The 144,179-nt window shown below is 39.8% G+C and overlaps 2 protein-coding genes and 1 long non-coding RNA gene across 4 annotated transcripts; 1 reads left to right on the top strand and 2 right to left on the bottom strand.

Annotated features, from left to right (window-relative positions):
* Window positions 1-2,185: 2,185 nt before the first annotated feature.
* LOC122966874 lies at window positions 2,186-6,907 on the bottom strand. Its single transcript, XR_006398477.1, has 3 exons — window positions 5,545-6,907; window positions 3,825-3,947; window positions 2,186-3,743 (listed from the first exon to the last, which is right to left on the bottom strand). It is a non-coding gene; the product is annotated as an uncharacterized LOC122966874 (long non-coding RNA).
* Window positions 6,908-19,957: 13,050 nt separating this feature from the next.
* LOC122966855 (pyruvate dehydrogenase (acetyl-transferring) kinase isozyme 2, mitochondrial-like) lies at window positions 19,958-31,206 on the top strand. The gene is made up of 11 exons (XM_044331222.1): window positions 19,958-20,228; window positions 21,389-21,530; window positions 23,872-23,943; window positions 24,932-25,119; window positions 25,301-25,390; window positions 26,292-26,369; window positions 26,498-26,574; window positions 26,993-27,091; window positions 28,642-28,752; window positions 28,851-28,964; window positions 29,587-31,206. Exons 1-11 carry the CDS (start codon window positions 20,099-20,101, stop codon window positions 29,728-29,730), a joined length of 1,245 nt encoding a protein of 414 aa, XP_044187157.1. The 5' UTR covers window positions 19,958-20,098; the 3' UTR covers window positions 29,731-31,206.
* An 8,960-nt stretch (window positions 31,207-40,166) lies between these two features.
* Window positions 40,167-125,705, bottom strand: LOC122966848 (potassium voltage-gated channel subfamily C member 1-like). 2 transcript variants are annotated; one of them, XM_044331199.1, is made up of 5 exons: window positions 124,998-125,705; window positions 84,526-84,657; window positions 82,973-83,834; window positions 79,485-79,697; window positions 40,167-44,719 (listed from the first exon to the last, which is right to left on the bottom strand). In XM_044331199.1, exons 1-5 carry the CDS (start codon window positions 125,538-125,540, stop codon window positions 44,706-44,708), a joined length of 1,764 nt encoding a protein of 587 aa, XP_044187134.1. In that variant the 5' UTR covers window positions 125,541-125,705; the 3' UTR covers window positions 40,167-44,705. The 2 variants fall into 2 exon arrangements, with proteins under 2 accessions (XP_044187134.1, XP_044187133.1); XM_044331198.1 differs by lacking the exon at window positions 40,167-44,719 and adding an exon at window positions 49,902-52,268.
* Between the last annotated feature and the right edge of the window lie 18,474 nt (window positions 125,706-144,179).

Below are 144,179 nucleotides of genomic sequence, written 5' to 3'. Positions count from 1 at the left end.
AGTTTGTTTAACTGATTGGTTTCACCTGGCTTCATTGATAAATATAATTGGGTATCATCTGCATAACAATGAAAATTTATGGAGTGCTTCCTAATAATATTACCTAAAGGAAGCATATACAAGGTGAATAGAATTGGTCCAAGTACAGAACCTTGTGGAACTACGTGTCTAACCATTGCCTTCACAGAGGATTCATCATTAACATGTACAAATTGAAATCAGTCTGATAAATAGGACTTAAACCAGCTTAATGCAGTTCCTTTAATGCCAATTAAATGTTCCAGTCTCTGCAAAAGGATCTGATGGTCGATTGTGTCGAATGCGGCACTAAGATCTAACAGGACAAGTATAGAGACAAATCCTTTGTCCAATGCAGTAAGGAGGTTATTTGTGACTTTCACCAGTGCTGTCTCTGTGCTATGATGTGCTCTAAATCCTGACTGAAAATCCTCAAATAAACTATTGTTATGTAGAAAGTCATATAACTGATTAGAGACTGCTTTCTCAAGGATCTTAGAGAGAAATGGAAGATTAGATACAGGTCTATAATCTATAATCTCTATCTAACACCTGAATCAAGAGTAGGCTTCTTAAAGAGAGGTTTAATTACAGCTACTTTAAAGGACTGTGGTACATAGCCTGTTACTAAAGACAGATTGATCATATCTAGTAAAGAAGTGCTAACTAAGGGTAAGGCTTCCTTAAGCAACCTAGTTGGGATGGGGTCTAAGAGACAGGCTGATGGTTTAGCTGAACAAATCATTGAAGTTAGTTCATATACACCAACAAAATGAAAGACACTAACATTCTGTTATACACAGATGATATGAGAGTATATTTGCTCCAGAGATTTGTGCTTTGTCTGTAGTGGCACCTCACAATTGCCATGGTCTCGGAGCATATGAGACAAACTGGTTTTGTACTGCCCATGAAAGTATTTGTTCTGTTCTACGTGCGTAACTACAGTCATTGTGTATTGGGTTACTGGGTCGAACCACTTCCAAAATGTGGGTGACCTATGCTCAACAATGTACCTGAACATCTCTTGTGTAGACACTCACTGCTGATTTGCCAAACATGCTGCTAATGCTCCGCTTTCTGTCTAGACACAAGGCCAGAGAGCCCTGAAGCTCCGCCCTGCCCCCCACACAGAATGGAGCGGCACATTGAGCACTGGTTTATTCACAGTTTATCGATATTAAACGTATCATGTGTCTAAATGCACCAAATTCGACACTGAACTCCACTTGTCACCCAACCATGCACCCACCAAGTTTGGAGTTGATTGGATGAACGGTTCAAAAGATACATAAAGGATATAGACACACAGACATAGAGACAGAGATTCCTTCCTTTAGCAGATAGATTACTTAATGATCATAGTTTAATTCCCCCCCTTTTTTTCTTGCCACCCTTGAGCACAATGAAAACATTGTGAAAAAGAGGCAGGCCAGAACCAAGACAGGTGTGTTTTATTTGAGCTCTGCAACTATTAAAATATTCTATTTTCAAAGCTGACTGAGTTCCCAGCTTTTGTTAAATGTTTTACCTCTAGGGAGTAGGCATAGAATTATGCAGTTCCTTCTTTTTCTCATCTTTACATATATTTTCTTTTTTTTTTTTTTTTTTAACATCATTGTATTCTTGCAAAGTATGAGTCATGTTCATATATGCTTTTACAAAGCATTGTAACCTTGATGTAAAATTTCCTTTTCTCTTTCAGGAGATCCACATTTCACTCAGGTGTATTGTAAGAGATCTAAACAGTGGGTGTTGAAAAACGTGTTCAATCCCCACACCACAGAGTTCATTGGCACACTCATCCAAGTGTCATCAACAGACAACGCAACCCGAACATTCCCTACAAGGCACCAACATCATCACTCGCCCTATAAAAATATGGAGGTATTTACCGTAACGTCACCTGTTGGTTTCTGAAGAGCGGTTTTGAAGTTCAAAGTGAGCCGCTCCATCCGTCACCATCTTGGCAGTGTGTGACACTGCCTATCTCCCAGCCAATCAAAAATGGGCAAAGAGGCGGGCCGAATGGCTGCAACAAGCCATCTAGCGGCTGGTGGACCTGTCACTCAAAGCAACCATGTCCTTCATTATGCATAACTGTACGGATTAATAAAATTTAAACGGGTGAGTTATAAAGAAATTCACCCCCCATACAGTTGTCATGAAAGGGGAAATTAGCTATAGAGACCAAAACCGTTTTTTGTACCAGGCTGTAAACATGTTTATTTCTGCTGTAAAATTCGGCATTTTGACATGAGAGTCTGAGATAACTTCAGTTGTGATTTTGCACTATATAAACCAACAATGAAGTTATCTCAGGGCACTTGCCATACTGAGCAGGTTTGCATTATATAAACATAATTGACTGACTCTGCAATAAATATCATTTTACCTTATTCCTATCTCCTCATCTGTGTCTGCACCTGGGTTCACCTGTTCTGTAGCCCCACAGAACAGACTTCTGGGTATGATGGTGGACTGTGCAATAATAGCTATTAATTTTGCTGATTCAGATTAAAAAAATCCTTATTGACACATTTCCTATATGCTTTTTAAAATGTCAATTTCAATGTTATTGCAATAGATAAAACAAGTCTCAGTTTTGCAAACAGAAGTAGCAGCGATAGACTACAAAATGAAGTACTTTTAGGATTCTAACTGTTGCATTAGGATTAATATAACCAATTTATTTGAGTAAGTACTGCAACAGTTATACTGGCATAAAACCAACATTTGATGTCTTGGTTGTTGTGAAAATCTGTAGCTCAGCATCTCTATGGTTTATCACCTTTAGTTTAATACAGTACTGTAATAGCCAGCAATAGCTGTGAGCAATGAGTATCTAAAAAGCACCAACTTAGTATTTGCTGCTGCTTTGATAAATCAATACCATGTCCTAACTAATGAATTTGATCCTGTAGTTCGAACAGCCTTCGAGCCCCGGGTACAGGCAACATGAAGGAAAGTTAAACATTGTTTATTTGCATATACTTCCTACATTGTAATGATACAAAGCTGGTTGAAAATCAGCAACGTTTCCCTTTAATTATATCAGTCATTTTCAACTTATAGACATTTCAAATACAAATACAACCCAAATACACATGTAAATAAATAATAAGTAAACAATATACATCTTTGTTTTGCATTTGTTCTAATATTTGTTTTTGTAAACATGCATATTTCTCTCATTCATTTTGACTTAATCTTTTCCCTCCTCAAGAGCAGCCACAGTGTGATTGTCTCTCTTGAGAGCTGGCTTATTTTGTGTTGCAGTAAAATATTCTGCACATCCAAATTGTTCTTCTCTACGGCCAGGTTCTCAATCTGAAGCGCTAATTTCCTTTTTTGGAGAAGCAAAACTTCCTTTTGGAGTGTCAGAACAGATGGACCATCTCCGTTTTTTCAGTCATGAAAAAAAGAGGGGACAAGCAATAATGCAACTTCAGCGGCATACAAAAAGGTTGCACAAGACACTAACTAGTAAAGTTTTAAAATGTATGTGAACTTTAACTGCACTGCAATAAGAAATATAATTGAATACTTCATTAGAGTAAAAAACAATCTTTATTTTACAGTATGTTTGGATTGAGATTTTGAGAAAAATTAATTGATAAGAAAGAATTAACAATAACTTCTTACTTTGACAGTTGATGTCTTTGGAGGGTTCACTGGGCTGAGAGGCATGACAGATGTGCTCCCTCATTTCCTCATCTGGCTCACTGAAGAAGGTTTTAGTGGTTAACTATACAGTCATGCTATTAACAGTAATGTCATTAATTAGGCTTAAACTGAAAACTTACTTCTTCAATTGACTACCGTTCTCCCTCCGCCAGTAATTTGAACCACGGTAGGTGAGTCGTGACCAGTAATGCCCATTACCATCCCTGCCTCATTTGAGAGAGGTTTTGGAGGTGGAACCCCACCTGGAAAATTATATTTTGTATGGAATAAATTCTGTTAATAAACAGAAAGTTAAAAAGTTACCGTTACAGTCTAGTTTATATCTATAGCTTAAATACTTTAATGTGTAATGAAATCGACAATAAATAAATAACTTATTACAAGAAGATATCTTCTTTATTATGAACGACTTCTGTACAGAGACTTCTTCACTATCAGCCATATAACCATTAGTCTAACGTAGCAGTTACTTTAAGCTGTAAGTTAAGTTTAAGTTAAGTTAAAGTTATTCTTATCAGTTTTGTTGGATTCCCTCCTGTAATTAGTGATCTCTTAGATGGCCAGAACAGACAAGTTGTCATATTTCTTTTGGATCTCGTGGATGGACCTATTCACCAGACTTGTTGAATTAATTAATTTTTATTGCAATTTCCTCCCACATTCGTTGTTTTCTGTTTGCTGTTATTTGTGGATCAAATTTGCTTTTTAGTATGCAAGTGTACATTCTTTTATTGTATTCCTCCAAAAGTATCATCTTTTCCTCCTCTGACCAATTTGGTTTTCTTGTCCTCTTTTCCTCTGCCATTTTTTAAAATCCGTAGGCCAATTTTGTGAGATGATAGGTGAGGAATAACAGGTATCACAACGGCAAGTGCAAGCGGTCTCCATGGAAACTGTAAAACTTTATCACTGCAGTAAATGCCTTAATGTTTTTCCTTAACTAAGGAAATGTTTTAAGGGATTCTGTGCAACACCCTGAAGTAAGTCCCTCAGCTAGGGAGAAATTAAGCCTTAAATGTCATACTTAAGGAGAAAACTTAAGGTGCTTTGTGCAACAATGAAGCCTCGACACTTGATTTTGTTTTCACTGGTCTTCTAAGCCTTTAGCTCCCCCTTTTCAAGGGACAACCTGGCAGACTTTCTCTGGGCCTGAACCAGTCCAAGTTCCTCTGATGCTCTGCTTTTTCCTTCAGCTCTCTCTCCTGTATCTTTGTCTAGCAGTGAGTACAGATAGTGTTATGACCCAGAGGTCTTACAGTGAGCATTTTCTGTATATTTGTGTATTGTGTGCTTTAACCCCCCGTGTGTGCTTGTGGATCTCTCTCGCTCTCTGGTAAACCTGCTGTGGTAGCTCTCTGTGTAATGGGCTGCAGGTGAGCTCCTCTGAGTGGCTGAGTGAATGATTGTGTGATTGAGAGTGTAGCATAGATATAGAACACTAGATGTAACATAACGGCATAAATCACGGGATAACCGTCTATCTTACCTGGCTATTGTTTACAATTGTCACCTATTGGCAGCAACTATGGTTGTCTGCTGTGCAGCACCTAACTGCTTTACCTGAAGGACCAAAGAGCCCAGGGAGGTTGGCATCACTTAGTGAACTAAGTGACTTTATCGTTAGCCAACGTTATGTTACCAAGTAACAGACCAGCTGAGTTCTAAGTCAATGTTATTGCTGACTGCCAGCTCTCAACAGCATTGATCTGTTAGCTAAACAGATAAGTTATAATCAACAAACATGTTAGCTACACTAACTTAGAGCTGAAAGGTAATGTTTAGTAACGTTATAACAAAATACAAGTCATCATATATTAATATCACTTGTTGTTAGCTTACCTCATGCATTCACACGACTCTCCTTTCAGTAAAGCAAATTAAAAAAAAACATGTCTTGATCAGGTAATCTATTTGGAGAAAGGATATTTGTACTTCAGCAGGTTAGGTTGAGCTTGCAATTTTTCAAAATTCCTGTGGCTTCTCCACATCATCAACGTAAATTTAATGTCACTACATTATGAGAATGAAAGACAATTGCTACGAGTCCATCAGGAGTTCTGCTGAAGGCAAAACTTGCTTTATCAACAAAAATAACTCCTCATTTACAGTAAGCAAGGCTCTTCAACCTCTCCTCTCATCATCAAAGCAAACCCAATGCTGGTGGACCAAAACCCCAGGAAGAGCGCCGGACTTTGAAGCCAATTTGACATAGTGGCTAAATGTGATGCACACTGGCCCAAAAAGACTTTTTCCCATAGACTTACATTGTGAAAGAGACGTCTGTAAATCAGTGGATAATTTTTTTTGAGGTACATGAACTTCCCAGTACGAACACTTAAATAGCCCTTATTTAAAAGATTATGTTTTAAAATTTGTAAAATTCACTAATAGCTGAATCCAGAGCTATTTTCCTAGGCATAATGAACACGCATCAGAGCCACGGGACTGCGCCGCCCTGCACGTTCATGTATGTCATCCAGTTCTACCGGCTATGCTAGTAGCTACAGCACGACATAAACAGAATTTAACGTAAAATTAGTTGTAGACCAATTACTAAAACAACTTTTATTATACTGCACATCCAAGGGCACAGCACGTTTTGACTCGATTTATTGTTATTTTCCGATCCTGACTATGATATGTCGCTGGGTTAAGTTGTAAAACGTGGCCAGTTGGTTTATGTGTCTCATTAATACATCCATGGTTTTAGCCCTATTGTCAGCCTTGGGCGTAATTATAATCTCATCGTGGTTATTTATTTTATGTGATGTGATAGGGTTAGGGTAGGGTACAGTCATCACTTATTTGAGTTGAGTTGCTTCAGTAACATGTTTACTTGTACTGAATTTATTTAACAGGCATTTAAACAACGATGATGGACGATGAAAATACGTTTGCCACATTTACTTGTTTCATTAACCATGTATATATAAGGGTAAAAGAGACCAGATAATTTAACATCAACAGTAATAATGAATAATGTATTAGACAAAGATGGTACAACATCGTGATAAAGGGTTTATTTAAGAAATGGCAAAAATTGATCAACAAATTATATATATATAAAGAAATTGCAGTGTTGTTTTTCTTTTACTTCAGCAACTGTTGATCTGTGTGAGTTTTTCAGAGCTGAACTCTACACAGGACAGGAGATTTCTAGGAAAAATATAAAGCTCAACAGTGAAGCTTGCAGCACTTGAATCATCAATCATCAAGACTGATAACATTTCTTGAACCAAACAAATCAAAGCTCTCTAAGAATATAAGCCAAAATTAAACAAAAAAATATTAGCATTTTAGGGAAGAAATTCAAAAAACAAAAAATTAACATTCAAAGAGATGGTGAACATTCATCCCTCTGATGGCTGGCATGCCACAGGAGCCATAAGTGAAAAAGCTAATGACCAAAAAATGTAAACTAAGTTTATATTGATTAAAAAGATTATATTATATTCATTAAAAGATTTCATTCATAAAGTTAATATCAACATAATAAACACCAAAGCAATAGGAGTGCGAGGTATGGTTGGAAGAAGGTTGAGGATAAGGTCAAGGCAGATTGTTTGGTGAGAAGGAGGCTCAGTTCGTCGTAATAACGTGCAGAAGATGGCAGTATAGGATTCCTGGAAATGGAGAACTTGTCTGAAAGGGAGAGGTCAGCTGGCAGACAATGACCAGTAGTGAGCCAGCAGTTGAAATAGGAGACCATGTGACTTGCAAAGTTAAAAGAGAAGAGAAAATGTTGTTAGCAAAATGTGAACATATAAATTCACCATTTTAACCTGTATTGTTTAATTCTATAATTGCAGGACAGTTAGCATGAGGTGTCTATAGTTAAACAGCTTAAGTAACAGATATGTCAAACATAAAAGGCCTGGCTTAGTTTAAAGCCCACTCACCACGTCAAGGTGCAGGCCTTGAGTGGGGACACAAGACAGATTACTTACAGTATGATACTCAGACAAGACAATACATATAAAGAACACACACACACACACACACACACACATATATATATATATATATATATATATATATATATATATATATATATATATATATATATATATATAAGGAACTTCATTTAACCAAGTAAACATGTAAACATTAACAATGGCATTGAAAACACGTAAAACCATTTGCAAATAACTCAGCAATATGTAAAATAGGTACAAGAATGCAAAACAATGAAGATGAACACTACTTTTCTTTATCTGACAAGTTTTACAAAACATTTTACAATCATAGAACATTTATTTAATGTACGAACAAGAACACATAAGCCTTCAAATAATCACAAAATTACATAAATGGAAAAAAGTGTGAAAATGTGAAACGGAATGAGATGCAAGATTGATACCCATTGTTCTAGTTTTGGAGATTATTATCACACATTATAGATGTATACAATTTTACCAAAAGGTATGTACTCATTGTGAGGTTTATGTTTTCACATATTGCCCAGCCACATTAGAGATGACTCAGATAAAATAATTTGATGGATGCTACACAGCTGGAAAATGGGTGGATGGATGCATGGATGAGCGCTTCATAACTGCACTTTGGGGATGTCTGTGAAACAAGAGAAAAGTAATCAACATTTAACAAAACAATGGGTGTGACAATAATAGGAAACACACTATGACAAACACATAATTATTATAACATTAAATGAAATGCATGATCTATATTGTTAGGCTTGTTAATTACATTTAAAACATGAGTGTACATATGTGACCATGCTAATGATATTTGGACATGCAGTACTGTTAGACATGGATGTCCGGGATTAGTATTTAGCGAATTGGAAAAGTGAAACGTAAAGTTGGCCACAAAACCTTAAGGTACAATCTGGGTTATGTATTAATTGCTGGTATCTGTCAATAATAACGTCGTTCAATAACGTCAAAGACAAACCCATGAGGACAGAAGATAGCTAGCTGGCCAGTTGATAAGTGGGTTTCTCCTTAATACATCAATGACATCTATCCGCTTTCAGCACACACAAACGCTGAAGCGTTTAGGTTAGACAACCATAACCTTGTAATAAAGCGTAACATTGCACAAAGTTAACGTTACCTGTATGCAATATTACACCTTATAATCAGTGTTAACTTAGCTTTGTTGCATGGACGTTAGCAATACGTCCGACATAATGTTAGTACGTAACGATAATTATCAGAACACTGACTAACTGTAGCCTCAGTTTGTGCCTCTCACGCAGAGTTGCTGGTAACGTTAGCAAGTCTGAGACGAGACAACAGAGAAATGACGTTGTGCCCAAAGGTTTATTCCTTTTCAGTGGCAGTAAACACAACACAAGGATCCAGCAATATTCAGAGCTTTACAGGATATTTAGGGTTGATGACAGTAATGTTAACATGATAAACAGCAGGGTTACAGTGTAGGTACCAGATCACCTCGGGCTGCCAGATTGGCTGGTGGATTGGAAAGGTGAAGAATCGCGCCGATTGTGTTACTTCGTAATTAATCAATAACGTCAAAGACAAACCCATGAAGACAGAAGATAGCTAGCTGGCCAGTTGATAAGTGGGTTTCTCCTTAATACATCAATGACATCTATCCGCTTTCAGCACACACAAACGCTGAAGCGTTTAGATTAGACAACCATAACCTTATAATAAAGCGTAACATTGCACAAAGTTAACGTTACCTGTATGCAATATTACACCTTATAATCAGTGTTAACTTAGCTTTGTTGCATGAACGTTAGCAATACGTCCGACATAATGTTAGTACATAACGATCGATTATTAAATTAATGTTATAATTCACGGTGTGCAGCTGCCTCCTTATCAAACGCTAGCTGCTGCGGCTACTAGCTACTAGTACCTTGGTATTTGTATGGTATGAGCCATGGTTTGAGCAAGCAAGCTCATGAACACGCGGTGCTAGGAGCACGCAAACTGTCGTTAATGTGAGCGTGCCTGAGCCTTTGGCTTCATGCGCCACTGAGCAACTTTCATAGGAATGAACAGGGCCCCACCTCCGACGCTGTATCCAGCTCTCTTTATACATCCATGAGTACATTAGGACTCAAATAGGATACATGCATGGTATTTCAAATAGAGGCCTCAGTGCCATGTCCCCCACAGAGGACAAAAATGAATTGCCGGATCTTAGGAGGATATCAGCTGCTGTGCCAAGTATAATTATCAGAACACGGACTAACTGTAGCCTCAGTTTGTGCCTCTCACGCAGAGTTGCTGGTAACGTTAGCAAGTCTGAGAAGAGACAACAGAGAAATGACGTTGTGCCCAAAGGTTTATTCCTTTTCAGTGGCAGTAAACACAACACAAGGATCCAGCAATATTCAGAGCTTTACAGGATATTTAGGGTTGATGACGGTAATGTTAACATGATAAACAGCAGGGTTACAGTGTAGGTACCAGATCGCCTCGGGCTGCCAGATTGGCTGGTGGATTGGAAAGGTGATAATTGTACTTTATGTTTATTATTGAGATCAATAATGGTGGTGGTGTACTGGAGTGCGCTATATTGAATGGTGTTCCCAATATTTTGTCCACTCCATCAACGTACATGAGGGGGACAAAATATTAGGAACACTTTTCAATATAATGCACTCCATTACACCACCCACTACAACCTCAATAATTAACATGAAGTAGAATTATCACCACTCTAAAAATGTCAACAAAAATTGAAAATGTATAAGTTTCATAAATGTAGAATTTATAGCAGAGCTGTTGTATTGGATTACACAAGTGTTCCTAATAAAGTGGCCAGTGAGTGTGTATATATAAATATAAAATGTGTGTGTGTGTGTGTGTGTGTTTTGTGCATACATTTCTTGATGCATTCTGGTACAAATATTTATTAGATCAAATATCAATGCAAATATTTACATCTAAAAAAACCTGTAGTTTCCCGTCTTGACAGAGGAAACCTCAGTTGTGTCTCCAGCATGCAAATCTCCTACTGTTTCTTAATACAATATCCTAATTGAAAGTCTCTCCTAGAACCATGTACTCACCCCAAACCGTCACGGTACAGACCTTACGGTTTGATGCATGCAGTCATACGAAGAATACACTATGACACAAACAATTACTGTAAAATTGTTTAATAATCCACTTACTGCGGCATGCGGAACAGTAATTCTAAGCAGTGCACAACTTAGCTGTAGCATGTATGCTAGAACCCGAAAAACGGATAAATTCTCCAAACAAGACACACACTAACACCACACAAACAAACATAACTCATGGCATTTTGTAAAGGACAGTATTCTTAACGTAGAATGGTCAGTTAATGTTAGCTAATGCAGCTAACGTTAGCTAACAAATGATGACCATAAGAAAATATGTCATCATTACTCTGCAGAACACACAGCTAGGACTCTGAGCTGCTCTGGTACCTACAACAGCTATGTCTTGACACTCCCTCACAGACACACACATGCACACACACACACACACTAACACCACACAAACAAACATAACACATGGCATTTTGTAAAGGACAGTATTCTTAACGTAGAATGGTCAGTTAATGTTAGCTAATGCAGCTAACGTTAGCCAACAAATGATGACCATAAGAAAATATGTCATCATTACTCTGCAGAACACACAGCTAGGATTCTGAGCTGCTCCGGCAGGCTGAGCTGATCTGGTACCTACAACAGCTATGTCTTGACACTCCCTCACAGACACACACACGCACACGCACACACACACACACACACACACCACAGAAACTTTTACAAAGTGCAATGAATGTACTTCTAGTGACTATCAAAGCTCCAGCGGACTCTCTGAGTTTCCACCGTGGACACAGAGAGTCTGACAGCAGCTGCTAATGGCTGGTTAGCTCTCACTACCAGCTCTACATCTATTCATGCTACACTGAGCTGTGGTCAGTCTCTGTCACACTGTGGGTAAATCACTCTCTGTCCACTTACCTCCCGCATCTCACACTACGTAGCCGTACCCCCTACAGTTGTTGCTCTCCATTCCTCTAATGCATTTTTTAAACATGCTGGGATAGAGGTAGCTAGCAGGACTTGAGCGTGTAGGGTAGGGCTGTAGTCAACCAAAGAAAATCTTGGTCGACTGAAATAGTACATAATCGTCAACTGATCGATTAGTTGCGGGGGGGGGGGGGGGGGGGGGGGGGGGGGCATTGCTGCGACGGTAACGGGACAGAGTGCACAGTGAACTTAGCAGTCACACACTTCTCCGTTATCTATTTCCGTTCCTCTTTCTCAGAGGCATAATTACGTAGCCCAGTGTAAGTGCAGTCGGATTCTCTCAGCACCGCAGTTCTCTTTTCCTAAGTCCTTATGAATTCTCCTTCACATCTTTCCTTGACCTCGTGACGTTTTCCATAGAGGTCAAGGAAAAGTGGTTAGGAAAAGACAATAGAAGGGACTATTTGACCGCAGCCTTTGTCTGGAGTCAGTCTTTGTTGGATCCTGTGTTCTGGTCTGTCCTGTTCAGCCCTGTTCCGTTTGTTTTGCTTGGCTCAGCATTCAGTTTTGCTTTTTGATCCTCCAGCTTTTGGTTTTGCCTACATGCTCCAAATAAAGAAGTTTTCTTCAGACCTGTTTCGCCTGTGGTCTCTGCATTTGGGTCCATTCCTGCCACTTTCATGACAGACACATATAGACAAAAAATATTCACATTCAAGATTCATTTATTATCCTTTTACAACACAAGATTGTATAATAAAATGTAGTTTGTAGTCCCTTAATGCTACTCACAAACACAGAAATTATATAAATGGATTAATAAATAACAAGTCATTAAAATAAAACTATTTTTTATATTGGAGTGCAGAGGATGAATTGAGGAGCCTCACAGCCTGAGGAAAGAAGCTGCTCTGTAGTCTGGCGCTACGACAGCGGATACTTCTGTATCTCTTGCCAGATGGCAGCAGGGTGAACAGGCTGTGGTTGGGGTGGGCATTGTCTTTTAGTATCCTTTGGGCTCTATGCAGGCTCCTCACCTTACCAATGTCACTGATGCTCGGTAGATGCGTACCGATTATGTTCTGGGCGGTTTTAATCACTCGTTGCAGAGTTTTCCTGTCTTGGTGCACATCCCATGCCAGTTTCTGATGTTTCCAGTCAGGATGCTTTCTATTTTTCCTTTGTAAAAGTTAACAAGAACTTGGGACGGGCCTTCTTCAGTTTCCTTAAGACGTACAATCATTTCCGAGCTTTTTTTTTTTACTAGGGTGGAGATGTGTGATGTCCATGACAGGTTCTCTGTGATCCTGATACCCAAGAACTTAAAACTGTTCACCTGCTCCACCTCGGCTCCACTGATGTAGACAGGGCTGTGTGTCTTTGTCACATTCACACCAACAGGCAATTTAGAGTCACCAATTCACCTAACCTGCAAGTTTTTGGACTGTGGGAGGAACCCAGAGGAAACCCATAATACAGGGAGAACATGCAAACTCCTCAAAAGAAGAAAGCAGGTTTGAACTCAGAAGTTCTGTGAGGTGACAGTGCTAACCACTGCACCACCATGCCGCCCTAAACTAGATTCATTTTTATTGAACAAGTCTTTCTGAATTGATAAATAAAAATAAAAGGGGCCAAGAGGGGTTGTAATGCATCCACATCTCCTCCCCTTTCCTGAGGGAAACTCCAGTCAGCCTGAAACTTTTTCACGTAGCAGCAGCACACCAGCTGGTCCAAGAGAGTTCTGATTTTCCTAAAGAGCTCTGCCATGGAGCACAGGGCTGAGGACAGCCATACTTCAGGCACATCTGAAGAAATGTAGTCTGCAACCTCCAAGATCTCTTTCAGTCCTTGAAGAACTGCCCACCTGCCTCTGAATCCTGCTGCTGCACTCAAATGTCAAGTCCACAGTGTTCCTGACAAAAACATGGAAGACAGATGGACTGTTGAGGTGTGACATGATGTGCAGTGCCTCTTTCAAGTCATTTGTTCTCAGATACTCATCAATTGTGGCCTCTGAGAAGTTCTCCATCTCATCCTCGGTCAGTGAGGATTTAACTGGAGTGAAAGAGTTTTGCAAGTCTCCTCTTTCTTCAACTCTGGCAGACTGTTGTCATCATGTTTATCCTGCTTAAGTTTGTTAAACAGGTGACTCTCCTCAGTGTTCTGAATAGGCTGATTATCAGAGCTGGAGTCTGCATCCTGCGATGGCAAAGCTGGTTGAGATGTAAGAAAACTGCAGATTCTGATGAAGACTGACCCACAGCAGACATCGGGGGAACGGTGAAGTACCGTCATCTGGACACTCATCTTTCATAAAGATCTGATCTGTGTCTCTGCATTCAGGTATCCAGTTTCTCTGTCTGAGGTCTGCTGTGTCTTTAAGCAGGTCAGATACTCTGGATGACGTTTTTCCTCCTTTATGATGTCAGCCAATTTGTTGAAGTACCTGTCTATTACTCTCTTCGCTGTCAGCAGCTCCAGCTTCTTACCAATACTGTTGAGGTGACAGAGACACTCCAGAGATTGTTCATCCTGGTTGTTCAGAATTCTCTGGATACAGCATATCCAGCTCAGTCTTCAGTTGCTGGTGCTCTTCTTCCTGTTGACAAATTATAAGAAAACTAACATGTTCAACTGTGTTTTGTGTCAGGGTCAACATGAATTATTATGAATATTTTGATTTTCAAATATATTCATTTTTATTTGACTCCACTCCCTGTTTAGAAAAACCGGAAGTTGTGATAATTAAACAGAAAAAACACAGTTCTTACATCTCTACACTGCTTCCCTTCCAAGGTCTCGTCTCTGCTGTGGTTCTTCAGAAACTCAGCCTGGCAGTGTCTGATGAGCAGTGTTTGAAAACTGACTGGGAGTTTCAAGTCATCTTTTGCCGGGACTTTCACCTGACGAAGAAAACGGTCACTCACATCCATATGAAAACAATGTAATATTCACATGTAAAGAAATTAAGAAAATATCATTAACGGTAGAGTTAAAAGTCACTCACATCCATTTGAAAACAATGTAATATTCATATGTAAAGAAATTAAGAAAATATCATTAACGGTAGAGTTAAAAGTGATAAACGTGCGCTGCTTTGTTTCCTCAATCCTGTCATGAGCATTTGAGACACAAAATGAAGTTATAATTGCTGCAAATTAAGGTCAGTAACTGCAAAAATGTTTTTTTTTTCAGTGCTCAAAGCACACATTGATTGAAAAGTATCATCTACATCAACTCAGACCTGATTTTATGTTTTATGTCTTTTCGTCTTAATGCAGTTGATTGTCTCTAACATTGATTCATTTATTTTATCTGGTGTTAAATATTATTTCCATTGTCACTATATATACTATAATGTATACAGCTGTACCTTAAAAGTTAAGAGATGAGAACAGACACGTGACTTACTTTTGTGAGACAGTGGCACATGTTGGCGTACAGCACATGGCTTTCTCAAAGATGAGGTTGATGATCGAGTTCAACCTTTCCTCTATATCCACTGTCACATCTTGCAGCTGTTTCATGAGGTCTTGAAAAGTTTCAGAAGTCAGCTTGTCCAAGATGGTCTTCACCAAGCTGATGACCTCTTTTAGTTCAACCTGCTTGTCCTTCTCCTTGTTTCTCAGAAGGAGCTTTTCCTTTATGCTCTCTCTGTTTGGGCCCTTTCCTCATCCGGCCGTGGATGGCGGGTTGTGGAGAAGCAGCCTTTGCTTCTTTTTTGGAGGCTGAATGCTGTCCTGAAACAAAAGGCTCCTTCTGTTTTTTCATATTCTTCTCGGTGGATTGAGAAGCAACCTTTATTTCTTCTTTTTAGGAAGGTTAACACTGACCTGAAACAACAGGCTTCCTCTGGGTGGATGGACTTCCAAAAGTAAAATTCACCTCTGGTGTCTTGGTGGAGTTTGTCCAGAAAAATGACAGGCTCTTTTGAACAGAGTCCTTTGTTTTTCTGGAGACTTGTTCAGAAGGAGCTTTTGCCTCTGGTCGTTTCCTTGTGGAGTTTGGAGGTTCCACAAAAACAACTGGCTCTCCTCTGTTGGGGTGCTTTTTCATAAAAGCATCTCCTAATCAAGTAAATGTGAATAAGACAAACATCTGTTTTACATAATACATACAACTTTGTCACATAATACATAATCCAAAGCAGGGGATTGTACTTTCAGTGATTTTTGTCCTCTCGTACTTCCTCCAAAGTGGAATCAGCAGAGTAGTTGGCAGAGGTAGACTTGGACTCCAAGAAGCACACAGCTTGCTCTTCAGTTGGTGGGCTTTCAGCCTCAGTCTGTGACATTGTTGACACTGCAGGATAGGTGGCTGGCTTGGTGAGGAGAGGAAGTACTGGGGCCTGGGCAGTTCTCTTGTCTTTCACCCTGCTCCTAAAGTGTCTTCTCCCTCATCCCGCCTCCCTCTTCCTCATCACTGCTGCAGCTTAGGTGCTACATGTCAAGTGTCGAGACCATCGCAGGAAGTGGATTTGATCTTCTCAGCTTCTTCAGGTCTTTCAATGTGGCCCTCTGCTTCGCTTTCCTAACAATGTCACTGTAGCAATCTCTGGAATAGCCTGAACATTTCAGGACAATAATTTTAAGCACAGCACTAAAACATACATTTGCTATCTACTTCCATATCGTCAGTTTTTAACTATAAAAAGATACCAACCTTGATTTCCTTGTGAACATTTTCAAGGTGTTTATCCAGTCATACTAAGTTTTTGCAATTGCAAACTGGACAGTCCAGCCTACCATTATGACTAAAAACAAAAAAACCCTCCAAAATTAAAAACACAAGAACTATTGAACAGGCAAGTGCACATTTATGGACCATGTTTTGTTATATACAATGAACGAACTTACATTTCAGAAGCATAAGTCAGAATGAGACACAATTCAGTTCTGTTTTTCACACAATGGTGCTTCAGTATGTGCTGGTGCATTGACACATATGGGACCTGAGTCCTTGAGCACTTCTCTAATCTAAAGATGGCCAAAAAACACTGTCATGTGCACTGTTTGTAGGTACTTTACTGATGCCAAGGCCTAGAAGCCCTAAGAGTACTTTGTGACAGTAAAAAGGAAGTAACATAGATACCATTTTTTTAAGCAAGAAGACAGTGTTAGTAAGGCATACAAGAACAAAAACTTACCCTCTGGTGTCTGATAAGTTTATGCTTGAGTTCTTTTCAAAAGAGGTATCACAGTAGACCGTCAAATTCCGGAGGGTACGTCAGATTTTTTTGTACCTTAAAAGTTAAGAACAGATGCGTGACTTACTTTTGTGAGACAGTGGCACATGTTGGCGTACAGCACATGGAGGATACAGAGCCTCTTTTTTTTCTATGGTTTTATTTCATGGATTGTCTTTGTTTTGGTAATCAGCATTGGGTGATTAAGATTGGAACACTGTAATTTCCATGTTTTTATAGATGAATAAATCAAACCTTGAACTTTGATATTGATCTTATCTCTTGGGAAAAAAATAAGTGTATTTTCCAAAGTGTTGCCTTATTCCTTTTGCTTTACATTCTAGGCCTTTCTCAGTCTGTGTTCTCATCTGTACTTTTGTTCTCGTGGACTTGTGAAGTGTCATCAGTCACGGCCCAAGTGCTGTTCCACTTTAAAGTCTGCATCCAGCCAAGTACAGTCCAAATGACCAGAAGTGTTCTTGCTATAATTGTACCACAAAATACACAGAGTCCAGATAGTGTATGTTAAGAGGCTATTAATTTGGGAAAAATATGCTCTTTTAGAAACTACCTATTGCTGCACTCCTGTATGAGATTGTAGGCCCACATCTTCTCTAAAGCTGTTCCAGTTTGCAAGTAGACATATAATTAAGCTCATTGTCTCTGATCAGTGGTGGAAGAAGTACCCAGATCCCATTAACTTGAATGGGAAAGTGGTCACAGACTTTTGGACCCCACTGTAAGTATTTGCAGCAAAATGTAGTTAAAGTATTGCAGTAAAAGTAGTGGTTTGGTCCCTCTGACTGATATATTATTATATATGACATCATTAGATTATTAATAGTGAAGCATCAGTGTTAGAGCAGCATGTTACTGTTGTAGCTGCTGGAGGTGGAGCTACTTTCAACTACTTTATATACAGTTAGCTAGTTTAGTCCAGTGGTTCCCAACCTAGGGGTCGGGCCCCTCCAAAGGGAGATATCTGAGAGGTTGTGAGATGATTAATGGGAGAGGAAAGAAGAAAAAACAAAGTTCTGATACACAAATCTGTTTTCAGTTTTTGGACTTTTTGTCTTATCTTTGATTGGGACGTACCATCTATTTTTTTACAATATATTAGTGTTTGGGAACATTGTATTGACATGGAAACAATATAACTAAACAGCTGAATGAAGATGTACCTCTATATCCATGGGAATAAATGTTTCCTGGTTATGGTGGACAGTTTCCTGTGCGTTCCACAGTTTACATGACTATTAATATCCTCCCCCTTAATGCTTTCCACAGCTGTGAGTGTGACTTTCATACTCGTGAGACCCCTGCCTCTTTGGTTTCACTTATCTGTCAGATGTTCTCTCTCGCATAAGTACACTGCGCTGACGAAAATAGTGATATAATCACTGCGGTGTGACTATGTTGCTGTTTCTCTCTCCTATATTTGACCTTGTTATTGGCGAAACAGAGTGTTCTGCCTCTCCCTGCTGTAACATAGTCACTATAAATATGTGTGTGCGTAGGAGAGAGTGACGTTACTCTTAATGTTGCGTTGGTACACTGGGACATGTAGTGTGATATACTATTTTCCTACAGATTACTGCTCTGACTGGCAGATAAACAAAGTCAATGTGGTCAATCTAATGTGTGCAATCTAATGCAATCCAATACAACAGCTCTGCCATAAATGATACTTTTACAAAGCTTATACATTTTAGTTTTAGTTCTACTTTATGTTTATTACTGAGGTCTTAGTGGAGTGCATTATACTGAAAACTGTTCCTACTTTTTGTCCACCCCATGAACATACATGAAGGGGGAAAAATATTAGGAACGCTTTTCAATATAATTCACTCCAGTTGTTATTGCTGTATGTGTTGCTTGTGCTTTTTGTCCTTCTCCTCTCCTGTCTATTGCTCCACCCAGATCTCCTCCACATAACCAGCCCACAATAAGGTGCACCTGGCCAGGGAGGAAGGGTTAAATGCTTCAGGTTCCGGTTGCAGAAAGAGGCTTCTTATTTGTGGACTGCTGCTCTTGCTGCCTCTCAGCCTGGGATTTTATTTAGAGTTTCTGTTATCTTTGACTGTTGTTTATTTCTTCCCATGGTTGAGGTATTTCAAAAGATGGTAGAGTTTTACTTTGGGTAAATGGTGGAGTGTTGTTGCCCTATAGGGTCGACTAAGGGTGGGGCGTAACACAGTACACCACCACCACCACCCACTACAACCTCATTCATAAACATTAAATAGAATTATCATCTTTCTGACAATGTCAACAAAAACTGAAAATGTACAAGCTTCATAAAAGTAGAATTTATGGCAGAGCAGTTGTTATGGATTGCATTAGATTGCACAGGTATACCTCATAAAGTGCTTGCTGAGTTAAGATTTTAGATTAGATTCAGATTTCATCCACAAAACATGTAATCAGCTCATAAAATAAGACGTGGTATTAAAGATTAAACAACCAGCTACCACAATGAATTGCTGCTTGCATGTTAATTCATTCATTATATAATACAATAATATAATACTGTGCATATAACAATATAACACTTTAAAAGGAGCCATTCTGCACAGTGAGTACTTTTAGCTTTGATACTTGAAGCACATTGTTTATAATACTTACATACTTTGACTTAAGTAACATTTTGAAAGAAGGACTTTCACTTGTAAAGGAGTATTTGTATATATACTTGTATTTAAGTATAGAGCACTTTTTCCACCATTAGGCCATTTTGCCATGGAAGACCCTGGAGGAAGTCACACAACCCTCCCAGATGATGAAACATTATAATTACTATATAATTTTTTAATCTTTTAAATTTTGCAACTCTCTACTTGAACAGTGATGGTAGCTTTTCAGATTGTGTTACTGTGATGACAGCAGACAAAGTGACACTTTTCCATCCTGGCTGTTTATCAGAGGGAGGAAACTTTATGTAACACGAACACACACACACACACACACACGTACACACCCCCGCACACGCCTCCTTGTTTACTATCTTCTTACAGTTCAAGTAGGTGGGATTCCTAGAATCCGATTTGCTGGCTCCCGCCCACCGCGCTCTCTCATTGGCTGGGGGAGTCTATTAAGGAAGAGTCTCATGCGAGGAGCTGCAGACTGTAAACGCCAGCATCTCTCGGAATATTCGCTTCCACCAACTGCATTAAAATCGTTTCCCACTGAAGGATTTTTAAAAATATATTTAATTTGCATGTTCTATTTATAATTGCGTAATTTCACTTTTGAGAATGACTAGCAAAATGAAGTTTGTTCAGTCTCTGGTGAAGGCTGCAGCACTGGCCAACGTGCCAAAACACATCGACCATTTCTCCAAGTTCTCTCCCTCTCCTCTGTCTATGAAGCAATTCTTGGATTTCGGTGAGTCATCCCTAATACACAGTGTACAGAGTGAATGCAGATCCTGAATGCTCTTTATTCAAAATGCTTGTATAGAAAACAGTAAGAGACAGTCTTCTGTCAGACATTTGCATGGTACCGAAACGTCACATTGTTTATTTATTCTACTGCTGATTTGCGTTTATTTTTATTTTTTTGTATAAGAAATCAACATAATTTATAATATCTCAAAATTTATGTATTTATGTTTTAAGTGCATCTTTAAAAGCCCCAGAAACCAGGAGCTCCACTGATATTTCAAACATAAAAGAGTAGAGTTAGTCTAAAAGCAAAAAAGCCCTGGATTTTGTCTCAGTACAGTGACTCAAGCATCAGGTTATCAGTAGGAAAGGTGCTGAGACAAAGGAGGAACAGTCCTGTTATAAAATGTCTGCTAACTTGTCTCATAGGTTTGATTTCACCATCTCAGCTCATCACTGAAGGACAACAAGCAGTTCATGACATGCCAGCAGCCTGCTGTGCTTTCACTGACATTGCTGCTGCTAATTAATGAATGAATGACTTTTGTTAGGGGCTGTATAAAAATTATTAGAGGGTGGCAGGGGTTAGAAAAGGGGTAGAGTATTGTCATTTTTCTTTAAGCTGAAGGTGACCGTTTGGGAGAGCAGGGGAGGGACTTTTATTTTTTTCACGTTCCAGATTTGTATTTTATTCCTTTGCAATATTGTCAACAGTTACAGAAATAGCTTAATCAAAAATACAACTTTCACTTGTTGTATGGCACATAAAGGTACACTTTGCCAAATGCAAAGGACATTTCCGTCTATGTATCAAGGATTAATGACAACTACTTTGGTGGCACTCATTAGAAGTTCCATTAAGATATTAAGTTGTACCAGTTTACCACTGTTATATAATTTGACATGTTGTGGGGTCATTTTTTGCCAATCATTTTTGTACAGTCCCTTAGTTTTGTTCTAATAATCCACATTTTTTTCCTCATCATTCAGTTAGTTATTATCTGAGTGTGAAAGCTCATTCTTGGCCTTAAGAAAATATTCTTAACTCAAGGTCAAACTCAATTTGTCAAACCAACCAATAATGTGTGTCATGTCTTGTTTTGGGTTTTAATTCATAATATTTTAAATTAAATTGTAATCCTATCCTGTTCTGCTCTCCAGGTTCGACCAATGCCTGTGAACGCACATCATTTGTCTTCCTGCGTCAGGAGCTTCCTGTCCGTTTGTCCAACATCATGAAGGAGATCAACCTGCTGCCAGACCGGCTGCTGGCCACGCCCTCGGTCCAGCTGGTCCAGAGCTGGTGAGAGACAGAGATGGAATAATTAATACACACTGAATAATTGACTTATTGATTATCTGATTATCTGATTGATTGGGGACTGATTTATTGACTTGTTTACTGACTGACCTCAAATAATACTGTCATCTTACACTTCATTTCTGGGACTGATAGGGATAAATATACTGTTACTTACAGTCTCTTCCAAAAGGAGCTGAGTACAATGTATCCTCAAAAATGCACTAAATGACAATAAAACAACTGATTTAAAAATGTAGAAGTGACAAGACTAAAAAATACAAAGTGCATGCTTTCCTGTTTATGTACTGACATTACTCTGACCCCTCAGACTTGTGAAACACATTCAAAACTCTTTCAAAACACAAGTGTACTTCCTCATTTTCACAGTTGCAAGCTTTCCAATCTCACTGCTATGAATAGCAGGCCAGTGGTGCACTGTAGTTCCAGATACAAACAGAGATTCCTTTACAGAACGGGGTGAGGGTGTGGGGAGGAAGAGGAGGAGGGAGAGCGGCTGAACTTTGTCCCAGTTCCCCCTCTAACCCCACCTTTCTTCGTCTTCTTTCCCCTCGCCCCGCCCGCTTGTTGTTGGCAGCTGAAGGGAACAGCGTGTTCAGAACAGCAGCTGCTAGTGACACAAGTAATAAACAAAATCAGCCTTCCGACGTCATTCATAATAAAACAGTGTAACTATGAAAGTTATTGAAAGATTGTACTCTTTTCATTAAATGCACTTTAAATGAGACACTTTTACAGAATTGACCCTTGAGATTAGAAAAAGTTAGAAAATTCTTAATTAAGTGTTTTGGTGATGAACTGTTGAACTCTTGTCATTCTTCAAACCCAGTTCTGATTTCATTTAGCTTCAGTGTTTTGAGGCTAATTCATCTCTTGTTCCATCTCATGTCATTGAGATTGTTGGTTGTAGTTTTGCTGATCTTGGGAAGTTTGAGGATGCTCGCACACAAAGTAATGTTGAGAAAGGTTTTTCTAGGTCTTTGACCCTGCAGTATTAAGTATTAGATTCCTAATGCATATATTGAAATATAGATGTAGTGAATAACAAACACTTGGGCAGCTGTCTCTGTTTTTCAAAATCCTGACATCATGCCGTGGTTTTTCTGGGAACTTTCTAGGAATCGCTCACAGGAAATGTTTTTTTCCACACACACACACACACACAGATTTCTTCTCTTTTGGGAAGAAAAAAATAAGATCGGGTCTAGCTGTCAGTGAATGAGAAGACACATTTCAACAGAGACAGTCTGCAGAATGATGTTTATGTTTATCAAGTCATGGGACTTACTTGACACAGAGGTTTAGTTTTCCGAAATAGCAGCTTAAAGGTTCACAGACTGAAATTTAATATACTATATGTTTAGCAGTGCTGACCCCATCTGTTGATGAAGTTTCTGGAAACGTGTGACTGTCTCATCTCAGTCAGATGACACAGGTCTGATTCCCTAAACATGGCTGATTTCCAGGATGGGAACTGAGACAGACTGAGGGATCAAAGCTTGCCCTGTTGGGGTGGAAGAAACTTCATGTGCTCTATTTTATCTCACTCTCTCAAAAGGGAAAAGGATGAATCTCCATTTTAGAGTTTACTCAAATCTAACATTTTTAAAATGAATGAATTGTTTTGAACTGTATACCTACAGTAGTATTCATGGTGTAATGTCACATGATTAATTGATAAGTTGTGCACATAAACCAGAAAACAACTTCAGACACCACCCTGATGAAGGCAAAAAAAAGTGTAAACAAGCATTCATATTTTTAAGCTCTAATGTATGATTTATCTGTAGACAGAGGGTGACATCATGAAAGAAAAATAGATTAAATATACATTTCTCTCTTCGGGGTAGTGATTTGTTCTCAACAGTGAGCACTAGACATGTAATTTGCAGCAGATCTGTGTGTATAACAGAAAAAAAAACATGCAGCTGAATGTTAGTTAGACTTTAATAAGAAACAGCAAACTGAACTAACTGATTGAGACGCTGCTGCTCATGATCTGCAGCGTCAGGAAACCAGGAAACCAAAGTCACGTTGCAGTTATTTCCTTTGAATAGCAACAACACACAAGTTAGTAACACACACACACACACACACACACACACATATACGTATATGACACGTGAGGACTGAAGATAGATGGCGGTGTTTACATTTTCCTCCTCTCTTTGCCTCCTCCTCCTCCTTCTCTCTCTCTGTTTTTCTATCTCACTCACCCAGTAAAATGTACCAATAACACAGGCTGCAGCAGGGTGGATGTGTGTGTCCACGGTATTCTAGCTAAATGCTGGTCACTGACAGTCCAATGTTTGTGTTCTCTCAGGTACATCCAGAGCCTGGTGGAGATCCTGGAGTTTCTGGACAAGAACCCAGATGACCAGGGAATCCTGGAGATGTGAGTGTAACACACATATCATCAAAAAAACAGGATAGGATAACTTGACTTTCACTGTCTGCTTCCTCTCTCACCTAACCTCTGTTCAAGTCAAGTCAAATCCATTTTATTTATATAGTGCCAAATCACAACAGAAGTTATCTCAGGGCACTTTTCACATTGAGCAGGTCTAGATCGTACTCTTTACTATACAGAGACCCAACAATTCCCCCATGAGCAGCACTTGGCAATAGCAGCAAGGAAAATCTCCCCTTTAACTGGAAGAAACCTCAAGCAGAACCGGGCTCTGGTTGGGCGTCCATCTGCCTTGACCAGTTGGGTTGAGAGAGAAAGAAGGAGGGGGAGAGGGCAGAGAGAGAGACAGACAGAGAAGCATAATAACAATAACGATAATTATACTAACAGGAATTTGACTGATAATAATAGTGGCAGCGGTGGGCATCAAGCTGGACAGCAGTTCAGGTCTATAGCCAAAGGTCTCCTGTTAGACAAGAAAGCACAAAACTCCAGGGAAGAAGGAAAGTTAGTAACATGCATTAATGGGACATGAATGTGTACAGATGGAGAGGATGAGGAGAAAGGAGTGCAGTGCATCATGGGAAGTCCCCCAGCAGTCTAGGCCTATAGCAGCATAACTAAGGGCTGGTCCAAGGAAAGCCTGGCCAGCCCTAACTATAAGCTTTATCAAAAAGCAAAGTTTTAGACTGAATCTGGAACCCCCCAGATTGAATCTGGAAGATAGTTGCACAGGAGAGGAGCCTGATAGCTGAAGGCTCTGCCTCCCATTCTATTCTTAGAGACTCTAAGAACCACAAGTAAGCCTGCATTCTGGGAGCGTAGTGGTCTAGTGGAGTAACAGGGTACTATGAGCTCTTTAAGACATGATGGTGCCTGACCATTAAGGGATTTGTATTTGAGGAGAAGGATTTTTAATTCTATTCTGGATTTTGATTTTGCCTTCCACTCCCTCCTCCGCTCATCATCCCAGGTTTGTGGACGTCTTGGAGTCCATCAGGAACCGACACAACGAGGTGGTCCCCACCCTGGCTCAGGGAGTCATTGAATACAAAGAGGCCTATGGCCAGCAGGACGCTGTCACTGACCACAATATCCAGTACTTCCTGGACCGCTTCTACACCAGCCGCATCTCCATCCGCATGCTCATCAACCAGCATAGTGAGCTGCCACACACACACATACCAGCCTGCAACCACACCTGACCACATGACCAAAAATCAGTGAACGCACAGCCAGATTATATAAATAAAAAGCTCATGAACCACTAATACTACATTTTATGAACCACTGCTAGTAGTAGGAGTAATAAGTAATTTTCTCTTTCGCTACTTTCTTGCAGCTCTTGTCTTCAACGGCAACACAAACCCCGCCCATCCCAACACCATTGGCTGTATTGACTCCATGTGTGACGTAACAGAGGTTGCACGAGGTAAGGGGACAGAGAGGCTGTCAGAGGTGGTTTTGACCAGTGGTAATTAGGTTTAGACTGGTACAGTTTATGAGCTGAAACTGGCAGTTACACATTATAATCACTAACCTTTCATCCATGATTTCTTATCTATTTACTGTGTATTACGTACAATGTGAGCACAATATTAAGTCAAACAATACAGGTCTTAATCTAGATTTTGACACAGGGCCCGGCTTCAAGACCAGGCAAAAGATGAGCTAATAATACAGGACCATCCTTACCTTGTACTTGATATACAGTGCAGGAAGAATCACCAAATTTTTAATAATGGTATACAGTATATTCCTAATTGAATTTGATTTAAATTTGATTTAGGACCAGGGGGCTTAACTCCTAATTTTCACCTCAGGGCCATAGTGGGTTAATCCAGCCATGATATGATGTCTGTTACTTCTTGTTAATACAAAACAGCAAACCTTGAATATTGAGTACATTTAAATACTTCTAATACAGCATTCAGTCAAGCAAGAACTTTATATCCTTACAGTCATGACAAAAAAATCAATAATTCATTCACAGTATCAGTTCATAGTTAACCGTCTCTTATATTTCACTGTATCACATAGTGGATCTCTGATAAATGAAAAAGCTCGTTGCATCATGAGATGACGCAGGTCAATAACTGGTGCAGAACTGGCAGGCTGCTCATCCAGTTTGGCTCAGTTTCAGTGTTTGAACAGACTCAGAACTGCTGGTTGTGATCCATCACACTTATCAACCATAATTTTTATACTGATGATAGCCTTGTATTTATCACATCTGTTTATCTTTATATCTGTTTTATCATGTCCATCTTATCTTTTATCTTTTATCAAACAGGGCAAAGAATAAAGTTTTCTGTCTGTCTGTCTCTCTCTAGATGCCTATGAGAGTGCTAAGATGCTGTGTGAACAGTATTACTTGGGAGCACCTGAGCTGGAGCTGAGGCAGATGAACGGTGAGAAACACACAAAACACTGTGACTAAATACACATACACACACACACACACACACACAGAGTTTTTTCATTGATGGATAATGTGTGTGTATAGAGCGTTGACTGTTGTTTTTCTCCCCTCCCTTAGCCAACAGCATCAGAGAGCCTATCCACATCTCATACATCCCATCTCACCTGTACCACATGCTATTTGAACTCTTTAAGGTAATAAATGATACTGTATCTGCATACAAAAATACTGTATATGATATACTATTTACAGCAGTAGGAGCCTCCTTGACGGCTTAAAGGAGCACTCCAGTGATTTAGTATTGCAATTTCATAAAGTTTATTTAACATACTTTTAAAAGAATGCTGGAAATTGAAGCAGCAGAGGTCAAAAAATCCTGACTTTTATTTTCTCATATGGGTGAAACTCCACAAACGCTGAATTCTATATTTCCAACAATTCAATTTGATAATATTCCTGTATTAGACCCTCCTTTGATGAATAGTTGAACTTTCTTGGAAGCTGACATCTGACTTTAAATAAAATGTCATTATCGACCTGAGTGTGCAGTGTTTTGGACTGATCCCATTGGCTACCCACCAGCTGATAAACCTCCCTGTGTCCTCTCTGCAGAATGCCATGAGAGCAACCATTGAAAACCACGAGGCCAGTAGGACCCTACCACCCATCAAAGTCATGGTCGCTCTCGGCGGAGAGGATCTGTCAATCAAGGTGAGTGATTCCTCTGTCAGTGAGAGTGATGCTGAGGGAGATTGATGTGGCAGTACAGGTTGGTGTAAGTCGGACTTAAAGAAACGACAACTCTTAAAGAAAAAGGTAGACATTTCGTGAGCTGAGAAGATCAATACCACTCTCATGTCATAAGCTTCAGTCGTCCAAATGAGTCAAATCAAGTAGTCCCTCTTTTTGTTACTATACTTCCACCACAGCTCAACAGGGAAACACTTGTCTGAGGAAACACAAAGAGGGAATTTGCTGCTAAAAAGACTGTAAATGTGGCAGATATCCACTTGATATGACTAACTCAGACTGCTGAAGCCTCATATAAGCTTCACATCTACTTTTAAATGCATTTTCGCACTAAAGGACTGTGTGGACACACTGTGGATTTTGTCCCCCGTCACTTACATTGAAAGCACATTTGAAGGCCAATATGAACAGGAGGAATGATGACAGTGAAGAAAACCTCTTCCACTGTTCACATGGACGCCTGATTGTTGTTTAAGACACACTTGAAAAATTGTAAACCTGTCCTCTAAGTAAGCATTAACTGGATATGTTGTCCAGGACATGTTTTGTTTGCATGTTTTGTACCTCTGGTTTATTTCATGGATTCCAGCCCTACTGCATTGGAAACTAGAGAGAAAACAACTTACAAACCAGACAGGAAGGACAAAGGACAGAGCAGTATGTTCCCAACTGAAAAGTCACATCAGGGATATTTGATATCTCTTGTTGCGTTTATGTTGCAAAGGAGAGCAAGGCAAGCAAATACCATTCTTCGTCATGATGGCAGGAGTGGTTCTAAAATCCCAAAATGCGCCAGCAACCATACACAACACAACATTAAGTACTTTTTCTAGTACATCACTGGTTGAAAGAACAAAAAATATGTTATCTGAATGCCCCAATTTCCCACACCAAGAATAGAAACCAAGTTGGTTCAACTTAAACGTCTTTACTCAAAAAGCACAGTAATCTCCCCTTTACTAAAGCCATGTTGAGGTATGTGGTTATGTGACGATTATGAAAAAAAGAAAAAGCTATGGAAAGAAAGAGTAAAACAATGTTGTATTCTTGTCCCCATTCTGAAATGACGTGTTTTCACCCTTTGCCCCATTGTTCTTGTAACCTTGATTCACCTCTGTTCAGCTGCTTAATTGGGTTACATAAACCTCATAAACCCTCATTATCATCAAACAATCCAAATCCGCCCAGACACCAAGCCCATTCATTTACGTCATTGGCTCCTGGCACACCATAGATCCATATTTAGACAGGATTAATTCAGCGCACCGTTGGCTGATATCTGCGACCTTTGCCCTAAACACCAGCATGGAAAAACTTCCACACATACAGGTCACCCAGTGCATGCTTTATGCTAATAAAAGTAACAAAATGGAAAGGGTTTATCTCTAAACTGAGATTTCAGGCCCGTATAATCATTCAAGAGTTTTTTTGTGGTATTTGTTTTGCCTTCATCATTGATGCTGAGTCCTCACTGCTGTGTTAACCTCTCTGTGATCTCTGTCTATCTCCAGATGAGCGACAGAGGAGGTGGTGTTCCCTTCAGGAGGACAGAACGCCTGTTTAGCTACTTGTACTCCACAGCTCCCAGACCCTCTATAGGAGACAAACACAGAGCCCCACTGGTGAGCAGCTCACACACCAACATACACATTCAAACATGATATTCATATCATGAGAAGAGCTAACATATGTGTGTGTGTGTGTGTGTGTGTGTGTATAGGCTGGGTTCGGCTATGGGCTGCCCATCACTCGTCTCTACGCTCGCTACTTCCAGGGAGACTTGCAGCTCTACTCCATGGAGGGTTTTGGGACGGACGCTGTCATACACCTGAAGGTAATTTACACACATGCACATGCACCAACATATTGTGGGATATGATGAATTTAATCGGTGTGACCGGTCTTTCCTCCAAATAAGACCAAAGATATGTTAATTGATTTTCAGTGCAGCAATAAAAGTATTTGAGCACTGTCCTATATGAGAAGCTTAAATTTGATACAAATACAGATGCTATATGTTAAAAGGCAAATCAACAGTTGTTCTTTTTAAGGAAGCTGAAAAGATTTAATGACACTGATGAAAATATTTTATTCTTTTTATATTGAGTCTACATATTGAGTACCAGATGCTCCCTAAAGGTAGCACTAATAGATACAGATTGTCCTCAGTCTGGTTGTAAACAATTTGTACCCATGTTGCATTGGTCTATTGATTGATTTATTTCATTTACTTTACCTTGCTCATCTTTTTAATACAGAAGTGAACTGATTTTATTTTATTGTATAGCCTATTATACAGGCACATATATTGAACATTGTTACTGTCAGTTTATAAATAACAGGGCCCAAGTCTAGAATGAGTTAGACCAAGATTCAAGTCCAAATGAACATGCATGCACAAAAAAAGCTATGTGGTGAATCACACTTGCATTAAAGTCTATTCACTGTCTCCCCAGGTGTTGTCTACAGACTCAGTGGAGAGGCTGCCAGTTTTTAACAAGACCGCTCTGCGTCACTACAAGCTGAGTTTGGAGGCCGACGATTGGTGCGTTCCCTCCAAAGAGCCCCTGGATCTTGCTGTCTACCGCGCTGCTAAGTGATCAGGTCCTGACCTGACATGATTTGTGACACAAACACTGACAAGCTGACCATAAAATGTCCTGTAAAGACGGCCATTGTGGGACCAGAACTGTTAGCCCGGTGGTGGATGGGTGTTGAAGTGACCAAAAGTGGCCAAGGAGATCAAAGAAAAGGCCAAGCATCAGCATCCTGATTGTCTGGGAGTTTCCTTAGTTGGCGCGGATGTCTTCTGTCTGTGTTTCTTGCTTCTCTATGTGTGGGAATACATAAATGAAGAGAAGAGTGAAGTTGACATTCTGAGTCAAGATGGTGGAGAGTCAAAGATGCAGTGGTGGAAATTCAGAAAGAGAACGAGAGAAAGATGCAGAGATGAATTGAATTGATAGTAGGGCTGAACGATTTGAAGAAAATATCTAATTTTCTGACAAATAATTCAACTGTGATTTAAAAACCAGGAATTAATCAGTTCATACAATTTCAACATAAAAGCATTAATCCTTCAGCCCTACATGATGAGAAGAGATGGTTTCATTTTGTAAACAGTTGCACTGCTTTAAACTTGCCAAACCTTGTCAATGTCTGTTTTGAAGTCCTTACTAACTTATCAAAGAGTCATATGTCCTAGGTAATAAGCAAGCTGACAAAAATGTTGAAGTACAGCTGACTGAATGTATCAAAGGGTTTTCATTTCTCCAAGCAGGAGTAAAAAAATCTGATGAAACTGTCGTCCAATGGAGTCCATGGTATGTTTGAAAAGTTTTGCTACAGTAAATCTAGAACAAGAACAAGATATATCACACGTGTCTTCCAGTCTGATATTATTCCAGCTCTTACCTCATATGGAAGAACACATTTCACCTAAAAGTTAGCCACCCATATTGCTGATTCCTTTTATTCAAGTTATTTAGGCGCTTTGCAGCCAAGCAGCTAGTAGGAGATTTTCCTCAAAAACATGAAGTGCCTGCGCATGTTGAATGATGAGTTGAATTTTATGCTACAAGAAACAGAACATTTCCTCTTTTCTTTGTGCGACTGGCTTGCTTTTAGAATGCATAGGTCAGTAAGAATACTGTGCAATTTTTTTGGTGTTTTTCATGTGTTGAACAAAATGGCTCGTGTATTTGTTGGCAAAATGGCCTTTCTTGAATTCCTGTTTTGTGCCCTTGCATAGTGCCAGTTCAAGATGCAGAAGAAACAGCAGATGTTGAGCTGCCTGTTCGGTTACTGATAATGAACACAGATTAGGGATTATTGAGTTATCCATTAATTAACCTAGCTGTTGTTGAAGACCTGTGATGGGTCAAAACTGCAACGTGTGTATTAAACTGTGCATGAAAATAATCAGCCTGTTATACTGTATGATGAGATTCATTGTGTATTCACATATATGTATGACCCAGGCACAGTGTTTACTGTATATTTGAGGTGAACTGTTCATTTTAGAGGACATTATTTTTTATAAAAAAATATTGGAAAATAAAATATCCTGAATATAATCTAACTATTGTCCGCATTATTATTGTTGTTTTATATATTGTGTGTGTGTGTTGGTTCTTCAGTTCTGCAGGTAAAGAGCTTGCAGCAGCAGTTTCCTGGTAGTCATACTGATAGTGTGCATGTGTGTGTGTGACTCACAGGCGATGACCTGTACAGGTTGATGCAATAAACCTCGACGTTTGACAAACATGGATTAATCAGACACTGAGTTATGTAACGAAAAATGTACAATATTGTGTGTGTGTCTGTGTAGATGACCTGGAATAGCTCACAGTAATAATTCACCTGGGTCAATAGAGGGACTTTGGCCAGCATGCAGGTTGTATTTGTTGGGACTGCAGTTATCATGCAGTGTTTGTGTGCACATTTTAATTTAAGAGATCAACTTGAAAACACTGAAAACTACCAGGGATGTCATCAACTCTACTGGTTCAAACTAACCTGCAATGAACCTGCCTTGGTTAAATATGCTGGGTACATTTGTCTGTGTGTGTGTGTGTGTGTGTGTGTGTGTGGTCTGTCTGGCTACTTTTGGGGACAAATTTCAGATTTAGGACCAGTTAATTTGGGACGGCTTGTCCAGTTGGGGAAAAAGCTGTGTCCCTAATTGACGTAAAGCTGATTTTTGGGTCAGTGGTTAAGGTTAGGGTTAAGGTTAATCAAGTAGTGAAATGGTCAGGGTTAGAGTTAGGGTAAGTCTCAAGGAAACAAATGTAAGTCTATATAATGTCCCCAAAAATGATCATGATCTGATATCTGTGTGTGTGTGTCTGTGTGTGTGTGTGTGTGTGTGTGTGTGTGTGTGTGTGTGTGTGTGTGTGTGTGAGGTCATTAGCACTTTCCTGCTGACTCGTGCATTTAATGTACCCTGCCTGTATAGTTGGGGCTTTGAGTCTCATAGTCAATATTGAGCCTGATCTCACAGAACATTTGGACTGACTTGTACGAAAAGAAATACAGAACTTATCACACTTGTGTCAGGTGCTGTGCAATTATTACTATTCAAATTAGTGCTCCACAACACCACTGATTTGTTAATTGTTTTAAAAATACATTCTTGTCTCATTCAAGTCCAATTTTGAATCTTACTGGCCAATAGAGCCACTTGAGCTGCAAATGCATGTGGCACAAATGACATCTTTATTAGGAATGTCACAGAAAACAAAATTCAACAAGTGTCAGACTTCAAGGATTCAGGAAATTTATAATTTACCTATTCAATTCAAAGACCGTCTCAAGAAGCAAATCAGTACAATCCTGTTGTGCCGCCGTGGCTTCCACTGACCATACTCTAATTTGCTTTTTTCTCTGCTTTGGATTGTCTGAGCAGTGTGTGTGAATGTTGGAAACAACAGAACCGATATGAGGTCAGAGAAGTGGGGAAATGTCAGGGGACAGCTTTGTATATCTGAGGTGTGTTAGTGTGCTTTCCCCTCTGGTTGGAAAGTCAACATGCTGATGGAGTTTAGGTGGTACAGTTTTCAGTGTTTTCAAGTTGATCCCTCATATTCAAGTGCACACACTCACACACACACACACACACACACACACACACACACACACACACACACACACACACAGGTTTGTGCAGCTATCCTTGTTAGGACCTTGCATCAACTCCATTCATTTTGTAAAGCCTAACCCTAACCTTAACCTAACCTCAATTCACACCTTATCCCTTACCTTAACCGGGACCTCAGAAATGACATTTTGCTGCATTAGGTCTGGGCTTTGGTCATGAGGACTATTGGTCCCAATAAGGTCAGTGTTTATACCAGAAATGGTCCCAATAAGGATGGAAAAACATGTACGTACACACACACACACACACACTGCACGATCACTGGAGTTCCAAACCCGCCACCTGCATGATGGCCAAAGTCCCTCCATTGACTATGGTACTGTGAGCTATTTCAGGTCATCCACACAAACACACACGCAATGTTGTACATTTCTCATTATATAACTCGATGTTTGTCTTAAGTCAAGGTTTATTACACACACACACACACACAGACAAATGTACCCAGCATATTTAACCAAGCAGGTTAGTTTGAACCAGTAGAGTTGATGATGTCCCTGTTCCACCAGAGCACTGTCCAGGTCACAGACAAAACAATCATATCTTCCACAAACAAAAGCACAAGAAAGACCCTTTAAATTCATCACTGTTAAGGCTTTTGTTTATAAATGATTTATTTTGCAGTTATTATTATTATTATTTACACATACAGTAGCTTTACTTCCTCATGCAATGGAGAAGTATAGTGTTGACAGAACCCAAGGGTTATCTGGCATCTTAACCCCTTGACTTTTTCAATCTGTTAGATCTTTTGGAATAACTTAGGCGCAAGCACATGGACTAATTTCTAGCAAAAAAAATACCAAGAAACCAAAATTCCTGCTTAATTAATGAAATTTGAATTGTGAGAAATATTTCCAGAGCTGAAATCTTGAAAAATTGACGCAAAACCCAATAACCTATTTTTTACAAATCAAATCTGCTATGTTAATAAAATAGAGTAAGACAGGGCAATGTTAAATATCCATGCATATGTGTGCAACAAAGGTGTGGAAAATAACAGAGAAGATGGGACAACCTGAAATCATTATTTTAAAGAATCTGAAGAGAACTAAATGATCTGGACCGACACTTAATTGGGTGCGGGTGATTTCTTGTCAGTAAAACTGATCATTAGGAAAACTGGCATATCAGTCGTCCTCATATCTGATATGATAGGGATGAGCATATGTTTTAGCTCAACAGTCTGTGAATATGCAGTTTCTTAAGTCCAAGTTTCAACAGTGATTTCAAGTGTCCATGATGGTCAAAAAGTGTATCTTCACAATGAGGCCACTGACAGTGATTTGGAAACAGGAGCAGATGAGACACTATTAAGCAGGTTCAGTGGTAATCCAGGAAATGGTTTAAAGATTACAGTCACACTGTATTACACCCTGAAGAAATGTAGACAAAAGAGGCAGCCTGTTCTCATTCTGTTGTCAATGGCGTTATTATTGGCTGAGCAGCGACCTCGTGTGGTGAGCTTTAAAAATTGCCACTATTACATGTATATTTTTAGTTCAGAAAATGTTCTAGTAAATTTCCTTTACACTCAAACTGTATCAGTAAACAGTACTGTAAATTAACTCATTTATAATATAACCAAATGCACTTAAACAAAACACACATTTACACATTTACCATATTATGTACCTGTGTTATTCATCTTGTAAGTTTATTAGAGGTTACAAAGTCATATTTATTTGCATTTACATGAGCCTGATGTTTACCTTTTTATCTGCTGTAGGTCTATAAAGACATATGTCAACTTTTGTTTGTTTGTCAAATATTTTAGTTGGAAGGCCAGATTTGACCCAAGGCCCACAATTTGCCTACCACTGCTCTACAGTATTATACCTTTATTCAACAAGATGCTCAGGAGGTAAACTCTGCAGTTAGATGGACGGTATGGAGGAAGTGGCAGAGAGGACAATGTGGGACCATCAATGATATCCCTTCCTGCCCACTTTATGATGAACTGTGGCAAATGTATCTAGATTTTTCATGTTTTTGTATGTATGTATTAATTATTATACCTATATACAGTCCATGCCACAAGCTAATAATCCAGGACTTGCCTGGGTTGATATTATATATTTTAGTATATATTATTTAAGTGATGTATAATTCTACACCTCTTTGGCAATAAAAGTTCCCTTCCACTCAATATAATGGTTTGCTTCTTGTTCCTTCACTCTGATGTTTGCAGTTTTTATTTTTTTTAACCTTTATTTTACTAGCTAAGTCCTACTGAGGTGAGAAACCTTTCAGGGGAGACCTGATGCAAGGTGGCAAACAGTCAATACAACAGCAGGCACAAGAAAACAATACTAAAAACCAGGAAACAATGTTATGAAGGCTAAAACAAGCTAATTTTGCACAGGATTTACAACAGCCTTGAATTGAAAAGAGATATCAGATACCTCAGTATAATTTACCTCTGCAGACTATTCCATGACGGCTTTCTTTCTCATATCTGTCTGTGCATTACGGACAGACAGCAGGTGTCTTCTGATCTGAGATAATGATAAAGAATGTAATAATTTTGCAGAGTTATGATGGAAGTTTGCATAGAGTGGCTTTATAAATAGCCAGTGACTCAATTAACTCAATTTATACAAGCGTGATATGGACACTTGAAGCCTCCAGTGCACACACACTGAGAATGGACTTTACAGTGGAGTAGGAGACACTTTGTGTCCAACAGTTAAACTTCTGAAATGGAAAATATTTGCATATACAGGTGCAGGTGTCATTTTAACAATCTTTCATTGAAGTTTTTTGTGGAAAAACATATCAGACACAAATTATCATTCAAAGCAGAGTATTTTTATATGTCAAATGACCAAAACCAGTGACATGCAGTCACTCAGGGGCTTTTGGGTCCTTCAGGTCTGGGGCCCCCCGGCAGTTGCTTGCTTGGATAACTGACTTTGCTTTGTTAATTATCCAGCTCTGTGTGACATCCCTCCCACTGGTTATGGTGGTCTGTACTGGTTGGGTCATCAGCTGATCTAGGACCATGAACCAAATTTGTCTCTCTTCCTCTTACATCCACCCTGCATCATCTATACTTCTTTTTGCTCCTTTTGACACCTTTACAGCACATGCCAAACATCCATGCACTGCTTTTAGCACTGATTTCCATATCAGATTTAATTTAGTTAACTCAGTAAATACAGTAAATGTCTGTCAAGTGTACCTTTTCCAAAGGACTCACTCCTTTGAACATTTGGACACTTCAAATGGTGTGAATATAAGTGTCCACTAGAGGTTGTTGTAGGACAGGAATGATAGTTTTACTCTCCTGTAATGTGTGACGTGAGAATGTGTGAATGAGTAATAATTAAGTGAAAAAAACCACACAGGACACTAATGGAAAATTTTGGCATAAGCTTTTAATGTTTTTATTTTGTTTTTTGACGTTTTCTCTTTAAACTGAATTTGTTTGCTTTTTCCCAGTAGTTTTGTGATTTTTTTTTAAATTATTCATCTGGTTTTTATTTATCCTATCAGTAAAGGAGAAGAGTTGCTCAGGTAAATCAGCATTCACAGTCAAACCTTCATACATTTTTAACAACAGAACTGTTTTTTTTATAAGTCTCTTTTTCACAAATGCTGTTGAATTATTACAGTTTCACCTTTTTTGTTCTTTACATGTTTCAAAAATATAAAAGGTAAATAATAAACATTCCGTTGAAATATATTTTATACAGTTCTTGATTCTTTTTATTTCATTTTTTATTTTTTTCTCTCTCCAGTGTAGTGACAATAAAATTATATCCAGCATCAGTCTTTATAGCATAAATCCCATTCATTAATGGAGGGAAGCCTCTCGTCTTTCTTTCTCTGTCATCCTTTCTTTTTTCTCTGCATCTTTCCAGTGGAGATATACCACCCATCTATCTCTGCTGTGGGACAATCAACTGATTACTTGACCCATCTACTACTTAATTAACCAATCAGTCAACAGTAATATGTTATAATGTATAACAGTGTTTTTACCGAGTAAATAGCTGCATCTGGACTGGAGCATGGTGTATTTTTCAGTTTATGAAAATCTGCAATAAACACCCACATTAGAAAATGAGGAGAGGAGGCACAGCAAAATGAGCACAAGATTAGAGCCAAAAACAAAACAAATTAAGCTGAGCTGAATAGGCAGGTAATGGGACAGAGCTTATCTGACGATAAAAATCTTTTCCATGGTGCGAATTCCACGAAAGTGAAAACATATGAACTCAGCATTCATAGTTCAGTGAAAACTTATGAAAGGTGACCTGAGAATATCTGTAGGAAATGTTCTCAAATAGTGACACAAAAAAATAAAGAATCTCTCCACTTGATTTCCCAAACAAGCTCCAAAACCTCGACACCAGTGAGGGAAGCTTGTGGAAAACCATGATCAGACTCATGAAACTGAGCCTGTTTTGCTACCAGAGAGTGATGATGAAAAGTGACTTCCACTGAAAAATGCCCATGCCTGTATTATAGTAAGAAAAGAAGCAGTAAAACAAAAAGGTATTTATTGATTGGGAAAAAATGTTGAAAGAATATTTTGTGTCATGTATGTATAAATATGTCCCACACTGTAAGCTGTCTGCTAACCACTCTCTAAACTGACAGAGAAAGGAAGAAGGGAAGATGAGAACCTTTGCTTTTTTTCAGACATAGGAGAGGCTTTCCTTCACTCCCACCATTCGCATTTAAGTTAAAGTCATCATTTAAAAGTTTCCCACGCATGCATTTAGAATTCATCTCCAAAAAATAGGATAGAAAAACACAATAACAAGGGATGCAAAAAGAAGCTTCTTCCTCAAAATAACTGAAGGAGGAGGAGGAGGAGGAGGGGGAGGAGGAAGAGGAGGAAAGGAGGGAGAGAAAGAGGAGAGGTGAGGAGCATGGGATGGAGTGGAGGAAAGGTTGCTGCAAGAAACGCAGACTGGAGTTTTAGAGCCTAACTTCAAACTACAAACAGAATTTCAAAAAAAGTTTGACAAAATAATCTTAACCCAAAATAATCTTAAATCAATGTTTTACTAGCTTTACTAGGGAGATAAAATTTAGGATATTACAATAGCTAACTAACCTTTCATCCAGACAGTGTAGGCTAGTGGAGCTAGGCCAAACCTAGCTAGCCAAGAAAATTATTATTATAGGCCAGCTAACCAATTTATCCAGCCTATATAGGTTAGAGTAGGTTAGAAGTCTTTATTTTCATTCTAGGGTAACTAACAAGTACTGTAGAGTTAGGCCAAAACTAGCTAGCCTGGATAAATTTAACCGAAGGTCCATTTATTAGCTTTTTCAGAAGACTGTGAGATATTACAAAGAATTTTTAGATAGCTAAGAGAGCTATCCCAAAACAAGCTAGCAAAGATAATTCTAACTTAAGGTTCACTATTGCTTTTCAGAAAACATTAAGATGGAGCTTTAAGTGAGTGGTCCTTGCATTATGACTATTTTGCAAATGATAGATCTTCAGTTAAAATTAAACTGGCTTGCAAGATTTGGCCTAGCCCTACTAGTTAGCAAGCCTAAAATCATAAAATGCAAAGTAATTAATTAATTAAAGAAAAAGTCTTATATTTTACATCTCAATTAGAGTTTAGTTGTGTCCATTTAATATTAAAAGGTAAATACACAAGGCAGTAAACTACGGCTCTGCATAAGTTCAAACTTTTGCATGTTACACTTATGACCACACACAGTGATGACTGGGGTGTGGCCAGATGTAAGTTACATGCATGGAAGTTTTAACCCATAGACGGCTGTGCAGCAATCATTTCTGCCCTGTTTGATTCACCACCCACCAATCAGATTGCTCCTGCATCCTCATATCATATATAGGCCTTTAAAACTCCAATCAGCATGAAAGAAAGGTGGGGTGTGTGACAGTAGGCAGAGCCACTCCTCTGCATCTTGTCCTGATATGTTTGGTCATTGTTTGGGTTTCAAGTAAAATTGCACTATTGGTTAGCTCAGCTGTCAGTCTTCTCACAGGAGCATAGCTTAGCTCAGTATGCACAGCATGCTAATTTTCTTACACACCAGTCATTTATACAGATAAACACAGTCATTCTTACACATACTAACACATATTAATGCCAGATTCCCTAAACAAGAGCTTATACCATTATTGCTCTACACTCCCCACTACACTGCAGTGGAATAATCAAGGTTTCCATTTGTCTTTTTTGAACCGCACAGCCATCACTTCTTCTTCACCTGCTGTCCTTCCAACTAACCTGCCTTCTTCATTCTCATCACAAAACAATCACTTAATTTCAGTGAGGTCTTGTCATACAAATCTCTCTTATTTCTTTTTAAGATGTGTTCTGAAGCAGCATATCTTAAGAAATGTATGGAGGGAGAGGGATGGGGGTGGGGTGGATTCTGATGAAGGGCTGTAACCATATCCCATGAAGTCATGATGCTTTTCCTTCTCAGACATTTGAGTAACCAACAGATATTGGAGACACTGAATACCTTTGCGCTGACAGCAATCTTTAACAGAATAAATCTTCATTACAATAGGCTACAAACCAAAATGTTTGAGAATTCCTGCTGTCAACCGAGTGAAATCATTTTAAAGGGGCACTCCACTGATTTTTCACATGAAGATCAGTTGGCTCATCTACAGGTCTTCTGTAAAGTCTTCTGTCTTTGTCAAGTCTGAGGAAATAACCCTAATGGTGTCATTTCGATGTCATCAGGGTTATTTTGGCTAATGCTCAGAGAACTTTTTTTTTTTTTTAAGAAAACCCGTGGTGCATGTAGTGTGAAAGATGTGGGTGTTCACCAGGCAGCAAGGATATAATGCAAAACACTATCATGCATTGTGGGAATTGTAGTGTCAAGCATTTTTGAAGCTTCACCCACACTAGCGGCTGCTTCAGTTTTGAACCTTGTTTTTCTATGTCTCTCAAAAATCCTCCAAACTTTTGGACGAATAATAGTACATCAGTGGAGTACCCTTTTAATGCTACATTACATCTAAGAACCTTTTAGATTTTAGGTAGTAATACACAGAGCAACTTTCTGATTGGCAACATTTTCCAAGGAGCTGCGTTAACATTGTTGGCTCTATCACGTACCATTTTGTTGCTAGAAAACTCACTTTTTACAGTTTGTATGCATTTCTTCTGCAGAGGTGCTTGTATAACCAGGTTAAAAATCTGTAACATGAAGCTCTAGTTTCTAGGATATCCTATCATGGCCACATCTGCCTTCTGACTAAACTACACCAAACCCCATTTGAGTAACATAGCCGAATGCTCTCCACAGACCTGTAACTAGTGCGTGCATAGGCTCACTTTATATTCACTGCATGCTTGAATACAAAAACATTAATAAATGCATTGTTATAATAAATAAATGCGTGTGTTAAAAAAATACAAAATATAAGATATGTAAACCAAAAATACAGTTTTAGCAAGTGAATAAAAATACCAAAAAAAACATAACCAAAAAGAAGTTGCGTTCCCCTCAGTATAGCTACAGTACAGTACATGGTAGGCTAATATTATTTTTGACATTTCAGAAGCTTCTGCTTTAGGAAGACAAATGATATTACAACCAGTTCTTAAACTCATCAAATACAGTACCATTATAAAACAAACACCCTGGAAGCAATAAGATCTAGTACAGGGTGGAAGAACAGATGGACACAGTTCAGACCTAAAGAACAGAAATTTCTTCTTTCAGGCTTCAAGTAGCGTTTTAGGGATCCAGATTTACTCATGGAAACTATTATCATGTTCATTTGAAACTTTCCTGAAAATACATACTGCAGCATCATAACATCTCCACATTCCACTTCTCAGATGTATGATACAGTGTATTCCTGAGATAGGCCCTGTTTTCAATTTATTGGCTCCATGCCATTTGTTAAGACTCCCCCAGAATGATACAGAGAATAGTGTGATCATCTGAAAAATACACAATGAAAAAATAAACAAAAAATAATCCAAAATAATCACCCAACTGCGTATGGAACAACCTCATGGGTCACCATAATGCATGACAATGCAGTGCAAACCTAAGTCCATACAGAACCAGCCAGGAGATGTATTCTCTGTTTCAGCCATGGTGCCAAAATCATGAATCCCATTTGAAATCCAGTGGTGCTTCAAGTTATTGGATTTAGTTAACATGGCTGCATATGCTGTAAATGCTACAATTTATAATGTTTATCAATACTCAAAATAGGATTATATCAGATTTTTGAACACTGCATGACCTTAGACACAGCAAAATAATAAGCACTGAATTTACAGTTGCTTAACTTTGAAATATGAAGAAAAAAGGTAAGCTGAGACCATTTTGTCTTTGCTCTGTAGAAAACAGATTGACTTTCTCTTCTGGTTATCCATTTCTTGTTACACTCCAGTGAGCAAACTTCCCCACACCTTATGGGCACGCTCTTGGGAATCCACAGTTCATCAAGTGTGCAATGGGGCCTCAAGTCACACTTCTACAGTGTGCTGAATAATGGTCAATAATAATGCTCAGACAATCAAAGGTAAGTGTATCTTAGCTAAAGTATGTAAAACAGCTGACCCTACACACATCCTGCATAAACTGCCAATACCAATATTACAGATGTTTAGAAAAATACTTTGGGATGGGTTACATAGTCAAGGATACATATTCTTGGAAAGAACTGAGGTCTGTCTGAAGGCAAAATTTAAATCTGTATTTTCATCCAGTAAGATTTTTAATGACTTATTCTTCAACTTCATTGAGTAAATAAATACCCTTTAAATGACCCTATACTTTTATGTTTTTGAAAACCAAAGAAAACTAAACAATACGGGGCCTTTAACTGAGCAATATTGTGGCTACATTATAGCTTCTATCAGTTTCAAAAGATCATTCAAGATGAAAAAAGAATCTGTGCTGTGTTGCTGTAATCACATCTAAATGACACACTAATAGGAAATCTGACAGGGACTTTCATTCATGATTGGATTGTGGGATTCTCAAAGGGCAGATTTGGCAAAGCTACAGCATGAAAAAGCTACTGGACCAAACATTTGCAGATGACAATCTTCAGTTTCTGTCTTCTGTTTCAAGGTGAGATGTTTCTGTGAAGCCCTTGAATCTCCTCAGCCACTATTTCCTTACATTGCATTTATTCAGGGCATTGAGGGGTCCAAGGTCATGTCTTTCATGACATGAAATATGGAGTTTAAAACGACATTGCTAGAATAACAAAAATACTAAACACTTGCTGTTTATAAGGCTGATTCTGATAGTTTTTCCTAAATGTGGTTGTTTTTAGGCAAAAAACTAGGCAATAAGATAAAAATGAAATATATATAAATATAATTTTAATATTGTTTGCCAGAATCACTGTACATACCTGGCACCAGACCATATAGGGAGTTCAAAAACGTTTTGGTGGCCACAAAATGTTCTTACATTTAATTTGGACTTTCTGAAAGCCTGGCTACAGCCCTTTGTTTCTTCATGCCTCAATACAGCATTAATGAATTTGAACCCTAACCCTAACTGAAGGAACCCTAAAAAGAAATGACAAAAAACAAATTACTGCTTGAGTGAACATCATCGTGCATCTTTTCACCAGAGGAGGTAAATATACCTGCCTGGTACAAAACTTACAAAACTTACAAACCAGTACCCTTCCCTGCCTTATCCTTGGCCTTCAGAGTGTGGGGAGTAGAAATCTTTAGCGACATCACCTTTCTAACCTGGTTTTGATGCAGTGGATGATATGAAGGTCAAGAAAAATTCAAATGTATGGAAAACCATAGTGCACAAGGGAATGACATCTCGGAGTGGACAGCACTGTTCAGTTCAACATCAGTTTGATAGTCCTGGGTCCAAATTGTGGCACAAACACACACAGCTGCCATTGGAGAGAGTTACATATAAGGGTTCTGGTAAAAGACTACAAGAGGAAGAAGAAAGAGAAGAAGAAGAAGAAGAGGAGGAGGAAGAAGAAGCAGAGTAGCAGCCAGGTGAGAAGTTGAAGTAGTAGAAGTAGACAAACTTGTAGTAGCAGGATAAATACTTGCAGAGGTTGGAAGGATTTTAGAGAGGTGGGATGGGGGGGAGGGAAGGGGTCTCTAAGATTTATTAAAAAATGGGTAGATGTTGCAACCCTTTTTTCTTATTTATTCATGTTTCATCATTAAAAAACAAAATTGAGATAATCTTTTTTAAACATAATCCTACATTTTTTTAATCTGTTGCATATAACATGATTCTCGTTAAATTTTCACATTTAAATTCTCAATTTCTAGCCCTGTTATTCATGGGGGAGATCAGAATGGCTTGCAGAAGTCATGCAGAATATTCATGCTGGTAAACAGTGTCATAAAAATGCATTTCTAATTTGCAGTCGTTGCCATTTTTTCCCCTAGAATAGTTTCTCAAAGATGTTCTCCCGCTCCTGCTGAATACCTGCTTTCTTTATAAAGCCTCTATTTTCTCACCCCACATCCCCAGAGGTATAGAGTGTATGGTCTGCAGAATCTCCTTCCCCCCTCCCTCTCTCCATCAGAGTGGAGGGAGAGCCTCCTCATCCATCATGCCTTCTGAGAGAGCAGTTTGCTGCAGGAGATGCTGTTTTGCACATATTAGCAGCCAGTTTGGGGGGATAAAAAGTAGCTCGGATGATGACGATGGCGGTGTGACTTTGCATTGACATTGCCGGGTGGAAAAAAAGAGATGGTCTCTCTCCCCCGTTCTCATGAACTCCTTCCCTTCTCTCTCCTCGCTTTTTTTTAATTTAATCCATCCATTGTGTCTTTGACTGTCTTTCTTCGGGTTTTAATTGGTTTCATTCATGCCATGCAGTTTTGCTAAAGAGGAGCAGCAGCGATGCTGAGATGCAGGGAAGGGCGGACAGGATTCCGTAAAGACTCAAGAGGGAAAGAGAGAGCAAGAAAGAGAGAAAGAGGCTCAATCACACCTTCTTATTCAGTGACACCTCCTTTCCTTAGCAAATGACAAGGCCAGTTTCTTGTCTTTGAATATTTATGTTCCCCGCTGGCCTGAATCATAACCAAAATGGTCCGTCCATCCATGCGTCTGTCTTTGGGTTAATTCCATCACAAGGTGGATTAAAACTGACTCACTGACCTCTGCTGAGATGTCAAGTCTTTAAAATGATCAGTTGAACTTGAAGTCCCAAGATGTCAACTGTCTCCCAGAAGATTCTGATGATATCAAATAGACAGGATCATGTCAAATATACATGTGATATGGCTGATGTTTCTGATATGTATGAGGAGATTTCAGCCTGCTTTTAGAGGTCCTGTAGCTCAGCAGAGATTCGCAGGACAGCCTGGCCTGGGCAGCCCAGTGGCAACACTGGATCAGACTGTTAGACATCAACAACATAACAGGCTGTTAGACATCACGATGGGCCACCCCTCACCTTGCATAGTGCTTTGAATGCCAAAATGATAGAGCATCTGCTGGAAATGAACAGTTCCGAATGCAGCTTCTTGAAATAAAAGTAAAGCAATGATAAAAACAAAATCACAAACTGTTGTGGAAATAGAGGGCATCCCTGTCACATGGTACCACATCCCAGTCTTTCCTAGCCCTCTGGCTGCTTCGCTGGGAGCATCCATGCTGTGGTTTGCTCTGAAAATGAGCTCAACACGATTGGTTATGTTTTTGCTCTTTCCCACGTTAAAATGGCTTACATAAAATAATAAGCATTTTCTTAACTGGGATTGTCAGCAAGGTTGCATATGAATGTGTCACATAGACAATGAAAATGTTCAGGTCAGGGTGTCAAATGTGACTGACGGCGATGATTTCTACCTCTCGTCTTCTTTTTTTCTCTTTCTCTCTATCTCCCTCCTGTTTTCTACAGTAAATCCTGCTGGGGGAGATGGAGGAGCAGCGTTTTAAAGTTTATTGGTTTCCTCTTCTTGTAGAGAAAGGGGGGGTCTAGAAACTCAGCACTGAAAGGGAAAAAGAAAAGAGAATTTAGTGAGGATTTGAGGTGATTAAGTAATGACTTGACCCTCAGACACCAGACCATGGCAAACAGTTTGATCATGCTTGGATTAAAAAAAATTAAAGAATTTTTTGTGATAGGACAACCCATCAAAAATTTCATAATTTTATGGATAACACTATGTAATGGATGATAAAGATGCTTTAGATACTTCTACATCCTGGTCTGGTGCAGGTCAAGGTAAAAGCTTATTTCGCACACATGTAAGTCAGTGGAATTAAGGTGGTGGGTAAAGTAATATTTTCTTTGATTTATAAGAATGGCATCTGCTCAGATAAAGAGTTCTGATTCATGGGTGCTGGCCAATAAGAAGGGTTTATCAGAGATTCACATTTTACAACAGGGTAGGCACCAATGTTACCAATTTGACCAAGAAAAAACCACCTATCTTGTCAATATATTACAGGAAAAAAAATAGCAAAACTGCTAATTATTTTACCCACCATCACAGCAAATGCAAATTTCAGTAATCCTCTGGTTGTTGAGTTCCATTTCAAATGTGGAACCACATCAGATATGGGTCTGTTTCCCAAAAGCATCCAGTCAGGGTAAGATCACTTTGTTGCTATACATCTTACATTTCAGCCATTTATGCAATCAAAGGTTATTGATGAAGTAATATCTTTTTGTGTAGTTTAACAAAACAATCCCAACTCAATACCTACTTTCAACCTTTTTCTGGAGCTTTCAACTGAATTTCACAGTCTTCATGACCAAGTGGAGTTGTCATGGAGTTGCAATTACAAGATCTAAATATTGAAAGTCCTTCACATATCAATTACTGAAAGTAACTAAGTACCTTTACACAAGTACTGTGCTTATGTACAACTTTGAGGTACTTGTACTTATTTAAATATTTCCATTACTTTAAACTTCTGATTCACTACATTTCAGTGGGAAATATTGTACTTGTACTCCAGTCCGTTTATTTGACAGTTTTACTTACTAGTTACTTTACAGATTAAACTTTTACTTTAAAACGCATGATAACCTTGCATTGTTGTGAACTGTTAAACATTAAACCAGTGGTGTGTAGCTGGGGCCCCAGGTTATGTTTCAGATGTCTATAAATTGTTAGCAGTTCCAAGAGAGACATTTCCCCTCTAAACTTCTCAGATGGTTTCATTTAAAAAACTGTTTGAGAATGAAAGGTTAAAAGGTTGAAAGTCCATTATTTCAGTAGAGATCAGAGAAAAGCTATCTAAGAATAAATAAAGTAGCAATTTACTAACAGTAAAATGCTGCCTATGCTTTGATGCATTAGTAATAACAATATATTCATGTAATAAATAAAAATATATCAGTCAAAGGCCAATTTTCTGCAGTCCTGCAAATACTGCAAGTATTTTAATTTTTTTATACTTTAAGCACATTTTGCTGATGCAGGACTTTTTACTTGTAATTTTGTATTTTCACATTGTTGTACTACTGCTTTTACTGATGTGATGATGACTGAGCCATCTCCATGATAAGTGAACAAATCCCATCTGCTGATGAAGAACATGATATGCAGTTAAAAGCTCAGAAAAAAGTTTGTAACTAAAATTGACACTGAGTTCAGATTTATGTTGTCAAACTACTATTTCCATGGTGAAGAATGAACGTTTACTCTCAATCTTTTGTTTTCAACTGTATTATTTATTTCTATTCCTGCTAAGATGCTGTTGGTAAAGAGCCTGTGGGAGTTCATTTAATGTTATAAATGAGATTTAAAGTGGTAGCCATTGTAGAAACCATTCTTTCTTTACTACTGCTGCACCACAACTTTCCAAACAGCTCCTTTCAGGGTGAAGCAAGAATGCAGAAATTGAAAGACTTCTACAATGGCAGACGGAGTGTTCCTAATCTAATCTGTAGTTTCCAGTGTCAATAAATATGAAATAGTTGTTTGTACTAATGGAAACTGCAGCAACATAATACTGTACACCAAGGCAAGGAAATGATTGGCCAAACACACCACTGAAGCAAAGAAAAGACACATCACTACAAAGCTCGCCCAGTCCAGCCAGCATGCAACAACACCAAGTATACACAGCTTGAACATGACACACACTAACGTTTGTCTCCGTCTCTGGAACACACACACAGATACAATCTGCAGAAGGTTTCAGTCCTCGGGGGCTGCTCAGTCCTCTGATATAATGAATCTTTGGATGCTAATTAAGAAGCTCGTGAGACTGAGAGAAGTCACAGGCTTGTAATTGTATAATGTCAAAGGTCAAAGGTCAAAGCAGAGCTGAGGAGTCAGAGGACTGTAGCCAACCAGGACTGGGCTGAAAATCCAGACCAAGAGCTGAGAGTGAAACATCTCAGTTGGTGTGTCCTGCACATGTACAGACCAGACCTTGGCCAAATAACAACGATTTATAGCTCTTTGTTTCATCCCACTTCAACCATCAGACAGGTGTTTACTGCATCAGGTCAGTTCATTTCAAATTAATTTCACTTTGGTGCAGTTTGTGTTTGCCCCAAATGACAAACTACCACTGCTACCGTGTGGGATAAAACAAGTTGTAGGTAGTGTTTCAAGTGAAGGCTGTTTGACCCAGGTGTGGTATACACAAAGGCTACGTGAAAAAAGAAAAAGGAATAAGGAGGAAGAGTGCGGAACACGACACGAAAACACACAGAACACAAAACAAAATGTCACACTAACACAGAACCACACAGGTGAGGAAACACAACACGAGAAGCAAACAGTGCACAGGAACAACAGTGAGGTACACATTCTTACATGGAGAAGCGATTTTGCTTCTTTCTTTTTTTCCTCCTCCTCATCACCACACTTTTCTGTCTTCCTCAAACTTTTTCTCCTCCATCTCCTCCCTCTGATGCTGCTCGGCTGACAATCCACTCAGAACACATCATTTCATAGCACATTCCTCCCCTCCTCCCCCCATCTACAATACATCACTCCAGTCTTTTGTTCATTCATTTAAATGTCCATTCTGTCTTCTTCCTCGGTGAAATCCATTGATTGGCCAATCTTTTTTCTTTTTTTTTCAATTTCAGGTATGAAGGTGCTCCAATTTCACTCAATTCCTTTTTGGTTTTTGCTGTGAGAGACTTCAGCATGGGGTGATGGTAGGTGTTGGGGGTACAAAGTCTCACAGAAAGAGGGATATAGTTATTGAGAAAGGGTGGGGAGACGAGGGGACGACATAAGAAGACAGGAAGCACAGTCGGACAAGGAAAGCAAAATGGCATTTTTCAAGGGAGCATATGGCATTCACAGGCACAGAAAAGAGAGGAAAGCTCATTTTTTTCCTCATCTCTCCATTTTTCACACATACAGTACATGTACATTTCTTTTAGGGAACATGGGTGAAGAGGAACAAAGGGGCACAGAAGGAGAGATTGAGAAAGAGATACCTGAGTTGTGAATGGATGGGAAAGATAGAAACAATGGCAACAAGGAGAAGAAGCTAAACAATATCAAGTGAGAACCAGTAGTGATTTGGATTTAAATATTATCTGACTTTTGAAGGAAGCCTCTGCAGTCTGATTTCACACTGGGAATTCAATGCAACTTCTTCAAAGTCCTTTTGGGGCTTAACTCATTTTGAACAAACAGGGCATGAGATCTGAGATTTCAAATCCGTTTGATACAATAATGACCAAGTCCAACTCAGTCTTACTGGTCTGTGGCTAATGCAAAAGGCTACAGATTTAACTGATTCTCCATAATTCAAAAAAAAAAATAGTCATCATGGCCAAATTAGGGTAATAATGGTGTTCCTGTGGTCACCCCATACTTGGATTGTGAATAACCTCCATCCTGATCAAGGCTGGATTAACAACCAGGCAAAGTGAGCAACTATCCTGGGGTGCAGACCCTCAGGAGCCCAAAAGGCCCCACCTACCACTGTGTGGTAAGTTATCTAGGATAATTTGATTGACTGCAAATTTATTCAGTGACCACTGCACCACTGAAGCACAATCAACCCCATCACCAGACACAGGTCCATGACAGGCCACAGACTGCAGTTTCCTGCATGAAATACAAATTTGCTACACGCCCATCCACAAACCACAACCTTTTACCTTGCTACATAAAGGGCACACTACTTGCTGCATTGGCACTGTACTTTGGACGTAAATCGTGAGATGCCAAATTGTCCAATTTGGATGTAATTCTCAGGGATACTGGCCTGAATACATGCTGAATATAAACGTGAAAGGTGAGCGCCTAAGCTCTCAACTTGGGAGTGTGCACATTGCCAGCAATTATTGCCATTGCGCTCTGACAGCGTAGAGGGTACTGTGGACTAATCTACAACAAGCACATACAGGAGCAGGAGAAGAAGAAGGCCAGAAAAGCTACATGTGACACTTCTTATAGCCCATTTATTTACTATTAGTTTACTGACTTGTTTCAACAGGAATGACCATTTAGTGGAACCTGTAAGTTGGCTCTTGCATTGCTACCTATTCATGCAGCTCATATTATGTTTCCATGGTGAACAATCTTAAAAAAATTTGCATTTAGTCAAATTATAATCAAACTGACATGAAGAGCCTGGGTGGGGTTGGGGAGCTCAGTTAGCGGCAGGTTTATCCGTCCTGATCCTCATCCTTTTGTGGGATGTTGCATTCAATTGTTGCATTCTCACATTGCAGAGGTCTCCTTCCTTTGAACTCACTGTAAAGGTTTAAAGGCGTAATGGTAGAAGTGTAGAGAACAGGACAGGAGGAAATGAACCATGACATGGACAGATAATGAAGAAGCAGACAAATGAAAGTAATGGACAGGGAAACTTTGGTGAGGAGGTATCTTGGGAGGAGTAGGGTCTCTCCTCTCTCTTGCAGAAGAGGAGTTGAGACATTGATGGAAGAAGCTGGATTTGTTTTGTTTTTTTTTTCATTTCTTAGCGTTAGTTCACAGTTACTGCTTCTTTTTGCATATATCTGATAAGCGCAGGGCTTTCAGAACAGTTCTCTGTGAAAAGAAAAGCAAAAAAAGAAGAAACAAAAAAATCATAAGCTACGATTGTTAATATGTTTCTCTTATCATAAGTCTCTCAAGATCGATAAGAAAGCCGCTATACAAGACCTACTAGAAATGTAACCCCTCCCCATCCTGCAAAAATAAACTTTCCCGCCCCCGCCCCACCCAATTACAGTACCTAACTTGGTCTGTTCTGACCAATAGCATCATAGCATTTTGGCATGCATAATGTCAGCCTGTCCCACCTCTTCTTGCATTCAAAGAGGTGAAGATTTTTTGTCCTGCATGCTTTGTTGGTGCATATGGATGCATCTAAACACACACATCCATACACACTCTTAGTAATCTAAATGTTATATACACATTCATTAAGCTTGAGACTAAAATCTTATCAAACCTCCTCACATTATTAGTCATATCAATATCCTTATTGCTTGCTATGGAAACCCATGCAGATTCATCTACAACGCAAACTTTACATTTGTACATCATCATGACAAAAGCAACCAATCAGCAGTGGCCTTAGAGAAAATGACAGACACACATTTAAAACAAGTAGACACTGGGAGGGGAGAGGAGGATAAGGAGAGGATGAAATGATGAGAAATGGTTCAGCAGAGAAACTAGAGTGTGTGTTTACATCTATGTCTGTGTGTGTGTGTGTGTGTGTGCCTTGTGTGCATGTCTAATAGGATTTAATAGGTTGAAATGATATTCCAACTGGGAATCTATCACTGAACTTCCAGTAGATTAAAATCTCAAAATCAATCATTGGTACATGAGTCAGGATTCAGTTGGACTCCTGAGGCAAACTGGAAACTGATGTCCAGGTTGGGCATGAGGCTGAACAGGAAACAAAAACCCTGGTGACCCAAAATTTCAGTCAGTCCATTATACAACTGCTCAGAAGAAAGGAAACCAGGGTCACTAATACCCCATTCAGACTGACACGGTGACAGGGGTCAAACCCATGATGGGGGTGTATCTGTATGACCCTTCATGTGCCCTCCCCTCATGACAAGTTGGGCGCAGGTCAGAGGTTGCCTATCTTTGGTGAGCGGGCTTTAAATAGACATTTAAATGTGATTTAAGCAACTTATTGAGAAGAACGGGTCTTGAGGAGACCTGCATCATACCCGCCTCTGCTGTCTGAAAGGGGTATTAGGGTTAAAGGAATAGCTTGACACTTTAGGGAAGTTGTTTTCTTGCCACGATTGAGATGAGAAATTGATATAAAAATCAGACCCGAGCAGTACAGAGCTACAGTCAGGGGACAATCACGTTAGCTTAGCATAAAAACTGGAAGCAGGGGGACACATGTGGCCTGACTCCAAGAAGTCCAAAACTTTGCCTACCATCACCTCTAAAGCTTACTTATTAGCACAAATATGTAGAAACATAAAGGCAACTTTGGACAGAGCCAGGCTAGCTGTTTCCCCCTACTGCCAGTCTTTATGCTAAGCCAGGCTAATTGCCTTCTGGCTCCAGCTCCATACTTAGCGCACAGACATGATATAGACTTGATATCAATCTTCTCATTACTCTCACTCTCGGCAAGAATGCAAATAAGTATTTCCCAAAATGTCAAACTAATCCTTTGAAAGTACAACAGTCTGTTTCTCAGCCAGGCATTCTCCCTGTTTGGTACCCTCACCTCCGAGCACTCCCAGCTTGAACATAAAAAAGTAACAGGATGGAGAGCACAGAGAAGTCAAGTTTTTCCAAGTCCCATTTTTATGCTAGATCATGCTTGGTAAACACTTCTAAGTGGATCTTGTCCAAAGGATATTCTTGAAAACAGAGTCCTTGTTTAGTCAGCGGTAAATGATTGTTTTTCTCTTTTGGGAGTCAAATCAAAGGGGTGATTTCCTGCCAGCTGAAAGCTCTCTGTTACTTTTCTGGTGAGAGAGAAGGAAGGTGAGAGTGAGAATTGAGGACAAGGGATTCAGACAGATATGAAACCAAACCAACAGACACACAACTACTGCCTACAGCAATGAATAAGACTGATGTTCTGAAATGAAATACATTTCATATATCTGAAAAACCCAGTTTAAAACAGAAAGGAAACCATATTTATATTTAGGGGGACAAAAAACTTGAAATAAGATTAATAAATACAAAAATACACAAGTCACTGACAGAAAGATGACATCATCATCTGATCACACAGATTGCTAATAATACACATCAAAACAAAACTGAACTAAATATTTCTTCCTTTCTTTCTTGCAGTAGCAAAAACAATGGAAAATTTGACATTTGTGCATCTTAGTACAGAGGTAGATGCAGGTCTGGGCACACACACACACATGCACACACACATCCACGTGCACACATGTCACGTGTGCCGTAGATACAACATATCTGAACAGAAACACATAGATCCAACCACCGCTGTCATTTATCTACATTGCATATTTCTATGTTTGTATGCTGTCTCTGTAGTCATGTTCTCGCTCTTCTTCCCATGTGGCATGTTGCTTTTGTCCTCCGCTCTTCTACCACGGGCTGTCACTCCAGTAGCCGTTTACGGTGCCTCCTACTGAACGGCCGTAGCCGAAACAAGGAAGAGATGGACGGACAGAGGAGGAGGAGGGGGGGCAGGGGGAGGTTGGGGGTTCAGAAGGGTCAAAAACAGGGAAAGAAAGAGAAGCCAAAAAGGGAGAAAACTAAAAATATTGCCACTGGCTGCTGAATCACACTGGAGTCAGTGCAAAGTAGTAACGCTGTTGGCAGCGGCGGTGGAGGTGGTGGTGGTAGTGGTGATGATGGTGAGGTGAACTCAGACCTGAGGAAAGCCACGCTTCTCACACAGGGGCTGAGCTGCAGTGTTCGAACATGACTGCAATTTTCCATTTTCCAAGCCAATTCCCCTGCCACCTTCAAGAAATAGTTAAGCTGGAGTTAGGACATGGTTACCCTAGCTTAGCATAAAGACTAGAAAGTCCAAAGTTCAAAAATACATCTCTAAAGCTCACTAATTGACATGTCATTGTCTCATCTGTTTAATCTGCACACAAACAGAAAAACAAAAAAAAAACAGACAATAGTGGTTTTAGGGGGAGCGACAGTATGTACCGTAACTACCGGTACGTTTTGATGGTGTATCTATCCACCTGGTGCCTCTGTGCAGCATCTCTAGGTATAGCTCAGGTTGTCAGATGTGGTTGCGGAGCATGAGCATTTTAGTTTTGGTCTCTGTACAGCCACAATGGCACCAAACCAGGCAAACCCAATGTGACGACAAGACTCCAGAAAGCTGTCCAGACTCACCATACCCAGCTGTCGCCTAGAAATATTTGTGTAATTACTCCCCCTAAAACCACAAATTTTTATTTTTACATTTCTGTTTATGTACAAGTTAAACAAACAATATGCAACATGTTAATTAGTGAATTTTTCTATTAATTTCTGAACTTTGGACAGAGCCAGGCTAGCTAACAGTCTTTATGCTAAGCTAGGTTAACGTCTTGACTCCTAGTGTGCGCTTGACACACTTACATGAGACTGATCTTTGCATGTCACTCTCATGTAGAAAGCAAACAGGCTTTCCTGAATTGTTCCTTTTAAGCTTAGCCGATGACTAAAATAAGACACAACTCAGAAATGAGAGGTGATTGCCCCTTTCTTGAAAAGGAAGCTATTCTTCGGACTTTGCAGTTCAGCCTATTGATGAGAGCCCAGGTGAGAGCGCATGGAGACCAGGTGAGAAGTGGTGTAGTAAAGATCAAACCCTACTGCTCCAGTTTCCATGACGATATCTACACTGGAGGCCTGGGTGAGGCCGAAGGTCAAGGGTCATTATATGTGTTCACCTACTTTTTTCCCAAAGTCATTAAAGTGGGATTTTCCCATAGCTGCTATTGTCTATTTATTGTTAGTCGAATGACAGACAACTCAGCTGATGGATGACTGGATGACTCTGCCTTTTATTCCCACCCTGATAGCCTGCATCTTCAGTGACAGTGATTCCCAAACCTCTCTGTTTATGACCCCTTAAAACGAGGCTACCATGAATTCTAAAATCAGCGCTATAGCTACCATAAGGACACTGAGGTCATGTCTTCTGTATTTATCCGGATTTATCTGGATTTTTTGCAAATTGGGGGACATTTACATTCAACAAATAAACACATTTTCTTCACATACATGTGGCCAGCACAAAAAAAATAAAGTCCTGCCCCTAATTAAGGTTGGGTAAAAGTAATTTAGTGGTGGTGGAAATACTATTATGGCTCTCAATTCACAATTCCACCATACAAATGCACATCAAATGTACGCTACTGCATTTATAGAAGTAAGCATGGGGGAAGCTTAGAGTTTGTATTCTCAGTAAATGAAAATGGGAGCAGATGAGAAAACAGGAAGGAATCTTACTAAAATGTGATCAGATATACCTGTGAAAAACAGGGGGAATTAGAACTGAGGGGCTGTGTCTAATATGAGCATGGCTATTATTTGAGAATTTATAGTGTGTCTTCCATATGCGTTTGGTGGCCAGTTAAAAGAGTGATATTTACTTCTGAGATGGTTTTCTTTGAATATTTTTAGGGACCAGTAATTCACAAGCAAAAGCAAAGATTAGAAAATACATTTTTATGTTACAGAAATACATTTTTTCTACTTTCCCATCCTATTAATCACCTTGAGCTCCCCAAGGTTGGGAACCACTGCCCTGTGACCTGCATCCCACCCTGACAGAGACATCCATGCTTCTTAACACCTGTTTCCCTGCTGTCCACTGTATTCCAAAAAAAAAAAAAAAATCATTTAGTCCTCCTGCAGCACACTCTGCAAGTATTGGTGGAGCGTTTAGGGTCTGAGCAGAGTGTGAAGCCTGAAGCAGGAGAAAGAGGAGGAGGGAACGCTGCTGCCTTTATAAGCTCTTTATGGAGGTGATACAGAATCTAATGCAACTCCCTCTCTCCTCTCTCCCTGTACTAAAGGGATACACTGAGAACAAATGTGTCTGTGTGTGTTGATGTTTGTGCAAGTGTGCACATGTGTGTAACAGCTTGTGTTTCATTTCATTTAACACAAATAACTGAACATCTCTAGCCTACATGTTTTTTTTTTTTTTTCAAAGGTGCAGAGGTGCTACAGTTTCCTTCTCAGAGATATGCTTTTGACTTAAAATGTACAAAAATGTCTTTGTTTTTTCAATCTACTTGTAGGTACACTGTATGTTCTTATTTTGGAGTCTCATGAATAAAAACATGCATGCTGCAGTTTGAGTAATATGTTAGTGTCTATGTGTGTGTGTGAGTGTGTGCATTCTGAGGCTTAATATCAGAAAAGTCTCATATTCATAGCTACTCTTATTATCAGTCTTAAAGCATTGAAGTGCAAGTGCAGTCGAGATACAGGCAAGAAGTAGCACAGGGAAAGCTGGAGGTAAACTAACTCAGCTATTATATCAATCTAAACTAACCTAACCTAGACTCTATCCCTGTTAGTAAGGCAGGTGTGTTAGTGTGTGTCTGTGTATTTTAAAATACATTTGCTAAAGCGTCTATCTCAGCTTATTCAGTAAGGTTTAGCTACTCTGTGGTTTTAAAATAGGACCCTCTAGTGCTTATAGAGCCAGAGGAATTCTAATTCATTGCTGTTTTTTATCAAGAAGGAAACAAGTATGTAATGGAGCTTAATGAAGGAACATAATGGGATGAATCAAATCCATGAGACAATCCCTCTATGTTGATGCTTGTGTTTCTTTCTCATGTTCCCCACAAAAACAAAAACAAAAACAAAAAAGATATTATATTGTTGCTGTTGTTGTTGACATTTTGTTGTTTCCCTGTTGGCTATGCTACAAGATTGAGGGGATGGGGGAGTGGCATCGCCTTAGGCCAGGTGGCTCGAAGGGCTCGAAGGTGGAGTTGGTGATGGGGGTGAGGCGCAGCGGGGCGCCCGTCATCCCGGAGATGTTATTGAGGCTGCGTGACTTCTCATAACCCGTGGCTACATGAAGATGACAAACACAGGTCAAAGGGCAAAGGTTAGGGCGGGGTGATGAAGGGGAATTCCAGTGAGCATTAAAGGTTTCATGATATGGTAAGGTATGTGTGTTATGGGATGGAGATGCAAATTTTCATGACAGAAAATAAGGTTGTTATATTAATTTATGTTATGACAGCATTGCACATCAGAAATACCAAATATAAACAATTTGTTACAGTTACAAGCATTTGTAAATGAAACAAAGTTGAAAAAAAGAAAAAGAAATAATTAAAAACAAAACCAGCCCAAACCAAGAAAATATTTTTAGACCAAAGGAGGAAGTTGGAAAAAGACAGACAGACAGACAGACAGACAGACAGATGGATAGAGGGACAAACAGATGGACAGACAGACAGACAGGACAAAACAGGAATATGGGTTACGAAACTCAGCTATCAGTTGCCACAATATCCCTTAGACACCTAGAGGTGGTGCTCTGCAGCACCAACATGAACTGTGTAGGGAAGGGAAGATGCACTAGTCCAGTGGACGCACACAAAAAACTTTTTAGTGTGTGTGTGTAGATTTTTGTACTTTGTCTGCATCCACTGGACTACCTGTTCTGGGATTCCCAAAAGCACATCAGTGTTAGTACACTTTGTTCAAGAACAAGAAACACAGCCAGACTCTGTGGTTTAATGATTTTTGGGAAACTCAGAGCAACTCAGGTGGGTAAATCATCTGGAGCTGAGCACACAGTCAGGGTTAGAAATAGGCTACACACATTCATCCATGTTAACACTCCAGTCTTAAAAAAACCTAATCTCATTTGAGGCCATTTTGATCTCAGAGTCCAGGTGTTTTAGCCAGTCTATCAGTAGGAACAGAAGGCTGCTCTTAACAGGGAGACAGTCAGATAGACAGAAGGACAGACAGACAGACTGACTGAAGACAAAACTCTCTCCAAGGTCAGGGTTGAGTATGTGTTTCACTATATTTAGGGGGTAAAATGTATTAAGAGTCTACAGCCATGCTAGCAGCTCTACCATGCTAACATAGTGAAAACATTTACCATTTTTGTTTTCTGTGTTAGCATGCTACCATTTGCTAATTAGGACAAAACACAAAGTATATCATTAGTTTTTTAGAATTTTACTAGCCATAAACCAAAGTAAAAAATTTTGACCTGGTGACTAGATGAAAAGTTAAGGGATTGACCAAGTGATTACAATTCATCCTAAAGAGAACATTTAAAAATATGTCAAATTTAATGGCGATCCATCTAATAAGCTAGTTGTGGAGAAATTTCACAAATGCTAGAGTGGTGCTGGAAGAGAAGTCAGGGATCACCAAAGTCAAAAGGATACATCGTGTGGACAGCATGGATGTCTTAACCTAAATACACGTCAATCCAGCAAATATATTTGTTGGGATATTTCAGTCTGGACCTCACATGAGTAGACTGACTGGCCGATTTTACCATGCTTTGAGCCATGCCAGTAGCATACCTAAATACTGAGAATCAACAATCAATCATCTCCTCTCTGCTTGACTCGGAAAGTTTGCTCTTTTGCTCTCTTCCCTCATCCATCCATAAGAACACAACTGTAGCATCTTGTTCAGGTTCACGCAAAATGTGAGCACCATTTCCACCTGAAATGTGATCTGCATCTGGATATGTATTCTGGATTATGACATCTGATCATGGACCTTTGCATTTACACCTGGCATTAATAAGAATTGTCTTAATTCTTGATTCTGCGACATGCAAGGTGAGGGACCCGCGTTACAGAGACTGTAATCTGTAGGCTACTTTTTTTTTTAGCTCTGCTAACTAAGCTAACATATACTGTAAGAAGGTACTCAGAGTCAGTGGAGAAGCTTGCAGTACCAGCTCACCCTGTCGCAGTACCTCAAGGGGCCTCTCCTTTACAGAGGAGAGCTTTTTGACAACTGATTATTTTACAAATGTGGCCAGACTGTACAGATTGCATTTACACATTTTTGTTTCCCAGCATTTGACTGGGAAACTGATAACTGCTTCAAACTACAATTTGAGAGTAGAGTAGAGTAGGTTCTGAGGAACTGAGACCCTACCCGGGACCCAAGTTGCACCAGGTCCAAATTCTACACAGTCTAATCGGGTCGGGTCTCCTTTTACTGCCATGGATCTTGGGTCTGTATGTCAACATGTCCAATACCCAAGTGGATCCAAACATGCATGTTGGGTTTAGGGAGGTTTTCCACAGGTCCGTTTTGTGTCAGATCCAACATTATGGACCCATGAAGACCTCTTATTGAGAGTTTAAAAAAATCCAATTATGTTGTATCAACCCATATTATCTTTTACATAGACACATAAAATTTTTGATAAGGATAAATTATTAAATTATTTTTTAAGCAATTGTGAACAAGATATATACTGAGCAGAACATTTTACAGTTGAAAATTAAACTTGTTGTAGTTCTCTGGTGGATACTGGCTGATATTCACATTTATATCTGAAAAAAGCCACCATCAACAAAGAAAGCCCTCTGGATGATTAATTGGTCCAGCTCTATTTTTTTTATATACAATACACAATGCAGTTCTATACAGCTACATTTTATTTATTTGAAAATGAATTACTTGCTTCTGGAGTAGTGAGATTAATTAAATTAGTGACAATTTACACAGTATGTTTTACAGATTTTCTTTGATTTACCACAAAACTTTTTTGAACTTTCCTGTTCCTAAAAAGAAAACTGGCAGGCTGAGAAATCATATTGTAAAATCAGATTGTAGGGGCTTTCACAGGGGGCGCCGCAGTGTGATGGGCTCAGAGAGTGAAGAAGCAAGGTGATTTATTTTGAAGAACCTGTTCTGACACTAAAAAGTTTAAAATTTCAATACAGAGATCAGTCAGAGAATATAGAACAATAGTCTCTGCAACTTTAAAGTATTAAAAACCCAAAATTTACACAGACTTTCTGAGAACTCAACTATCGCACATGCCACTCTGGGCTGCATTAAAAAAAAACATCTCACTGAAATAATTTATATTTATATAAACTATATAGTCAACGGGAGTATGGGAGCATCTTGTAGTTATTATATTTTCTCATAAGTTTGACTTTCAAATCTCTGCCTCTTATTTTAAGGAAAATGATCTTATCATTGGGATTGTTCAGGAACACCAGCACAAACATGAACATTTTAAATGAGCCCAAAGTTGAGGTTGTTTTCTTATAATTATAAAGATGCTAGGTCATTATTAGAAAAAGCCACCAATTAATTTATTTTATCGTATTTGTCTGAATGTAGAACACTATTCTGACAAGAGAAGGAGGCCGAGGCTGAATAAAATCACGAAGCAAGCTGACATGAAATGAGAGTGCTATTTTAAAAGCTGGGATTCTCTCTAATGTGCTGAGGGTCATGTTAGGTCAGGGTTTAAGGTCACTTCATTCGGTGTGTAAACTGGAATAATTGCCTTCTATTCCCCCACCTGCCTCTGAGTTTACTGCCACAGACTTTATTACTGCCAGGGACATGAACTGTCATAAGTGAATGTAACTTGGAGTGAATGACATTTGGAAGTCAGTCAGGCAGTCAAGAAGGAGTCAGGGCTGGATTTCCTTTAACAATTTCAGTTTTGAGATATTTTTGCTTTCCTGACTGATTTACAATACAGTTAATATGGAAAATAAAATCAACCATGGTGAGTTTTATGCTACCGAATAACTGCTTTTTAATTTCAATGTTCTAAAGTGCTTCAAGGAAACCCGACCCAACACACACAATGGAGTCAACTAATAGGTGTCTTAAAACTAGGAATACCAATAAAGAGACCTGATGTGATTATATTAATTGGGGAGATGAACTAATCTGCAGTCCTACTTTGAGACAGTCATTAAACACTAAGAGGAGAGGCAACACTGTCAAAGGGTGGGTCAGTCTCAACATACATCACACAAAAATCAGCAAAATCACATACTGCAAAGGGACAAACTAGCACTGCATGAAAAAAACGGTTTCTCATTCATTTCAGTGAGACCACTGCTTTGCCACAGCAGGGGTGCCGACACAAATAAGGCTCTGACAACAACACACTCTTTCGGTAAAAAGAGTTTAATCTGGCTCAACTTTTGCTGCAGTGCAAGGTGAGGTCATCCGGCAACACACTGCTCTGGCCAGTCAAATACTCGCCAGTGCACATTACTGATAGATCTTATAATGGGAAAGGGGTGACTGTACTTTTTATCTCACGATTAAATGACTGTCGCTGTGATAACTTGCCAGGAATGTAAAATAGGGCTGTCACGTTTTCAAAAAATCTAGTTTGAATGAATGAGAACTAACTAATTTGTGCAAATCACTTCAGCTGTAGCCTTCATTGCCTCATGCTAAACCATGTTGGCTGTAGCCTAGGTGGTGCCCTTGGCAAGATCTGAAAATACAGCAGTATATTAGCAGTACTTTCAGATCTAGAATATAATACTGAACTTAAATATGAATTTGAATTGTACAGGATCTCAAATGATGTTGAATTTACATTTTAGGAGAGACTGAAACTCCTGTTAGTGTGCTCAAGTTATTTTCCTAATTACTGTTGACTATATATTTACTTCTTGAATTACTTGATTTAAAAGGCTGCATTAAGTACACAATAATGCCTCTTGTGTAAATACTATGACAAAAGAAAACCGGGCCATTAACTGAGAACTCCCTGTAATAAACCAGCTGACACCAAAAAAGATCTCACTGTATGAAATGTGAATCTGTATGGAGAAGTTCATACTAAAGCACAGAAGGTAAAGTACTGTTGTGGCGGAAGAATTAAATGATTAATGTGATGTCCTCAGGGGGCGTATACAGCGGAGCCCTGAGTGCAGCGCACTCTCATGGGGACTGAGAGTGAGTGCAATTCCGAAGTAAGTTTTAAAAACACACATTAACATGACTGAAGTGTCTCACACGGAGGCTCCAACACTGACAGGAGCACCAACCCTCACCAACCAGCCTGTATGACGGCTAGCAACCAGTTAGCATGGCTAGCATTGTTAGCATAGCCGTGTCATGCTGTGTGTAGCCCATAAACTGTAAAAAATAATGTGTAGCCTCAATGTTTCTGGTTTAACAGCACCGTGCTGGACAGGTGACAGGTGTGTTTATGATGTTTGTGTGCTCTAAAAGACTTGACTGCACGGCTACAAAGTCACACAGCTGTGGAAAGTATTGTTCTTGCAACTGCATTTATACCCTTTTTTTTTGACTCAAACGTTTGTGATGTGCTACGTCAGTACACTTGAACAACAATCACTGGGACCACTACAGAAAATTGCCAATTAACATTTCATATCCAACTTTGCACATTGACCATACACGGCCCAGCCATATACTAGGTTTTGACCTAGTCTTGTCTTTTTAAAGCTGTGTTATTTTCAGTCTGAACACCCAGCAAAGCTTAAGTTATTGGATACATTTCCCAGAGTACCTTTCAATGACCTTCAGTGTATGTGCATGAGCATGTATGTTGAGCTGAAAGAGCAACAACTATAGTTACAATGTTAAAGCAGAGTTCCAATAAAGAAATAAACAAATGTCAGCATGCTTTGATTGCATGTAAAAACTTTTGTTGTCTTTGGACAAGTATCGGGAACAGCTGACAGAAAAGTACTAAAGGACATCTTTACCTTGCACCCTCATCACAATGGCTACAACAATAAACACTGACAAATCGATAACTACATAACCAAGCAACACATGATACGCCAGAGTTTTTCATTACACATCAACACGTATCAGGAAGGACTTGCCCTTGTGAGGTTAGTCTGGGATCAGTTTCGACTCTGCAAAAACTGAAGTTGGACGTTGCATAAAGAAGAAGTGAAGCACTGATCTGAGACCAGCATGCAAGGGCAAACTCAGAATAGTATTTTGTTAAATTCCCTGCAGAGAGAGCTGTTGCCTTTTTCCTGGCTTTCTGTAACGGGATTGGTTGAGGGATTGGGAATGGTTATCTTCCAACATTTGACATCTCCATGTAGATTTCTATTATTGATCTATTATTGATTAAGTATCAATTCTCACCCCCTGTGGCACTGAAAGATGGCAGGAAGAAGGTGTCAGTTCAAAGAAAACATCAGCTGTAGTCAGCTTGTATTTATGTCAGTTACAATAGATTCTAATTGTGACAAAGACACCATTTTATCTAGATAAGGAAAAACATATGAATGCAGGTCTAAGTGCACACTAGGACACACTGTAACGGCAAAATTTTGACAGTAAGTTACAGCATTTTCAGATGGATTATAAGTGGTGTCATTTGTGTCCACAATGTCCCCGTGAATGTAGCAGATCATTTTGACAGTAAGCACCAGCCAGTCTACTGGCACAGTGTTCAACCTTATTCTCAGTCTACACTATAGTAGTCTGGTAGTATACTATAGTGGTGCTTAGCTGAATTGGCCAATGAGAATCTCTCTGTGAGATACTGCTTAAACCTCAGGAGGCATTCTGGGTACTGGATACCACAGTGACAGATCTGGGTCACCATGTTCTAAGGACCTGGCTATTAAATGCACTGTATGTGTGTGTGCGTATGTAGCACAAGTGGGTTAAAATGCATGAATATCTAAGTCTTTGAGATTAAGCCTCTTAAAGGACCAGTGTGTAGGATTTAGTGGCATCTAGGGGTGAGGTTGCAGATTGCAACCAACTGAATATCTCCCCCCTGACTCCCACACCACCTCCCCTTCCAAGCTTGTAAGAGAACATACGGTAGCCATGAAACTCATGAAAAACGTGAAAGGCCCTCTCTGGATCCAGTGTTTGGTTTGTCTGTTCTGGGCTGCTACTGGGCGACGTCCGTGGAAGACGACCCACTCCCTATGTAGATATAAAGGGCTCATTCTAAGGTAACAAAAACACAACGATTCTTATTTTCATGGGATTATACACTAATGTAAACATATTTGTGAATATTATATTCCATTTCTGCCAAGTCCGTTCCACTAGATGCCACTAAATTCTACACACTGCACCTTTAAATCTGAGAACAGCAAATACTGAAATTGGTTGTGTCTCATTTTTTCAAATGACTGTGTGCACTGTGTGGACTTAAGTCAACAGTGTATGCATTTGCATGTGTTATGATACTACAATTGCATTCTGAAATGACCAATATCTATGTGTGTACATTACAGCTTCACATATGCTCTGTCTGTGTGTGTGTGTGTATGTGTGTGTGTGTGTGTGTGTGTTTGTGCATGTTAACTGTGTAGCAGCACACATTCTCCTCTGTTTAAATAGCTGTGTTTGCAACGTCAAATCCTGTAACCACAGAAATAAATCAGTAGCACTGCGGCTCTTAGCTGATTGGGACACACATACACACACACACACACACAAATACACACTCACACAGAGCAGTGGCTACGTAAGGCTGATTGGGATCAATAACCCACAGTATCTAACATACAGCAGCAATTTATAGTGACCTGTAATCCCTGATCAAGACTGCGATCATCAGAGGACTTTTGATTCTCATTCTGAGCACAGATCTGCTTCACCAACATTAACAAAGACAAAACACATTTTTGATCAGGGCTTACATGTCTTGATGCTCTAAAGATTCAAATGCAGCCACCACTGCTAGTGCAGCTGGCATCGTATACACAGTCTAGCTGAAAGGTGCTTTGCATCCATAATGAGTGACACTCAGCAGTTTGCTCTCCGCAGCAGATGCAGCATCAGGCTTCAGCATCAGGCATCAGCATCAGGCTTCAGCTTCTGCTTGGTGTGAAGCTTGTATCTTGTACTATCCTGCTGCCTCAATAAATAAAATGTTGACTGAATGGCTTTAATTACTAACTGTGTAGGACAGTAACACATTACTGAGAACTGTTACAGTAATGTGACTTACTTTTTCTGTGACAAGTAGTGTCAGGCATGAGAATTTAAAATTTTATTGTAGTTACCAATCCCAGTTATGGACTGATGTGTTAGACAGCGCTCTCCACCACCATCATCAAAACACCAATTGAGGGAATATCTTTTTGAAGAATGGTGTTCATCCCTCCAGAAGAGACTTATAGAATCAATGCCAAGGCTGAGGAACCCCATTCTTCAAAAAGATATTCCCTCATTTGGTGTTTTGATGATGGTGGTGGAGAGCACTGTCTAACACGTCAGTCATCCTGGAAGAGACCACTCATCTGTATATGCATTGCAGTATGATACTTCTACAAAAATGATATTTTCATTGAGTTTAGGTATATTTGGGACTGCAAGGCTGAGATATCATGACTTTTAGAGCTCTAATATGGGTCAAACTCCAAAAATGCTAGATCCTACAATTCCCATAATGCAAACTGATAGCATCTTTTATTAGAACCTTTGTGCCTTGTTAATGCCCATATCATTCAAACTTCACACCCCCAGTCTGTAACACAGGCTGTCTTTAAACCCAACATTGTACAACTGTATTCACAGGTTGAGTAGCACCATCCTTCATGTGTAAAATAAAGACCAGTGGAGCGCCCCTTGTAGTCTTGATGGGTCAAATAAAATAAAAGTAAATAAAATACTGAAGGTAATGGGAAAAGACAAAAGGTGGAAGGTAATATACCTTAAATTTATACTGTTTAAAAAGTCTGATCAATCTATAATCACACTTAGCTAAGGATAGCTCACAAGTTCACAAGCCTATAGCTATTAAGCTCAAACAATTTCTGGCCCCAGAACGTCTGCCTTAAGCACATGTTTCATTCTTTCATTTCTGATTGATTCTCTTGAAAGCCAGAGCAAGAAGCTAGCTGCATATCTGTTAGCGGTGCAGTGATGGTGACTTGTTGTACATACCTCCACTCAGTCAGACTTTAGAAACACAACGCAGGGGGAGAGACTGAGGAGGATAGCCTGAGGATGGGATGGATACACATACACTGTTAGAATGGGATGAGGAAACATGAGGGAGGGGGGAGAGAAAAGGGAGAGGAGAGAGGAACGAGGGATGATGGGAAAAGGAGGAAGGGGGGGTAGATGAGGGAGAAGCACAGGGGAGAGCAGATGAGATGGAATGTGCTAATTGTGTGTTCACACCACAAGTGACTTGTGAAACTATTATTATTACTACTACTACGTCTCTGTGTTAACCTTGCACTGTACAACAAGGAGGATGAGCCTTGGTCAAACTTACAATGAACAAACTACTTGACAAGCGCTAATGAAACAATATAATACATAAAAACAAAACTAGCACCATTCATATGTTGAGGTGAAACTATGTACTCACTGGATTACATTTGTCTTACATTCCATCTCTGCCCAGACTGCTCATGGACCTCAATACCACTGTCTTCTTTATATTTGCATCCAAAATTAGACATCTATTGTGACATACTGAACTTTGAAGACCTTTAATTTGTTAAAGGATCAGACTAGGGTTTTTCCTATATTTTTTATTGCCAACAAATCCCATTAAAAACACCAAATCCAACAATGCGATGTGTTGTTTCTCAAGACTGTCTGACTTCCCTACCTTGTCTGTGGCTCTCAGCCACAAGCTCACTGGTTCTTACTGAAGACATAAATGTTTAAAAACTGATTGTAAATTTATAGTTATAGTTTTAGTGTCTTTCAGCTCACTGTTTCGGTTTTCCAGCCCATAAACTCAACTCTCATCAACCTGGTTTCCAGCAGCAGCAGGCAGCTGTTCAGTGAAAAAGCTATGTACACTACCGGCTCTGTACCAAACAGTAGACAGACAAAGTTAGTGATTAGCTCTTGTGTCAAACATTAGCTGCATTTAGCAGCTAAGAGACTGATATTTTTCTCAGGAGTTGGTGCAAACCAAAGCAGAGGTAAAAGGAGACTGAATATTGGATTTACATTCATTAGGTGGACAGAGATGCAACTCCAAATTGATACTAATGTTGCTCTGTGTCTCCTTTATAAAGGTAACTTCATAAGGTGATAATATATGACAAACATGGAGCACTCTGTGTGCGGGACTGAGTGAAAATGTGACTGATGAGTTTTTAATAGTTTTTGGATGACAGTGGAGCTCTATGGCACAGAGAAAGAAGATAGATACACAGTAGTTGTTAGTAAATCAGTTCCTTGTTGGTTTGGGTCTGCAAATGCAATTTGTTGATAATAAAAAAAGAATATCAGCAGCCTTAAGCTTTAAATTCAATACTTAAATACTGATAGAAACAACAATATAAACCACAGTCCCTTTGAGTCAGTTATTCTAATCGATTTACTGCTTACTGATAAGGCCCGCTGTCATCTTCTCCTATTGAAGCCCTCCATATGGTTACTAGCAGTGTGAACACAAAGTAGTGTCCTGAAGTGTACTGCAGAATCATTCATACTTTCAAAAATAACAATTATTGCTGTGATTGAGAGGAACAGATGTGAAATTTTTAAATCACAGCTGTAAGGATTGATTATCCGGAGTTTTATCAAGGAACTGTGATGATGGTAATGAATTAATGAGGCTCCTGCAGAGAGAGGGAGAATAGAGGAACATGAGGTGGAGAGTGATGAAAGGGTGGTGGTGGAAAGAGGAGTGCAGGGAGGCCAAGGGAGGAGGTGGGAAAGGGGAGGGGAAAGGAAGGGGTGAGGAAGAGTACATGGGAGGGAACAACCAGGGCAAATATTATCCCAACAACAATCTGCATGCACAGAATACATCAACATGTGTTTCATTTTACAGCATAAATTGCTGATTATATTTAGGTATTTGGAAATGATTACAAAAGCTTTCTTACTTATTATTAAAGACACATATTGTATACATACATATATAAACGTGATACACTTCATCATTTGAAACCACATGTGGATTTGAGATTGTCAAGAAATAATATTTGTATCAAATACAAACATTTAAAAATGCAATATGACATCACCAACACATTTATGTTAAAAAGTACATACATACATACATGTAACCTGTATGTATGTGACATGTGACGCAGCTGACTCACAACTGAGATAGGAAGAGGACAGAAAGAGAAAGACAAACACACACGAACATAAAGAGGAGTAGAACATAGAACAGAAAAGATAACATACAGCCAGAGAGAGCACCGTTGCTATGTCATATGAAGGCAGAGACACACATTAAAGATAACAGTATGGAAACACACGTAAATACACAAACCATGAAAAACACTATGATTATGCAGAGAGAGATGGACATGCACAATGTTTATAAGGATGAAGCAGGCAGTAGAAACCAAATGTAGTCTTTGGGCAATATTTCACTGGACAAAAACATTGCAACATTATGACATCACTGAGATGTGTGGGGGTAAGGGGGGAAGATAAAGGAGATAGTAAAAGACTACGCTGTATACAGACTAACAGTTTTTTTTTAACGTATTTATCTAATTTAATTTCACATATTGAAGGTAAATCCAGCAGCTTAAGAGACTGAAACAGTTAAGGACTGCAGAGGTCTGTAGTGGCTGAGAGAGCTCAACACTCAACTTAAAGCAGCTATAATCAGTATTTTTATATTAACAATACATCTTATCACCACTTGAATGAAACAGGGGTCACTTGCAGTCACACAAACCCAAAGAGAATTATAATCAACTCACCAATAGCACACGCAGGATTAAAGATGTGAACCCCTGTCTCTGGTGTTGAAAGCCTTCACCATAGTTCTTTACCCATAACCACTACCTTTCTCTAACCTTAACCATACTCTACTTGTCATGTGCAGATGTTATAGAAAGAAAGAATTTTAAAAACATTGACAGTGAATGTTTACATAAATTCTGCAGAATTGTCCAATATCAGCATTCTTGTCTGGCAAAAAGGTGCACAAACAAATTGAGAAGCACATCCTCTCTGCATACAGAAACACTAACAACAGGAAAAGACTAGCAAACACAGACACTCTGCAAGTTCTACAAAACAACATACGTTTCTGTTGGACACAAATGATCAGCTAGGGGTATAGCCAATATCTCCAGTAATATCAGAATCATGCCACCAGTATGTTAAGACTGTAACAAACATTGTAACTTTCAAACTTTGACAACACCGTCCCTCAGAAACTTCTGTTGTGTCTTTTTGTCTTTTAGAACGTACAGTGTTTCTGTATTTGCTTGTGTTTTCCTATTTGCAGTTTGTGCTGTATGTAATGAATGTGTTGTCAAATTGATTAACATGCTTCTTAATTTTCCTGTGTTTTGTTCATTTGGATGTGTTGTCTTAAAGATCCCCTACAGATATGTTTTAAGGCATAAAAAAATACTCTGCTTTGAATTTAGTAGAAAGTTTTACACACAAAAGTTCTATTAATAACACTACATTTTTGAAAAATTACATCTACTTCTTCTCCCTCATTTAAAAACCGCTATCTATGAATATGTGAATGTTTTTAGTTTCAAAAGTATAGCTGTTGGACACAAAGTGTCTCCTACTTCACTGTAAAGTCCATTCTCAGTGTTTGTGCACTGGAGGCTTCAAGTTCCTACATCACACTTGTGTAAATTGCATATTGGACCACGATTGGCTTCCAGAATTGTTGTGATGTCACAAATCATAGGTGAAAGCCTTAATCTCAGATTTTCAGTGAGCACGGAGAACCTTTTCTCCTTCAGCACATACATCATTCTGCACAGAGAAGCTCAAACATCAAACTGAAGGAACAATAAGCGTAACATATTTTTGAGTGGAGAGGGGCTTTAAGATGCACAGTGCTGAGGTCCCTCGGCCACAACAGAAACACCAATTTTAAGTGTTCACTGATTTATGCTGCTCTTGTGGGTCCAGTAGTGGAGTTATTGAAGCTCTGCCTTCACTGACGAGTGATGGCAGGGCTGTTTGCTAAACAAAGAGCTAAGCTATTTTGGCGATCATTACATAGTTTTTGGGTATGTATAAATCCTGTATGTATAAATCCTGAGCGATTAGGCAACCTTTACCAAACTGCATAGTGAATCTAAACATTAACAGTGGTTATTTACAATAAGAATTACAGTCACAATATTCCTGAGGACTATTTTCTGGTCACCCCTGACCAAAGTAGATTCTTACTTAAATGGTTTTGAATTAACAGAGGCTGCTCTATAACCATAATCCACATAATCAATACATTTACACTTTCCTTTGTCAACATGAGTCTCTTCCTGAAACCACTGTGGCTCAACTGTTGTGTAACGCTCAGGAAATAAAATAATGTGAGTGCAATCCAATAGGGCTCAAGGGACTCTGACCACCAATAATGATTAAATACTAGCCTAAAGGCCATCGATCATTGGTCGGATAAAAGGAATGTGAGAGAAAAACAATGAGGGAGAAACTGAATGAAAACTGGTGAAGAGAGAGTGTATTTAAGATGGTCTGACACTGTGTGTTGGTGGTGGAAATCAAGGAAGAAGGAGTGAAAGAGAGAGAGAGGGAGCTCTCCACTCTGTTATGGTGCAACATATCTCCTTACATCAATGAGCCTCTAAGTAATACTCAAGAGTCAGTTCAGGCCAGTGGTATCTGTCTGTCAATGAAAAGAATCAATACTATTTCTACTGAGAACAAGGAGAAGGAGGAAAGGGAGAAAAAGACAGAGAAAGAAGAAACGGGGAGACAGAACGGCATTCAGAGGGAGCATGAAATACAAAGCAAGGGAGTGATTAATGCAACATCTCATTCCCTTATTCGACTTCCGCCCACTCACTGATTAGGTTTCCCAACGAAAGGGGAGATAGACGTGTACAGTATCATAATGCAGAGCATGTCTGCAGCTTTTGAAACTAATGCAGTAAGGAAGAGGGTGTAATGTGCAGTCTTGGCCTTTGGAGGCACTAGTGGCACTGCACCAACACTCACTCTAGAGCTCTACCTCTGCAGGGTTTTTTTTTTTTTTCTTTTTCCTGAAGGAGAACAGGCAGTGTTCTCCTCCTTGCATTCTAGCAGGCAGGACACTCTCCCTGATCATTTATCCTGATTTGTACTGAGACAGCGAGACAGATTAACAGGCAAGAGTCACAGAAAACAGAATTGTGGTGGGATTCATCCTTGGAGCAGAGGGACAGTAAAGGGAGTGAAAGTATGATTCAAATGAACTAGGTTGTATGACATCTTGCCTGACCACGTCTAAAGTCAAAAGTGTTTATACCTCGAATGGCCACACTTAAAGGCCAACCCTATCTCCAGACAAGAATGTTGATATTGAGAGATTCTGTAATAACACAGATAATAGTTTCTGGCTTCTGATGTCAAGGTTTTGAACATTTCTCACTTTCTACAATATCTATGCATGGCAACTACAGTATGATTAAAGTTACGGCAAGACTGTAGTTAAAAAAAACATACTATGGTTAAAGTATGGTTAGGATTAGGCAGGTTAGGATTAGGGTTAATAAAAAGATGAACATTAAGTACAGGTCTATGATGGGACACAAATGTCTGGTCTCCTGCATGAAAGTCAAACAAGTTATATGCCGATCTACCACCCTGATCTTCACACCCTTACTTTCTGTCTTGCTACATACAGGGCACAATCTTTCCTATAAACACTGGGTTGTGAAGCTGTGTGAAAAGCTTGCTGTCCGAGCCTCCTGCTGGCTCCATCTACAATTTCCTGACAAGGGACCTTTCGTGGCCTTGCAAATAATGACTGTTGTCTGAGAAACAAAGGCAGAAGTAGCATGATGTTGCTACTGTATTATTCTGCAAAACCGTGAAAGTAGGAGGTTGTGATGAAGACTATCTTTGGGTAACCCTAACCCCCTACCCTACTCCTACCCTACACTAAAAAACATAGGGGCCACTGGGTCAAAAAATGTTATTGTTTCATTGTTAAGGGCCAAAAGACAACGTGGATCCTTCTAAAGTGTGTACACTTGCAGCAAGCCCATCTGTTTAAGTCCTATTTTGTTGTAATGGTGTGAAAGAATACATTTTTTCTGGTCCACATTAGTGCAAAAGTCTCTTTGTGGATGAAAAAATATGTGAAGCATCAGATGAAATTGCTGGGTACTGATAATCTAAGGTGCTTTATCTAACATGTCTAACATCTTTCTCCTTATACCCTTAAAGTGGTGTTTGACAATTTCCTCTTTTTCTTTAGATGATGCACTCAAAAATCTAAATCTTAATGGGATATTACTTTGTACACTGGCATCATTCAGCTCATTTTTTCCCCCTTGGCTTCAATGGATTGTTAGTGGAGTGTAGCCTACTGTATCAATATAAATCAATAATGCAATCAAACACCAAGCCCTGACCCAAAATGTTTCGCTGCACCAAGTCCCAGAATTCCCCTGTCCACTGTTTCCGTAGCAACAGCGTGGAGATAAGGAGAAAGTGAGTGAGAGGAAAAAAAGCAAGAGAGAGAGAGTTGAGGGATGGTGGGATGATGATCAAAGGATGGGAAAATAAGACAGAATTGTTATGATTAATAAAATAAACATGACATAGAAAAATAAAAGATCAAAAATCATATACTAAACCAAAAAGATTTATTTCAAAGAGATGAAAAAGTAATTTAAAACACACAGGCACATTGTCAACATTAAACTAGATGGATACATAGATAGCTAGATAGATAGCTAGATAGATAGCTAGATAGATAGCTAGATATAGAAATAGATAGATAGATAGATAGATAGATAGATAGATAGATAGATAGATAGATAGATAGATAGATAGATAGAGAAAGAAAATGTCAGACCCAGAGGGCCAGATAATCAGACAAGCTGACACAGAGAGAGGGAAAGTAGGAGCGAGAAAGGTCCGCTCAATTTTTTGACCTCCTGTGACCTGTGCCCTTGAGCTAGATCACTAAAAGGTTAAAGCACTGCATTTCAAAAAAAAATAAAACCACCAAAAAGCCACAAGCCACAGGAATCCCTCTGGCAGGGGTGAAGCAAAGGTGCATGTCAAAGAGGATTGAATTTAATATGAATAGGGAGATTTATTAGAGTGCTATCATTTTTCTCTGTCTTGTGTCGGGTTTTTTTGATCCAGAGGTAGTAGCTTGCGCCCATGCCCTTTTGCTTGCTCAAACAAAGGAACGAGACCCGGGAAAAGAGGCAGAAGAAGAAGAAGAGCAAAAAAGTTGCACAGAGGGTGTGAAAGGAGCGTTACAGTGCGATGCTGCCCTTTAAGAATGCCTCCGAAATGCTTGAGTCTTTCGTTCTTCCCACCCGTCGCAACCACAGATCTGATAGCGCTTGATTACAGTGACAGCGGTGACATTAAGATCTGTAATTAATCCCATCCGTGTACAGCATGATCTGTGATAATGTCAGCGGGAGGGAGGAAGGAGAGAGGAGCGTTGTAGAGGGATGGGAAGAGAGCCCTGGTGGCACTTTAAAAGCAAAAGCCTGGCGACCATTTTGAGTTGCGTGTGACTGCTAATTCTTGAGGTGTGCTTTATTTATCTTGCCAAGAAACTTGACCAACCACAAATGTAAGAAGATGACTTAGACAAAAGATAAATAAAGCACACAAAGTATTTTTCCCCCACAGCTATTCAGCGAATAGTTTTTCCATTAGATTTAAAGCTTTTAGAGAGAAAGCTAAGAGGCCATCACAGCACAGCAAACAGTGCCACCACTACAGTATGCTAGTCATCACAGCCCTTCGAAGTTGTTCTGTGTGATACTTACCTGTATGTATGTGTGTGTGTGTGTGTCTTTTTGGGATTAGAGTTTTGTCTTTCTTTCTCCCCGCCTGCCTGTCTCTCTGTTGGTATGTCAAAGAACCTGCTAGATCTGGAGTGTTTTTGTACTTGAAATAAGCACATTAGCTGTCTTGTTAGCTAAACCTTCGAAGCACTACAGCAGTCAGTGTTCCAGCCCAGCCTGACAGAGAGCCAGACACGGCTCAGCTACAAAAGACATTGCTTTCATTTGAAAGTGCAATGGGAACTTTTTAAAACCTTTTTTTGTAAATCAAATATACAGAATTGTTGCCTGAAGGATCCAATCAGCCTGAGCCTGTGATGTAATGGTTGGAGCCAAGTCTGCTGTAAAACACACAGTGCTCTCTGTGGGCTGCACTGTAAAAACTGACCTGAGCTCAGTTCCAGAGGAGTCCAACTAACCAACCAATCAGCAACCAGCTCTCACTGGCCTGGCAGGGCAACGAACCAACCAGTGTGCAGCAGTCGCTTTCACTCTGGCACCCGTCCCAAAACAAACACGTTTAATTGAATCCCCGTTTATTCCTTTTGTCAAATTCTTTTTTCCTTGTATATTTTTTGAGAAACACTGTTTAATTTTAGTTTTGATTCCCAATAATATAATATTTGATTGATCTGATTGGTCCTTTTTAGACTGTAGATTCTGCAATCCAAAGCAGTGGTATTATTAAGTTTTGGCCATACATAAAGCATAGTATGGAAAGACCAGGCACCATCTTCCCAAAAGCAGTCTGGGAATAAGACCTCCCTGGTCCGTTCAGAACCAGGTTAACTTTGAAGCCAAAGTGCTTTCAGGGGGGGAAACGTGATGGTGAGCGTTTGGTTCGTGGTGCCCCCCTATCTGTAAGTACCAGAGTGAGAAGAGACCGGGTGAGAGGAGGAGAAGGAGGAGGAAGAGGAGGAGCAGGAAGAGGGGAAGACAGCTACACACGAAATACAGACACACATAGAAAAGGACAGACGAACAGACAGAAACAAACAAAGGAAAAAAAATAGAGAAACAGACAGACAGACAAACAGACAGATGGATAGTGTAACACAGACCAACAAGAGCCAATGTACAAACGCATGACCTGACACAACCTGGGGAAGGAGACAATAACACAACAACAACAAAATAACAACAACAACAGCAACAGCACGCATCAGACATGGACCAGCACTTAGAACTTTAACCTTTAGACCCACTCGGACCCCATGACCTGTTCACACTGGTGGTTACAACATACTGTAGGTGTAGAGAGGGAAGGCATAGCTCTCTCTCTCTCTCTCTCTCTCTCTCTCTCTCTCTCTCTCTCTCTCTCTATCTCTCTCTCACACACACACACACTCACACTCAAATAGGCTAATAAACAGTACATAAAGGCATGCATTTACTCAAACAGCCGCAGTGGTGCTCACATCTGATCTGCTTGTTAAATAGTGGTGGGATGAATGTGTGTGTGTGTGTGTGTGTGTGTGTGTGTGTGTGTGTGTGTGTGTGTGTGTGTGTGTGTGTGTGTGTGTGTGTGTGTGATTTGTCTCCTGACGTCAGGTCAGCTAAAACAGTTTTTGGCTTCTAAATTTACCAACTCACTCATCACAAACAATTGACAATTAACATGTTAACTTCAGCAATCACAGTATATTGTGTCTTTTCATAGAACATGATGTGACATATTTGTGTTTCAGTTGAGTTCAAGATAAGACTTTGAGTACAGAAAATGTATATTTGCAAGCACAAAAGTTATATTTTGTTGAGCATAATTTAATTTGACCTGCCACTGCTAGCTAGCTAACTGAGCTGACGTTAGCTTCATGAATTTCGTGAAAATGCTGTCCCTGGTTGAACTTTTAATGTTTTCATCTATAACATTACAAGAGAAAAAGCTTTTAGGATGTGTACTAACAGACACACAGTCTGGAAATACTACATAGTGGATAGTGGTCGACTGGGCTTTTCTTAAGACATAACTAGTAGACCCCACAAGCTAATGCAGTTCACTAATGATGTCCTCATTAGCTTTGGACATAACACTCAGTTACCACTGTGGTAGTAAGCTAGTTAGCCGGAAACGTTAATTATTGCAGCTTACGTTAGAGCAGATAAACATGCTGTTTAATCTCGTCCTTACACTTTTTCTCTTCTGTGTTTGCTTTTGGAAAGCCTAAAAATGCCCACTGCTTGAAAGTTTGGTAAATCCAAGCCTGCTGTGGCTAGTTACAGTTACTAAGCTAGGTTTGGACAATTGCTGTTCATGGAAGATTTACACATGGTCAATTTACCTTCATTCTCACGCTGTTTTAGTGAGTCACAGTGTTTGCCAGTTGTTTTTGATTGTGTCTTCAATTAAATCAGTGTTAGGATTATCTGTACATTAGGATAAGATTATCACTAGGAAAGAAGGGAAGCACTGGGACAAAGGTAACTGGCTGAAGTCAGCAAACCAAAGCCCTTTATAAAGGTTTGGTAAAGATACCTAGTTTTATGAACATAACTTGACAATTATTTGTAATAATATGTGAAAATAGTGTCTACAAAATATAATATATTGGCTTGCAAAAAAGCTTTTTTCTGTGCTCAAAATATTTCATTGTGTGCTTAAAATTGAGGCACAAATGTAATGCCATATAACTGTCTATACTGTACGTGCACATTATGGTATACTACAGCATGTACATGTACATTACAAGAATATTAACTAAACTAACAAACTACCCTTATTAATAACAAAATGCTGCTGCGGTTTGAAATGATTCCTTTGTGAACCAAATAAAATGGACAAATCAATGCTTGGGTCAAGTGTTTTGTACTGTACGGACAGAACACACACCGCACACCGTGCATATGCCCCCCCACCCTACACACTACTATTATTCACTGTATGATGCTGAACCACACTTAAAAGCTTTACAGTAACAGGCAACCTGCATGCACCTCTATACATTCAACCTGTGTGTGTGTGTGTGTGTGTGTGTGTGTGTGTGTGTGTGTGTGTGTGTGTGTGTGTGTGTGTGTGTGCATGTGTCTGCGTGTGGGTGTGAGTGCTGTGATGCTTCATATTGTCTGTGATGTGATCTTGATATTTGATGTTGTTTTCGGGGCGCCAAGCTCTTTTCTAGTGTTTTACTTTGTCTGTTTTTCAGCATCTCCTCTCTAATCTAATCCACTCCATTTAACTGTCATATACTGTTCTGTTCATGTGCTTTAATGTATACTCCTATTTACACTCCTGTCAAATTCTGTGTTTGTTCTCTTCTGTTCTCTATTTAGCTGTAATCTGAGATTTTTTCTTTTTGTAAAGCACTTTGTAACATTGTTAAGAAAAGGCTATATATATAAAGTTTATTATTATTAAATGCACATTCATTTATTTTATTGATTTAATGCATGAAGCTGTAATGCAAAAACCTAATCTAATCTAGATCAGTCTAATGTAGCTAGCCTAGTCTAGTCCAATGTAATCTGGTTTTGTCTAGTTTGATTTCATCTCTAATCTAATCAAATCAAATCAAATCTAATCTAATCTAATCAGAATCTTCCCAATTTATTAGATATATTAATCTACTCTAATCAAGTCTGATCAAATCTAGTGTAGTGTGTTGTCTAGTGTAGTCTACTATTTGCTAATGTATTTTAATATGACTAGATCTAATCACATCTCAGTTATTTAGTATAGTCCTATCTAGTTAAATCTAGTCTACTGTATTCTAACATAATCTGGTCTAGTCTAGTTCAATTTAATCTATTTTGGTCTAGTCTTAATTTAATCTAATGTGGTCTAATCTTTTCTAATTTATTGTAATGTAATCTAGTATCATCACGGTTAAAATCTAACCTAATCAAGTTTAATGTAATCCATTCCAGTCTGATCAAGTTAATCTAAACTAATTTAACATGTTCTCATCTATTCTGTTCTCTTCAAGTCTGCTCGGTCGTTCAGCTGTTCTTTTCTTAATCCAGACAGTTTGTTTGTTGAGGCCAATAATGGTTGGTTGTGTCATTGGTTGTAGAGATGCATCTCACTGCTGTGTGCTGTGTGGAAGTGTTACCTCTGTGTTTCTATGGTTTGATCCAGGAGGAGGTGGAGTTAACACTGAGGTCCTGCTGGAGCAGAGGCCCCTCCGGCTTGAACCACTCCTCTCCCAGCGAGGATGTCACACTGCTGGACTGTGAGCCGTCTGATATGTAGTGTGAGTGTATTTCAGAGTGTGTTTATGTGTGTGAGTCAGGGGAGATAACATGTAGGGGTGTGTAGAGGAGTGTGTAGGGTGTTAAATGTGAAAGGTCAGGGGTTATATTTTAAAATGAAATCAGTTATTTTAGTGTTAGCAGGTCAAGGTGTTAGCAGGGAGATGGAGAGGAAAAAAATGAATGGAACAAAAAAAGAGGCAAAACCATGCATCGTTAAGACAGTGAAGTGTATAGTGAATAGAGAGAAGGGAAAATGGAAAGTGGTGGTGGAGGAGGAGGTGGGCAAAAAGGAAAAATGAGAGCAGAAATGAGAGAGAATGGGTGAAAAAAGTGAGGGGAGGAGAGAGAGAGAAAGAAAGCATGGAGAGTTAATGAATTACAGTGCAGAAAAGTGAGAAAAAATAAACTTTAGAGTGGGATAGAGTGAGGAAGAGACAGACAGAACATGAAGAAGCATGACGTGATGACTGAGAACAGACATGTCACTCATCATCTGTCTGTTCTGTCAGATCAGATTGAAAATACTGCAATTTACATTTCATTTCAAAACAAAGATGTCCTCCTTTACAAAGACAGAAACACACATTTTAAAATGTAACCATTGAAAGAAAATCCCAATGAGCACACTATGAGTTAGTACCCTAAAGGATGAGGCTGGAGTTATTCTATATTTTTGTTATTGTCAACAAATCCCATGAAAAGACAAAACCAACAATGAAGTATTGTGTGTGTATAAAATCCTTATTCCTTTGTGTCATAAACCTCCATTGCTGTCCAAAAACTATTAAAAACACATCACTGAGCCACACTGTTGCACTGGGTGACATGTTCCTTCATCACTGTGTACCGAAACTGTAGGTTTTTTTTTACTCAATCCACACACACACAATTACTCACAAGAACATCAAATGTGTGTTAATCCACCGCAGAAAATAATCCCCCAAAAATTCACCATTTCCTTCTGTTTGATTAACTTTTGCTAAAAACTACAATGACCAGAATCTACAGTCATGCTAGCAGTTCTGTGAGGCTTACTTACTTCGGCATAGCTGTGCTTTGAGCTAAATGTTAACATAGTCATAATGACAATATTAACCTGCTGATGTTAACCTTGGTAACAAATAAACATGGTCATGAATAAAAAAAAGAAAAAAACAAAAACCAAAGTCTGAAGGATTCATCATCTGGGGTCCATGAATGTCATCATAATCCATCCAATACTTAGGACTGGCCAACCAACATTGCCATCCCTAGAGCTACACGCTAGCATGGCTAAAAACTAAAATACAATATAGATTATTAACATCTACTATATATACAAAATTAGGCATTATAAACAAAAATAAAAGGCCTTACATACCATATACACCATACTACTATTACAGTGTTTATTGAGACACAAATAATCACAAGTAAGTGAGGAAATAAGAACATTCCAATAAATAATAAAATGCAAAAATTGCATTTGAAGGATTAGAATCAGGTGGTGGATAAAGAGTCTTTTGTCTGCCGATAGCAATGTTAGATTAAATACAGTTATTGCATTTGTAGCAGCAAGAACAAACTGTATGAAGTGTGTGTCCCATAATGCAAATACAGCAGTGTAGGAGTTTAACAGCTGTGTGACTGATTTATACTGCAGAAGAAGACTTGGGAACAAGACAGCAGTGTGTATTCTTACACACTGCTGTTGACCCACCCATCCAGCACAACCAACTACCTTAAAGGTTTTGTGAGTGTTAATAAAATCATCGCAACATGGCAGAGTCATAATTCACACGGCCACTAGAGGTCATTGTCAGGTTAACATGTATCATTTAAACCATTTGAACAAATGACTGATGCTGTCGAGAACTGTGTTTTTTGTCTTTTCATGAGATTTGCTGACAGAAAAAAATATAGAAATAGTAAAAAGAAAAGTGACATTATCAATCTAATAAATAACAGTGTTTTGAAATGAAACAGTTAAGCTGCATGTACACAGTATAACACAAAGAACTGTATCAGCTGTGATGAACACAGAACACGGCGTACGCTGAAGTCCAATGTTATCCTGCATGTCATGTTGTTGAGTGACTGTTAATCCACCTCAGTAAGGAATCATCTGCAGAATTTGAATACTGCGTTATTAGACCACGATTCACAAAAAGACATACTGTATGTACGCATGCGTCATTATGAGACATGAATACCTTTGTGTTACAGTACAGCAAATCCAGTCACTTCAACAGCAGCGCAGATGGTAGTGCTGCAGCAGCCTCTGCAGTACCTCTGCAGTACAGATGCAGGATAAATGCATAGAGGGAACTTCTACTACAGCTGTAGTTGGAAGGTGTGAATGAGCAGCAGGATCAAATCAATACTATCTATTGGACATTGATATTTTATTTGTGCCTCAGGTGCGAACTCTTGATGTGTAAAAGGAGTGAGCCTTGAGGTGATGCTGAGCTGTCATTAAAAATGACGGCTGGGAGAGGGGATATGTTGTATGCTTATGTGTTGATGAGTCTTAGTTTTACTTTAGCATTAAGGATTTAGGCCTCTTGAGTGCTTTTATTTTGAAATACAATACACTATATATTTGTTCATATTATAAGGTTGTCTATATGGTGTGTGTGTGCATTTGCATCTATTTTTCTGCTGTACCTGTACGTGTGTCTGTGTGTGTGAAACATTCTATAGGTGCAGGGGGTGTGGATATAATATCATGAACACCTGTAAAATGCAATGCTCATTCCTGACACTGCATTTTTATATTGTTAGGTGTTCCTGTTATTTTGTCCACCCCAAGTGTGTATGGGTCGGCGTGTAATTGGATGTGTTTTGATGTTTTTGCACACTACACACAGTGTCAGTACATATCAGTCAAGACCATGCATCAAGTGACAGCCCACTGCTGTCACTCAAGTATCGCCCTCCCCCTGCTCCTCCTCCTCCTCCTCCTCCTCCTCCCCTCTCAATCCTCCTCCTCCCCCCCTCCGACCTCCTACCTTTCCGAACGTTCCCGTCCGTTGTGCGCTGGAACTCCCCGGCACTCAGCAGGAAGCAGGCCCGGTCGTGCGGGTAGCGCTCACGGCTGGTGGTGGAGCCGAGGCCCCCGGTGGCTGGGCTACGCTCGTCCCCAAGGACCTGGTCAATGGTGGGGCAGTCCTCATTGGCTAGGGCTGCTGCGTTGGCTGCTGCGTCGCCGTTCTGCTTAGAATCTGTGGGGGGGCGGGGGCAAGCGGCAAGAGAAAGTGGTAGAATAGAGGGAAAAAGTAAAGAGGCGAGGAAAGAAGAGGAGAGAAGAAAAGAGGAGAGGAAACATGGAAAGGAGACATGGAAAGGAGAGGAGATGACAGGATAGAGAAAATCAAATAATCAAATGAAAGAAAGTAAAAAAAAAGAAAAAGAAGGGAAGAATGTGAATGTGAAGAAAGACAGTTTAAAAATGACAAAATTGGAATAAGAAGGGAGAGGGGGAAAGTTGAGAGAGAGTGAGGAGGAGGGGAGGTGAAGTAGGAGAAGATTAATGGTCAGGAGAGAGGAGTAGGAGGAGTATCAGAGGAGGGGGGTGGGGGTGAGAGGTGGACCCATTGAGAGAAGCAGGGAAGGTAAGGTTGAAAGCATAAAAGCAATACAAATGGAAAAGGGAGATAAGAACGGAGGTGGTGAGGAGCGACTCAGAGGATGGCGAGGAGAAGGGATTAGGAGATGAGAAACAGAAGCCGAAAATCGAGAGATGTTAGAGAAGCGGTAACAGAAAAACGATTAGGAGGTAAAAAGAAAATTAAAGAGGGTAAGGAGAGGATGGAGGGATGATAGGGGAGACAGGGGAAGAGGAGAGAGGGAGAGAAGGAGGGGAATGTAAAGGAACGTTAGTGCCTTGTGATAGCTATACTGATCACATGACCAACACACTGCAGTAGAGCAGGCTGTAAACACACACACACACACAAACACACACACCTACAGACACATACACACACTTCATATACATGTACACGGCATTGAACAGCACTGAATGAGAGGCAAAACAAAGGAGTAGGAGAGAGTATATACTGTAATGCACATACACACACACACATGCACACACACACACAAACAAAAAACGGAGATTGCTACAGGGGAAGCAGTGTTTGTACCTTTCAACACAGCTGTCAAAACTAATCTGATATGACTTACTGCTCAACAGTTACAGATACAGGCCAGAGGGGTGGACACACACACACACACACACACACACGTGCACGCGCACATACGCACGCACACACACACAGCAAAGGATAGAGGTGGCACAAATGGTTTCACACAATACACCAGTAACAAGCCTTTGTGTCTGCAGTCAGCCTGCATGTTTACCATTGTCAACACCTTAGCTTAGCATGATAGCATGCTAACTTTTGCTAATTGGCAAAGGTGGGGGTGAAAATATTTTTAACCACAAAAGGGGCCCCAGTAGAAAAATGTTGGGAACCACTGTGCTAGGCTATGGTAGCTCCCTCTGTCTCCTAAAAGGATAGCTCCATCAAGATGGTTTACTATTTATGAACAGCCCAAATTTGCATGTCAAAATGAATCAAAGTTGAACAACAGGAATGATTTACTATGCGGAGGTTACAATATGTTTAGTTTCTTAAAAAGCTTTCAACCATCATTGATTCCGGTTTGCTCTGAGGTTCAGGGCTGCAAATGACAATTATTTTCATTATCGATTGATCTTTCCATTATTTTTCTTGATTAATTGATTAGTCAGTTGGTATATAAAATGTCAGAAAATGGCATAGCCCAAGGTGATGTCCTAAAATATTGTTTTGTCTTGATCAATAGTTCATAACCCGAAGATATTCAGTTTACTGGACTAAAGAAACCAGAAAATATTTACATTTAGGGAGTTGGAACCTAAGATTTTTTGTATTTCTTTAAAAAATGACTCAAACGATTTTCTGTCGACTGACTAATCAGTTACTTGACTAATCATTGCAGCTCTATCTGAGTTAGTTGCTGACCTTGTGTCACACCCCGATATACAGCCCCAACAGTTCATGGGCTCAATCATATCTTGCAGACACGTAGCATAAATTTCTAGAGATGTGCACAGCAAATGCTTTAAAGGAATGCTTATTTAAAAGCAAGTACTTAAGTGGTCTAACACACACAAATACACATGCACACACACACGTACACACACAGATTACATGTCATTTTGCTATTGGTGGCAAGCCAATTTTTAGACTATTCATAGTTATAAACCTTAAATCCTGTAAAGGCAAAAAAAGGCAAAAAAAGGCAAAAAACCACACACAAACACACACACACACACACACACAAACACACACACACGCACATACACACACACATACACACACACACACACACATCCCTGTATCAGTGCAGATGATGGACACCTCTATTAAAACAGTAGAGTACAGCAGAGATGAGCTGAGCCGAAATGAGATGAGATGGCTTGGATCAATGTTTCGACAGGCAGAAAATACTGAATATCTACTGTATATAGACCCGATCCAGGATTATCTGAGCATGTCAGCCTCAGCTGTACAGCATCTGGCTGGCAGAGTAAAGAGATGGATTTGTCTAGAGAAAGTAATAAGCTTTTTTTTTTCAGCCTTCTCGTCCCATCGTAAATTAAAATCTATTTTAGTGTACTCCACTCCAGGAAGAACGAGGACATTAGCAAGTTATTTACAGCTTCAAAACCTGAAGATACACACTTCTCACATCCATTCAGTGCTTGAAATCTGACCTCTGGTCATCAGTTTGACAAGAAAGTGAGAAACTTTGACAGTGTTATATCATTATTTTTCTCAAGGCCACTCCAGTGATTAAGTTTGTAATTTGGAACTCAATAAGTAGTGAAGAAGAGATGAGACATGAGTGAAAAACAAATTCTTTCTCAGCCATGCCAAAACATTGTACCGGAGCCCACAGACACACATACACAAACATGCCCCATGCTTGACCACAACCACATTCCAACACTCACATTGAATTCAAACACTTTTTAGTGACTATCACAACCTTCAAATTCTTGATAATTTTATCAGAGTAATTTATCAAGCAAAAAAAAAAAAATTGTTTCTTGCTTCTCAAATGTTGTAGATTTGGCGCTTTTCGGTTTAATATAATTCTTAATTGAGTAATTTTTGGTTTGACCAGTTGGCTGGGCCAACTTTTTTCACAAAATAGACAAGTACTGGTTGGCTAAATATTGTAGCTTGTAAGCTAACTGCTAACATGCTAACTAGCCAGGACCATGCTAAAGTTATTTTTTTTCTTGCTAATAGGCAGTTAGCAAGCTTGGTCACCAACCATACAAAAAGTGTATTCAAGAGAGGTATTTGTACCATTGACTCTTGTCTCATAACTGTCTGCAATCCATGACTGTTTTATGGACTTGGTACTTGTGTTTTTCCCACATCCACACACCATGGACCCAAATATTCTCAAAATATCTCAGTTCTGTTCCTCGATCACTCACCTGCCCTGTTGATTTCAATGATCTCCTCCTGTGCCAGTGGACAATCTCCAGTACCCATCATGCTGCCGGATCCCACCATGCCCGGTCCAAGCACATTGCCCATCAGCCTGTGCGGTGAGGCGGTTGCCATGGCGAGAGCATCTGGCTTGCAGTAGTTGGGGCTGCCTGGTTGTGGAGCTCGGGGGATGTGCTTGTTCCTCTTCTTGGGGAGCTTCTGCTTGGCCATGGCCAGGGAGTAGTACATGCCGAAGTTGTTGACAATGACGGGCACAGGCATGGCAATGGTCAGCACACCAGCCAAGGCGCAGAGGGCACCCACCAGCATTCCTGACCATGTCTCAGGGTACATATCCCCGTAGCCCAGCGTGGTCATGGTCACCACAGCCCACCAGAAACCAATGGGGATGTTCTTGAAGTTGGTGTGGGCCGCAGCCGTTGGATCGTCTGGGTCGGCACCTATGCGTTCAGCATAGTAGATCATGGTAGCAAAGATGAGGACGCCCAGCGCCAGGAAGATGATGAGCAGCAGGAACTCATTGGTGCTTGCCCGTAAAGTGTGGCCCAAAACCCGCAAACCGACAAAGTGGCGGGTCAGCTTGAATATACGCAGGATACGGACAAAGCGCACCACACGCAGGAAGCTCAGCACGTCTTTGGCTGTTTTGGAGGACAGGCCACTCAACGCCACCTCCAGGTAAAAGGGCACAATGGCCACAAAGTCTATGATGTTAAGGGCGCTGCGGAAGAACTCTGCCTTGTCAGGACAGAAGATGACACGCGCCATCACCTCAATGGTGAACCAGATGACGCAGACGCCCTCCACATATGTCAGCCAGCCATCTGTGACCACCTCATACACTATCTGGAGGGTGGAAGAAAGGAATAAAGGATTAGTTGATTTTATCAAGCCTCTATTCATTCATGAATCATTCATTCATATTGACAGTACTGTCAAAGTAAAGGTCTCATGAAATGATTAAAGCCGTCCCTGTGTCAATACCTTGTGCCTCTGGGTATAGTGCTCTACCATTTAAATGTTATATGCATGCGTGCTATTTGTGCTTCCTGTAAAAAGTTCCATTTTCTTTAGCAATTCTGTTTTAACCCAACATAATTTATTTGAGGGTGATCCTCACTAACTCTGAGCTGACCCCTAGGGTGATATGGGACGGATGGGAAAGATTCCAATATTTACAACTTCCAAGTGTTCACATCACAAGACAACTCAACTTGGTTGAATTAGGGTTGAAAATATTTTGACATTGATGTGAATGCTATTTACAAGTTGGAATCTCATAATCATGATCATTCCAAGATGACATTAGGGTCTCATGAAAGGATGCTCTTGGTTGCATCATGGGAAATTTAGAATCATTTTTGGAGCTTGACTGATTCTAGTGACTAAAAGTCAGGATATCTTGTCCTCCTCCTTTTTTTATCTGTTTTTGCAAGTCTCCAAACTTCATGGTAGTGCAACACTAAATCACTGTAAAACCCTTTCAAAACAGTCACATTAAGTCTGTCAGACTAACCAATTCACAAAAACACAGTACCTCCTCGTGTGTCATGTTGCCAATGGTGACGTTCTCTGTTTTGTTGTAGATGGTGTTGAAAGCTTCGTGTGTCTCCAGGCAGAAGGTGGAGATGGAGAGGAGGATGAAGAAGAGCGAGCCAAACGCCACATACTGCAGAGAGCGACAGACACAAGGAGGAAGGGATGTGTTAAAAATTTGCAAACATCATCACTTTTTATTTTAAGTGACACTACAGGAAACTGTCACCCCTGTGTGCCAACATTTTTCTGACCAGTTCGAGCCTTTATCACAAGTATTTTATGTGTTTAATTTATTGCTGGTGGAGGAGGAGGGGTTTGGGACATTGCAGTAAAGTGGAAAGCAGAGGCTATGCCAACATACTGCAGATAGGGGGCGCCAATAACACACTGAGGAAAGTGGAGGAATGCTGTTAATTCAGTGCAAATGTCCTGACTGCTGCAATCCCATTGATAACAGCACAGTCAGGGAGATAGAGGGAGGGAGGGAGGGATGATGGATGGAGAGTGTAAAAGAAATTAGGTACGCAGGGTGTCTGTGTGTGTGTTTTTGAAAGACAGGAAGAGAGTAGATACATACACAGTGTAAGTAAAGAAAAAATAAGTGGGTAAATGAACAATGGTGGAATAAGGAGATGTATGCATTACTGTGAGCGCCATTATGAAAAACACGTATGCCGTGTACTGTATGCAAGAACTTAGATAAATGTCTATTGATGTGTATGTGTGTGTGTATCTATAGATCTGCCACACGTAGGTTGAGCAGTCTTTTTTCTATTAGCATAGGATCAATGATCATCTATTTGTCTTAGACCACCTATCAGCCCCCCGATACATGCTCACGTACACACTCTATCTACCTTTGCACTGGAAAACGATTCATGTATTTTATGTAGTGTTTTATCAGTCATTTTCTGTACAGTGCTCACATGTGCGTAATGCGATTTCCTTTCCTCTGCAGCATCCCCTTACCCCCCTACTATTATTTGCTCTCTCATCTCTCTCTCTCTCTCTCTCTCTCTCTCTCTCTCTCTCTCTGTTTCTCCCCACTTTCTATACTCCTCTCTTCCTGTGCTCTATGCAGTGAGCTGCCAGGATGTGTTGGGGTCCTCTCAGTGTGTGCGGCATAGCAGTCTTCTCCCTAAATGCAGGGATAGATGTTCATTTTCATTCAGACGTCTCTCAAGGACAGCACAGACTCATTGTCTGAAGTCCTTTCATTCCTTTTAACCCTGATGTTCTTTCTCAGCAATCATCCAGATACTGAGCCTCCCATTCTGAACCACCTTACTGTCACTAGATTTGCATATTTGGCATCTTCTGCCCAAAAGCAACTAACTGCATCTTTGGAGGAAAGGTTGATCAGATATCCCATGATTGAACAGTTACATTTTGTTGGCAGCGGTAGCGAGAACAAAGCAGTGAATGAGAGAAATAAAATGTTATTTTCTTGTTTCGTGGTGGTTACGTACTAAAGCACATATAAATAACCATTAAACACTCAGGTGATTTACTGTGGAGACAGACGCTCTTAGTTTCTATTTCATTTGTCCCCTCTGCATTTCTCCCTCTCATTCATTCATTACAGTTCAACTCCATGTCTGTAGTAGACAGGTGGCTAGTGGAGGCAGACAGAAGGAGCTTGGAGTGAACATGAACACACAAACAAATGCCATTATGTTCTTTTTTTTACTGTTCTATCTTAACAAGTACATTTCTGCAGATCTCTCAGTATTGTCTCAGTTCTTGACACAAGGATTTATTATCAAGGTCATCCATACTTGCTGAAATGTTATTATCATAAATTTTGTTCTCTTCTCTCTATGTATTCCATACTCTCTGGCTTTATACAAAATATAGGTAAACCTACATTTATAAACCATTAATTTTACTGATCCAATATGTGGCTTATTTTACATTTTGCATATTTGTGTAATATATCAACATTACATATCCATAACTAAAGGAAAACAACCAAATCTAAAGGGAACTTCTGTTGTATGTAATATGTATACAATGAATAAATCACTAGGCCAGTGAAAATATACAAGAGCTCAGTAAAACTAGGATGTACTGGCCAAGTGGGCCAGTGGGGGAAAAAATGTTACATTGGACACTGTGGCAACAGCAGAAAAGCTGCAAACACAAAATTGACATGCTATTCTCTTTTAAAGTTATAAGATATGGACAATATTCACTCTCCTTTTAGCTCTGTTGTGGTCTTTACCAGCTCCTGAGAAAAATGTATGGCTCTTTAACTGCTAAATGTTCTGCTGTGTTCACCAGCTAGTTGCTAACTGTGTCTGTCTGCTGAGCAGGTAGTGTACAATATGTTTATCAGAGCTTTTTCACTGAGAGCAGCTGCCTGCTGCTGCTGCTAGAAACTAGATTAATCAGAGCAGTGAAACTGAACCAAAACGGTAACAGTTGGAAAACCAAAATATTTCGCTAGATGATGCTAAAATGCTCTGTAGAGATGAGGGTAACTGAACAATCACTTAGTCATATGATCCATTGTTAATATAAAATATTGATTAATGCAGCTTTAAAAGTTTAAAAGTTTCACTAATTTCACAAAATTAGCACTGAACATTTCTGATATAACTGATATTAGTGCTACACATTTGTATAGTTATCAGGTCTGACACATTTGGTTGAGTTTTAGGCCAGGTTTCTGGGTTAAAGGGTCAGTTCATCCAAATTACAGAAAGAAAAAAAAATCTCATCAATGATTGTATCTAGCCTTGCAGATACTTCAGTACACAGTAATGACTGGAATTTGGATAAATTACCTTTAACAAATGCATCTTTCCAGAGACAGTGTCCTAGTTCATCACAGAGCCCATAAACCACAGGCCTTACTATGGACAGTTTTCTACTGAAAAAATAGTTCCTATGAAAACTGCTGTGAGCAGCCAATATCAAATGCCAGTGAGAAGTGAGAAAATATGTTTTTGGTATTATGGGTAAACTACTCATTTAAGGTAAGAGAAAATAAGTTAAGGTTTAAAAAATGCACATTTTTCTTACATACAGTATTAGACATAGTGACATGCTTACTGTACAGAAATGTATATGTTTGCTGTGAGATCATGGTCACAGGGTCATGAACACATGGTTTATGTGAAACACAACGGTTTATTGTTCATACAGAAATAGAGGTGCTGAGTTAAGCTACATTTGTACTGTTGCAAACTTGTTTTTCCTCTCGCATCAAGTATTACCTGATAGGTTTGACATTTTGTAATAGCAGGAAAAGCTCAGATGCTCTGGAATAATGTGATTACACCTCTGCCTGTCCTACTGAGGAAAGGGAGGACAAACAGAAGAAGTGGCCTTAGCAGTTACAAAATAAGTTAGCTTAGCATTAGCTAATTGATGTGGTGATGCTCTGACTTGGTTTTCTGCTTTGAGATGGTTCTGGTCCACTTCTTTTAACACTGACTTCATTACAATGGAAATACAATGATGAGCCTCAGAGCTTTTCAGATTGTTTATCGCTTCACCGTCGGTCACAGAGGGATCAATAAAGTAGGCAAATGTGCTACTGCACATTATCTGAGGCCACTTAATCGGGTCGTCCTCCCATCCCTTGGTAGTAAGGTAGTAGGCAGAGTGATGATCACATCATTAATTTTCCCCAAACAGAAAAAGAAGACACCTGAAGCATACTGCTAGCTCACTGGTTCAGTGAAAGCTACAACTGGAAGGAGGATGAGGCTAGGAATAAGTCGGACAGATTTTCTTCTTTCACATACATGAGGATTTGAACCAAAAATGAAACAGAAGACACCGCATATGTTTCAGTTTGTTCTACTTCAACAGGCCACTGCAACCCTAACCAGCAACCCACTTACGAAGATTAAAAAACCAGTCAAACCGTGTCAAAACCACTTCCTGTGTGTGTACGTGTGTAGATGCTCATGTCTCACACGGCAACTGTCTGTTAGGTCAATGATGAAGGTCAACTTAATGCTGTGTGTGTGTGTGTGTGTGTGCACATAGAGTACACTTGTGTTCACATGCTCGATAATGTGTGTGCCTAAAAGGTGTATGTGTTTGCTTAAGTATAGATGTGTAAGTATGCTCTCAAGTACACGTGTGTATGTGTGTGTATGCGTGTGTGTGCGTGTGTCAGGTCAGTGATGAAGACAGACAGATGAAGTCTTCTTCCGATCCACAGGGAGCACATCGAGTCCCACAGCTTATTATCATGGTCTAATTTAACACTGCTATCTAGAGCTGTCCTGGATACACACACACACATACATACACACACACACACACACACACACACACACACACACACACGTACTTGAAAATTTTAGGGGTATTGAACAGTTACAAAAAGGCAGATATAGAAGGATACATGGCATAAACATCCCCTCATTACTTGTTTTGGCGAGTCCCTTTAGCTGTATGCTGCACTGTTTTTTAAACATCTCAGTCCATTTTAATCACTACTAAAACACAACATCTGTGTACATTTTACATAATATCTTATTTTGCATACATGTGATACTACTGCAGTATCTCTCACACTCTGATTTATTTTATATTGGTAGTGTTTCTAGTTTATTGATGCAGGAGAATTGCATTTGCAGCCCTTTTCCTGTCAAATATGTGAATGATCATGAGAGGAAGATGAAATGAATATTGTAATATAGTAAATTTCAAACTGCCCAATCTTCCAGAGAAAAATGTTTTGTTAATTTGAGTCCTTCTAAGACCTTGCTCATTATGACTCATGATTTAGTTAGAAAGCCAAATAGCAAACAAGTAGCACTCTCCTGGCTCCTGCACACAATTTTAAAGTGTAAAGTTGTGTTATTTGTATGCAGATTGAGTATTTGGTCTCCAGTGACCAGTGACTAAAGTTCTGTGCTGTCTGCATGAATTAGAAGTAATAATACAAATACAAAGTCTACAAGTCTACAGCCCTGTGAGACTGTACTTGAAAAATGCTAGAAAAGAAAAATGCTAACATCCTCAACCAAACATGCTCACAGTGACGTGTTGATGTTAAACAGGTATACAATGCTCACCATCTCAATCTAGTGGGCTGGCATGCTAACTCTGGTACAAGTACAGCTGAGGCTGAAATATTGGATGAATTGGGATTTTGACTTGATGATGGTGCAAGACAAAAATATGTTATTACAATTCATTCTGAGTGGGACAACCAAACCAAATGTAATGGCAATCCACCCAATAGTTGTTGAGATATTTCACTCAACCAATGTCAACCTGCTGGTAGTTTTAGATTAGTAGTCACAGGGGATCATCATTATGATATATCTTCTCCTGACCATGAATATATTTCTACTGTATCTCTGCAATAGCTGTTGAGATACTTCATTCAAAACCAAAAGTCATGGTGGTGCAAGTGGAGAAGTCAGGGGAATAACAAAGTTATTAGGATTCATCCTCTGGGGACATGGATGTTTGTATGAAATTTCATAGCAATACATCTGATCTTTTGTTCGTAAGATATTTCAGTCTGGACCAAAGTGGTGAACTGAGCGACTGACATTGTCATTCCTAGAGTCTCACTGCTAGCATAGCTAAAAACAAGTCAAGTGTGTATGATGAAATGTCAAATTTGTCAGGTATTCAAAGAGAAAGAATAACCTACATCAGAATATGTCCAGTGGACAATCAGAATTAAATATTGATCACAGTTGTGTGTATGTCATTATACTTCCATTTACTTGCCATGCCAGAGATGTTAAGAGGCAGACTTTTTACATATCACACTCTACAGGTGTTTTCACTGACATACAGTAGCTTTCTATTTCTGCTGTCAGACGAGATCTTTCAGTGAGAAACACCTTCTACCAGCCAAATGCTGCTCAAATGTGTCTGGCTGGTGAGTCTGTCTGCTCTGCCAGACAATTTGGCAGGTAACCAGCGATCATTTGGCATGGTAGCTGGCTGGTAAAATAATGTGATTGTCTGACTAGTTGATAGGAGAATTTTAGCTTTCACTGTGTGCGACCACACCAGACAATGCACTAGTAATACTATACTATACAACCAGGATGAAACAAACACAAGTGTGTCACACTGTCAGTAAGTACCTGTGTCATAAAGCAAGATTAGTGGCCTTGCCTGCTATGTTTGGGATTGACTGAGGTTTTCCACTATCCCAGAGCTGGCTCATTTTGAACTGGGGGTGACCATGCTGCAGAGCTAAATCGTGTCTAAAAATGTGTAAACAGCCCATCGACTGACCAAACAGCTCACTGGATAAATTGAGTCATCATTTCTTCAGGATACTTACATGAATGTATTTGATGATTAAAAAACACTGTATAACACCTCACTGAAGTAAAACACTAAAAATCACCAAGGATGAAAACACAATAAAGTCAGAAGGATTATTTCCATTGTGGTCCTCTAGTATAACACTTAACACAGCACAAGATAAAAGCAAAACAACAACAAGACAGCAAGCAAAGATAATACAATAAACATATAAATAGCAGGTGGCAGGGTAGCTATGCTCATGTTTTCTTGGTCATAAAAAGTTAGATTTAAAATTGAATATGCTACAGGGTACTTTGTAACCATTTCTTTAAGGCCACTTTCATCGTGCTCTGTGAAACACTAAATTTCAGATTTGTGAGCAGATTATTCCACTGTACTGCTGCACTGTGTAGAAATGTGTTTTTGTCCATTAGGCTATTGAATCAAGGGCACATATACTATATACACTATATTCCCTTACAATATTACTAGTACAGGATAACATGAGGTGACTTTTTGTATGTTTTAGACTCATTCAGACATACTAAGTATGATAACTGTAGCCTTTTAATAAAATTTAAGATGTTATTTTAATCCTAGTATTATGGTGGAAACATTTCTGTCAGATAGACCTTTTCCTTAACAAGAACCATCTTTTCTTTTATCTGCAATTTTCCTCTTAAGCATTGGCAGTAGAAATAGACTTTAAAGTGTTTTAAACTTTAAATCTACTGCATATTCATGTTTGTTGTTTCAGAAAAAAGCACAAATGTATAGCTATCCATTTGTTTCCGTACTTAGACTTCTGAACATGAACATGTCAACCATGTTGTACTGCTGCTGCTTCATATTAAAAGTGTTCAAGTGGCGAAACACGAGGTGGCTTTAATTGTGAAACTGGAAATGCGTTGCTCCAAGCACCAAACAACGGAAGAAGAAGAAGAAGAACAGTGCTTCTCTCTACGACAGAGCTGAACAAAACTACAAATAAATAAGGCTTATCATGTGAAAGCAACCCGTTGTCGGGTTTTTTGCTGTGGTGGTTGGCTGCTGCTAATGTTTATCGCTATTATATATGTTTCGTCTCCTGGTGTGCATTGATTTTTAGTTAGCTAAATATTTTGGGTGGCTTTGTGTGCGTTTTGGTGGTTTTTGAATAGTTTTTGGGCTTGAAACTATCAGCTGTATCTGGCAACACTGCCTGTCAGTCATACACAGTGACCTAAATCTCTTTCCTTTACCTCCTCCCCTGGACAATCTTCTCTTTCTTTAGCTTTCTCTCTTTATTTTCTTCATCACCGACTCCCTCTTCTCCCTCCTGTCTCAGCTATTTTCTCCTCCATTTCTGTCACTCTTTTAATACCTTTCTCCTTCATTTGTGTTCCTTTTACTGTCGTCTCTTGGAACCCTTAGATCTCTCCTTTCTTCATCTTCATTTTTGTCCCTAGAGCAGTTCCTTCTTTCTTGTTTCTTTTTTTGTGTGCATAAAATGAAATGCTAGTTGCGACAAACCCAGAGAATTATCACCCAATTCAGCAGTTCTCCCCCAGTTATCTTTTAGCTCAGTGTTTGGTTGTCCGCTTTAGCAGGCAGCTGTTTTCATCAAAAAAAGCAGAGTTAGCAACTAGCTGGTGAACATAGTGGAGCATTTACCTTTCTCAGGAGTTTGTGGAGACCAAAAGGAGAGTGAATATTTGACTTGCATTTAACATGACTCCAAGTGAGTGCTAATGTTGCTCTGTGTCTGCTGGACGTGTAAGTTTGCTAACATATTTGTCAAAATAAGTTTTTATGGTGACAGTAAATCAGAGGTATGAGCTTTTTTGCTTGTTGCAGAGATTCTCTGCCCCAAAGTGCTAAAAAAATAATTATTATTTCAGCTTGAATACATCTATTTTTATCAATAAAATTCCTGCCCAGCGCCAAACAACTGATTCACAAAGTTAGCAGCTATCTGGTGAAGAAGCTTGAGCAGCTAACGTTAGCAGCTGAAGAGCCAGATATTGTTCATGAATTCACTAAGACCACACCAAAGCTAAGAAGCAAGAATATTGCATTCACCAGGAGGACAGAAACACAATTTTGTGTCAGCTGGGTGTGTAGCATACATTTATTGATAACACATTTATTAAAGCCCAACAGTTCGCAGCTGACTGGTGAAGAAAGTTGAACAGTTAGCAGCTAAAGAGACATATTTGGTGGAGAACAAATCAGAGCTAATAGAAAAAAATGTGAATGTAGGACTTACATTTGCCAGATGGGCAGAAACTGATGGGAATTTAATGTTGCTCTGTGTCTGCTAAATGTTTAAACAGGCACTTATTAACATGATAGCTATAACAATATAGGGTTATAATGTCTGGGCTGTGTTTCCATTTCCCTTGTTTCAGACTTTTTCTACCCCTAGTGGCCAAAAATCAATTAATGCAGCTGTAATATTAAAACATTTTGCTGACATATAAACCCCCTGCTTTTAGCTAAACTAGTCTACAAATACGAGCAGACAAAGACCAACAAAACAAGCTTGTTAAAAGCATCTAAGTGGTCTTAACATACACACAGGTTTGCTTGTGTTAGCATATCAGAAGGAATAACACTAAAACCATAAACATCATCCGGTGACTCAGAAAATACTCATTACCTAAGTACTTAGCTAATAATGTCAATACTGAGAGAAAGGGGAGGAAGGGAGGGATGGACACAAACAGCAAGTGTGCAAGTCAGCAATAGAGAGATGTACAAAAGAGAGGGATGATGGAGGGAAAGGAAGAACAATTTGATTTTCAGACACCAAGAGATGGATAAGAATTGCACAACAAAAGGCATGAGGCGCAAGAAGGCAATGAAGCAAGAAAAAACTGCTCTCAGCTTGGGACAGAGGATCAAAAGCATCTAATTACAGTCATTTAGCCCGGCCAGGCTAGAGATCTGTGCCCAAACTCATCACACTGATCCCACACTGACCTATATGTCAGTGAGGAGAGAGAGAGAAATGAGGAAAGGCTAATGAAACTATAGAAAGAGGTGGCTGTGGTACAGTAAGCTTTGACCTCTAGCTGGTGAAGATACCATGAGGCAAACTATAAATGTACGCAAAAGAAAAGCAATTACTGGTTCAGACTTAATACCCGTTCACATAGGACACAGAACTGACGCATATGTGGTGTGGTAAAGCACACCAATAGGTGCCAGACAGAGACCTGAGGTGATACTTATAGCTAGGTAACTGCATACTGATTGGGAAGTTATTTTCTCATGTTGCCACTATATTAGCAATGTGTTGCTATGCATCGTTTTCTTCAAGCTTGTTAGAAGAGCAGTGGCCACAGCTTCACACCTGAAATACACCAGGCACAGACATGGCATGTCACATAGGCGGGGCAGAGCGTGGTTTTCAACCTGCTACACCAACTCCGTCTCCATCACTGCATGCGTATTGAGTTTTGCCAAGTGATAATGCAAGCCAAGTTATAATGCAGTGTTTTATGCAGGGTTTGGAAGTGTAGGCTATATTAACTGGTACTGAATTAATTAACAAGATTGTTTTAGCTACAGGATACACATTTATTTGATTGATTTATTTTAATGTACAATGTAAAAAAACCACAAGGTTGCACTGCTGCGTCACATTGCCTCTGGTACAATGAGATATTAATTTAATCATTTTTGAACAGTTTTTTTCTACACTGTTCTATGTATTAAATTTTTGGAGGGCTGTGTATCCGCACATAGCGGAAAAAAATAACAGACCAGCCAATCAAAAATAGAGATGAGCTGCACGATGCCTGCGCTGGTGCAGGCAGCTTCTGTGGTCAGTGTAGCAGCTTCAGTTGATTATGATAGACACGTTCTGCTGTAGCCATGCTATGACAGATGTGTTGTGCCGTGTCCATGCCCAGTGTATTTTGGCCGTCAGTCCTCCCTCAGAGTTTACATGCATGTTGCATTCAGGCACAGTACTGAGTGTAGGTCAGGACAGCAAATAATCACTGTAGTAAAACAGAAGTAAAATAGATTTGAAGTGCAAATAAATGCTTCAGCCTGCTTTACATGGCTTGTGCACACAGCTGCATTGATTAAAATAAACGTCTGAGCATGTCCTTTGTCCGTTTGAGTCTGTATGTGTGTGAGGAGGTGAACATCTGGTTTTAGATAGTGGTTGTTGACTCACATTGCTACTAAATATTCCGTAAATCATTGAGAGGTAAGATGGCACCACAATATGGCAACACAGTGTTTCCCCGTGTCTTTGCTCTATTTCAGATTTTCAATGGTTGTGATGATGTGACCCTGTCTCCTAAAACATTCATTAGCATGTTTAGGTACTGTTTTTGATCAACAGCTCCCTGGAGCTTTATTTTGGTTTGGACTTGGAGACCACAAATTTGTAGCAAAAAGCCTGTGTTCAAAAATTTGAAAGAGTTTGATAGACATGACCATTTACCAGGCAGAGAAGGTCTAACAAAATACACTATTGAGTTGCATTATGGGAAACATTGGAACCAGTGAACAAGGGACTTAAAGGTAGGCTATCTGGGCCTGGTGCTTAAAGGTCAGAGAAAGATGGTGGTCTTTAAATATTGAAAAGTCAACGCGTTTAAATAGCCTAAACCTAACAACTCCAGTCTCTATGTTGCAAGAGGGATGGAGCAATTTCAAAGGTAGAAAACCAAATGATAAGTTCAAAATGTTTCAACAAAGATCATTCTCACTGTATAACTCTATTCACACATGTGTGCCCACTTAGAGCACAAGTTTTGGTTAAAAATGTGACCGCAGCTAGAGTTCATCAATGACATCATATTTTCTCTCCTGTAGCAGTGACGCAGCAAACGGGATGTCCTCTCTTACACTGCAGAAAACACACACACACACACACACCAACACACACCCACCCACACCCACACCCACACACACACACACACACACAAACACACACACAGTGTCCCTTGTAAAGGTGACTTCACTACAAATAGCCTGGCTGAAGATTTGCATACTGTTTACTCCCCAGGAGAAGGATACGGCAGTATGTTGGCTGGGATCCCTCTGTGTGTGCGCACACACACACACACACACACATACACACACACACACAAGCATTCTGCCAAGTCAGTGAGAATGTGACTGGACAGGCTGTGTGAATACGTGTGTATGTGTGAGGTTGTGGGTTGAGATAAAAAGACAAAGCGTGCGAGGTTCAGGTGAGAGACAGTCTGTATGTGGTCTTGTAGCTGCTCCATGTTGTTTCAGACAGCAGGAAGTGGTGCAGTGCATTAAAACTATCCCGGTGTGCTAAAGTCTCGGCAGACCTCCCTCTATGGATTTCCCTCTCTTCCCCTCTTGTTCCACTTCATTCTCCCTGTTTATACTCATTCATCTCTTACTCTTTATCTCATCGTCTGTCAAGCTGCCTTCATCCTCGCTGCAGTTCATGCTTTCCCTCAACCTGTTTGCCGTCTCATTTCTCTGTCTCTTCCTCTCTTCCTGTTGTTGACAGATGGCGACATGCGGGGGGTGTCAAAGATCAGCTTCAACACAAACAAGCAAACAGTTCATACAATGTTATAAAGGAACATCATATTAAACAAGCTTTGAAACCAGTTTCCAGCAGTACTGGCGTTTTTGAGTCTTGTGTCAGAACAGGGATGACATCACGTCACGGTGGACAGAAAGATGTGCTTGTTTGAAATCTAACTACACTGACTAGACCAGTATTCACATTGTGTCCAGTACAAATATCTGTTTAGCCTTCCTTAGCTATGCAGTCTCAGCTTTTTTAGAATTGTTCAACATAATTTAGAAGCAAGGCCAGATTAACACTATGTCCACAACCTGTACCTGTACAATAGAGAAACAGCTGTGTTTCTTCTTCTTTGTCTTCTTTACAGTTGGCAAACAATAAAACTGCATCAAAGCCAACAGTCAGTCATTTTATTTTATGGTCACAATGTTGTCTGACAAAATAAACATGAATCCAGATTAATGACAACAACTATGTGTGCAGCTATACTTACAGAAGAAGAAAATGATCGATCACAGAGAAAATTGGCACTTAATGCACATACATGACATTGATATCCATCTTCTCATATACGTTTTTTTTTTTGAAGAAAGTAAATGAGCAGATTTCCCAAAATCTATTGCACTATTCCTTTAACCCTTTGACCCCTATGGTGTTTTTGCTAATTTTAATTTCCGTCATTTGAAGGCTTATGGCATAGCTCCTATATTGTAACCCAGGCATGTACTACACATGCTCTAGGAGAAGAAAAACTAAAAATGCAAATTGAAATCAAATATTTTTTTGTCTTTAAGTTTTCATTAAAGCACACATTTTAACATGTAAATGGATAAAGGAAATTGTCAGGGTTATAAGATTAGTAATGTCAAAACATGTATTGACAACCAACAAAATACTGAAAACTCATTTGATCACTCTGTTGTTTTGCTGATAGTTCTGTATCAGCCGGCAGTACACATCACAATACAAGTTGTGATATGTTTTTCATTTTCATGATATATTTTTACATGATGCTGAATCTGCTGCATGGAGTTACATCCTGTGTTTGCTTCTTAATGCTTGTTGTTTACACACAGCCGTGGATGTATCTGTGAAAAGACTGACAGGGGGAAAAGTCAGAAATTTAATTATTAATAAGATCTCAAACTTCTAAGAAGTGTCTCTTTTTATGATTTCCAAATTATTTTAATGATGCGTATCCTCAACAGATCACCATCCTTGTAAAGGGTAGCGTCTGCTGATTTTTATGTATGATGTCTGTATGTTCTGGTTTGATGATGTTGAGATTGAGGGGTGTGAATTTTGAGGGGTGAACAGTAAAAAAATGTATATGTATTTCTGCCTTACTCATCTATTTCTGTTTAATCGTTTTTCTAGAGGTTAAGAGTATTGAGTCACTTTTGTACTGTAGCTAGGCTCTATATTAACAGAAGTAACCTCTTAACATTGTAAACTTAATATATTAAAGTGCACCATTGCATTTGCAATATATATTAGATACTGCACATCAAAGAAATGGCCCAGACAGGTTTCTGGCTAAAGCCCACTCTTCCTCTATCCTTCCTTCCTACTTTCCTTCCTTCTTTTCATGCCTCCTCCCTTATTCCCACCCGTCTTCCACCCTCTCACCCCTCCACCCTCCTCTGAGAGATCGACAGGCCAACCTACTATAGCTAACCAGCCTAAGCCTTGCATAAACCTCCCAAAGCACTCTGATAGTAATTGCCGTCTGGCCTTCACCAGACGTATGCATAAGCAAAGCTGGACTGCACTGAATCAGCAAGGAGGGGGGGGAGGAGGTGGTGGTAGAAGGATGGAGGATCGATGAGACTCTTGGATGAAAAACAAAAGAGCCTTGATGTCTTTTCATTATAAATTGATGGATGAAATCCCATCAATCACAACGCATCTCCATAAGTCATGACTACAGCCAGTCAGGCAGAGTTTAGATCTTGTTTCCCCTGCGCCGCAGTATACACAGGTGCTAGGAGAATAATCCGGGGCTCATTTAGGGGGAAAAAGACATATTTTCCTGGCTAATTTAATTTGCTAAGCAAGGCAGTTTGTGCTTGAAAAGACTGGGCAGAGGAAGAGGCAGAGCAGACACGTTACAAGCTAATGCAATGCCTGCAGCTCCCTACTGCGCTATAATGACACGGACCAACGCATACCCAAGGTAGAACAATGAGACAGGAAGGCAGGAGGAGGAGGAGGAGGAGAGGTGCTGTGACAAGCCAACGGGGCTCTGGCACAGAGAGAGCTATGGCGTATAATTAGGCTCAAAACCTGCGCACATAAAAACCAGGCGTGTGCACATGATATAAGCTCACAGAACTGTATCTGCGAGCAGAAAAGCATCCTCGCGTGAGAGTATTTTTGCTCTGTGTGCAAAAATGTGGTCCCGCGAACACGGGGCTGTGACAAGCACAAGCTTGATCCTCCCTATGCGCTCGCAACTGCTCAACACTCAATCACTCCCCAAGTTGACTTTTGAGACTTTGGAGGCGGGGATGGAATATACAGTCCGCTCTTTTCATTGGTCACTTAGAATACTGACCATGACTTTTGATTGGCTGTTTGGTTTGATGACTGAAACAATCGAAGACACACTTTCACATTTGTGAAACCTTTATTTTGCTTATGATAACAGAGAAAAGGACTTAGACTTGTCAAATCTGGACTAGATTACCAAGGAGACTCCAGAGAGTCATTAAAACACAGTTTCAGATTTGTGAAACCATTGTTCTATTTGTGAAAACTGAAAAAAAGGTTGATTTCACTGATTTTTTCATTAGATTAGACAGATTAGAAAATTTACTCTATGAAGATATTATGTGAGATAGAGAGACATGGAATCGTGCTCTGAATTTCTAGCCGTGAGATCAGTGAGATTTTTGTGTTTTCACAAATAGACTAAGAGTTTCACAAATAGGAAACTGTGTTTTAACGACTCTCTGGAGTCTCCTTGGTAATCTAGTCCACATTGGACAAGTCGCCGCTAAATATCATTATTTATGTTTCCTTTTGTTCTCTCAGGCAACTGCCCGTCTTCGACTGTGTCAGTGATCAAACCAAAGCCAATCAAAGATCATGGGTCAATATTCAAAGTGAGCAATCAAAGGAGCGGACTCTCTATTCCATCCCCGCCTCTAAAGTCTCAATTTGACGAGTGAGCAAGTGTTAAGCAGTTGCGAGCGCGTAGGGAGCTCACGATCATCACAGCCTCGTGCTGCGTTTGTGCATGCTGAGCAGAAATACTCCCTCGCGAGGATGGTTTTCTGCTCGCCGATTCTGTTCTGTGCGCTTGTATCACGTGCAAGCGCCTGTTTTTTTTTACATATGCAGGTTTTGAGACTAATTAAACGCCTTAGAGAACCACCCATCAGTACACTGGTTATAGTACTAAAACAGACCCAAGTCACACTGCAAAACCCGCTGTGTCTTAAGTATGTGTGCATCTAGATTGAGTCCACTTGGTTGGTTTAATAAGCCAAGAGACAGGCTTTTTTAGAGTAGATTTTTCACGTGTGTGTTGGTAAGATGGACAAAAAGAAATCAGAAGAAGTAAAAAAGCAAAAAAAAAAAAAGGGCCATAAAAAAAGTAGGAAAAACCACAAAGAAACCTGAAAAATGACACCAGTATCTGAATGCGTCGCTTCCTCCTTCCTCCCCTGCTCTGCTGTAGCACTGCTGCAGGCCACAGATTGCTGCAGTGCTTCACTCGGTGCAGAGGTGGCTCCAATACACTAAGTAGGAAGGACGGAGCTCTGCCAAATAGTGCCCGAGGCTGCCAAAACACAGAGTGAGGGCCAAATGTAGCTTCTGCCAGAAAGTGAATACTGCATGTACCTGGGGAATAAAGAGACCTGTAGAGGCGCTGTCTCACACTTCCTCTTACTGTGGTGGCCATGATACACACCCCACCAGCCCAGCTCCACAGTTTTAAGATTCTGACTTCACCACCACAATCAGTTTAGATTCTAAGATGATATTCTTTACCTTTTTTCAGATTTTATCAAAATTTGACCCTTTTGATGAATGTTTTACACATCTTTTTTATCTTTTACTACATCAGTAGATGGCTACATAGTACTGGCAGCAGAGTGGCTCATAACAGGCTTAAATCTAATTAGAGCTGAAACAATTCATCGTTTAAGCCCTTTTTTCTAGCAAAATTCCAAACATTCCCTTATTCTAGTTTCTCACTCACAAGCAGGATTTGCTGCTTTTCTTTCTCTTATGTGATATTGAACTGTATATCTTTGAGGGGTTTTTTAAAGTGTAACTGGAGGTTTTTCTTAGTTTTTTTTTTTTCTTGGCATTTTACGTTTAATGGATAAAACAGGAAAATGATCAACAAATTAAATGATCGCAAAAATAATCTTTAGCTGCAGGTGTAAATCTCAACAGTCATTGAAATGCCCCAGGACACTGAACAACTTTCTGCCCCTTCATGATAAACTGCAGTGGTTTGGAGCTTCCGCTAAAGTCATTTTCACTGAAAACAGCTGACCAGGTTGATGAGAGTGGTGAGACTGAACTAAAAAGTTCCGGGCTGTAAAACAAAAAATTATGAGCTTAAGGATGCTAAAAGCGTCATACAGATGAGCTGCAGAGTTTGGTGATAATTCTCTTTGACAATACAAGGGACACCTTCCAGATTATACAATCATATGATTCACTGTTAATATAATAACATCAATCAATAATAAATATTGATTAGTTCAGCTTTTAAAAAATAAGGCTGGCATCCATTTATACCTTTTTGATGTCAACCACTCTCTCAGCACTTTTTGACTTCCCTACCCTTTCTATGGCTCTCAGACATAAATCTTTAACATTGCTAAAAACAATGAATAATTTCCATTAGCAGCTGGTCACTGTAGTTTTTAACAAATGTCATTGAAACAGGAAATAGTACATTTGTTGGGGACTACTTTCAGCAGTGGATTAACACACATTTGGTGCAGTGAGTATTTCCTGCAGCAGGGCGGTGTGTGTGGGATTGAGTGAAAATAAACCTCAGTGTGTGTGTTCATGGTAATGAAGGAACATGTCACCCGGTGCAGCGGTGTGGCTCATTGATGTGTTTTTAATTGTTTTTGGACAATGGAGGTCTACGGCACAGAAGAATAAGATATACCAGGCTTTGATACACACACACACAATACTTGTTAGCAGATCAATTCATCCTTGATTAGGGTCTTCTCATGGAATTAGTTGACAATAAGAAAAATATAGAATATCATCAGGCGTGTAAATATATAAGTGGCTCAGACTTTCTCCTAATTTTTTTTTTGTAACTTACTGCATGATTGCTGCAGTGTTTAAGCTGCTGCAGTGGAAATGTCAAATAGAAATTCAAGCTTTGCTGCTATTTAAATGTTGTAATAACTGTACAACTGCTGTAATAACTTTTTATGTTGCAATTCATAGTAATGCAGGACAGATGAGGATAGCTGCATGAAAGCAGACTGGGTGACTGGATGAAGCCTCCCACTGTCCACTGCAATGATTGACAGCTTGGCCCCGCCTGCCTGCTCCATATTGATGTTTTAACTGGCCGGTTAGATGAGGTGATCAACAGAGGAGGGGACTCCGCTAAGGTCATATATTGATCTCCTATCTTTCCGTGTATGCTTGTGTATGTCAGTATATTGGTGTGGGCGTTCTTAGCTCGTGAAAAAACAGAAGCAGACAAATTACTGATAGGGTAGTGACACAAGTGAGATCCCTGCAGGTTTAAGCACAAATGTGTAGTTGTGTCTGTGGCTGACAGTGAAATAATTACAAGCCTATCTTTCTCCTTTTGTCTTGAAACTTCACAACAGCAAAGAGAGAACTGGCGCAGGGACAAGACTGGGGTTGTAGCTCAACCACCAACCCACTGACCCACACACACACTCACACACATCCACAGAATACTGCAGAGCCCGAGAAACCGAGCAGCTGGTTGTGTTCCTGCCCCCTGCCAACAGTCAATACTGGTTTCTTTTAACTATCACCACAATCTTTCCCTAACCTTAACTAATATCGGGAGCAGACTACACAACATCAGCCTGATAATGACCCAACCCTGCAGACATGGGGAATGAAAATGAGCATGTTTTATTCACGTGACATGGTGGAAGACTACCAACCCACCGTCTGAGACAACTCACAACATTTAGAAAAAAAGACTGGCGTGTCGTAATTTTTTTCCCTCCCTTGCCTAGTTTGACAATTTCTACATTTTAATGTTTGGTGATAGTGACTCATTCCTGCATAGAGCACTCTTTGCCCACTATAATCATGGTGAGGCAAAAGAGGAATAAGGCTGTGTTCAGATAAACAACACTTAGCAAATGCAGACAGGGCAAGCCAGAGCCAAAGATTCTGAAAACAAGATGAAGAGTCATCTGGCAAAAGTTGAACCTGGCTCAACTTTTACCACAATGCAATGCATAGTCATCCAACAAAAAGCTACGTTGGCCAATCAAGTATATGCAAGCTCACATTCCTGGTCGATAACTTTGTAATGTGAATGCTGTGTTAATACAAAAGATAGACCAATTGCTTAAATAACTTTCCAGAGTTGTAAAAACCTGTTTCATATCAACTGACACTCTTACTCCAACTGGACTTCCTGGATCATATTTCATTGTCTCACTGGTACCTGAAACAACACACCCCCACCAACGCAGCATTGTTGTAATACTGAACTAATATTGTTGGTGCCGTCAGGTAGGTGGCAGTACATAAATGCCAAAAATGTCAAAATATATTATAACCAGATCTTTTAAAACTCTTAAATGTCCAAACCGGTATCAGCCTCAAAAATTCAGTATTAGTCAGGCTCTAGTTGTGACATCAAATCAGATGAAACCCCAGCAAATCTTTTAACCATCAGGTGGTTGAGAAAAGACTAAAAATCAGAATTATCCAAAGCAATTCCCCATGGGCATTGAGCAAAACTGCAAACAGCATTTCAACTAGCATCATTTTTAGTATCTCCCAATGACAAATAAGGTACAAGAAAAGTCCTGCAGAGGAAGATGTATCTTCATTTTCATCATGTTATACTACAGGTATGATTTGTTCTGTTTTATCTTCACTCGCAGCTTATTCCATTGCAAACAGGACAGTCTAACAAGGTGACTTTTTCAGAGGTACAAGGTTTTGATCTGCACAGTACCTGCATTATGACGATTACTTCTGTATTTCATCAGCTACACCAAGACACATCGGGGAATATGCTCGGTTGTTTGCGCTTGTGTTCACATCTCTCACATCTATTTTCAAAATCTCCCCAAGTTTTACTTGTCTTTCCTTCTCTCTCTCTCGTTCTCATAATTGTGAACTGTCCTTCATCCTGTGGGTTGTAATATCAGACAGTCCTTCCACCACTTTGGTCCAGACTGAAATATCTCAACAACTGTTTGATGGATCACTATGAAATTGGATACAGCTATTCGTAGTCCCCAGAGGACGAATCCTACTGACTTTGTTGATCTCTGTGGCTGTAAACTTAAGGCCAGAGTTTTCCCCAAAAAACTGAGCATGCGGGGCAAAACACCTGCTGTCATAGAGAGAGGCATGGTGCATTTATTGTGGAAATGGGAATAACGCCACACACTTAGTATAGTACACTAGTGTCGCACTTGTTTGTACATACGAAAAGTGACACGGGAACATATAAATAAAGATTAGGCAAATAAGTCTCACAGTGTATTAAAATATGATACTGTTGTTTGAGATGCGATTTTCACAAACAAGGACACACCATGTAGTATTGTTCTTTGTAGAACTGAAACAATTGATCAACAGGAGATAATCATTAAATAATTAATCATTAAAGTATTTCTCTCTAGCAAAGATGCGACAGTAACCTGAATATGATGCCACCTTGGGCTTTAGGATGGGCATGGGCCTTTTTCATAATATCTGATATTTTATAGAACAAATAATCATGTAATCAGCAGTTTAATCAACAACAAAAATAGTCATTGGTTACAGTCCTAGTTTTTGAGCTCTATAGATTTAAACATTTCAGAATGTTTGTCTTCTTTTCAGATTGCGATCTCTTTTTTGCTAGTTTGCCTGCGTTCTCTCTCATTCTCGTTCTCGTTCTCTCTAAGTCATTTGTTCATTTGTTTTCCTGAATGCTACCTCTTGTGGTCATGCTGATAATGACTGCTGGAGGTTGGGGTAAACGGCTGGGCATACAAAATGTCTGGCTTATGTATTCTCTCCCTACTTTAAGTAGTACTCGTTGTCTACACTTAACCAAACCAAACCAAAGAGTGCACATTACATTACAAGAAATGTCCTGTCTTATCATAATTTTGATACTAATGGCAACCACTGCTGTACACGAGTTGTAGCTGCCTCAAGGTTTGTGTTTGACCATTGAGCAATGTGCAAAACCACAACCTTTGGCCCAGTAGGTCCTTGGCCATCAGAATGTACTACCCCCAGAGCAGGGACTTTTTTGGGGACTCTAGTCTCTATGGTGGAAATGAAAGAGAAGCTTCTAAGAAAGAGTTCCTTGGTTCCTGAAAAAGTTCCCTTGGTGGAAACAGACTACTCATCTATTCATTAAGATTTTACCAGTAAAGGTGAGATATCATAACCCTTCATTCAAACAAATGGAGACTGATCTGCAAAACATTCCCCTCAAAAAAAAAATATAATGAAAGATGTACTTTCCATTCTAAAAACAACATAAGACAAACTCACATGAGATAGAATGATACACAGAAAGTAGATAATAGAGGGAAGGGTAATGGTTTTGTTTAGCCCAAAGGTCAGGAACAAATGGAGGAAGATGTCTGCCACAGCATCAAAAAGCAAAACGCTCCAAGGTTTCTGAAGGACATGGAGGTGATTTGCATTAGTGAAAGAACAGGAAATGAATTGCATGGCTTTTTTGTTCACAATTTTTCTGGGACACTTGGCCTTTCTAACGCAGCACATTACGACTGCATCTTACACTGATGTAAAGAAATGCCTGGAGGTACATTAACTAGCTGGCTTCCTGTTTTGGTCTGGCTGCTTCCTTCCTCCCTTTCTTGCTTCCTTTCTTCCTTCCTTTCTTCCTTCCCTCCCTCCTTACCTCCTGTCTTTCTTCCTGGCAATTCCACATATAGGCTACACAATAAAATTGTAAACATACAAAGAACATACTAGAATCAAAAATAGGGTACAGTGTTAGAAGTAGATATGTACATTCATATATTTCTGAGTTTGTGTGTGTCTCCGCACACACATCTATAAGTCCCTTGAGTGTTTTAAGAACAGCACAAGACCTTAGGGATGATGAGAATGAGAGCAGGATAATGGAATCTGATATTATGCAGAGGGACAAAAGAAAGAAAGAAAAAAAGCACTTACAGTACGCATACTTACAAGCAGATTATGACTCTATTATAAGCACGCACATCATTTTCAATAAGACAAAACATGAGAGTGTGACGTTCAGTTAATTGTCATGACATAAAGTACACAGCTGCCCCGTTAAGTGCTGTTTGCTTACAGGTTGGGTTTATTATACCAGGCTCTGCTCATATGACTCATGCAGTTATACAGTTTATAAAATTCCTCTGATGTCTGACACTCTTATGACTACATGCTCCTTTACATTCCTGTCACTCAGGCATGCTTACCAGTAGTCCTCTGCCTCGCCTTCTGTCTCGCTTGCACAAGCAAACACACAAACACATGCACACACACACACACAGTGCACTTTTTCTGCTTAGTTCTCCTGTTCTCCCTCATCGCTGCAGTGCCGCACAATGCCGCACAATGCCGTACAATGCCGATCACATTTGTCCTTGCAAAAATGTTTCTCTCCTCACTTCTCTTCTCGGACCAATATGTTTTTTTCTACCTGTGCTGTCCATCATACATCATACATCCAGCTCAATGATCAGCAACCTCAGTCCAGTCCTGCAGTGACTGGACTGAGGTAAGGTGACTGACTTGGAGAAAACATTTTGTATTCACGTTGGGACATTAAAATCTCCTTGTTGGTACGTTTAGGGTCATTGTTATGCTGCAATGTCCTAAATAAAAGGGCAACAAGTCCTCTACTGTTACCCCAGTCTGGATGGGAACACCCTCAAACACCCTTAAAGCTGAAAGTCAGCACTTTAACCTCATAGTCAGTGTTTCATTTTGAGACTATTCTCACCAGATGAACCACAGACGTTTTCCTGATGAGTGACCTCCTGTGGTTGTATGAAAAAGGACTGTTGTAGTCTGACTTTGCTACAGCACCGTGGAGGATGTTCAGGAGTACAAAGTGTCTCATTTTGACTGTCCACAGTGGTTTCTTTTTAAGGGGCCATAACATGATTTTTGTGATTTTCTGTTATTTATATACTGTTATGATGTCAGATGCTAAACATGGTTGAAGTTCCGAAACTTAAGCTTAACGTATGTAGAAATGCTGTAAGTCAAAAGCTCAGACCTCAACCTGCTTTGCCACGTTTTTTACTACCTTGCTGACGATCTGATGTCATCTTGTCGTCTTGGTGGTCAACTGTGCACCACTCAGGTCCATCGAAATGTCTCAACAACTATTGGATGGTTCACCATCAACTTTGGTACTGACATTCAAGGTCCCCAGAGGATGAATCCTAATGACTTTGGTGATCCCCCAACTTTTCAAATAAACTCACCATGGGGTTTGCAGTGAAATGTTACACATGGACTGGCACAAAATTCAGCACAGATATTATAGATGAAGCCTTTCATCCAATGCAACCATCAGGTCAAAAGTTTCATTTGACCAGAATAAACACTACTTTCTGCTTTTACTGCACAAAACTAATGATCCCATCACTCTCAGCTGTACTTTATCTGTCTCAGCAAATGTTGGCATGCAAACACCTTCAACTTAGATGGTGAACAAGTTAAACATTAACCTGTTATATTCGCGGCATGTTAGCATGCTGACATTAGTTTAGTAATCTTTTTAGTATTTACTTATTTAATATTTATAAATCTTACTATTAAAGGTTTTTCATTATATAAATGTATAGTACCTGCTCCTGTCCACGCTAAAATATAAAACACACACACATTCTGTAAATTCACTGAGTGCAATCTGATTATGCATGTGTTTGTAAAGCAGTGGTCAGCAACTGATTCCATCTCCATCATCAGGTAACACACACATGCTCCCCTTCTCCTTCACACACACTCACACCTGCAGAGATTTCTCAGCATAGCACTGAAGAGGAAACATTAAAGCAGACAAGTTTATAGAGGGCGAAGGGAACGTCAAAGGATATCAGGAGAGTAAGAAAAAAGCAAGAGAGGAATAAATAGCGAGAATGTAGAATGAACACGGACGGGGAGAAAAACAGAAAAATAAAAAGAGCAGAGCTTCATTCATTTCCCCACAGTTGGTGCGTCTCCTTCATCCTCCATTTCTTAGAAAATAATCCCTCCTTCATCTACTCATCCTCCATCTTCCCTTCCTCTACAGCTTTCCATTACTTTCTAAATGGTGTGTTATTATACTGTTGTAATTCTGAGATTTTGACATCTCGTCCCACAGCATGCAGATATGTAGGGTACACACACACACACACACACGCATTAGAACAATCAATCAAGAGTGAGCCATGAGTGACTTGAACACAGAAAGCGCACAGGAAGGCTTTGCGGAAATCATCGTATTATCGATGCAGAGCATGGGGACTGACGGAGAGGTTTATGGCATGACTGTGTGTGTGTGTGTGTGTGTGTGTGTGTGTGTGTATGTGCTTGTGTAGGAGAGAGAGAAACAGCAGACTCTGCAAAAATGTTAAAAGACAGGAGGTAAAATGGACTAAAATGTACCCTCTTTCCCTGCCTTCTTCACGAGAAAGCCAAGCAATTTTTTTTTTTTTTTTACTTTCTGTTAAATATAATGTTTGTGTGTGTTTGTGAGCTACTTAATGATCAAATAATCAGGGAAGAAGTGTTCAGATTGCTGATCATTTCAACACTGTGCACAGCTACTGAGCTCCTCTGAGATCTGTCTCGCTTTTCTTGTTTGGCCTTTAATCAGAAAGTTAAAATGCAGCAGTACCCATAAAGCTAAGCCAGCCCTAAAGACTGCTGTAAAACGTGTTGAGCTGAGTTTATCGTCGGTCCTCGTTGTTCTCTTCTAGATCTTTCCCTCTGTTATTGTACCACTATGCATGTACACTATTTTTAAAGAGGAACTGAAATTGAAATTCTACTCACGTTTTGTGAGAGGTATGATGATACTGCAGCTATTGGATATATTTTTCAAAAAGAGGGTAAAAGTTTTTGATTTGTATTAGTTTTTGGATGTATTTAAGTCTAAAATTTTAGTTTCTGGGTGGGTGTTCCCCATGGATGTACTAAGGAGAACTGGATACCATGTTCAAAGTTGGCACCCCATTCACTCCTATGAAAGCTGAGCAGTGGCACATAAAGCCAAAAAAAGCCTGCCATGTTTCCACTGGTTTCCTCACACTTTTAGGCATTTAGAGCATGCTCAGTAGAGTCCTTCTCCAGCCGAGCCAGTTGAGAGCATGCATGCCTGAGACTTCTGCTGGCCAAGCTGGCTTACTTGTAGTTGGCTCTCCGCTCACTTGAATGAGATAAAATAATTTATTCATGCAGCTCTTCTAGACTTTCCAAACGTTACTGGACCGACTGGATCAAATTTTGATAAAATAAATTTCAGTCAGAAAAATTGATTCACCATTTTGTAGCTGCTCCTTTTCCAATTATTGTGTATGCATGGGCTTTTGCTTTTAAGAAAAATGCAAATATAGACCAGACCACACCTGTATAGTTCAACAGTTCCTGATGAAATCTCAAATCCCCTAATGACATAATTGCTAAAATACTGTGAGAACCCAGATCAAGAGCTGGTGTTCATGACAAACTAAAAGCATACTGTATATTGCATTGGATCATCCCTTGTTTAGCATAACATGTGTCAATGGTATATTTTTATAATGTAGTCCTTGTTTGGAAAATGAAACATTACAGGAAGACAAAGTTTTGAGTAGAGTTCAGTCCCACTGTGGGTTAATCTTATTAACAAACAGGAAGTGTATTTACAAAGGTTATGTCCTCAGTGTGAAGTCACCAACCAAACAGTCATTATGTGTCTAAGACCAAATTGATCAAGTGCCAGTGGATTTCCCTCCAGGCCTGATTCAACAGAACCCACTATAGACACTATAGAACTGGGGAGGACAAAGGAGGAAGTTTGTGACTAATTTATTCTGCTTATGCAGACATTTGACTTTACTTCAGGTTTGTAGCTGGTTTTGTTTCACAAGACTAAGAGTCTACAGCCATGGTAGCAGCTCTGTCAGGCTATACTGTCAGGCACAGTGGCCATTGGAACTAAATGCTAACATGCTCATCATGAAAATGATAACATGCTTATGTTTAGCAGGTCATGTTTAGCATGTTCATGTACCATCCTAGTTTACTGGTTTTACATATGCTAGCACTTAATGCAAAGTACATCCAAGGCTGATAGAAATGATGTTCATTTTGAAGGTGTTTAGTCATAAATCGGAGTATTGGAAAAAAAAAAATTGACCTGATAGTTACCAGGATTCATCCTCTGGGGATCATGAATGTCTGTACAGACTTTAGTGGCAATTCATCAAATATTTAAGTCTGGAGCAAAGTGATGGACCACCCAAAGTCGCCACCACTATTACCAGAGGAGGCATATTTATTTCCGTAGTATACCCCACTGACCCACCAGTGGGACCGTCATTGCAAACTCCAAACATTCCAAACATTGTCCAAACCTTCAAGTTCAAGTCTCAAATTAAATAGGTCAACCATGTAAGCAAACAGTTTCCTGTTCATTTGAAGATGTGTTTGTTGGTGATATATCTCTGTGGGTTTGTCACTAAGAGTGACGCCTCTCACACTGGTCATTTGGGGCAGCAGTTGATATAAAAATATTGATCAGTGTAGCTTTCAGTCTGATAGTGTTTTAGTTTTCACTTTGGTTTAATTTTGTGTACTAAATCATTTTTGAAATGATGAACATCTTGTTTTGAAATGAAACTTTTTATATATATACTCAATATTCCCTAAAAAGCGATTAGGTTTTCTTTGAAGTGGCTCTGGAAACCCTGAACCCTCGACAGCTCCTGTACGCCTGCTGTTTGCTACAGCGCCCCCTGCAGAGTGGCACCATGAAAACTGCGGCAGGGTGTTCCTCCTCATGGAAAGAGGCGTTTGTGTGTTTGTGTGAGTGCGTGACACTGCACCAGGGGCTCGTCTCCATGAGCGTGCATCAGAGGCGCTGTAACACCTCCAACCCCACCAAGGGGATGAGGTGTGTGTGTGTGTTGAGATGACGGAGTGAAAGACGGCTATATTTAGAGGAGAAGAAAGGAGCAGAGGAAGAGGGATGGGAGGGAGAAAGCGATCCTCTAATGGGTTTTTGGCTACTTGAAGAGGGAGATTGGGAGAGAAGCTGTAGGCACGTCTCTGTTTGGTGCATTCATGTTAGCAGTGTAGGGCTGTCAACGAATATTATAAATTTGTTTATATAATCAAATTTAAAAAAAACAAACAAACAGACATCAATTGTGAAAATTAATGTGCATTTTGCACTGAATGCACTGCATGATGGACAGGAGTCACACAACATCACAGATGAAATGCAGATCAACCTGAAAGGAGCGAATAATTCAACAACAACCATGAGTTTGTAACCCAACTTGGCTGCGGAGAGAGTGATTTGCACTCTGAGCAATCTAAGTTTTCAAATCTGTTTGCTTTGGTCTGAATCAGTGGATGAGTTCTGCATTTTTTCTTTCGTTTGGTTTGGTTTCACACAGCAAAAATTTGAAGTGAACCAAAATGTATCAACAAAAACCATGTGGGAGCTGTCACTCCATTCATTGGTCAGAAATCTCGTGGGGTTGGCGGGCAGAGAAAGGAGAGTTTGTTTTTCAGAAACGGCAGATTGGCTACAACATTTATGAGGAAAAACATAAAATAAAACTGATGTATGAAGTGTAGCACTCAGGGATAGGAATGTGTACTTATTACACACAGGAGGGTGGATTAATAAAATGGTCTTTTCTGTCAGCAATAAAGTGTACTACTGTTATTACTAAAATAAACAGCGTCTCTCTCTCTCTCCATGCCTCTGTGGTGGTGAAAGACTGTTTTCTTATTCTTATTATTCATATTCCTATTAATAAGAATAATGATAAATAAAAGCTAAATCAAGTGCTTTATAAATGGTGTATCTGCTGTTTCTGTTTCTATTTATATTTTTCTTTTTTTTCATGTTGGTGCCCCCTAGCATGGCGTATTGGCTGGTGCCCCTGAGCATTTGCCTGATGTGATATACGGATAATCCGGCCCAGTCATTTGCGCCACTAGATATTCGAATAGTTTGAACCTATGTGTTTTTTTTACAAGGAATAATCGAACATCATTTTTGGCTAATTTTGACAGCCCTATACCAGTGTAAAAGCCCTATTTTTATGTCTGCTCCCAGGCTACAGCACTACTGCTTACCCCAATCCCCCTAAGGAGGAATTGTTTGGAAAATCCTAAGATTACACCAATTAAATTCAGCTTACAGAGCTTCTCATGGCACATAATAAGAATATCTGAACTGCTCTATTTGTATGTGAATATAAAGAAATAATGCAGGCATCACAAAAACGAGTTTCCTGTGTCTTTCCAGAAGTCAATGCCAGATAACTCTGTGTCAATCCATCATTTAACATTAACAAAATGCCTTTATCATGCTTTTAATGGCACCAACAAAATGACTGTGGCTTGGGATGGGAAATACCCTCTCTGGTGGCTTGTAATTCTGCCATGTGGTGTGTAGGGCCAGAGGGATTGTATTGAGTGTTAAAGCGATACTGTTGCTTTGGTCAAACGAGTATAAAAGGTTTCCTCGGGTCAATACCTCCCCTGAGAAAGCTCTTCAAATGTCATGTTTGTCATGAATAAATAAAGTCATACTGACCGCAGTTTGTGTGTATGTGTGAGTTGATGGATAAGCACAGCCTTTACTTGTGATGTGTATTTCAGATTAACCATATTTAGCTGCTACAGGACACAGCTGTGGTTCAAATTCAGCCTTATTGTTAAAGCAGAGGTTTACCACATTGCTTTCTTATCCCAAGCTGCTCACATACACTTGTTTAACTGTATTAAAGTCTGTGGGAGTTGTCTCTTGCACAGATTTATTCTACACAACTAACTCTAAAAATATATATATATATAATCAATAAAAGAATATTGTCTGAGTCCGAGCACGAACAAATAAAGACCAACTGCTATCAAATGGGTTAAAAAACCTAAAAAACACCAAGGGTTGGTGATTTTGATGGCTATGATGGCTCGTGTAAATTCAGCAAAACGTTATGTCATATTCTACCAGAAAAACAACGGTCATATTCACCATTTTCATTCATTCATGAATTCCCGTCACTTCAACTTTGCTGTTTTTTTAATCGGTGATACTGTTGATAATTAGCGGTGTGAGTCTACCGTGAAGTGGAGGGAATATTTTATTTGAAATGTAGTGGAGTACAACTATAAAGTAATTTTGGAAATATTTATGTGAAGTACAGGTACTTTAAAGTACAGTAATTGTACTTAAGTGTAGTTCTTGAGTAAGTGTACTTAGATACATTCCACCATTAATAATAACTTTTTATACTCACATTTTTTGTCATTTGCCAGACGCTTTTATCCAAAGCGACTTACAAGCGAGGTAAGACAATCAAGTGTTAGAGGACAGTGACTCTGAAAGAGCCGCGGTACAAACTGATAATTTGCTGATAACTCTGCTGATAACAGTAAAATTTTGAATGCAGGATTTTAACTTGTAATTTTAACTTGAGTATTTTTACAGTGTGATGTTGCACCTTTTAGTTAAGTAAAGGATCTGAAAAGAAAGAAAGATAAAACCCATTACCAAATAAATTTACAATAAACCATATCATCAGAAATACAGTGAACCTGGGGCCTTTGGGGCCCATGAGAGTCTGGGGAAGTCCAGCCTTGAGCATGGCAAGCTCCATCTCATCACAATGACATGACTGTTCATTCAGGTAGTATGATTACAGTGCTGAAAAACATTTCATCCTGCTTCTTTCAGACAGAACCCTCAGTGTTTGTGACAGATGAGATGAGATAAAGAGTTCAGGTGACACTTTCCATGAAATTATGCTGCAATACCCAAACAAACAAGTTGCATTTCATTAACACAAGATCTCAAACTGAACCTGAAAATGCAGTCTGTACACTATTTCAGCACTTCAGCTCTGGAGGTTGTCTGCCATTTGCCACCTTTTGAAAGTGCCAACAAACAACTACCAGCAAAACAAGCCCTCTAAAATTAAAATTGCGTTCTGAGGTTGATTCAGCACTTCTACACCTCGAGCAAAGCTTCTATTTCAGTGTCGGTGATTGGTGCCAGCACCCCATATTAGCCACTTCAGCGCTGGACCGCACCACAGGGGGAGCAAACAGCACATGTAAAGCATTTCATTTTTCATAGGACAGCTCTGTTAGCTGAAACCTACACCTCACATCAGCTCTCTCAGCAGTGGACAGCTCAGAGGCTCAGCACACTGACAGGATTCATGCACTGTGAGCACTCTAAAAAATCAGGCATTCATCCAGATTCCTCTGCAAGCTGATCACACTCCAGCACACACAACCAACCATACTCACAACATTATCAACCTGCTCTCACAATCTGACGGACAGCAAAATCATCTTCAATTTTGCTTATAACATAAATACTAAAATATCGAAAACTCTTTTTGGGACGTATTCAAAGAGGTTGCTAACATGTTGCATTCTGGGGAATCCCTCAAGAAGCCTACAGGGGCACTTTTATTTTTTGTGTACTTATGCTACCTTATATACTAAAGACCATATCCTGCCTAACAAAACAATAAAAAATGTAATACTAAGTCAAAATTTGGATAAAAGTCAGTTAAGTTAAGTTAAGTTAAGTTAAGTTAAGTTAAGTTAAGATACACTATTTAAATCATTATTTTGAGACACTGATTTCCTGAGGAGACTCAGATATTAAAAATTCAAAATTCTGGAAAAAGTTGAGATAGTACTATATCTCACACATTACTATGGCTCCATAAGTCAAATTACTGACTTGGTAATTCATATGTAAATGATGAGACACTAAAGGTGTCAGCATGTTTGAGATAAAGAATCCATTTACACCGACACCAACTATTCTGATAATTGCTTAATTGTTTTCAGTCATTTTTTAAGAAGAAAATTCCCAATATTTTCTGGTACTTTTCTAGAATATTTTCTGGTCCTCTGTGACAGTAAACTCAATATCTTTGGGTTGTGGACTGTTGGTCGGGACAAAACAAGACATATGGTTACCTTGGGCTTTGGGAAACAGTGATCAACATTTTTCACCTTTTTCTGACATTTTATGGAGAAAATAATCGAGACAATAATCGACAGATTAATCAATAATGAAAATAATTGTTAGTTGCAGCCTTATTTTGTTTAAAATATGAGCTGATATGTGTGTGTTCATGTCTGTACAAGCCAGTAGCTTTCCTGTATTTGGTCTCACAGGTTAACATAAAGTGAGTGTGAACACTTCCAGGCAGGCTGTAACTGAGCTAATCTTCAGGGCTGCTTTTGTTTGAGGCAGGTCCATTCTTCTGGAGATCATTAAGCACCTGCCCAGCTGTGACAAATGAAAGTGCGTTTGAGCACGCATGTGTCCAAGCATGTGTACGTGGATGATGCAGTCTCCATGTGTTGCTGCAAATTGTTGTTTCCTAACAGGCACCTTAAGCAGAACATATGGTGTTATTAGCTGTAATGGGGCTAAGAGGATACGGCTTAGCACTCATAACAGCTGCTGCCAATTTTTCCTTAGATTTCCTTGTATAGAGACAAACAAAATGACAACAAAGGGAATATTGGTTCATGACATTTCAATCTGTTTTAGTTGTTGAGGAGAGATGAATAAGATTTAAAGATTTAACACAAGTTCCAAGTTCCAAATCTTTTATACAACCTCTGTTTACCTTTACCTGAAAAGTGACCTCTTGCAGCTGTATGGATAAGGACTCTCTTTCTCTCTCTGGACAGTAGAGAGCACTGTTTGTATCCTGTCTTCTTTTTTAAGTATGACTACGATTTTCCCCCTAACCTTCGTTGCATGAACTTAAGAAATGAGCTAGCAGATCAGAAAATGTTAATATGGGTCATTTTGGAAGGCATTGACGAACAACCTATTTTGTTGTTTAGATATGAAACTTTTTGCAAAAGAAAGTTTAAAAAAATAATGCATCACATACTAACTATCCAGCCTACACACAATGAAATGCTCAATCTAGATCATCTATTCTGGATGTTATGTTCATGTTGGACAAATCTTCACCTCACAGCTTATGTTCCAGTGCTAATATTCAGTACCAATTAGAGCTGCAATTAACACTTATTTTCATTATCAATAAATCTGTAGATTCATTTATCCATTAATCAATTAGTCTGCCAGTCTATGAAATGCCAGAAAATGGTGAAAAATGTCAATCACTGTTTTTCAAAGCAGAAGATAAAATGTGTCCGGACCAACAGTCCACAACCCAAAGATATTCTGTTTACTGTCAGAAGACTAAAGAAAACAGAAAATATTCACATTTGAGAAGTTTAGCATTTTTTTCTTAAAAAAAATGACTCAAAACAATTAATTGATTATCAAAACAGTTGACTAAATAGTTGATTAATTATCTGTTGATTGACTAATTGATAAATCAACTAATCATTGAGCTCTAGTGCCAATGCAAGTAGAAGAGTTTTCTGTATGTAGCCAACCAGTAAGGGTGTGGAGGTTGGGGTGGTGAATGGTGGTATAGCACAAAAAAAAACAAACAAAAAAAAACAAAGTTTGCCTTTAATGTCAGCTTTTGCTAACCTTAATGAGGTGTTTTAGTTACCTAACCCTAACAAGATCTTAACTATAGTTTGTTTACTATAACCATTACGTTCCCCTAACCTTAACTATCATTTGATCATCATGATGATCATTTACCTGCCATGTACAGATATTGTAGAAAGAAAGCTGGCATTGGACATTGAATCAGCAGAATTGTCCAATTATTAGTTCTGCTTTGGTAATAGGCTTGCTAAACCTTTTGTGATGACGTAACCTAATCAGATCTATTATCTTTGCTTGTACTCTTGAGAAATCACCTTTTACAATGAGAAGATGGGAAGAAAATTCATCACAAGGACACATGTGGAGATGGATGCATTCTCATAAACTGTCCGTCTAACATTTGAAGGATAAGATTTCAGACTCAAACCAACAATGAATTGATCTGCTAACAAGTATTGTGTGTGTATCCAAAGGCTGATATATCTTATTCCTCTGTGTCATGGAGTTCCATTGTTGTCCAAAAACTATTCCTTCATTACCATGAACACACACAATGTAATTTATTTTGACTTGATCCCACACACACCGTCCTGCTGCCAGAAATACCCACTAGAACACCAAATGTGGATTCATCCACAGCTGAAAATAGTCCCCAATGCACTATTTCCTCCTGTTTGAGTAACAATTGTTAAAAACTACAGTGACCAGTGATAGTGTTTTAGGAAATTGCTGAGCCCTTTTTTAATAAAACTATATACTGTATATAAACCATATATCTTGTGAGGTGTTTTTAAAGATTTCCTTAGTAGGAACCAATAAGCCTGGGGCTGAGACACACACAGACACACGCAGACACACACTCACACGCTGCACAGTACGTCACAGCAGATCATTCTGCAGTAATCTGCTGCATGTGTGAGTGCACTGTATATATGGAGGCTAGGGGCTTATTGCACATGCTATTTTCTATGCTCAATTAGCTGCTTCTGAGCAAGTGTGTGTGTGAGTGTGTGTGTGTGTGTGTGTGTGTTGACCCCTAGTGAGGCGAAAGGACAGTGGAGATCACTCAGAGGTTAAACGCTTTAATTCTTGACATGTCATCAAATATAGTATGGTCTCCCTCTTTCTCTCTCTCCACCCTCTCCTCTTACAGTCACCCTTCTCTCTCTCTCTCTCTCTCTCTCTCTCTCTCTCTCTCTCTGCTGCGATGGGCAACACACAGAGAAAGAAAGCTCTGTCGCAGCATTATCCTGAAAAGCACAGAGGGGGAAGGGACCCTGGTGGATATATTGCCTATAGCGCATCGAAACCACCAGAGAGGGAGGGGGAGAGAGAGCGGTGTGAAAGCTTTTCAAAACAGGAGGAAAAAAACTGGAAAATGTCAGGATAGCAAGAGAAAAAAATGAACAGGTCCCAAACAAAGATACATTTTAAAAACTGCATGAGAGACAGATAAAGTGCGTGTGATTAAATATCATCATCTGGTCGTCATTGTTTTGCTGTAGAGGTACTGAGATCCTGCAGTGACGTTACCATCTAGCACCACGGTCTGTACTGAAGGTCGGAAGCAATGTACCGGCGCCATAAATAACATTGGCGCAAGTGATTGTTTTTTGGGTGAATCGGTTAACAAATGGGGCCAGTTTCCACCCACTGACCACCTGTCTCACCTTAGCTCTTTGGGGTTGGGTACGTTCACATTTGAACCGAGACCGGTACCTCGAATTCAGTACTGGTACCCAATGGTACCTTTGTTCAATATTTTAATCTCTCTGTAATAACAAAGTAATGTGTTCTCTGTAATAAAAAAGTAATACATACTTTGTTATTACAGAGAGACAAAACATAAACATATGATCTCATCCATATGTTTATATGTTATATCTGCGCTGTGATATCTTTCAGAGCACACAAACACCATAAACATACCTGTCACCTGCCCAGCACAGTGCTGCTAAACCGGAGACGCCACAGCTACACCTTATTTTTATACAGTCCATGTGCTACACACAGCACGGCACAGCTGTGATAATGATGATCGCCATGCTAACTAGCTGCTAGCCACTGTGCGTCTCTTTATATCCAAAGGTTGGTGCTCTCACTCTAAGTCTCACAAGATAGCGAAATTTGGCATCAATTTATCTAATGTGAATTGGTACCTGGTAGTACCAACGTGATTCGGTCGGTACCCTTAAAAGTACTGAGTTTGGTACCCGACCCTATAGCTCTTAAAGGTATAGTTCCGCATTTTGAAAAATGGCCTTTTCTTTTTCATTTCCTAGAGTCCAATGAGAAGATTGACATCAATCTCATGTCTGTGTTTTAGCTACAGAGCTGGAGGCAGGATGTTAGTAGCTTAGCTTAGCATAAAGACTGAAAGAGGGAATACACCAACTGTACCAACTCCTCCAAAGCTCACTAATTAAAATGGAAACACCAATGCCAAGACAGGAGAATTACACGTATGTGGTTGTTTGCATGCTTAAAAGAGTGGTTAGTTTTGTGTCCACCCATCTGGTCTATATGATATTTCAGGTTCATCCCTCACAGGGAGACCCGTCTGTTTCTTAATTAATGCTGGCTAATCCAACTATGGCAAACATCCCATCCTGCCGCAGGCCTCATATGAGCATAACATGGCTTATGTGACAAATACTTTCACTTATGAAACAGTGATTACTATCATGTTAACATAAAACCCTGACTGATTCTACTTAATTCAAATGGTGAATTCATGGATAGTGTGTTTCCTGAGTCACTGTACTACACCTTCTTCAAAGCTGATTTGATTTTTGGCCATGCAACAAGCTAAGACAAGTTAACACAACATCAGGCATCTTATCACCTTATAAATTCATCATGGCTAACATGTTAGCAAACAGCTAGAGCTGCCATGATTAGTTGATTAATTGATTAGTTGCCAAATATTTTCTCATATCAGCTTTTCAAATGTGAATATTTTCTCACCATTTTCCAACATTTTATGTACCAAACAGCTAATCGAATATCAAGAAAATAATCGACAGACTAATCGATAATGAAAATAATTGTTGGTTGCAGCCCTATCTGAAATCACGTTTACGCCAATCTCTGAAAAAAATATCTAAATATCTAAAATATCTAGCAAAATGCTCCACTATGTTCACTAGCTAGTCTAACAAAAACCTAAACAATGAGCTAAAAGAAGCTAAAACTGAATTCTGTGTGGGTTTGTTACTATGAGAGAGTCTTTTAACATTTCACAGTCATTTAATTCATTATTAACATAAAAATATTGATTAGCGCAGCTTTAAATAAGTTAAAATTTAAGTTTAGTATATCCACCACCATGCTGACATCCAAAAATGGTTTCTACTTGTGCAGTTTTTAAATGTGTGTCTAGCTTAATAGAAATCTTCTTTAATCAGATTATTTTACATGAAACTAGCTGCCTCAGCTGTCAGTATTAATGCATTTACATGTTAACAGTAATGAGAAATGCTTATTTTCTGCCTGCCAGTAAGGCGGCTGTTAGAGGATGGGATGTATGACATCACAGTCTGATAATGATGTACCCAGATAACTTCCAAAAACAGCTCATACCAAGACTGTGAAAATAAGGTCAAAATGACATTAACAGTGCCACAATGGACTTTGCTGTGTTCGGCTGTACAGTTAAGTGTGTGTAAATGTAGCTGCCTCTGTGTGTGTGTGTGTGTGTGTGTGTGTGTGTGCCACTGTCGGTATTTGTTTCTCTCCTTCAGGGACTGGGAATTGCCATCACACCCCGTGCTGCGTGAAAGGAAGGAGAGAGACAGAGAGGGAAAGAGGAGGAATGTGTGTGTGGGAAGGTTTTGCTTACAAAGGAACACCATTCAGCTGAGACGTCCGCCTGAATGAGACGAGCTGAGACGTACGACCTGATCGATAAACGGATACGAGTGTCCCAGCCTGCCGAGCTCAGCAAAAAAAAAAAAGAAAGAAGGGAAAAAAAAGATGTGTGTTTGAGGGAACAAAACGATGGGGTGCAGAAAGTGACCCCCCATGCTGTTCTTCTTCTTATACTACTGCTTCTTCTGAATTCAACCCCCCCACCACCACCACTAACCAAAAACACCTCCCATCCTGTCACCCCCTCCCCTCTCTCCCTCTCTGTCTCTCTCTCCTTCTCTGCAGCAGACTAGAGTGCAGTCAGCTACTACAGGGACTGCAGTGTTACGCTATAGCACAAGCAGAGAGAACCAGAGGAGGAGGAGGAGGGGAGGGACGGATGGAGGGAGAGGACGTGGGGGGGGGTCTGAATAGCGATAATAAGCAATCCAGCACTCAGCTCTGAAATCGTGGTAATAAAGCAGCCCGGGCTGTCAGTGGCGATGACGGGGAGAGAGGGAAAGGGGGGGCAGGACTGTGCAGACTGTAGAGCAGAGGAGACGAGGAAAAAGATGCTGCTTTTGTAAGGACATTAGATACGAACAAGTGATCCTGTCCTTTGAACGTTTCCTCCGTCTCCGGTCGAGACGTTGGCAGGGACGAGCAGCTTTGCCCACCGAGTTAATCAGCTAAAACTGAGCCGGCTGCCTGACCTCAGCCTACCTGAGTGCTGCTGCCGCTGCTGCACCCGCCGTCCCCCTCCACCCTTCCAACCTATCTTTATGTCACTGCGCTGGCACCGAAACTATTGACTGCAACACTTTCAAAGTCACCTCAGCTGTCATACTGATGCTCCCTCTACCCCCCCCCCAACCATGACACACCCGCAGTTCAATTTGTCTTTTTTTACTATCACCCCCTTCGTTCCTTCGATCGCTTGTTTGGCTGCCATTTCATTTTCTGACTTGTCAGGTTTTATGCATGAACGGCTGCAGGAGGCAGGATTTTCAGGTCAAAAAGCTTCCACCTTAACAAGCTAAAACACAGGATGCAGCTACGCCATGAATGAAGAGCGCCCGTCCTACTAAATGCTGTAGATTCACATTCAGTCAAAACTCACAAATAGATCTTTTCTTTCTCTTATTCCTTAATAATTTGGAACAAAGCGGTGGTTCTCAAACCTGTTTCAAGCTCTGTTCCCCCTTGTGATGGGCTGACATGCCTCAGGGACCTACTGGCAACTACTGGCATCCCCACCTGTACATCATCAATACAAAAACATATTCACTGAACTAAGCAACCAGCCAGTGGAGGTTCTTCACTTCAGCTGTTAGAGAATGGAAGTGCTCAGAGGGGAATGCGTATCATTTTCCCTGCAACCTTTCTTCATTGATAGGCTGTTTTTACAGAGGGATTTTCATCCAGGAGTAAATCCATGCTCATAATGCACATAATCCACACACTTAGTTTCCACCTGGCTACATGAAGGGCACACTACTTCCTGCATTGGCAGGTACTAGAGGTACATTATGAGGTTCAGATCTTCCAATTTCTAAGTACACTGGGCTGGAAGAAACTCCTCCCAGCTGCACATGAGCCAACACACACAGTTATACTTGAATGGATTTTGAGTAAAACAATGACATGTTTCGTCTTTTCCGTTATGACCTCACCACCCTTCTCTGCTGTACTCACAGAGATTTTTATGTGTATCTTCACACAACCATAATTCCAACTCAACAATTTTTGAATATCTGTGACCTGATGCATCTTTTTAGCAGTCGAATATCTTCTGACTTAAGCTGTCAGTATGCTTCTTCAGAAGTGTTTGTCGGATGGATGAATAGCTTAGATAACCCCCTTCCCCCCCGCAACTTTACTGACATTGGATTTCGGAAATGGACAATCTGACATTCACAGCCACTTCATGCAGTGATTGGCCGGCTGTACGGTGGTGAGAAAGTATTTGGAGTTTTGACTGCTCTCTTAAGCTGTGTTTTTTCATTCCTCACTTGACTATTTTTGTCACTTTTCATGTGAATGTTTTCCAGGAGAGACTGTCTGAAAATGTGCACTGTTATACCCATATTCAGGCTCGTCTCATGGACCGGATATATTCAAAAAATGTGGGCACAGACAGAACACAAGAAGCAGTTTATACTACATTGGGTGTCTGCAAGGTGGTCTTGTTGGCACCTGTCTGCCTGGTCATACATTTTGGGCTTGCAGACATAGACAGATGAGGCATTTCTGTGTTTAACTGCTGCGTCTTGAGGAACTGAGTGATGAAAGCTTTTACACACCTTGAGTATCTATTGCAATCTAATAGTGATGAGGAAAGAATTATTTCAGAATATATCCAAAGAAATCAATGAGGCAAAAACGGATATACTACATGCATATTTATTTCAAAATAATTTCTCCATGAGCCCAGTGTAATACCATCACAAACCACAAGAGTTACTGAACCCTCTGTAGAGAAATACTACTTAACACCTGGTGTGTGTATGTGTATGTGTGTGTGTGTGTCTGCATATCTATGTATGTATTTTCATTTGCTGGTGTGTATTTACGCCTCCCTACAGTACAGGTGCACACTGTTTGTGCTTGTGCCTCAGTGTATGTGTGTGTGTGTGTATATGTGTGTGTGTGTGTGTGTGTGTGTGTGTGTGTCTCCATCCTAAGTCACAGAGAGCGACCGAGTCAATATGCTGTCTCTGTGCATATAGCAGAGTCCACAGAAAACACACCTCAACACACAATGATCCAGGTCAGCACTGGCCTCTGGCTCTGCAAATAGCCATAGATTTTTGGAGACAATTAAGCAGAGGGAGAAAGAGGGAGACACGGGTGATAGGTGGAGGACTGACCGCACGGGGGAGAGGAAATGAGGAGGTAAACAAGGTAAAATTGAGTTCATAGTGAGAGATGAGAGTAATGGAGCAAGATGGGATAATATAGAAAGGATAAAGAAGGGAAAAAAAGAGAAAACTGAGAAAAGTATCCAAATCCAAGGATTTAACAAGTGGATTCTTTGAGAAACAGCAATTAATACCATCATCACATCATCATGAATTCAAGCTCTTCTTCATGTACAAAGCAAAGTTATATCTCAATCCAGAGAAATGTCAACAATAACTAGGTACATGAGTGTTCAGTGGACTTACAAGTCCAAAAGGACTAACGGGCTGTAAAGCAACCCTGTGTCCTTAAAATTCTGTTTATTTACTGCTAAATGGTTTTGGAAGAAACATAATTGCTACACTGAGTACGTTCAGGTCAGGTTGGACAAAGCGCTGAGTGTCGACAGTGCTTTGAGTTGTTTGAGCACCTTAAATCTCAGTTTAACATTTGCAACATGTACAAGCAAGATTTGTGACCTCGCAACTAGTTTGGAGCCAATCGTGGTCCAGTATGTAACTTACACAAGAGTGATGTGGAAATTTGAGAATTTTGAGAACTTTACACTGAGAATTTACAGTGAAGGAGACATCTTGTGTCCAACGGTTCAACTTTTGAAAATGAATGAGATTTGCATATTTATAGATTATGAATTTTTCAACGGGGGGAGGGGGGAGGGGGGGGGGAGAATAGATGTAATATAGGCAATTGAACTTGATTGACACAAATTATCAATCCCACCTGAGTATTTTATGTGTTTAAACATGTGTAAAGGGGATCTTTAAGGATAAGGAAAGAGGGGAATATTAACTGTCCGATTGTGACGGGACATTAACTCCAGTTGAATGCACTGCATGTCCAACCCCCCAACATCCACAAACTAAAGGGCACACCTCATCCTGCATTTACACTGGACATAAATCATGAACCATCCAGTATGAAAGTAATCTTAGGGTTACTGGGCTGTGCAAGGAGAAGACCTGTACACTCCATGTTTGAGCTTTATAGGATTATTCAAGACATTCCGTCCTTGTTGCAAACACAACACTGCTACATGTGTGCAAGTGCAGAGGATTTCATATCTAGTTCAAACCAGCTGCACATTGCCACTAAACTACATGTACATATGCATACATCACTCATCAGCACTGTTAACATACATACTCATGAGTAAACATTACTGCATTCATGTGCGCATATGCACACATGCTCACACACACACAGACACACACACACACAAACCCTGCAACCTACTGGATTATGTGTGAGGTTGCTGCTGTGTGCAGGATTTTATTTTTGCTTCATTATTAACATATTAGATATGACAGGACCACCCGCTACCCTTTGGATTTTCACTCTCACTTACTTGGTGATTAAGTTGATTGTTGGACTGCAGAGCCATTTACACAGTGAATGTGGACTAATAATGGAGAGAACTGAATCCCAAATTGGGGTAATTCCTAATTAAACCATGTTAAAACTGTGCAGTATTTTGCTGGGGAAATAATTCCCAGCACACATGTAAACACTGGAGAGAGAGAGAAAGAGGGAGAGAAAAAAGGATGGACTGATGCGCACTGACAAATGGTCATCAGCACAAAGATATCAATGGAAGAGATTAAAGGCAGAGAACAGTGGCGGAACAACTAGGAGAGGAGAGGAGAGAAAAGAAGAGGAGAGAGGAGAGGAGAGGAGAGGAGAGATAAACCAAACCAAATGCACCAAAATGAAGAAAGAAAGAAAGAAAGAAAGAAAAGAAAGAGGAACATAATGACATATGCATCCCTTCTCTCTACTGAAAGTCAGATTTCATGACGTCAGCTATTCTTTGTTTACTTCTTGAAGAACACTGCAGTCAACTTGACATCCTTCCACTCCAAAACAGTTTGGGGGGTAACTTTGCGCGCAGCAATGCGCAGCGCCAAACCAGTGCCAAATGTGGGTATGTGAGCGCACACGCCAAAGAGAGAAAGAAAGAAAGCTTAATTAATGGTCAATGCGCAAGAATTCTAAACTGTAGACTACAACAGACACTTGTCCAGTCACTCACCCGGGCGTATTTGGAGGAGTAGGGGTCCTCGAACAGCGCCCACATATTGGGCTGCCACACCTCCCACCACGTCGCCTTGCGGCCGTCCTCCTGCATGCACAGCCGCTTCAGGTCGCCGTCCGCCCCGCCGGTGAGCGCCGGGTCATCCTCAGGTGCGTCCGGCTCGGGGGTTTCGAAGCTGTCCAGCGCTTCCTCGGCGTCGCGATGCTGCCGGTAGTTCATCCAGCAGCACGCCTCCACGTCTGTCTCATCGATGCCCCAGAAGGCGAGCTCCTCCTCGAAGAGCGGCCCGCACACATCGTTGGGGCAGTGGAGCTTGCCGGTGCGATAGTAGTTGAGGATGAAGGCGAAGGTGGCCGGGTGGCGGTCGAAGAAGAACTCGTCGGACTTGGGGTCGTAGTCGAAGTTGCTGTAGGCGTCGGGCTCGGTCAGCCAAGACAAGCGCGTGCCCGGCAGCGTCTTCAGGGTGCTCCGGTAGGTCTCGTGTCGGATCCCGCCGCAGTTTATCACGATCTTCTCGCTATCTGACGCCGAGCAAGTCATGGCTGCGCTGGAGCATGCTTCGGTCGGTGCGCCCGACTGGTGCTGCTGCTGCGGCTGTTGCCCTTCCCCATTCACCGACGGTGCCCGCTCTGTAGGCTTCTGTTATACCGTCCCGGCAAGGAGTCGCTGAGCCAAATGAGAGGAGGAGGAGAGAGGAGGAGAGGAAGGAGGAGCCTGCGCATTTGTGTGATGGAGAGAGAGAGAGAGAATGAGAGAGAGAGAGAGAGAGAGAGAGAGAGAGAGAGAGAGAGTCTGCAAGTGTGTTTGAGGGAGAGAATACGTGGGATGCGGATTTTATGAATCAATAGATCAGCTCACTGAATGACTGACTGACTGATTGAATTCATATTATTGGATCATTTGAAGTTATTAAAGTCAAAACTGCCATAGCTGCTAACCAAATGTATTTACATTCTGCTCTTTTGGCTCCCCAGTACAGCTGAACGTGCTGCTCATAAGCATATTGGACTGACCTGCAAAGAAATGAGATGTATTAGACTGAGAGGCAGAGAGAGATAGAAACCTCATGCATCTGTTTTTTTTTTTTTTACTGCAAATGCTCAAATAAAACAGATATAAGAGCAAACTAGCCAGAAGTATGGACATCTGAGCATATCTGAGTGTTGAACAAAACTATGTTCATTAATGAAACAGTAACAGCATCAACTCTTGGTCAAAGGCTTTCCAGCAGATGTTGGAACCCGGTTGCAGGGATTTGCTCCCATTCAGCATTGGCGAGTTCCAACGCTGATGTTGGTGATAAGGTCTGGCTCGCAGTCTGTGTTCCAGTTCATCCCCAAAGTCTTGAGGTCAGGGCCAGTCAAGTTCTTCCATACCAAGCTAGGAAAAGCATTTCGTTATGGAGCTGGCTTTCAAACTTCATTGAAATTAAGGGGCCTAAAGCAGGAAAAACATCCCTGGACTACAAAAGTACAATTAATGTGGATGGAGGTGTCCCAAGGTGGGATTACCAAAGAGGCAATGCAAGCAAAGGCCATGGGGCCCTAGACCTTCAGCAGATAACTAGATTTTGATGTGGGGCTTGTCAGTTAAAAGGGGTACAAAAGGGCCTCAGTTTATATTTTGCTCTCATGGTGTATATTACGAATGTATACATTTGAAATAAGTTAAATTACCACAAACTAAATGCCACACAGTGAACCTAGTTAGTCCTTTAGGTCCCCAGACTTTCAAGGGTGTAAAGCCTGCTGTCATATCATTCATTTACTTGCTTTTCACTGCCTTCCTGGTTCCTCTTCAACTGTGTGTCTTTGTAGTCTCCATGCAATGGATGATACAATTGGAGATAAGGGCACACACCTCCAGTCTCTCCTCAGAGGCATTTATGGTGTTGCACTCGTTCATATGAAAGGTGACATGAGTAGTGGTGTGAAGAATAAAAAGAGAGATTGAAAGAGTAGTTCAAATCTTGCCTACTTACACACCACCACAAACCTGGCCAATTGCTGCTTAAAGTAGACATGATTGTTGTGCTACCTGTGTCATAAAAAACTGTCGGATGCAGCCCAGTGAAAGGTGCTGATATAGGATTCATCCAGCACTTACAGTAGTTTGGAACCTAAGTAGGAGACCTTTAGAGGTTTTCTGTTAACTCTCTGCACACATAAATCAAAGAAAACTGACTGATATGGCTCTTTTGAATTCTTATTGGACCTAATAGCTCCAACTGTGATAGCACACATAGTCATTTCAGAGCATGATACTCAGAAAAATTGTATAGCCCTTTCAGTTGTAATGGTAAGTATTTTTGGGCCAATGGGGAAAAAAATTGGATTTCTCCACATGTGAGCAGTGTACATGAAGCTATAGTGAGAGAGAGATTGTATACAGCATAATGAATTTTTCATTTCTTTTTTTAATGTCTTTCTAAAACCAAAACCACAAAAGTTAAGGTGTAAGGTATGGATTAAACTGTAAATGGTGTGTTTATCTGCTCTAATGTAAGCTGCAATTGTTGTCTGGCTAACAAGCTTACTACCTACAGTAGTAACAAAGTGTTACTTCCAGAGTCAAGAAGCTAGCACAGCATTAACCGACTAGGTTTTAGTTTGTATGAGACTGTCCTCCCAAGAAAAATTACACAACAGGTCGTGATGTCAGTTGCCCAAAAATTACATAGTTATGTTTGAGTGCAATCTAGTGGCTGTGGTAATTATGACCTGGAGCAGTGGTGTAGGTCAGATGGCATATATACTGATATGTGGACAGATTTCTTAATTCACAGGAGACGGGTGGATGGAGGCATTAACCCAACAGTGGACTTTGCCACAGCAGACCGCTGTTCATTTCCTGTTTCCAACTGCTAGTCCAACTGCTAACCTTAACCCTCTGGTTATTATTGTAGCCATGATGATGAAGGTGGCCTGATTTTAAGGAAGTAGTAACTTCCTTAAGTAGTAACTAACCCTAACCCTAACCCACACCACATGTTTCTCTAACTTTAACAAAGTGATCATTTTAACACAAACCATGGTATTTCCTTAAACCTAATCAAGTGTTTTTTGTGCCTAAACCTAACCAGACCACAGCACTGTCATACCATAAAACATCATTATTTTTTAAATGGTAAATGGTAAATGGCCTGTACAGCGCCTTTCTAGTCTTCTGACCACTCAAAGCACTTTTACACTATGTGTCAGATTCAGCCATTCACACACACATTCATACACTGAATGGGTACAAGGGTTACCATGCAAGGTCCCAACCTGCCCATCAGGGGGAACTACCCATTCACACACATTCATACACTGATGGCACAGCCATTAGGAGCAATTTGGGGTTCAGTATTTTGCCCAAGGACACTTTGATATGCAGACTGGAGGAGCTGGGAATTGAACTGCCGATCTTCAACGGTGAAGGAAGCACAGACAAAAGATGTTGTCCTGCTGATTACTGCCAATAGGGGCGCCAGATTAAAAAACATGTTCTGGAATGCATGGTCAAACAAAGTATTAGGTTGTTTAATCTGGAGGATTTGTTGGTTTGTATAATTACAAGCTTAAAAAACAGACCTGTCCACAACAACTGTGTAGTATTTTCTCACTGCGTAGAAGTTGGTCCTGGATGCTATCAGAGTTTAGGCTAATGTTAGCAGCTCTGTCCTGCTCCAAACTAGTTTTGGGGAGGTTTACATTCCAGCAACCCCAGCCAATGTTACCCGAGCTAGTGCTGTGTTTGCCAAACACATTGGCTAGTCCTCATCCTGAATGCTTTACTGCTGTAATGTTAAAAGTGAAGCATACTGTTTGGAAATACAAACAAGTAGGCTATGTAAGCAAAAAATCCAAGCAGTTATGTTAGAACAAAATTATTTTATATTACTTTTCCTTATTACATTTATAATACAAGGACCATCTAGCTGTAAACTGCGGTACGAGAACAACTCTGTGTCTTTATTTCCATGCCTTCTGCATGAATCATCAGCTGGAGGGATGCTGACTTTTTGTCTGGGACATGTGACTTTAGCCTCAGTCATTAACATGATATCATGTATGCAGCAATTAAGTTAAAATTATTCTCCTTTTAAACGAGTCAGCTGGAAACATTATAAAATCAGCTGGAGAGGATGCTTTTAACCAACTCGTAGAGCTAATGTTAGCTCAGTAGTTTGCAAGCAAACAAAATCACAGTTCATCCGCTAGAAATGAAAAGCCACTTTTATCAACCTCTGTCTGAAATCAAGGACCAACTGTTTCAATAATGACTAAGAATTTCAAGTGGTAAATCCGCCACTGTTATCACTGTAAACTGCATATGTGCCGTGTGTGAACAGAAAGCATGACAGGTAGCAACAGTAAGTGACTCTATAAGTAGGCACGGAAAATGGATGGATGCATTCTATATTCAAGTCAAGACATATTAACATTAAACAGTACTTAAAGCTGCTCATTCTGTGAAACAGTCCCTCTCTGGGAGTTCAATTATTGATGGGATTATGTGTCAGCAGTTTTTAAGGTTGCAGTTGATAAAAACATCCATCACATACTGTATGTATGTTTAAAAGTAAAAGTTCTCAAAATAATTGAAATACTCTAAATGCCAGTACCTCACTGTATTTAAGACTTGGTACAGTGTCCTGCATGAAAATGAGTCTCCTTTACTAAAGCGCTCCTCCTATCGTCTTTGGCCTCTCTCTCTCTCTCTCTCTCTCCCTCTCTCTCTCTCTCCCTCTCTCTCTGTCTCTCTCTCTCTCTCTCTCTCTCTCTCTGCTGCATCACCCTTCCTCCACACTGTCTTTCAATCTACTAAAACACTTGGCTCAATTAGAGTGGAGCAGGAGGGATATGATAGAGTGTTTCACGCCCACCGTCCATTCCCCCCACCCCCCCAACAGCAGTGAGAGAGAGAGAGAGGCCAGAAGCAGAACGAGTATTTGCTGAGCTCCACAAAATGGGGAGAAAAGACTGCAGACCATCAGATCATTAGTGCTCTCCCATTTTCTCTCTCTTTTTCTCTCACACGGTGTATTCTCTCCATTTCTCTCTCCACCTCTCCTTATCATCTCCACTGCTTGTCCTCTCTCTCTCTCTAGTGCAGAACTAATGTGCTGTGTTGGTCTGTTGCGAACAGTCTGCAGCACTGTGCTCTGCTGTATCAGGTCCACTCTGACATCACTGGAACACACACACACTAAGCTGCTATGGTCTCGGTCAGTGGAATACCTTAAACCTCCCACATGCACCCAAACTCATGCATGTCCTGGGTCAAAGCTCTGCATGGAGAGAGGACCTCCACACCCAACAGAGCCCTGTCTCCTCTACTGCTAATCTGCAACAGCAAATATGCTTTGAAAGGAACATAATGCCGCCCAGATTGGGTCATCTTTATCAACATAATTAGGGAATTCTGCCTGCCAATGTATCTGGCAAGTCACAAAATGTTGATGTCTATCAGCAAATCATTCAATAACATATTTCTGTAGTTTTCCTATAATATTACTCTCTTAATACAATATATGCTTGTTGCCACAGTATGATTCAGCTGTTTTATGGTTATGTTTTCCAATTCACAGTTGTCTTTTGATGCTCAGATGACTAAATCGATGCAGTCCTGCTTTCTCCATCTGAGAAATGTAACTAAGATTAGGTCATTCCTCTCAATTGTAGATCTAGAAAAGGTCTTTCATGCTCTTATATCCTCCAGACTTGACCACTGCAACACACTTTATTCGGGCCTAAGTAGGCAAAACATCCAAAGACTACAACTTATACAAAACACTGCTGCCAGGCTTTTAACACGTTATAAGCGAAGCAATCACATCACAACAACCCTTGCAGCCTGTCACTGGTTGCCTGTGAGTTTTTCAGATTTGATTTCTGGTTTTTAAAACCTTGCATGGTCAGGCTCCCGCATATATCTGTGACCTACTCGCTCCATATGAGCCTGACCGCTGCTTGAGATCTTCCTAAATCTTGCCTTGTCACTAAGGGTGAGCGGGCCTTGGCTGTCTGAACCCTGCAGCTGTGGAACTCCTGAGGGTCTCAGGCAGGCAAATGGTAATTTGTGTAACTGTTCTGGATTATTTTATCTTAATTTTTATGATTTTATTTACTTTTGACTGTAAAGCACTTTGTAACTTTGTTTTGAATGGTGCTGTATGAATAAAGTTTGATATTGGAAAATATTGTGTTCAGCATTGTTTTGTTACATTTACATCTGCATTTCTGGTTTAATCAAGACACACAAATATTTAAGTTCTCTTATTGCTTGGTGATTTAAGTCCTGAGTTTCATGAGTTATAGTTTAGCTTGTTTTGTTATTTATCATACTCACCATACTTCCCAGGTCATAAAAGGGGAACTCACTGATCCACTTCCTGCTTTTAAGCTCTCGCTGACATCACCAGTGAGGTCATGGGTTGGACCAAGTATGGAGGGATTTATTGTATTTATTTATTACTGTTTGGTTTAGCATTTATGTTATTTGTACTTACTTACTTATGGTGAGGACTTTGCTGTGGAAAAAGTGTGTAAACAATGTTAACTGATACAAGTGACATTGTCATATACCAGTTGATGGTATAAGGGAAAGAACACCCCTGTGAGAAATATGGTTGTGCCTAAATAGAGCGGAGGTCCTATTTAAGCAGAGAGTTGTTGGTTTGCCAGAGAGCAGAAGGAAACAAGAGAATGTGTAGCTGTGTTTGTTGAGTTGAGTTTTCTTGAGTGAAACCAGTTAAAATAGGCTTGATTTGTAAGTTTTCATTCTTTTGGAGACACTTGTTTTTTGGTTACACTGGTCTGAATAAATCACTGTTTTAAGTCATTGAACAAATCTCTGAGTCTGCCTTCTATCACCTTCCTTGACGCTCTGGCTAAGCTCCCTCACAATCATGTTCATAGGAAATATTATCCTTTAAATTAGATGCTGATAGGCAGATTTTGTTACTTTTGGATAAAGCCAGGCTAACTGTTTCCCCCTATTTCCACTTTTTATGCTAAGCTACGCAAAGCAGCTTCTGGCTGTAGCTTCACACTTAATGGTTAGTCATGAGAGCGGTATCTTCTCGTTTATTTCTCAACAACAAAATGTATTTCCACAAACATCAAACTATTCAGGCAAGTCCTCTCTCATTTCACATTTTATCCCATTGCAGACCAGCAGTCTTGCAGTCTTGACGTGATGATGGTGATCACATCACAGTACGTACTGTATGACCAGAGGATGGATGTTTGAATTCAGATACTTAGTTCAATGACCTTCAGGTTCATAGAACTCCACCATAAAAACCTATTGGACAAACTGAAAATGCACTGTCAGGTTTTCTTAGTTGCTAAAAACATACAGTATATTAATATACACTGTATTTCTATATTTACTCACATAAACTGACACTGCACTGGAAAGTGAATGGAATTTTTTTTCTGCTGCAGTGAAAGCAGTCTCCCTTTTTTATCTCTCCCTTGCTCTATCTCCCGCCCCCTCCCCTCCTCTCATGTATCTGTCTTTTCTCACCTTCCTCCTCCTCCCCTTCCTTCTAGTCTCTCTGTCCTTGTCCGCTCTGCATTAGGAGTCTCTCCTTTCTCCTCTTTTTCCTCATTCATGACACTCAGTGATAACATGTGATCAAATGTGAAGATCAGCTGAACTCTATGGTCCTCTCTCTCTCTCTCTCCTCATCTCTGTTCTCTCCTCCCTGCAGCACCTTGCCTCTCCCTCTGTACTCTCTTTCTTCCTCTCCTCCATCTCTTTTTTTCCCTCTTTCTGCCCTCTAGACTTGGTCATTCAGTCAGCCACTTTGCTGGCAGTGCTGTTCTGTTGGATAACATTTTTTAAAAGTCTCTCTCTCTCTCTCTCTCTCTCTCTCTCTCTCTCTCTCTCTCTCTCTCTCTCTATCTCTCTCTGTTTCTTTATACGTCCAGACATACTGCAATAAAGTGGACTTCAGCACAAAAGGGAGAGTGAGGAATGAAGAGATAAAAAAGAAGAGAGAAACAGAGAAGTGTGTGTGTGTCTGTTATTTTTAATGATTTTACTATATTATTTTATGTTGAAAATAACCTTATAATATTGAATAATTAATAGAAACATGATTTAAAATACTACAAATTAATAATATATATAAATAAAGCATGATAAAATGACAAATAATTCTGTGAATTGTGTGTATGTATGTACATACATACATACACACACACACATCTGCCGTTGGAGATTGGTGAGTTGTCACAGAGTTGTGACGTACAGAAATTTAAATTTTATATTTGGGGTAAAAAATCAGGAAATCATGTAAAGATCATTTCTTTTTAAAAAGTATGACATGCTTTGGCAATACTATACTCATTTATGGTCATGCCAATAGAGAAATTATTATAGAACAGAAAAATTGTTTGTTTTTGTTTTTGCTTTTTCCTTTTTGCACTTTTTGAAATCAAATAAATGGTGTCCTAATATCTTTACACACAACACTTTGCTTTAGTGGAACTCAGTGTGTCAGAAAGGCTGTGTTGGCGCTGTCTGTGGTGCTGAAAGCTCAGTGGAGAGGTTTCCTCATAAGTCCTGTACTGAGGTCTGGTCTGCTTTCAGCACCACAGACAGCGCCAACATTGTGTGTCTCTTCCACAACTTCATACAACTTCACTCCTCCCCTTACTACTAAAACTATATTCATTTGAGCCCAAAACATTACTAACACAGATTTACAAACTCTTTTCTCACCATGACAACACTGTTTCAATACAAACAGACAAATGGATATCAGACTTGAATATACATCAGTCAGACATCAATTGGAAAACCACATGCAACAACACATTCTCCATGTGATACAGCTCAAACATTCAGCTAAGTCAATACAAGGTCCTACACAGAGCACACTCATCACTTACAAAATGTACCATATGGGCTTCACAGACAGCAATACCTGCACACACCGTCCCACTGCAATAGACAACCACTTCCATGCATTCTGGCTCTACACACCAGTTAGGCAGTTTTGGTCAGAGGTCATGGGAAAGCTGTCTGAGATCCTCAACCTCAGCAGCCCCCTTCCATCTCTCTGTTAGGCAATCTCTCCTCATTAACAATCCCACAACATCTCCAAACTTTCATCTTAATAGCATTAACTGTGGCCAAGAAAACCATATTACTCAACTGGAACGACAGAAAGAAATTATCAATCAACCATTGGCTCAATCTGTTAACACACCACTCAAACCTAGAAAAGCTCACATCAACCCTAAAGAATAATCTGATCCCATTCCATATCACCCACTCTCTTTTCCTGCAGTTCATCCAGAGCTGATTCCTGTCTACACCATCTCACTCACTCAGATCTTCCCAGCCCCAGTAGAATAACTCAAAATAACCCACAATATGCTTGCTCAACACTGCCTATCATAATTGAAGCTGTGAAATAAAAGAACTTTGGTGGTTTGAATGACAATAAACCCTTTTAAACGATTCTAAATATGTAAACTTGCTGGTAAACTTTTTATGAATTTGTTTCATTGAAAGGTCAACTCCTGAGTTCTCTGTTTTGGAAAAAACAAAATAATTAAACATATTTTTGAATAATATAACACATTTAATATAACATGTTTATTAATGTATTTGTCAGCAGCTACACTCCTTATATCTGCTTATAGCTACATTAATACCATTTATGAACCGTTCATATACTGCTGATATATGCCAAATAGAGGGGAGGAGAAGTAAAGTTTCACCAACATTTTAAAGGGGCTCCACAGATGGTCCTCACTTCAAATGATTACTATATCCTTCTTTAGCAGATTATTTTTTTTATATATAATATCCCAAACAGCATATAGTGATACGGTGAATGGGAAATATCAGATATAAGCTTTCTTATAGCATGTTTCAATATACATTAACATATATTGAAGCATATATTATGTTGGATATCATGAATGATGGGTAGTCTTAATCATGAGAAGGTGTGTATGAAGCTCTGACATATGCTGCTATTGGCAGCTATTATTCTTTCACTTTTTGGCTTGTGGGTAGATGTAATTGTAGTCCTTATTTAACAGCACAGAGGGGTCATTGCAGTCCTTCTTCCATCCGTCCATTATCTATACCCACTTATCCTTTGAGGGGTCATGGGAGGCTGGAGCCGATCCCAGTTGACATTTTGCAAGAAGCGGAGTACATGCTGACAAGTCAGCAGTCTGTTACAGGGCTGACACATGATGACAAGCATTCCCAAATCTACGTAGGCACGGGGAGAACATGCAAACTCCAATGAAACAAAGATTATCAAAATAAAATGCACATTTCTTGTTAGAACGTATGTTAATGCTGAAAGTATCTTAAAATATTGCATTTTCAATTGAGAATAAATGGAATGTTAGCCCCCCCTTTTTTTCTTTTTTGTTTACGCAGAGAGAAACTTGACAGTCACATGACAGCACATACCTGATAACAGGCCTTCTGCACCTACTGGGCTCCACCAACATTGGTTCATTGAAATAAATGGGTGATACCAGCCTCCTGGACCTACTAGTAGGTTTAGTAGGCACCTACTAGCCCATGTATTTGGGACTGATAATGCCAATTCAACAGGCTGATAACAGTCAAATTGGGTGAAAATATCTTGCAGCATTCCACAAGGAAGTCGTTTGGGTTTTCAATTTTTAATCGATGACTTACCAATGAAAAATGCAGATGATGTACTTCTACAACATTAGCAGAGCTGAGAGAAAATCTACATGTTGAGTTGCATACCAGTACTGAAAGGGTGGAAATGAAAAAACTAGGACTGAACTAAATGCATTGTTTTTGGCAGTAGGAATGTTCTTGCTAAAGTCATTCCACTCATTTGTCTATAGATGGGATATCAGTTGAGTGGGTCTCAAAGACCAAATTACTGGGCGTTTAATGAGAAACTTTGCTCTATTGGTCTGATCAATTCAATCACATTGTTTCGGTAGTGGGAAAGAGCATAGTGGTTTCAAGGAAATGTTCTGCACATGTTCCATCTTCTGTTATGACTGACATTGTTTAGTGTCTTGTTCTGTCACACTGGGAGTACTGCCCAGTCATTTGGTCGAATGCTGCTGAGAAATATTTTTAAAAAACCAAACAAAACAAAACGAAAAAAACATCACCATAGAACACAACAGCCGTAAGATGCATAAATGATTATAATTGCTAATTGTGGAGGCTAAAAGGCTTAAAATTATTTTATAATAATTTAATTTTAATTTGTTATTCATGCAAAATGTCATACACCACACATCTTTTGTGAAACACTAGTATATAGTGGTTTCTGTCATAGAGATACACAGTAAGTCAGCACTGGTCATCTGGTAGTTCCATGTCTATGAACAAACTGTATGATGAGAACTGTTATCTATAGAGCTTATTTTACTCCTAACACACATAAAACACATAAAAAGTAGATTTTCTACCTTTTCATAGTTACTTCACTTATTTTCTGATCTCTGCATTTGGCTTATTTAACCTTTTCTGGTATTACTGATCAATGTGATTTTTGTTTTGTTGTTCATGTTGTTTGGAGCCCAGAAAGACTAGTGAACACTTTGTGGAAGCTGGTCCTGGTCAACCAGGAGGACAAGGTCATCACTCAACAGGGCTTCAACAGTTGGTTTAGTATGCATTTGTTTGTGTGCTTGGGCAGAGTAAGGTGCTCTCCAGTGTCTCACTGACACAACCCTGTCTCCTATAAATTGCATTTAAATACTACTAAATTGCAACAGATGAAAAAATGTTGTTAATTCATGTATCTGGCAAGTTGCAAGTATGTTGATACTTCACATATCCCTAAAATGTTCAGTGACACAACATTTCTTGTTTTTAAGAATAAAGAACAATCTAAGATCATATCATGTTAGTTCCTGTCCTAACCCTGACACACATCCTCTCCTGCATTCTCCTCTTAGAACCTCTTCTTTTTTAAAACAGGAAATGAGTGATGGGTCGGTCATGGCAGTTTGTTCTCATAAGCAGCACACGCCTTTCACAAACACAGACGTATGCACAAACCCTCACAGAGATGGACAATGCATTAGCACATGTAAACACACACTCAGTTAATTAAGTTAACATGCTGACTAAGGAGCAACGGAGCTCTTTGCAGTATGAGAGTGATAAAGGAGGGGACACATGCACACACGGTATACACACAAACAATGTGTGCAGGATGAGACAAAGTCAACCAGGAGAGACCTGTGTTTGTTTTGACATTGCACCAACACACAGGGAGTGTGTGTGTGTGTTGTGTTGTGTTTAGGGGAAGGTAAAAGGGAGGGTATGGATATGAATGGAGAAGAGAGAAACATGAGAAAAACTTTGAAACAACCACATCATAGTTAAAGGAAAGGAAAAGTACATCAACAACTGGACTCAAAGTTTCTCTTTTTTTCTACACCTCAACTGAATACTGGAAATTAACTCATTTTTATCACAAGCAGACATTTAAATCTGACAAACACACGTATAACTAATATTATGCATTGCTGAACATGTTATTATTTGTGCTTTTCCTGCTCTGACAAGTAAATATATCTGCTGTGACAAAGAATCTGGATAATTCGCAAACAATATAGAAATAAGAGTACTCTGATGGTTTCTGATTTCCAAAGGAGGGCATGACAGTAAAGGTTTGGGAACTACTGCAATACTATACTGTGTAGTATAGTAACATAGTTGAATAGTGCAATATAGTGCATGCTGAATTGTAGAGCTGCAACAATTAGTTGATAAATCAATTAGTTGATTGACAGAAAATGAATTGCCAACTATTTTAGTAATTGCTTAATTGTTTTTAGCCATACTTTAAGTAAAAAATACTAAAATTCTCTCTCTTCCAGTTTCTCAAATGTGAAAGTGTGAATTTCTGGTTTCTTTAGTCTTCTATGACAGTAAACTGAATATCTTTGGGCTTTTGGTCAGGACAAGAGTAGATATGACGACATCCTTAACACCTTGGAATACGGGAAACAGTAATCAACATTTTTCACCATTTTCAGACATTTTATGGACAAAACGACAAATGGATTAATCAAGAAAATAATCATCAGATGAATTGATAATGAAAATAATTGTTAGCTGCATCCTCACTGAATTGTGTATATAGTGCTGAATAGTGTTTAAAGTGTAATAAACTATTTGTATTTTCATTTATAAAATTGTGAATAATAATACTGATAAACATTGTGCCACCTGGTAATACTGTGTTTAATGATGGTCATGCAAATAAAGCCCATTTCAATTTGAGAGGGAAAAGGAGAGAGAGGCCAGATAGATAGAGGGGAGAAAGAGACAGTGATAAATTTGATGGTGTGCTGAGCAAAATAAAAAACAGGAGATTTGTGTGTGTGTGTGTGTGTGTGTGTGTGTGTGTGTGTGTGTGTGTGTGTGTGTGTGTGTGTGTGTGTGTGTGTGTGCGTGTGTGCTGGGTAGAAGATAGGAACAGTGCAGCAAGCAAAAAGCACAAGATTACTGTTGGTACAGCATTCACAAAGCGGGAGAGAGAGAGAGCTGTTTTTATAATTACAGAGAGAGCGGTAGAGAGAGAAAGAAAGAAAGAGAGAGAGACAGAGAGATCGATAGAGAGAGAGAGAGAGAGAGGCTGATATTCATTTCAAAGGAATAGTTCAACATTTTAGGAAATGTTTTATTTGCTTTCTTTCCAGTAGTGAGATGAGAAGATAGACATTAGTCTCATATCTGTGTGTTAAGCACAGAACTGGAGACAGGACATGATTAGCCTAGCTTAGCATACAGACTGGAAGCAGGGGAAACAGCTAGCCTTGCTCTGCCCAAAGCAACAACTCTAAAACTGTCTAATTTGTATGACGCAGAGTTCTTCACTTTGGACCCAATCAGTCAAAATCAATCCAAAGTAGATCTGGTCAGCAAGAAAGAAAATAAATGTATCTAAGTGTTGAACTACTACTTTAACAGAATGAAAGAGACCAATTACACCAGTGAAAAAACTGCATAGTTGCTACAGGGAGAGAGAGACTCTGGATGTACCTGGACGTCTCTCTTTCCCTCTCTTTCTCTCTCTCACACACACACACAGTCACCCTCTGTGCAGTGCAGTTTCTGCATCTGTTCTTGGATGTTTCATACTGCACTCTGGTGCATGGGGACATCTAAGGGCCAAAAGAGAGAACTGCAGGAGACCAAAACACTGCAGTCTCCCCCTCCTTCTTCCCCCCTCTGTCTCCTCCTCTCTCTCTACCTGTATCTGGCCATTTCCCTCCTCTGACCTCCTCGTTTCCTCACTGCTCACCCCCGACTTTGCCTCCTCTCCTCTTGTCCTCCCCCAGAACTGCAATAAAAGATACATGTGTAGGACGTGCCCTTAGTTTGTCACATAAGGGGGAGAGGAGAAGGGAGAAAATGTGAAGGAGAGGAGAGGAGAGGAGAGGAGAGGAGAGGAGAGAAGAGGAGAGAGGAAGAGAGGAGAGAGGAGTCGAGGGGAGGGGAGAGGAGCAGAGGGGGGGCGGGGGTGTGAAGGAGAGGAGAGGAGAAGAAAGGAGGAAAGGAGAGGGGAGGGATGCAGAGGAGAGGGGACGGGAAGAGAAAGGAGAGGATGGGGGGAGAGGGGAGCAGAGGAGAGGGGAGGGGAGAGGAGAGGAGAGGGAAGGAGAGGGAAGGAGAGGGGAGGGGAGCAGAGCAGAGTACATGAGAGGGGATGGGAGGGGAGGAGAGGGGAGCAGAGGATAGGAGAGGGGAGGGGAGAGGAAGGAACACAGGGAATTACAATATGATTTTATAGACTCTCAGTTTCCCTGAACCCGTATTTCTCTGGACTAAAGTCATGCTGTAAAATCTGTGTAAAAATGCAAAGACATGAAATAAGTAAATGCTGATAATATGGACACTAGGTGCTCTTGATCCACCATTCCCATGTATAGTTGTGCATATATAGTTACATATAGTTTAATCTGGAAAAACACATCTGATACCCATCAAAAACGCCCAAAGAAGTGAATGTGAGTATGATTGTCTATATGTGTCTGATGACTTATCCAGCATGTACCCCGCTGGGTACCAAACCTCCACAATCCTGTACAGGATAAATGTTGGATGAATGGAGGGTGGAGGATAATACTTTCAGACAGACAATAACTGTAAATCAGTTAAGAAAATGAATGCTACTGTTTCTTCTGTTTAGGTATTGATAGGAGTTTTTTCAAGTTATTAGGGACTGTTAAAAAGTTATTGAGGTGGGGAGGGGGGATGAATCTTATATTTCATTTCAGAAGCAGGGCCCTCCCCAGCATGACCCTCCCCTTGACTAATAAAAATACTGCAATACCCTCCACTCTCAAAGTAATACATGTATGGCAAACATAAAATTAGGGATGCACTGATCCAATACTGATATCAGATATTGGGTCCAATACTGACTCATATAGCTGGATCGGGTATCAGTGATGATAGGTCTGATCTCAGTCGATCTATTATCTAGAAGGGAAGACACACCAGCACAACACCGTGGTGCCGTTAGACCTTTTTCTCCTGCCGGAGTTGCTGCTATTGTTTCAGCATTGTGAGGCGCAAGGCTTAATAGACACTACACAGTTCGCTCACTTTTAACACTATGTGAAGTTGTTTTAGACGCTATCGTGGGTAAATAGCAGCTGTCCCAAGGAGCCTGTGTTGCCTCAATAAGACTAGCTAGTGTAGCTAATCTTGCTAAGAGAAAACCAGTCATGTGTGGTCTAAAGTGTAACGGCAAAACACCTCCACTTACTAAATCCAACGCCACATAGAACTTAACAAAATCACCTGATTATCTCCTTTATAACCGTGGTAGTTATGTCAAAGCAAGTGACAAATAAGAGTTTCCGTTTGATTATTTAGCAATGGCTGGCAGTTAGCATTAGCTCTGCTCCTCAGGCTCACTTCAGGCATTTCCCCCCTAGGATTACATTCCTCTCTTGGTCTTGGTCGGTGTTCGTACATGCACTGCTCGCAGTAATATTAAATATTAGCCTTTACATATAATATCAATCTAGATAATGTGATATATCTGGATTGCAGTCCAAAACCAGTGTTGTTGAATCACTGAAGCTAAATGTTAGCAACCTGAATCAGCTGTGTATTTGCTGTCTTGAACACACCGCAGTCCTCCTGCAAACAAACAACTTGAATCACTTACTCATGAATTCATGATTATATTATATAATTTTAAACAAATAAACATATTTATTTGTTACATTTTGTTTTACAAAGTTAAGAAAGCAATGTTAGAAAGTCGAGTCTGATGTTGCTTTACACATAAAAGAATGAGCTCAGACTCTTCCACAAAGTGCTAATTAATTAAACACTGGTATCGGATCGGTACCCAAAGCCCAGGTATTGGTATCGGTATCAGGACTGAAAAAGTCGGGTCGGTGCATCTCTACACAAAATGCTGAATACTGATATGAGATAAGCAGTTATTACCACTGTAGCTAAAGAGTGAAATGAGCACCGGCTCAGAGGCTGCTTAACAGTTTAAGCCCCACAGTTTTTCAGGCCTCTAAATGGATTCCAAATAATAAAGATAAATGTGAATTTGATCAGAATTTGACTGTTCTGTCATAAACTAATTATATACTGTATGAGTCACATAAAAAGGTGTGTTGGGGAGTCAGAGGGGAATGTTTCATATGGTACCAAACCTAAGTTACAGCTGTTGGTAAACTGAACTGCATAGAGCCATGGTCAATAAATTTCATCTAATTTCACACTTCAGTAGAACAAGTTGGCATTGTATGATGCTGACCTTTCATTAAATTAAAATTGAACTTTGTATGACACCTTTAACTTTTGTATTATTTTTATTTTTCTCACATAAAGCAATGGAAGATTATCTAAATAAAGCTTTACTAATAGACCTGCACAAACAAAAAAGGAAAAAAAAACAAAGGAGGAAAAAAGACAAGAGAAGAACAAATATAAAAAACCATACATATTTAACTTTACCACAGTTCTCTTATTTCTTATTATGCAGATTATAGTGACGTATTGTGACATCCCCTACCTCCCATATCTGTACAGTCCCTAACAATCCAACAACAATCCATAAGTTATCATGAGAAAAGTTTGTTTTAATGAGATAAGTTTGTCACTATACTGATGTGTTAACTATAACATGAAGTGATGTATGTATGTAGTAATAATGAGGAAAATATGTTATAACATGACATTTTCTTGCTATAGCACAATAATCTCTGACTGAAATGAGAAAATCCTCTTGTTACAATGAGAAACTGAGCAGATATTTTTAGAGAGATGTCCAGTACAGAGGCGTCCCTCGTGTTCACTGTCAAATATTGCGATGATGATTAAAATTACACAACAACAGTTATTTCATGGATTATTTGCCCTTCTATTCCTCAAACATGATGATTTCATGCTGAGAGAGTCAAGTTATAAGAAATGCAACCAGCTGCTCACAGCTGATGTTGTCAAGAGCTGTGGATTTCCAAGATGGCTGCCAGAGGGCATGTTACATCACCTGAGACCTGCACATACAGTAGCACAGGATGCCCCAACCGGTGTTTTCTACTGCACAGCCATAATAAATGAACAGGGAGGAGCTGCAGGATACTGCTGAAGGATTAATAATGAACGAACAGAGACAGAAAGAATGAGGGGGAGAGAGAAGGACCGCTGGAATCATACACACACAGAACCTCACATACACAAGAATTTCCACAACCAATTGAAATCACTGTACAGCCAGCTATCTGAAACAAGTACTGTCAAACACACACATTTGTTCACTTTTAGACAGGAGACTGCACTGCATTGGTGTGCTGCTACAGGTTCTAGTCAGAATATGAAATATGATTCAGGATGTTTTGAGTAAAAGATTTGATGGTTTATCAGATACCAAAACATTGCACAGCAGTTTATGAAATTGGTGATAGATGTTTCTGGATCTTGCTGTGTGCTGCAATCAAAATTGAGCCAGGTTCAACATCATTGCTGTATGGCACCCACAACACTGCATCAATGCAGAGGTCTAGTTGAAATGAATGAGAGAGAGTGTTTATGCAGTGCTAACATTATCTGAACACAGTCTTGAAGGAAAACTGACCCTCATTCCTGTTCATTACAATATCACTGTACTCACCAAGTGATGGCCAGTGTTGAGGAGTAGCGACCACAAGTTTCTTGTAGTGTTTGGGTAGCTAGCTATTTTCAAAATAATGCTGCAAACTATATTCATATCCAGAAAGTAGCGGGATAGCACCACTTGAATCAGAAATGATTGAAATGTTGGTCCACCCCCCAATTCTGCACCTGCGCATGCACCTCATGATGACTAGCACATCCACTGTGTAGTATTTCCCCACTATGTGGACTCCAGTCCTGGAAGCTATCAGAGTTTTAGGCTAACACTAGTAGCTCTGTCCTGCTCTTACTGGAATTGGGGAAATGTACAGCAAACATTCAAAAATAAACAAGAATGTAAGCTAAGCAGTCTTATTGGGTTTGTTAACAAAAACTGTCTGACCAGATATTTTTCCTTTTCATACTTAGAATACTTGGACTAACTAGCTCTAAACAGCAGTACATGAACAATGCTGTTTATTTCCATGTCTTCTTTATTAACCATTACTTTCTGCCTGAGATTCAGCTTTAGCCTCAGTCTTTTAGCACAATATACTGCACGTATGCAGTATTCATGTGCATATTTAAGATCCGTCTACAAGATTCTTGTTTTAAAAGAAGTCAGAGAGAAACATTAAAAAACTCACCCAGGTACAGCGCATTCAACAAGGTTAGTAGGTTTGAGAATTTCAATGGTGAATCGGCCACCTTTATCATTGTAAACTGCATTTGAGGCAAAGCAAAACAGGAGGCTTGACAGAGGTGTTCACATTAAGCAAACTTTGCTTTGCAAACTGTCAATGACTTTGCTGAGTACAAACAATCATATCAGTAAAACTTCTAAAGTAATTTTTTTGAATAACATAAAAAAAATTCTCTGGTGCAAGAACTAACTCTCTGGTTTGTAGTTTGACCTGTCAGAGAAAAGGAGAGAAAGAAATGCAATTTAACAGCAGTAAACATTTAACTTTCTATAAGCTCAACACTTCTCCTCCAACATCTTCTTATCCATCAACCAATCCCTCTTTTACTCTTTTTCACTGATCCCTTGTTACTGGCTAATTAATAAAA

This window comes from Thunnus albacares, chromosome 17, assembly GCF_914725855.1.
Source record: "Thunnus albacares chromosome 17, fThuAlb1.1, whole genome shotgun sequence".
Taxonomy (NCBI): Eukaryota; Metazoa; Chordata; class Actinopteri; order Scombriformes; family Scombridae; genus Thunnus; species Thunnus albacares.
This window is presented reverse-complemented; position numbering and strand designations above follow the sequence as displayed.

Coding starts and splice junctions, on each gene's coding strand:
- LOC122966855 (XM_044331222.1), top strand. CDS start 20,099: ATGACTAGCAAAATGAAGTTTGTTCAGTCTCTGGTGAAGGCTGCAGCA. Junction 25,391..26,291: donor CGTAACAGAGGTTGCACGAG/GTAAGGGGACAG, acceptor GTCTCTCTCTAG/ATGCCTATGAGAGTGCTAAG. Junction 27,092..28,641: donor GAGAGGATCTGTCAATCAAG/GTGAGTGATTCC, acceptor GTCTATCTCCAG/ATGAGCGACAGAGGAGGTGG.
- LOC122966848 (XM_044331198.1), bottom strand. CDS start 125,540: ATGACTTGCTCGGCGTCAGATAGCGAGAAGATCGTGATAAACTGCGGC. Junction 84,658..124,997: donor ACTCCTCCAAATACGCCCGG/GTGAGTGACTGG, acceptor CGCTCTCTGCAG/TATGTGGCGTTTGGCTCGCT. Junction 83,835..84,525: donor GCAACATGACACACGAGGAG/GTACTGTGTTTT, acceptor TCCACCCTCCAG/ATAGTGTATGAGGTGGTCAC.